The 144,179-nt window shown below is 38.3% G+C and overlaps 2 long non-coding RNA genes across 3 annotated transcripts; one reads left to right on the top strand and one right to left on the bottom strand.

Moving 5' to 3' along the window:
• Positions 1-58,386: 58,386 nt before the first annotated feature.
• On the bottom strand, positions 58,387-69,030 carry LOC134728624 (uncharacterized). Its single transcript, XR_010109219.1, has 3 exons — positions 68,805-69,030; positions 68,528-68,671; positions 58,387-59,503 (listed from the first exon to the last, which is right to left on the bottom strand). It is a non-coding gene; the product is annotated as an uncharacterized LOC134728624 (long non-coding RNA).
• LOC130541240 (uncharacterized) lies at positions 68,998-121,802 on the top strand. 2 transcript variants are annotated; one of them, XR_008955284.1, is made up of 6 exons: positions 68,998-69,149; positions 75,497-75,658; positions 79,267-79,327; positions 80,363-80,470; positions 88,968-89,089; positions 120,107-121,802. It is a non-coding gene; the product is annotated as an uncharacterized LOC130541240 (long non-coding RNA). The 2 variants fall into 2 exon arrangements; XR_008955285.1 differs by lacking the exons at positions 68,998-69,149; positions 79,267-79,327; positions 120,107-121,802 and adding exons at positions 69,409-69,499; positions 79,140-79,185 and having other exon boundaries at positions 88,968-89,457.
• The last annotated feature ends 22,377 nt before the right edge of the window (positions 121,803-144,179 follow it).

Genomic DNA, 144,179 nt, shown 5'->3' with positions numbered 1-144,179 from the left:
GTATGTACATTGAAATTAAGAGGAGCATCTAAAATAACAGAAATATTGATAGTAAAAGGATGGACAAAACTATACTATATCAACCTCACACCCAAATTATAGAGGAATTCACTATGCTTTTGTCTATTCTTGTATAGTTTTATTACTTACATTTAGATCTTCAATTCATTTGGAACTTATTCCTGTGGATTTTGTGAGAAGTGAATCTAACTTTATCTTTTTCCAAATGGTTTTCTAGTTTTTCCACCATCATAATTTAAAAATTCTATCTTTGCCCCAGTTATCTCAGAAACCACCATTGTCATATTCTATTATATATTACCTCATGTTCCATCTATTTCCATATAATTCCATCTATTCCATATAGTTCTATCTACAATGTATTGTTATATTCTAGATTACCATATAGTCTCATCTCTTTCTAAACTTTCTATCCTTGTCATTGATTTTTTTGTTTATTCACACACCATTACCCAGCAGTTTTAATTATCAAGGCTTTGTAATATGTTTAGATATATGGAGGGCTAGTCTTGCTACTTAAAACTCTTCCCTTTTAGTGTTTCCCTAGTTATACTTGCATGTTTTTTTTCTATATGAACTTTAGTATCAATTTGTCTAGTTTTAAAGGCAGTTTATTGGTGTTTTTCATTGGGATCCTCCTATCAATTTTATAAATTAATTTCAAGCAAATGGATATCTTTATGATGTTGAAAAGTCTCAAGGAAAAATAAGCAATATTGTTTCATTCAAGTCTATTTTTGTGTCTTTTGGGAATGCTTATAGATTTTTTTCAAATAGGATTTGAGCATTTATTCCTTAGTTTATTCTTAAGTATTTTATCTTTTTTCTGTTGCTATGGGGGTTCTATCTTTTTTTGTTGCTAAATGGGGGTTCTCTTCTATTATGTCTTTAGCTGGCTATCATATGTACATGTAAAATTTATTGATTTATTTAAATAACAAAGCATCTTCGAAGAATCCAGGTGAGGGCACAGGTCTCTGGCATTTGCTGGCTAAGCAATGGTTTATTTCTTCTGGTTGGATAAATCCCAACAACCCAGTTACATGTGGTAATGGTAAATCCTGATCTTTTCAGATTATATTCTATCTGACCTAATTCTCAGAGATTATGAAATCCAAGAATATTTTTCTCAATGCATTGCCATTGAAATGCCATTAGTACAAATTTGACCTGGACTTTTTTCTATGGAGCTCTTTTATGTTTAATTTCCGTGAAGTTTCCTGTATTTGTTTCCTGTTCCTGGTATAACTAAAACAAATTTAGAAATTCATGGTCACACAAATTTATTCTTAGAGTCTATAGGTTAGAAGTCCATCATGGGTCTCACTGGGCTAAGATCAAGGTTTGGGCAGGGCTGAATCCCATCTGGAATTTCTAGGAGAATCTGTTTCCTTCTCATTGCCAGATTCTAGAGGCCACCTATATTCCTTGACTCATGGCCTCTTTCATTATCTTCAAAGCCATCACTCCAATGTTTGCTTCTGTCTTTACATCTCCTTTTCCTGTTTTGATGATCTTGGTATCATTGGTATCATTATGTCCTATAATAAGGTTATAATATGTTATAAGAACCCCTGTTATTACACTGGGCCTAGCCAGATAATTCAGTGTAATCTACCCATATCAAGATACTAAATTTAATCAAATCTGCAAAGTTCCTCTGCCATGTCAGATAACATATTTACAGGTTATGGGAATTAGGATGTGATCATCTTTGGGTGAATGTTATTCTCTCTGCCAAACTTCTCATTTTAATTTTTTTCCATAACATCATGGTGCTGGAATATCTAAGTGACCTGTGTTTAGATGTCTACTGGAGAGCAGTAGAGTATAGGAAAGGATTCAGGCTCTAGAGTCTGATAGGCCTGAACTGGAGTTCCAAGATTCTTTGTCTGACTAACTGAATGACTTATGAAAGTAGCTTCACTTTTTAAGGCATCATTTTCTTTACCTATAAAATTAAGTAGATAATAATAGTGTCTAATTCTTAAGGTTGCTGAAAGAAATAAGAATTGAAAACAGCTCATCAGTGTTGGGCCTTATGCTGGGTTCCACTTGGCAGCCTACATGGGCTTCATGCATCCAATTCTGACATTAGTTTTGAAGGTGTATTAAAATATTTTTTAATAATTTTATTTTATGGCTGCTTGAAAATGGGCCTAAATTAACATTCCACCACTGCTCAGTAAAAATATTTGGAGCCCATCCATATACAAAAGAAAGTATTTGTTGTTTTTCAAAAACAGTATTTTCTAATTATATTGTACTGTCATAGCTTATTCCAGTAGAGTGGCAGACACAGTGGCAAGCTCTGCTATCTTAAGTCAGCTCACGGACAACTAAGCTGTAGAGGACTGCCCTAGCATTAACATTGCTCTACCTGATAGCTCAACAAAGTATTTGTTATGCATTCCTTTGACTATGCAAAGAATCATCTAATCCTTCATGCCTCCACCATATTCTAATTCTAATCTATTCTATCCTCTATCCACCTCCCAATAACTATTCTCCTTGGGTAGCATGTCATCAAAGAGAGACTCTTTTCATATTGTGGTCCCAGCTTTTATTTCTCTATTTTTCAAGCTGAGCTTGGCAAGTCTATCTGCTAATGTACCTACTCCTACATCTGCAATTCTACTGGAATCCACACAGTTAGATTTAATCAGACAACCTCAGTTCTCATCATTTCCTGCTACTTTGAGCATGTTTAGTTTGCAAGCTACCATATTTCTAGTGATTATTTGGCAAAGGATTTTGTTGGTATCTACTGCACGGTCTTCCTTCCAGTTTGACTTAGTTGATGTATATGAACATTTACAAACACAACCAAAAGAAATGAGTTAGAATGGCTTTCTCTTCTTAGTATTGTACTGTACTTAAATTCTTTCTGGTTCAATTTTTTTATTCAAGAACAGACTTTGAAGGGATTAGCCATAATCTAACCCCTTCTTGACTTACATGTAAAACAAACTTGTCCATTATCTATCTCTTAGTGATTTCAGAATTAAAGGTCTTTGAACCTTATTAACACAGACGATATGTTAGATGGAAAATGCCATTATTCTGTGTGTCATAACAATTTTAAACTCTTTTCAGGCATGTGTTTCTGTCTTCATTGGCATTTGCCTAGGATGTTTTATATGATTAGAACTTAGTAATGGGGAAAAGCTCAATTAAGCAAATAAGTGTTGAGGGATTAAGAGCATTGCACAGCACCGTGATCCTCTGGTTTGCCTAAGCTTTCCCAAAGAATCATCTGACAATTTTTCTCATTGAGCTGTGCCAGCATATAGCAAAGTTTGTATTAGCTTGGTCCAAATGGACTCAGTTAGAAGATAGTATATCTGCAGCAGCAGAGCCACCTCCTAGCCTCCCTCATTCACCATCCTGAGCGATACCCTCCCTGTTGATCTCATCCCCGTAAGCCATTCATTTAATGTTTCCTGGGTGGAATCCCATTTCTGCAGCCCACCCCTACCCTAATCCACAAAGTTCACTTGCTTAGTAAGAGGTTTCCTCCACTGGAACAGGAACTCCAAGCTCAGAGATGGTGCTATCTGTTCCTTTTCCTTCACTGGATTATCAACATGCATCCAATCAGCAAGTCTGACAGTGGCATTTATATTAATGTTTTCAGAAACAACTCAGATAACATCTTGTGCAGGCTGCAACCCTAGACTTTGTCACCACTGAGAATACATGAACCCAGGATAGAACCTCCAGGGAAGTAGGGTACTTAAAGTGATCTCAGAGTCCCCCAAATCTCCACACAGGCCATGGATGTATTTCATATGTGCAATATTTTATTTCATTTTTGTTTTGTGCTACACTCTATTTCTTGATGTGGAAGCAGCAAAAATGCCAAATATCCCTTTAATAGCATTCCAAAGTACCTTTTAATATGACTCAATAGAGGAAATAATTAAGCATTTGTGTTAAATTGTTTATGGTAAAGATATTAGAAAAACACAAAATAATTTTCTAATGAATTAGAAAAACACAAAAGGTTATATTCATATCTAATTTTGAATGAAATAGAAAGTGTAAAAGTTACTAGGGATAACACTTAAGTAAAAAGAGAAACATAAGAATCCCACCATCTATAAATGCAGAGCACTGAAAGATGATAAGCATCATTTGAATGCAACACCAAATAGAATGAAGACAAAGCTTCTGTAAGAAAAAGAAAATTGCTGACTGTAGTAAAAACTCACAGTCAATTATCTACTATGAATCCATGACTAAATACCTGCGGAGAGACAATCACGGCCCAAGACACCATAAGAAAATGTGCACTAGGTGTTATACCCTTACGGCCCTGGGAAAGTGAGACAGTGGAGGACAGTGATGAATAAGGCCTCCTGCAGTTGTCAGCAGGGGTGGTGCAGGTTCACTAGCAACTGCTGTTCTATTCTACACACACTTTGGTTAACATAGATACCAAGAAGCAGAGACTTGCTAGTAATTTTTCAGTGGCTCAGATTCCAGGAATTTCTGTGTTAGAAACAGATATTTGGTGGTCTGAGAATATTACTGAGCAAAGGTACTTTTCCACCATAAGCAGCTTCTGATTGCAAGATAAATTCACCAGAAAATGTCCATAAATTTTCACTAAACAATAAAGATTTCACAGGAAGCATCATAAAGCCTATTACTTACTTGAATGAGTAATATTGTCATTATGAAAAAAAAACCCAAAAGAACAAACAACTAACATTGTCAAAAAAGTAGAATATTTTGCCAAGCAATACATCATCAAAAAATATATAAAACTTCACTGCAGACCAATCTGGGTAACACAGCAAGGCCTTGTCTCTACAAAAGATAAAAAATAAAAATATTAGCCAGGCATAGTGGTGTGCACCTGTACTCCAAGTTACTCAGGAAGCTGAGGCAGAAAGATTGCTTGAGCCCAGGGGTTCAAGGTTACAGTGAGCTATGATTGCACTACTGCACTCCAGCCTGGCGTGAAGTAAGAACGTGTCTCTAAGCAAAACAAAATAAAACAAAAAAACCCGACAAACTTTACTGTTTAAAAATTCATTTTAGGTTGACAAAACAATTAGCATTCCTTCTGAAACTGAGATCAACATATGAAAATGTTGTCTGATTGTGTAAACCAAGATGACAGGTTGAATATACTATGCATACCTTACAAAATCCTAACAGGGAGAGGGCACATCACACGAAGCTGCTCAGAGTTTGTTTAGCATGGCCCACCAGCCTCTATTGTAGTCGTAGCTGGGGATTCCTTTTCAAAGAAATTAACGAATGATTTGTTGACATGGTTATCTTCTTCAATATATCTAATTGGAGATACTTCCTTATAGGTCTAGACATGTAATTATGTCTTCATTGTCTCCTAAAGCCAGTTTTGCTTCAGTCTGTCTAAGATGTTGATGAAATGTCTTCAAATCAATAAAGGTGTCCAAAAATAAGAATGGGAAAAATAAAACCTTTTGCACTAGTTAACAAAAACACTTCATCCAACTGCCAATCTCTCACTTAGTGTGCTTCTACCACAAAGCTTTGCTCATTGTTTCTTTTTCAAGCATTTTTCCCCAAGGTTTGCACGGGCTCTATAATTGTGTTATCTGCAGGCCTATGCAGGACTCTAGATGAGCTAGCATCAGGCATTTGGGGTTTAGCAAACAAAGTGGACAAGTTTGACATGTCCATCAGCTGAGTGGCAGTGCCCAGTGTGATGGTTTGTCATTTTCACACATGTTGCATGTACACAGCATTTAAAGCAGCTGAAGTTCAATCAGAAATGTTGGTACCTGTGCAACCGTAATATCTTAGCAATTCCATAAAGAAATTCACATGGACTCTCTCAACCTAGCCAGATTTCTGTCAGCTTCCTTAACATGTTCCAGTTGCATGAACTACTAATTAAAGGTACTCATTGTTAACTGATATAAATAGTCCCCACTTAGCCCATTATAGGTATGGGCTGCAAAACAAACAATTATGTGACAGATGATACATGTTAACGTGGAGAAATTCTGTGATGACATTTCTGTAACACTGCAACCTCTTCAACCACCATATGTTCCACATTAGGAACTAAAAGGAGTGTTCTGATTATAAAGGTGATGCACCCACACTCAGCTTCTGACTTTTCTTCTAAGAGTAGAAAAACCTGAAGCATCTCTGAAGGACTTACATTACAAATGGAGCGAGGTAATAAAAGCATTAATGGAGTTGGTGTTCAACTGTCCCATGTATCCGGAATTTTCCATCCTGGTGCCCAGCAACTTCACCAGCCACCTACAAAATTGTCCCATCTAGGGGAGGGCAATCAAGGGAAAGCAATCGTATATAACGGAGTATTGGAGTATGTCTTTCTTTCTTTTTTTTTTCCTTTTTTTTTTTTTGAGATGGAGTCTCGCTCTGTTGCCCAGGCTGGAGTGCAGTGGCGCTATCTTGGCTCACTGCAAGCTCCACCTCCCAGGTTCACGCCATTCTTCTGCCTCAGCCTCCCGAGTAGCTGGGTCTACAGGTGCCCGCCACCATGCCCGGCTATTTTTTGTATTTTTAGTAGAGACAGGGTTTCATCGTGTTAGCCAGGATGGTCTCGATCTCCTGACTCCATGATCCACCCGCCTCGGCCTCCCAAAGTGCTGGGATTACAGGCTTGAGCCACTGTGCCCGGCCTGGAGTATGTCTTTCTTTAAAAGTCACAAATTTGTCCCTGTGAACCCAGGTTTAAAAAAGATTTTGACACAGTGGGAATTGAAGTTTAAAATGTTTTATTTCTCTCCAAGAGATAAGTCAACTGCATGTCAAAATAATCAGTGAATACCAGTAATTTCCTGGCAATCAAATAAACACACAAATTAATTAAATTATACAGTGGCAAACCATCTCCGACTCCTTTGTCTCTTTATCTTATTCACCCCACATAAATTATAGGTGTATCTTCTGAAACTGGTTAAGGAAAGACTATATGACAATTGATCCTATCAAGAGACACTGGGGCCGGGCATGGTGGCTCACGCCTGTAATCCCAGCACTTTGGGAGGCCGAGGAGGTCAGGAGTTTGTGACCAACCTGGCTAACATAGTGAAACCCCACCTCTGCTAAAAATACAAAAAATTAGTCAGATGTGGTGGCATGTGCCTATAATCCCAGCTACTGAGGAGTCTGAGGCAGGAGAATCACTTGAACCCAGGAGGCAGGGGTTGCAGTGAGCTGAGATCGCCGCACTGCACTCAGCCTGGGCAACACAGTGAGATCCCGTCTCAAAAAAAAAAAAAAAAAGAAAGAGAGACATTGAAATACACATTTTAGTTAAACAGCACCTTTCTTTGAGTAAAAGATTGTAAACATCCTATTAAATTACAAACTGCTCTTGTACAGATAACAAATAATATCTACTTATGCAACTTCTAGTAATTCTGAAAAAAATGGCACTTTTAATAATTACTAAATTCATTACTCTGTATTGATTTCGTTCTTTGCCAGGTGCTATGTTAAAAGCTTTATAGGGTTTATCTTGTTTACTGTTTCAAAGCCCAGAAGATGTGAATTATTATTGCTGCTGTTATTCACATATTACAGACAAAGTAATTGAAACAGAAACTTTCTCAAATATTTGATCAGCTATTACAAGAAAGGCTCTGTGATGAGTGTTGGGGTAACAAAGGTAACAAGATAGAATTGATCCCACCCTCTTTTTAGTTTTGTTCTGTTTTTTGAGAAAGGGTGTTGCTCTGTTGCCCAGGCTGGAGTACAGCCTGGCGCAATCATAGCTCACTGCAGCCTTGATCTCCTGAGCTCAAGTGATCTTCCCGCCTCAGCTTCTTGAGTAGCTCAGACTACAGGCACATACTATCATTCCTGGCTAACTTTTTTTTATTTTTTGTAGAGACGAGGTCTCACTATGTTGCTCAGGCTTGTCTTGAACTCCTAAGCTTAAGTGATCCTCCTGCCTCCACCTCCCAAAGCGCTGGGATTATAGGCGTAAGCCACCACCCCGGCCTGGCTCCATCCTTGTAGAATTTACAGTATGGTGAGGGAGACAGACATATACCATTAGTAATAATCAATGAAATGAAACTGTGCTAAATGCCAAGGGGAAAAAGTCCTGAGATCTTTGAGAACATATAAAAAGGGTGTGTATTCTAGTTTTGTTCATCATAGAGGACTCATCCAAAGAAGTATATTCGAGACTGGAAGTGTAAATGGGATCCTAGCAGGCAAAGTGGTGAGCAAAGAGCTTCCTAGGCAGAGAAATGATTTCAGTGTTGTGAGAATGAAAAAAGATGGGCATGCACATATTGAGATAGTGACGAAAGTAGAGTCAGAATCAAACTTAGGCTACCTGACACCACATTCTGTGTACTATCTAGTACCTATTATTGATTCTTTGGCACTTTTATGAGAAAGAGAGGAAAGAAGAGGAGAGACGAAAAAGGAAGATAAAGGAAGAGAAGGGAAAAAAAGGAGGAAACCAAGGCTCAGAGAGGTTAATCAATTTGCCCAATTCTGACTCTCACACAGAGTCAAAATTCAAATTTGGCAGTCTCCAAGCTCATATTTATACTTAAAATGCTATGCTCTGAACCATGATACTAAAAACTAACCACTGTGGAAATTCATCAAAAATTTTACAGGTGTTTCTATTTCTTAACCACAAAGATGTAATTTTTAAAAATTATATTATGGACATTTTCAAATGCAAACCAAGGTAAAGAGAATTAATATGATACACTATTCTATAACCATCATACAGATGAAACAATTATCAATATTTTTCTAATGAAATAAGTGAGTCTAATGAAGTAACTTTAGTATAAGGGGGAAATTACTGACAAGCAGAACAGAATTTTATCAGAAAGAAATAGTGTCTTCTGCCTAGAATTGTCACTTCCAAGTACCATATTGAAGTATCACAAATAAATTCCCTATGTAAACCACAAGAGCATGAATAGGGGCATTCTTTTCCTCCATGAAGTTAGATAAGACAGTACAGTGTTTGGCAGTATCCCTTGAAAGTTAAACTGCCTTTGACTTCACCCTGTTGTTACATCATTGACATTTAGAAGTTGGTTGGCATAAGCTGACATTCCAGAAAAAGCAAATCTGCCTTAGCATATGAATGACATGATTTTAAAGAAAGTCCCTTGGGCCCATTTGAACAGGTTTTGATATTTGGGAAATATATTTTGCCTTAAGGTTGTTTGTAACATAAATATTAGAAAATGCTGTACGATCTTTTACAATGATAGCAACACACAAATGGTTTTTAAAGATTATAACTATTTATCTTTCTAAATATAAATACACATCCAATGGTGAGGTCATCTCATGAATATATCTAATTGCCATGAACTTGACTCTATCCACTTGGAGAAGAGAAAAAAAATTGTTTGTGAAATTTCTCCTCCTATCTCCCAGATGACTGCATAGCCTTAGGGAGTTCATGATGGAAGCTGTGAATGAGCTCTGCTCTCACATAATTGCAAGGTTGCATGCCACTGAAAATATAAGCATCATGTTAAAATTACACAACTTGCAAAAAACAACAAAAAAATGAAATACATTCTCAAAAGGAAAGAAAATCAGTTGAGTTTGCCCTGAAATAAACCAGATGTTGGAGCTAACAAACAAGGATTTTAAAGTCGTTATTATAACTATTTTAAATGAAGCAAAAGAGCATGCTTTCCATGAACAAAAATCTCAGCAGAGAAATAGGAAATTAAAGAATATAAATAGAAACAAAAGAGAGGAAATTCTAGACCTGAAAAACACAATTTTGGAAATAAAAAAAATCACTAGATGGATTTAACATCTGAAAGGACATGGCAAAGGAAAGTGCAAGTAAACTTGAAGACAGGGCAATAGAGATTATGCAAGGTGAAGAACAGGGGAAAAAATAAAGAACAGATTTAGAGACTTCTTAAATAATATCAAACAGTGCCATGTAAAATTTGATGAAAGACAGAAATTTACAGAAACAAGATGCTAAATGAACACCAAGAATCATAAACCCAAAGAAGTCCATGTTGAGGCACATCACTGTCAAACTGTCCAAATTGCTTAAACCAACTGATTTTAATGTACCTCTTTCAGACCCAGACAAATCAATTGGATACAAAATTAGTGAGAACATAGAAAATGTGACCAATAAAATTAAAAATTTTATCTGATAGGTACATACAGAATCTTGTCCACCAACAAATAAAATTATTTTTATGTATACTTAAAACATTTCTAAAGATTAACTATACATTGACCCTAAAGACTCAAAATATCATAAAGACTTGATATCATCATAGATCACATCCTCTAATACAATGCTGTTAAATTAGAAATTGAAATTAAAAAGATAATTGAAAAATTATATGTATATTAAAACTAAAAACTAAAAAATACACTCCAAAATAATTATGGGTTTCGGAGGAAAATGATATTGCAAATAACAGAATATTTAGAAGTAAACAACAGAAAAGCATACCATATTAAAAGCTATATGTGAGTTGTAATAAAGTTGTGCTTAGAGGAAAGTTTATGCATTCAAATACGTTATGAAAAACAAGAAAAAAGTTATAAATACTCAAAACAGAGAAGCCATAAGAACAGAAAACTCTTGCTGGGAAAACTGGCTAGCCATATATAGAAAGCTGAAACTGTATCCCTTCCTTACACCTTATACAAAAATTAATTCAAGATGGATTAAAGACTTACATGTTAGACCTAAAACCATAAGAACCCTAGAAGAAAACCTAGGCAATACCATTCAGGACATAGGCATGGGCAAGGACTTCATGACTAAAACACAAAAAGCAATGGCAACAAAAGCCAAAATTGACAAATGGGATCTAATTAAAATAAAGAGCTTCTGCACAGCAAAAGAAACTACCATCAGAGTGAACAAGCAACCTACAGAATGGGAGAAAATTTTCGCAACCTACTCATCTGACAAAGGGCTAATATCCAGAATCTACAATGAACTCAAACAAATTTACAAGAAAAAAACAAACAACCCCATCAAAAAGTGGGTGAAGGACATGAACAGACACTTCTCAAAAGAAGACATTTATGCAGCCAAAAAACACATGAAAAAATGCTCACCATCACTGGCCATCAGAGAAATGCAAATCAAAACCACAATGAGATACCATCTCACACCAGTTAGAATGGTGATCATTAAAAAGTCAGGAAACAACAGGTGCTGGAGAGGATGTGGAGAAATAGGAACACTTTTACACTGTTGGTGGGACTGTAAACTAGTTCAACCATTGTGGAAGTCAGTGTGGCGATTCCTCAGGGATCTAGAACTTGAAATACCATTTGACCCAGCCATCCCATTACTGGGTATATACCCAAAGGATTATAAAACATGCTGCTATAAAGACACATGCACACATATGTTTATTGTGGCACTATTCACAATAGCAAAGATCTGGAACCAACCCAAATGTCCAACAAGACTGGATTAAGAAAATGTGGCACATATACACCATGGAATACTATGCAGCCATAAAAAATGATGAGTTCATGTCCTTTGTAGGGACATGGATGAAGCTGGAAACCATCATTCTCAGCAAACTATTGCAAGGACAAAAAACCAAACACCGCATGTTCTCACTCATAGGTGGGAATTGAACAACTGGAACACATGGATGCAGGAAGGGGAACATCACACACCGGGGACTATTGTGGGGTGGGGGGAGGAGGGAGGGACAGCATTAGGAGATATACCTAATGCTAAATGACAAGTTAATGGGTGCAGCACACCAACATGGCACAAGTATACATATGTAACAAACCTGCATGTTGTGCACATGTACCCTAAAACTTAAAGTATAATAATAAAAAAAGAACAGAAAACTCAAGGAAAGTAGAAGTAAAGAAATACTAAAATGAAAAATTAACAAATGGAAAATTCAATATAATAGAAATGATTAACAAGATAAAATGCTTTCATTTTGTAAAGGCTTAAAGACAGCAAATTTCTAACAAAATGGAATTTTAAAAAGAGACAAACAATATTATGAACAAAAATATAGACAATTTCTACAGATTCAGGGGAGACACAAATAGTCTCATAATAATATTTCTAGGGAATAGCTACATGATCATCTTAATGCATACAGACAAATTGTCTGATAAAGTTTAAGATTCATTCATGTTAAACAGAAAACAAAATTGTTTGTTTGTCAGACTGTGACATCCTATCTTTCTCGTTATCTTTGGATATTGGTTGAAGTTCCAAAAGATTAAAGCAAAATGATAATTTTTAAGTACTTGTATATTCTAAAACAAATAGCTTAAGCCACCAGTCATGGAGAACTTGGAAAGGGGCAGTCAATTCCTCTTCTGTCAGCATCAGCCATCTCCCTTCTCAAGGAGATAGAAAAGAACTTTAACATTTCATCAAGATGGTTGGGCCATCAGAGTTGTGCTGTGCATTCTCACACACATGTACATTGGGGAGAGAAGAAAGCTACTTATCTCTAATTGAGACCAAATGAGAGGGCCTTCAACAGAGCCTCTTGGAAAATCTGACATGGAGGCTTTGATTTGAGGACTTTTGGATTGGTACCTGCCTCCTGCCTTGGGAGGAAGTCTAAAGGCAAGAGGCTCTGTGGAGAGGTGCCTGAGGGTGACAAACAGACAGTGCTTCCTTGGATAAGCTTGTGCTCCCCCAGCTTGGTGAGGGCAGGGATGAGTGTGTTTCATATAGGCCATCTAGCAGTCCCACAGAATGGACCCAAAGACCAGTCATCTTAAAAGAAATGCTGTGCGAATGGCTGTTGGAAGAGGATGTCCCTGTTGAATTATGTACCCCTAGAAGCCAGCAGCCTGAAGGAAAAGCTCTTAAAGACCAGGTAGGGAAGGCTCTGCTTGAGTGAAGGGGACTAAATGCAATAAATCCCACTGACAGTGCCTATTCAAAGAGCCACAAAAACATCTCAAGAAAGAAAAATCAGCTTTTCAACATCCACCATATTCGGAGAATAGCAATGATAGTCAAGAAAGGCATTTCCTACAGCCACCTTCCCTCCAACCTCAACCAGTCCTCAAAAGGCCCAAACACCAACTAGTGAGTCCAGAACAAGGAATGGTGAAAAACAGTGAGGACGCCAGCCATGCCCTTCCTCTCACTGCAGCGCTTGTGCACTGGGATAGGCCCCTGATGGAGAAGGGGAATGTGAAGTTGGATTCAAGTCTAGAGTTTTCTTATTTAAGTGGACTCGACTATTTATAACCTAAAGTAGCTGTAGAACATATTCTTACCTGAGACAAATTGCATAAGTAGGGATTCTGACCATTATTTTATCCAGGGTAGGAAAGAACTAGTCAATAGAGCCAAATTGATCAAGAGTGATGAGGGAGAAAAAGTAAAAGTTGTTTCTGCTTGCAGATTGCTGAATCCCATCTGCTCAATAAGCTTGTTACACTAGGAAAAAGGAAATTGCTTTCTTTTTTTTTTTTTTTCTGAGACGGAGTCTCGCTCTGTTGCCCAGGCTGGAGTGCAGTGGCGCGATCTCGGCTCACTGCAAGCTCCGCCTCCCGGGTTCACGCCATTCTCCTGCCTCAGCCTCCCGAGTAGCTGGGACTACAGGCACCCGCCACCACGACCGGCTAATTTTTTGTATTTTTAGTAGAGATGGGGTTTCACCATGTTAACCAGGATGGTCTTGATCTGCTGACCTCATGATCTGCCCGCCTCGGCCTCCCAAAGTGCTGGGATTACAGGCGTGAGCCACTGCGCTCGGCCATCGCTTTCTTAACTTGACAAATATTAACAATATCCATCCCAAAGCATAGTAAACAGTTAATGTGTTTGAGTGAAGGGAACTAACTGCATGCAAGGAATCCCACTGACAGTGACACCTTAAAGAGCCACAAAAGCACCCCAAGAAAGAAAAAGTAGACTTCGGAAAAGCAGGAAAAAGATCAGAATGATCCCATTCACAAGTTCTATTCATCCTTGCTCTGTAAAGTGTAACCAACACAATAAGGCCAGAAAAATATTTACATAAAGAATAATAATTGGAATGGGAGAGAGAAAAATGTTAATTTCAGACAATATGATGGTCCATGTTAAAAAGCTAACAGAACTGTAAACTATTACTTTTAATAAGAAATATTAACATAGAGAAATAAATTACAGACTTTGTTGTGGGCTTAATTGCATCCCACCGCCAAAATAATAATAATAATAATAATGATACATTGAAGCCTTAACCTGGTACTTCAAAAAGTGACTATTCGGAGGCAGAGCCTTTAAAGTTGTGGTTAAATTAAAATTAGGCTGTTAGTGTGAGCCCTAATTCAATCTGACTTTTGTCTTCATAAGTCAGAGGAAATTTGGACACAAAAAGAGACCCAGGGATGTCCATGCACAGAGGAAAGACCATGCAAGGACACAGCAAAAAGGTAGCCATCCACAAGCTAGGAGAGAGGCCTCAGGAAAAACCAACACTGCCAATACTTTCGTCTTGTGCTTCTGGCTTCCAAACCATGAGAAAATAATTTTCAGTTGTTTCAGCCCACTTATTCTGTGAAATGTTGTTGGGGAAGTCTTAACAAACTAACAGGCTTCTAAATTAGCAGTACCTAATTAAAATGTAACAGAAAATAAAATATCCATTTAAAGTAGCAATGCAATTACAAAGCACCTACTCAAGGAATAAATCTAACAGTGCATGTTTAAGAAACTTATGAAGAAAATCACGAAGCTTATTGAAAGAAATAAAGACCTGAATACAAGGACAAATATAGCAAGTTCATTAATGATAATATTATAGATATTTCCATTCTTCCAAAAATTGGCCTATACATTTAGTGCAATAATAATCAAATTCAAAACAAAGAGTTTTTTTATGAAAGAGTAAAGAGACAATAATAATAGAAAATATTGATAACACAAAGGAAGGCAAATGAGTCACTGTATAACTACAATGTAAAACTTTAATAATTAAACCAGAGTGGCAATTATGAATTTAAGATGCATTATTTTGGCTTACACTATTAAATATAAATTTTTTTGTTTTCAGATATTTATCACATTAAGGAAGCAATCTACTATTCTTCAGTTTTGTAAGACATTTAAATACTTTTTATTACAAATAGATTCTTTGACAAATGCCTTTTGAAAAACATCTCAAGTAATGATCATACAGCTCTTCCTCTTTCACCTAATAACAAAATATATTATCTTGTTTGATTTCTTACGTTGAAACATCTTTTCATTTCTGGAATAAACTCAACTTGGTGGTAGTATGTAGTTCTTTTAATATGTAGCTGAATTTAATTAGCTAATACTATATTTAGTATTTGTGAGTCTTCATTCACAAATAAGGTTGCTGTATTTTATATTTTAGCTTTAAATTTTTTCTGGCTTTAAAAATGTATTGGGAAGTTTGAACTTTATGTTCACCCTTTCAAACAGTTTAGATAGAAAATAGTCTATTCTTAGAGCCTCTCTAGAATTCACTAGGAAAGTTTCTGGACCCATGGCTATTTTCCTTTTGGGTGGCATAGTTCATTAATAACTTTTTATGTTGATTACAATGCTACTATCCATGCACATTTTCTACTTTTTCTGGAGTTAGTTTTGATAATTTGATTTGCCTAAAACATTTAGAAATACTTTCAAGAAATTTCACAAGGCGTTATATATTTTACTTAAAAATAGAAACAGCTTTATGTATCATGTTCACATAGGGGAGGGACAGTTGCCTATTAGATCATTGGTGACAACCTTAGTCTCTGAGTTTGGCAATAGAGCAAGTTTATAATAGAAAATCTGTTTTTAACTTTTATTAGAAACTTTTTTTGTGTGTGTGAAGTGAATGGAAAATGTCATATACTAAATAAAGTCCGAATACATTTTCTCTGTTTAACAGAGGGGGATACTGATCCTTTCTCTAAAAGGGCTCACATTCTGTTTACGAGCTTCTTGTATAATAAAGAATACAATGCACAAAGGTACCAAACCACTGAGTAGTGCATATTGTAAGGCAGAGAGTGCCTGAGCAAGGATTTATTTCTTCACCATCTCTCTCTCCACCATTAAAGCATAAAGGCCACATCAGAGCACTCAGTCTTCTGGCTAATTCTGGTACATTCCACTCTCTTCAGGAGGCTCCAGTTAATTTCCATTTCTCTGCACACCTGTGACCCCCTTCTTTCCCCCACCAACTCCAGCCTGCCATCCACATTAGAAATGTATGGGTTTCAAATTCCTAGGTCTAGATCCCCAAAGAGAATTCTGTTTCTGCTCATGAAGAACAGCTGAAGCTGCTGCCAGATTTAAATTAATGTGGGGCCTCTGGCTTGGGTGTAGACACACTTGGGTCAATGTGTGTCTTGGGTCAATGTGTTAGGACACTGCAGCTAAGAATCTAGGCTTCTTTGGGGGTTGGCATTTTGGGGCCATTATCTAAATGCAGTTCCTTTCTCTTTCTCTCTTTCTTTCTTTTCTTCTTTCTCCCTATCTCCCTTTCTTTCTGTTTCTTTTCTTTTCCTTCCTTCCTCTTTCTTTCTTTCGTTTTTCTTTCTTTCTTTTTCCTTTCCTTTCCCTCCCTCCATCCTTTCCTTCCTTCCCCTCCCTCCCTTCCTTCCTTCTCCTTCCTTCCCCTTCCTTCCTTCCTTCTTCTTTCTCTCTCTCTTTCTTTTGTTTCTCTTTCTTTCCTCTTTCTACTTTGCTCTCTCTATGTTTCTTCTGAAAACAATTCCAGATCATTTAATGCAGAAAATGTCCCCGAGAGAGAAGAGAAAGAGTTGGTAAATATAGAGATAGCATGTGTAAGGGGAGAAATTATGTGCATAAAAATTATTATAAAAATTATTATTTTGCCTTTGAATGAACAAATGTTTTGCAAATTTTTATAGCTTTTAAGTTTAAGAACAGAACAAAGAAAAGGATACCTTCGAAGGCCATGGGAAAAGTTCAAAAGCAGAGTTGCTAGGAAACAGCAGTTTTAGGAGGAAAGAGGGCCATCTGTATGTCAGCAGTGCCCTCTGGAAGTCCTGGGAGGGGCTGGGGGAAGGTGGCATCCTGAGGCAGTTTACTTTATGGTGGATCTAAATACATTGAAGAGAGGACCCTAGCAGCCATGCTTCATTGCACAGCCTTCGGGGGCCCTGCAGTCCACTGGCTGATGGCCACTAGGAGGTGAAAGGCCAGGGAACAACTGTGACTGCTCTGTTCCTTATCTGGTGTCACTGGGTATTACAGCAACTTAATTTTTGGAAACAGCCCCAAAGTAAAAAAGGCTTTGCCCATGGGACCCTTATTTCTGCCTTGAATCCAAATAGAAGTCAGACAGAAAGTTGATCCCTGGCCATCTAGGTGGATGCAGCCAAGATTGGATGGACCCCAGTGTGAGCCTTGAGAGGTTAGTATATAAAGGTAGACATGGGCAGCCCCCCATGCCTGGGAGAGAAACATGTCCCCACCCTTCCCTGCTGACAGAAAGAAAGAAAAGCAACTTGCTACGTCAAGAAACTTGTTGACTAGCTTTTTAAAAAAGCCAACTGGCTATGTCTTCTCAATTGTCCATCTGTGAGGAATGGGGAATGAAAGGCCAGAACTAGCATTGCCAGAGAGTTCTGTGGGATTACAGAGACTTCTACTCTTGTTTTCCCTTTGTTATGGAGATTCCAATGGAGAATTCACTATCACATGCCAGATCTTCACCTGGGAGAGCTACGGAAGTGGAATGCAGAAGGAAAATAGAACATCGATAAGGTGGTAAATGTAAGGTGTCTGATAGGAAGGGCCACTGGACTCTGCTTTTGAAATCTGTAAAGCAGAGTTAACTAACCCTTTTGTTAAGAACTGCCTGCCACGGGGACAGAAAGGATTCTTAGATGTTATCTGGATTAAAAAAAAAAAAGTCCAGTGAGGCGAGGAACTGGCCCCACATCACACAGGAAGTCAGTGGTACAGAAGAGAACAAAGTCAGGTCCTCTTACTCGTGATTTTTGGTCCTCCAATTTCATCATACAGTCTAGTTTATCAATATCCAGACATTTACTGAGCCCCCTTTACATGCCCAGTACTGTTGCTGGTGTGGGGAACGTGCTGTTGGGGAATGCTGGAATATAATAATATCCCACACTTTTATTAACCTTTACAACTTACAAAGCACTTAATATACACTGCTTATTTAAATTTTGGTCCTCAAATAAATCAGAAATAAGTGTCATTAGTACATAAGTGAAAAAAGTAAACATTTAAAGAGGTTTAGTGATTTGTTCAAGGGGACATGGGAAGTGGCAATGACTCAAACCCAGACACCAGACCTCAAAAATTTTCAATATAGCTAGAGAGATAAACATGGAAAACAATTGGTAAATTACAATATTATAGCATTGTATGTTATTTTAATTCACTCTTGCATTATTTAATGAGTTCCATTCATTTGAGATGTTTATGATGTTTGTGAGTGGATTTGTCCAATAGATAGCTGAATCTGGGCAGAAGGGATAAATGATTTGGGACTGACTGTGTGCAGATGGCGACAGAAATCACAAGTGTGAAAGTGTCTTTTACTAATTGTCACCATTTTATCAACACTATTGAAGAACAAAGAAGAAGTAGTGGAATTCTTGCAATTAGGAGAGCTGCACATGTAGGCTACTTATTAAGAGTTATCATTCAAGAAACAAAATTATACTGAACAGTTGGCTTTTCTGCAAGGTCTCTCCACTCTGGCTAGTTGGAACACGAAATTCTCCCAGACATATGTGAGCTGTGGGAATTATTCAACCCACAAATCTCTGGTAGTTGTTCTTTCCTTGCCCTCATGGCATCTTGCTTTACCTATGCAGCTCAATATTTAGGAAAAATATTACAGTAACCACTCCCTGCACAGATGCTATGGCTGAAAAATAATATGGAACATGGAGTAGGTTTTATTCCCCTAAAATTCATATGTTGACATTCTAAAAACCCAGTAATGGAATTAAGAGGTAGGGCCTTTCAGAGATGATTGGGGCTCTGCTCTCATGAATGGGATTAGTGCCCTTATGAAAAAGGCCCCAGAGAGCCATCCCCACCCCTTCCAGCCTGTGAAGACAGAGCAAGAAGGTGTCAGCTACAAACTGGAAAGCAGGTCCTTACCAAATGCCATATCTCCTGGAGACTTGATTTTGGACTTCCCAGCCTCCAGAACTGTGGAAAATACATTTCTGCTATCCATAAGCTATTCAGTTTGTGGAATTTTGTTATAGCAGCCTAAATGGACTAAAACAGCAGATTTCGGCAATTCTTCCCATTTGTGGTTTCCTTCCGCATAGTATTCTGTTCATCAGAGTTCAGCTGTGTCAGCTTTCCGTCCTCCAATCTCTCAGTGCAGCAAAACCCCCATGCTCCGCTAAGGTCCCACTCCTCTCTGTCCTGTGCTTCAGGACAGAAAATGCCCAGGGAGAAAGCCGGAAGGCTCATTAGTTTCATTTCATGGCTCTCCTTTCACTTAGGGAACACAATACTGTACAGCAGAATGCCCAATCTCCAGAAAGTTATTTCACATATTTACCCAGTTTTCTAGCTGTTCATGGTTTGTGGAAAAGTTCACTACCAGTTAAGCTTCCAACATGGCTGGAGGCGTAAGTGTTCCCATGTAGTTTTGAAATGATGCAAATCTGCTATGAATGTGGAGATGACACCACTTGACATTTTAAAATTAATCATGTATGTTAAAAATTTGAGTATAACCATCTCAAAAATAAAAATGTAAAATAAAACTTCTAACCCAAGGGAGCACAAGACAAGGTGGAATTTTTAAAAAATGTGATCATTCCAATAGTAGACGGGAAGGGAGAAAGAAATGAAGCAAGATGTATGAGGATTCCAGTGCCAAGAAAGGACTTCAGCGTCAAAAGAACCAGCAGATGGGACTGTTTATTCCTGACAATATAGAGATGATTGAGGTATTTGGAAAAGACTTTAAAATAAACACTGGATGTTTAAAATTCTCAAAAAGCCAAAGGAGGAACTAGCATCTGGAAGAATTACAAGTTATGAAAGATTAAAGGTAGACATTAAAAACCATTAGAACATTAGAGCTGAAATAAAAGCATTCGAAAAAGAATAGACAGGAGAAACTGAAGAGAGAACAGTTCCTTGGAAGATACAACTGAGAAAATCCTCCAGGGTATAACATAGAGGAATAAAGAAATGAACAATTATTCACTAATATATTTTTATCCAAACATCAACAAAATACATACAATTTTGTATAACTTAATTATAAAAAAACCTCAAAACTTTACCAAAAAAGGCTATTAGGGTGATTTTAACACACTTCTTTCAGTAAACATATAAGATTTTTTGGAAAAGTAAACATATAGGATTCTTGAATAAAATGATTTTCAAGTCTGATCTAACAAATAGATTTAGAAACCTAGATAGAACAATAGAATAGATGATAAATCAGGTGACTGTGTGTGTGAGCCCATTTCTGAACTGTCCATTCTCCGTTGTGTTCCACTGGTAAATCTGCCTGTGCTATGCTAATGTCACACTGTCTTAATTACAAAAGCCTCACAATATGTCTTGAAATCTGATAGTGCAAAACCTTGAGCTTTTAAATTGCCTTGGTGACATCTGAATATAAAATATGAACTTCAGTTACTAATAATGTGTTGATATTTGTTCATTAGCTGTCATGCTACTGTAAGATGTTAATAAGGGAAACTAGGTAAGGGATATATAGGAAATTCTCTGTACTATCTTCGCAATTTTTTTGTCAATCTAAAACTGCTCTAAAATAGAAAGCTTATCTTTAAAAATTACCATATTTTCTCTAATGCCTTTGTATATGAATTTTAGAAATGGCTTGTCAGTTTCTATAACAAAACCTACTGATATTTTGTCTGGGATTTAATGCCATTAATACTTTTGGATTAATTTAAAAATAACTGGCCCCTTAACAATAGTGTGCCTTATAAACCATGAATATTAACTCTCTCTCCATTAACTTAGGTATTTTTAAACTCCTTTCAGCAGACTTGCAGTTTTCAGTGTAGGATTCTTGGACATCATTTGTTCAACTTCAAGTTTTTTGTTACTATTTTAAGTGGTATATATTTTGTATTTTCTTTTCTCTCTGTTTGTGGCTGGTATACCGATTAATATAATTAATGTTTGTATACTGATTTTCTATCCAGCCACTTGGCAATATTCACTTATTAAAGCTATTGTCACTAAAATCCTTTGAATTTTTAAAGTATAAAATCATGTCATCTGTGAATAAAATAACATTATCTTTCCTTTCCAATCCTTATGACTTTGATTTATTTTCCCTGCACATTTTTATTTATTTATTGCACTTGGCAGGATCACTAGTACAATGTTCAGTAGAAGTGGTGTATGCAACATCCCACCTTGTTCTCAAACTCAGGGGAAGAGCTGAAATTATTTCAACCTTTAGTATGATGCTGGCTGTATATTTTTAAAAATAGATATTTATAATCAGAGTATTTCTTGCTTGTTTGGAGTTTAGATCATTAAAAGACATTCAATTTTATAAAATGCCTTTTCTACATCTATTGAAATTATGTGATTTTCTCATTTTTCTGTTAATATGTTGATCTTCTTTTGCTTTCTTAAATTAATCCAACTTAGTGGTCAAGATATATTATCCTTTTCAATATATTGCTTGATCCTGTTTGCTAATATTTTGTTTAGAATTTTTGCTTTTATGTTCACAGGAAAGATAAGACTGAAATTTTTCTTTCTTATAATATGCTCATCAGATTTTGGTATTAAAGATATATAAAAAGAACTGCCAAAAAGAATAATTTTGTTTCTTGAATGTTAACTCTTAATAAGTAGCCTACATGTGCAGCTCTCCTAATCGCAAGAATTCCACTATCTCTCCTTGGTTCTTCCATAGTGTTGATAAAATGGTGACAATTAGTAAAAGACACTTTCACACTTGTGATTTCTGTCGCCATCTGCACACAGTCAGTCCCGAATCATTTATCCCTTCTGCCCAGACTCAGCTACCTATTGGACATGTCCACTCACAAACATCACAAGCATCTCAAATGAATGGAACTCATTAAATAACCTACACTTTCTACCTTCTGGAGAAGTTGAATAAGATTTATGTTCTATTTACTTTATGTGTTTGGAAGCCATCTAGTCATTTGTGTGTGTGTGGAGTAAAAGGTTTCAATAAAATATTCAATTTCTTTAATAGACATTGAAATATTCAGGTTTTCTATTTCTTTATCTCTCAGCTATAGTAAGTTGCATTTTTTGAAAAATTTGTCCTTTTCATACAAATTGTCAACTCCATTTGCATAAAGTGGTTTGCAATACCTTTATCTTTGAAAATAATGTATCTGTAGGATCAATAATGAGATCTCTTCTTTAATTCCAAATATTGATAATTTGTCTTTTCTCTCTCTTCTTTTTTTCTTGACCAATCTTGCCGCAGGTTTATCACTTCTTTAGCCCTTTCTAAAAATCAAATTTAGGACTATTAACTTTATTGTACTTTAAAAAAATTGATTATTGTGCTTATCTTTATTGTTTCCTAAATTTTGTTTCCTTAAGTATAATTTTTAATAGTTTTTTAAAAGACAGAGCTTAAATTATTATTTCTTGATCTTCATTGTTTTCTGATATATGATGTAAGGCTATAAATTTTTCTTTAAGTACTGCTTTAGCTTCAAGTGACAAACTATATGTTTTATCTTCATAATCACTTGGCGCAAAGTATTTTCTAATTTTGATTTCTTCTTTAACCTATTAATTATTTAGAAGTGTCTTATTAACTTCTAGGCAATTAAATGTTTTCAGTTATCTTTTTATCATTAATTTTAATTCCTTTTTTTCCCTTTTTTGTAGAGATGAGGTCTTGTCCAAGCTGGTCTTGACCTCCTGGCCTCAAACAATCCTCTCGCCTTGGCCTCGCAAACTGCTCAGATTACAGGCGTGAGTCGCCACACCCGGTCTTGGTTTCTAATTTAATTCATTGATATCAGAGAACCAATTCTGAATAATTTCAGTCATTTAGACTTTTTTAAGACTTTCCTCATGGACCAACATTATTGTTTATTTTGGTAAATGTGTCATGTGAGAATGAAAAGATGTCAATGTGGCAACACTGGTTCTGTGTTCTATCTATGTCACTTAGGTCATATATATGACTTTAGGCCAAGTTGGTTAATTTTGTTCTTCACATTTTCTAAATCTTTGTCTGGGAGCAGATTATAATTTGCCTGATCTATCAGTCATTAAAAGAGATATGTTAAAACCTTTTACCATAGTTGTAAAACTGTTGATTTATTTAGTTTTTCTTTTAGTTGTTAGTAAATTTCATTCATATAATTTGCAGCTATGTTATTGGGTGCTTACAGAGTTAGGATTTTGCCATTCTGCTGAAGTGATCCCTCTGCCAATAGAAAATATCCTTTATATCTTCCATAATACTTTTTGTCTTAAAGCCTATTTTGTCTGTTATTGGCATAGTTATACCAGCTTTCCTTTGGTCAGTATTTGCATAGGATATTTTGTTTATTTGTTTGTTTGTTTGTGTCAGAGTCTGACTCTGTTGTCCAGGTTGGAGTGCAGTGGCACAATCTTGGCTCACTGCAATCTCCGCCTCCCATGTTCAAACAGTTCTCGGGCCTCAGCCTCCCAAAGTGCTGGGATTACAGGCGTGAGCCACCACACCCGGCCTGCATAGGGTATTTTCCATCATTGTATGTATCAACCTTTCTGTGTTCATATTTGTTTTTCTCTTGAAAGTACCATAGTGGAGACTTTTTCTTTTTCAAAAGAATTTTGTACTATAACTTTTTTTACTCAAAAGTTTCAGTCCATTTACTTGATTAAACTGGGTTTATACATATATTATGCATTTATGTATTACTATTGTTTCTAATTTACTAATATGTATTATATTCTATTTTCTTCCCTTCTTTTAGATTAATCAAATAATTTTATTATTCATTTTCCTTGCTATTCTTTTTTTAATTATACATTTTTCTATTTTTTACTCAAGCAATTACAACTTACATTTTCAAATTATTTAATTCTAATAAAAATTTTTACCTTTACCATTTCTCCTATAATTTGGAATCTTAAAACACTTTAAGTCCATTTACCTCCTTCCATCTTTTGTATTATCTTTATGAAGCATCTTTGTTTTATGCTTTTTGAGTCATTTCTACTATTGTCTATACCATCACTATTGCTTTATGTTTGCCAACATATTTATCATTTCCAGTTAGTTCTCTTTATTTCAAATGGCATTTTCATGTATCTTGCTGGGATAATTTTTGAGCTTTCCAAAGCATTCCCTTTGCTATTTCTTTTAGTACAGACCTGTTGGTAGTAAATTCTCTTAATTTTTGTTTTCCTAAAACAAACAAAGAAAAAAGTTCAATTTCCTTTCCTTTTTGAAATAAGTTTTCATTGAGTTTAAGATACTACTATGGCAGTTATTTTCTTGCGCTCCTTTTAAGATTTTATCTTTGTCTTTAATTTTTCTGTAGTTTGACTTGATGTGCTTAGGTCTGTTTTCTTTATGTTTATTTAGCTTGTGGTTCACTGATGTTTTTGTATCTGTGAATTGAAGCATTTCATTAATTTCAAAAATTCTCAACCATTATGTCTTAGATTATTGCTCCTGCCGTCTTCTCTCCTCTGTCTTATGGGAGTCCAATTAAACGTGCATTAGAACTTTTGGAGAGATCCTATACAACTCTTAAGCTCTGTTTGTTCAGTTGTTTCAATATTTGTCTTTAAATATTTTCTATTCACCTGTCTTTCAGTTCAATAATTGAATCTTCTGCTGTGTCTAATTGCTGTTGGACTCATCTAATTTATTCTTAATCTTAGGTATTATATATTTCAGTTGTAGAATATCTACTGGTTTCTTTACATATTCAAATATTCTGGTTAAATTTTTTGACTTTTCATATATTTCTTGGATTGGCATAAAGGTCTCAGTTTGGTGGGAAAGGCAGACTTCTCCAGTTTGATCTAATTAACAGGATATATAAAACTAGCAATACTATCTAGGATACTTTGACAGATATAAAAAGTCTAAAACTGAGGATAACAGACTACAAATTTATAGATGTAACTGCGTGGGGGAAGAACATAATAAGTGTCTGCCAGTCTCCATCTGTATATCCAGCTTAATGTAGCAAGCTAGAAAAGTAGCAGACATGACTAGCAGCCTGCTGAATATTCATTATCTTCTTCCTCCTTTGTATTTACAGAAGCTCTATTTTGCTCGGTGGGGAAGTAATGTGCACATATAAAATGCTTTGTCTTTCAGGCTCACTTCCAACTAGGGGTTGACCAGGTGACAAGATTGTGGTAGAAATTTAAAGGGAGGTCCATCAGATATGGAAAGTTGTTGTTTTTCTGGTTAAAGGGATGGACTAATCGGGCATATGCCTTTGTTCATTTCTCTTTTCATCCTTCTTCTGTCTGGAACACAGTTTCAATATCTGAAGGTGAAATGGCCATCTTCAAAAAAATATCCTAAAGACAGGAATATTTCCTTGAGAAATTGCCCTTTCCCCAGATCTGCCCATTTCCAGACTTCTAGTTATATGGAAAAAATAAACTAACTGAAGATGATTATGTGTTAAATGCAGTCAAATGCAACCCTAATTGATGGCAATGGGAGGTTGTTACAGATTTGTATGAATTTGTACTGTAGTAGACTCCCTGGAAATCCAAGGAAAACTATTTCAAAATGAGACTTGATCAACTGTACCATAAGAAAAACAAGCAAAGAAAAGGGTTTCATAAGGAAAACAATGAAGAAGAGTGCTTGGCTCTTGGGAGTTTGCTGGGAACATTGAGTGAGTCTTTTCACAGCCCATGTATGATGCAACACAAAATTATTTGAAATCCTGTTTGCTATCTATATCCCAAAGTCCTTCTCATCTCAGCATAATGAATTCTTCTAGTCTTTCTCCTTCTCTCTCAAAATGTACTCTGACGCTTTCTCAAAATTTGTCCTGAGCTAGACTTCATTTTTCTTGCCCATCTCCCCTTACTTTCATAATCTAGTCTCTTCTTTTCTGCAAGTAGCTCTCTGTCCTTCCAATGTAAATCCATCAAATTAGTTTGGTTGCTTTTGCTTCTCCTTCTCCCTCATTATCCACATCTATGCAACAATTCCAGGCACAGAACTGGCAAAGACGAAATTATCATTTGCATGAAAAGGAAGGTGGAAGCCATTAACATCACCTCTGTTAACACAAATAATTCAGAAGAATCAAACAAGGTTTGGTATTATAGGGATCAAACGTCAACTCCGACACTGGTTTGTTCTTTAATTTAACTTGACTAAACTATAACTTGCATCATTCAGTCCCCTAAACAGGAGCTAAACCAACACATTTCCCTGGCATTCGAAATTATACGGAAAACTACTTTTGAACAATAACGTAAAGCACTGCACATTCCATAAAGCACTTCTTCTCCCTGCAAATCTGGAAGCTGGGGAAACTCTTCCTTTCCCTGAGCTTGTCCTGTTTCCTCCTGCTACCTGCTGTGCTATTTAGGGAGCCCCAGTTTCACTCTCGTCTGAGATTTGAAGGCCAAATCCCAAGTTTCTGCCTTAGTAAATAGTGCCCTTGATTCTAGAGTCCATCTCACATTTTGTTTTTAGTTTCTGATACCCTTTTTATTGTCACCCGTCTTTCATCTATCTCCCATGGAGAATTCCAGCTACCAGTACTAACAACATTATACATAGTACCGCCACTGATGCCAACACGAAATGGAAATACATATTCTTTTTGTAGGGTCTATAAACTTCCTGGTTTAATAAAGCAGAGCTACACTGAAAGTTTATCTAACTCAGTTTACAATAAGAACGTGCCTTGTTGCATGTGTTTGCATTGAAAAGAAAAGCTAAAATCAACACTTCTAAGAGCACCCCCCATACCGGAGTGAATCTTGTTATAAGGAAAAAAGAAAATCAAGGTGTAAGTTGGTTAAAACACCAACCCAAATTAAATTTGATCTAATAGTGTTTACTTGTTGTAACATCTAGAAAAGTTGGGACAAGCACTGTAAACATTTTTAACCTAATTTTAAAATAAATTATGCTTAATTTCACCAGATGTATTTAAGTTTCTTTAAGTTTTTAAAAAATTTTTTTAGAATTTTTTTCTTGCGTTTAACAGACAAGAATTTGGATTATAAAAGAAAGAATATCTAAATATCTCCCCTAAAGGGGCCTCATAAGAGCATTTTAGTACTTAAAAAAGTGTGATTTAAAAAGATCTTATATCCTTTGCTGGGTGAAAAACAAAGAGATCTGGAGAATGTCTTAAATCAGGGTTGCACAAGAATATTTCCTCCTGCAGAGAGAAGAAAAGGAGGTAGGAGATGGGGCCTCTCCACTGTTCCTGACTCCAGAGATAGCACTGAAATCCTTTTTTTTTTTTTCTTTTTGAGACGGATTCATGCTCTGTCGCCCAGGTTGGAGTGCAATGGCGTGACCTTGGCTCGCTGCAGTCTCCGCCTCCTAGGTTCAAGCGAGTCTCTCACCTCAGCCTCCCGAGTAACTGGGATCACAAGGCCCAGCTAATTTTTGTATTTTTCATAGAGACGGGGTTTCACTATGTTGGCCAGGATGGTCTCGAACTCCTAACCTCAAGTGATCCGCCCGCCTCAGCCTCCCAAAGTGCTGGATTACAGTCATCAGCCACTGCGCCCAGCCCCACTGAGCTATTAAGTGGACAACTTCTATATAGTTGGAGTGTTTACCTGAGAGACATAAATACATAAATATTCTAAGTAAATGTGTCTCCTATCCTCCTCATAGGCACTACTCTTCTCCTCCCTGCCCCAAATACATATTTTTTCAGTGTCTGCCTGGAAGGGGCCCGCCAAGATATAGAAACTACCCTCCCAAAGCCCTTGGCTGTTTGGTGTTAAAGTGTGCAGCCCTTTACCATCCTGTCTTATATCCCAGGGTATACTCTATGTGCTACTATAGAACAGATTAGGCTAGATATTTATGAGGACAAACTTGGGAAGAAAAAGCTAAAAAAAAAAAAGTGAATTTGAAGACCTAGAAAAGCACCAGTCCAACATTTGTAAAGCCTAAAACCCTGTTCTTCCGTTACTAGAATTCTAAGGATTTGCCTCGTTTTTGCGTTGGCGTCAGCTTAAGTGTTTACTCTGTACAGGAATCAGATTCCCCAACCACCTGCTTCTCTGTACTCCTGTTCTCCTTAATGTTGTGTTAGCATTTGTTTTGCCAGCTCTGCCTTTCCTGTATTCACAAAATAAAGTGTCACTTTGTGTTGGTGGGATCATCTCTTAGATTCATTTTTAATCTTTTCAGTCATAGCCTGTGACTGCAACTTTCGGGAACTACGGCAGGTGATGAGTTCTGTTGGGTTATTGAGAAAACACATGTTGATTAATCTTTTGTCCTTGGGCTTTTTTTTTTTAGCACCTGTTTAATGTCCTACAAGAGAGTTATTACTTGATGCAAACAGTAGATAACACCGATAGTTGTAAATCAGGGAAACAGCTTCTTTTTGTTTGTTTGTTTTGTTTTATATTTTCTCCATTCAATCTTCTCACTGTATAACACCTTCTGGAGGCGGCTAAGAGATTTCCATCTGTTAGAGGTTCAGGCAGAGGCCTTGAGCTTTATGTGTTTGGTAAGGGTCATGCTAAGCACAGTTGGTTTTCTTATTAGAAAAATACCATTTTATTCTATGATAAAGCTTCACACTTGTGACAAAACAAATTCTGTAGCAGACATATAATTGCCTTTTAAATTCTCATTTCACAGCATAACTCTATCCACATACTCATATCTCAGAGAAGCTCATAGTACAAATCATGTACACATTTACTCCTTGTTTTTTGTTGCTAAAATGTAACATTGGCTAGTCATGAAATAGCTCTTGAAACATTAAGAATCATAGTCACCTTTGGGAGGCCGAGGCAGGCAGATCACTTGAGGTCAGGAGTTTGAGACCAGCCTGGCCAACTTGGTGAAACCCCGTCTCTACTAAAAAAAAAAAATTAGCTGGGTGTGGTGGTGCATGCCTGTAATCCTAGCTACTCAGGAGGCTGAGGCAGGGGAATTGCTTGAATCTGGGAGGCGGAGGTTGCAGTGAGCCAAGATTGTGCCACTGCACTCCAGCTTGGGTGACAGGACACAGCAAGACTCTGTCTCAAAAAAAAAAAAAAAAAAAAAAAAAAAAAAAAAAGAATCACAGCCACTTCTCTCTCCTCATAGCCTTTATAAGCAATTATAACCTTAACCTATACCACTTTAAGAATCAAATCAATTATTTTTCTATTCTCTTTTTTGTTCTTGTTTCCAGAGCAGTGGTTTTCAAAATGTGGTCACTAGTCCAGCAGCATCAGGATCACCTGGGAATTTAGGAATGCAAATTCTCAGGTTTTATCCCAAACCTACTGAATCATAAACTCTGGGGATAGAGCCCAGTAATATGGGTTTTAACCACTGACATAGGGCCAGTAGTCTTGCTTCATAGGAACTAGCTGTACTGGCATAGAGAAACATTACCCATCGCACCTGTAAACACAGGAGGACAGGAAGCAAGGCATGACAGCCTAGGGCAAGCCTCCATAAAGCTGCATAAAGGGCGTGGTCTGCAAATCCACATGTTGGCACCACAGACCTGATTGAGGGAAACACCTCTGGAAGACAACTGATTTTGAATTTGAGAAGTGATTGCACACCATAATCAGTCAACTGCATGTGTATGAACAGGAGCATCTGCTACTCACATTTTCAAAACTACCTTTTCCACAGGTACATTCCAGAGTGCAACAAACCACTTCCACATGTGGGGGCTGATCTCTCAACTATATATCTTACCTGCCTTTTGTGTCATCACAGATTTCTTTAGAAGTTAAAGTTCACTTCAAAGTCATGGTGAAGTCAAAACTTTTCCAGGTGCAAGGATTTCTCTTCAGAGATGTGGGTGATAAAGGCCGGGAAAAACTGTGAGTTAGGGGAGGGCTACCTTCCAGCTAACAGACCTTAAAGCTCATCTCTGCCCACAGTGGAACCACGTGAGAAGCTTTATTAACACATCAGTGTTTGGGCCCCACCTCCCAGAGATTTTGACTTATTTATTTTAAGGTGGGGTATAAGAGTTGGTATTTTTTTTAAAAAAACTACCCCATATTCTTCTACTGTGCAGCCCAGTTCCAAAACCACTGCCTTAAATAAATATTTCTTGAGCATTTAATATAAGTTAGTCTCTTGGTAACTGGAAAATTCAAAAGAACACAAGGCAAGAGACTGTGTCTTCAAGAAGCAGAGAATGGTGGAATGTGGAGCAAAATATACACACCTAACTGGAACCTACAGGAGACTGTGGTAAGTGCTACATTAGAATTACTCACAGTTTATAACCCGGGCCAAAGAGAGGGTAGAGTTTATTCTGAGTGGTAACAACTGGATATGGCTTCACAGAGGAAATTGAATTTGAATTTGGTTTTGAAGGGATTGTAACAGACAAGGGAAAAAGAACAGGTTAGGTAGAAAAAGCAAAAATGAACAAAAGCATGGAGGCAAGAAAGTTCAAGCATTCTGAAGGGATAAGTCAATATCATGTAGTTGCAGTATACAGGGAAGGAAGTTGGTAAGGTGGGCTGGAGCCAGATTTCAAATAACTTGGAACAGGATGCTAAAAACCTGCATCTTATGTGCAATGAAGAGTAACCTTATGATAGGTGTCTAAGAAAGACATCTCATTTAGAAGCTAACTGGTACTTACACTAATGAACGTGTTGCTAACTGCATTTAGCCAGTGAAACATTTACTGAGCATTTCATTACTTTGTTGCAAGCTCCTGTGCTAGACACTATGAGGAACTAAAACACATACTCAAGGCAGCAATTTTTCTCTAAATTCTTTTAATAAATAGATTGTTGAAACATACACTCTCGTAATTCTATTATACAAAATGGAATTTTGTGGACTAAATAGCTGATTTACGTTGTTGCTCTTAATCATTCTTGTTTTTTGAAAAAGCAGGCTATATGTGGTAAAAGTAGCTTACTGGAGCCACTTAAAACATTTGCCTAATGGCTACTTATATAAAACATGCATTAAAATACTCTGGGCTTGCAGGGAATACTTATGCCCTGAAGACCATTGCGAAGAAGGGCAACATTCCAGGACAAGCTTATTGCTCAAAAAGATTTCTGCAGTTCAGGCACCTTTCAGTGATGATAAATGTGATGCCTGGTCCCACGTGTGAGCATTTGTATGCAGGTGTTTTTTGGTCTGGTTTTCTTTTATTTGGAAAAGAAGGCACATTCACTCCTCTTTTGCCATTAATATGAGCAATAACTCCACCCCTCTTGAAAAGGCACTGGATGTTCAAATTGTTGACATCTCTTATGGTGAGATCTGAGAGCACCACGCAGCCTGAGCCTCGGACTACTAGTTGCTTGCAGTAACCTCAAGCAGGTCACTTTCCCTCCCTAAATTTCTTTATCTGGAAAGTAGGAAAAATAATAGTACCTGTGGCACAGAAACTAGGTAAGTTCAATGAAATAACAGTGCTAAAAAATTTGAGGTTTTATTACTGAAACAACATGCAGGGCTTTGTGGATGCTGGGGAAGGAGAAAGAAATGAGACCCGGGATCTGCTCTCCCTGGCAAGTCAGTCGCATAGGGCACCTGGGTTGCCTTGCCACTTGCCTTTCTCAACCTTGTCTGTTTATATCTCCAATCTACAGCTTGGATCTGCTGAGTCCTGAGCTAAAGAGAATAAAACCTGGTGAAGAGTGAGGGTCCCCTTCTCAACAGCAAGTTTTGTCTAGACTTGGTCTTGACAGAGACCTGGTGGGAGCTATGGCCTGGGCACCCATGTGGCCCTGGAGCTGCAGAAAATACAAGAGATACAGGTGACCTCTAGAAGCCAGAAAAGGTAAGGAAGCAAATTCTCATTGATATGATTTGGCTCTGTGTCCCCACCCAAATCTCATCTTGAAGCTCTCATAATTCCAACAAGTTGTGGGAGGGACCTGGTGGGAGATGATTGAATCATGGGGGTGGGTGTTTCCCGTGCTGTTCTCATGATAGTGAATGAGTCTCACAAGATCTGATGGGTTTAAAAATGAGAGTTTCTCTGCATAAGCTCTCTCTTGCCTGCTACTGTCCACATAAGATGTAACTTGCTCCTCCTTGCCTTCCACCATGACTGTGTGGCCTCCCCAGGCATGTGGAACTGTGAGTTCACCATTAAACCTGTTTCCTTTATAAATTGCCCAGTCTTAGATATGTCTTTATCAGCAGCATGAAAATGGACTAATACACTCACTTAGAGTCTCTAGAAAGGACCGGTGCTACTGACACCATGACTTTAGCCCAGTGAGACTGGTTCCAGACTTCTCACTTCCAGAACCAGAAGAGAATTAATCTGTGTTGTTTTAAGCAACCAAGTTTGTGGTAATTTGTTATAGCAGTCATAGGAAACTAAGACAATAAAATTTGAGTAAAAGGTTCAAACCAGACTTTGACTGCTCAATTGGGAAACTTTGTTTATATTATGTGGGCTATTCCTGGCTTCATTGTTAAGAGTGTAACAGAGATGGTTATGTTCCTGCTTCAACCTGAACAGGTCTCCTTTAATAAAGGCAATTGTATAATAATAACAACTATAATAATAATAACTCGCCCTTGCAGAGACTCCTGCTGCCATACCATTTCTACATGTCACCATCTCCCTTTCCCAGAGAAACCCTTCCAATCTGGATGTCAGACTTGATGGGATCCAAGTTCATCACACTCTTGATGGGCTGCTGGCTGCCTCTCAGTAGCCCCATAGCGAGGAGGGTTGATTTATCCTTCCCCCAATCCACCTTGTGGCCAAGGCCAAGTCTATTGTAACTGCAACCTATTGTAACAATCAGTTCTTCTAGGCTTCCTATCTGCACTCATAGGAAAGTGACATGCCCCTGAAGTGAGTCTGAACTCATCTCAGACAGCCCCAGCCACTCTGGAAGAAAGCCACTGACAATTTGGAATAGCTGAGCTGAATAAGGCTTTGGGGAGGCCAAACAATGCTATCATCCCAGCTAGAAACATTCCTGGTACTTTGGCTAATTTCTAAGATGCAAAGTAATTCAGTTCACTTTTAAGAAATGAAACCCTTGAGGCTGAAGCATCCTCACAGGGAAGACCCAAACCAAGTAGCCCATTACTTTTCTTACATACTTCAAAACACAATCTGATCTTAAGAGGATGCCAGTCTAACTTTGGAGAGAGAAGCATGGGTCTGCTGAAGGACCAAATAGGGATACTGTTAGAGATTTCAGATCAAGAGCTTCAGTTACTTGTACTCAATCTCCCCACTACTACTGCCTTTATCACACTTGGCTTTAAGAGCAAAAAAAAGATCTAAGGTTAGAAAAATATTCATTTTACTTGAGTGCTTTTCATTTTTCATGTTTAGTTTTAATTATATGTATAACAACATATATCATACATATTTACATATTTAAATATTATATATATATAATACATGTCTATCATACATATTTGCAAAACTTGTAACTATGTACAGTAAAAATAAAAGTCCCCTTAATTGTTCCTTATCCAAAAATCTCACTTCCCTCCTCTAGAACTAATCAAGTCAGTAACTAGACATGCCCTCTTTTATATTTTTCCAAGTATCTGTACTGATATTGACATATATTATATGCATAATTTAGAATTAGTTTGTTTTTACATAAGTAGACTCACAATACATTTTTGGTGACTTGCTTTTTAAAAAATAAACTTTTCATTTTATTTATTTAACTACTTTGGAAGAGTTTTATATTTACAGAAAAATTGTGAAGGTGATACAGAGACTTCCCATATACCCCATACCCAGTTTCTCCTACTATTAACATCTTACATTACTATGGTATATTGGTCATAATTAATAAACCAACACTGGTAAATTGTTATTACTAAAGGCCATACTGTATTCAGATGTCCTTAGTTTTGACCCCGTGTCCTTTTTCTGATCTAAGATCCCACCCAGGATACCATATCACATTTAATTGTCATGTGTCTTTTGGCTCCTGTTTATGTGACAGTTTCTCAGATTTTTCTTTTTTTATATTGACAGGTTTGGAAACACTGGAGGGGTGTCTTGTAGAATGCCCTTGATAGAGTCTGGATGTTGTTCCCTCTAAATCTTATGTTGCATTATAATCTCCAATATTGGAGGGGGAGCCTGGTGGGAGGTGATGGGATCATGGGAGTGAATTTTTCATGAATAGTTTAGTGGCATCCCCTTAGTACTGTCCTCACTATAGTGAATGAATTCTCAGAGGTATGGTTTTATGAGTGTGTGGCATCTTCCCCCCTCACTCTCATGCCTCTGCTCTCACCATGTGACTTGCCTGCTCCCCCATCACCTTCTGTCATGAGTAAAAGCCCCTTGAGGCATCTCTGGAAGGCAAGAAGATGCTAGCACCATGCTTGTATAGTCTGCAGAATCATGAGCCAACTAAACCTCTTTTCTTCATAAATTACCCAGCCTCAGGTATTCCTTTGTAGCAACTCAAGAATGGCCTAAAAATAGTTCTTCTATTCGGATTTTTCTGATTTTTTTTCTCATGATTAAATGGGGGTTATGGGTTATTGAGAGGGAGGCCACAGAGGTGAATTGCCAATTGTATCACATCATGTTAAGAATATGTACTAGAAACATGACTATCACTGTTGATGTTAATTTTTAATCACTTGGCTAAGGTGGTGTTTTTCATGTTTTCCACTGTAAAATTACTCCCCCACTCCTTTCAACACTGTGCTCTTTGGAAGAAGTTACTATTAATCACTTTTTAGCTCAGACCTCAGGAGTGAAGAGTTAGGCTCCCCTGCTTGAGGGCAGAATTTCTACATATATTATTTGGAATTCTGCATGGGAGATTTGCCTACTCTCCCTCACTTATTTTACTCAATCATTTATTTATATCAGTGGGAGCTCATAGATATTTATTTTATAGTTTGGATTAGAATTTAAAACTGCATTATTGCATTATTTATTGTGACTTTCTTTTTTTAAACTTGTCTGGGCAAATTTTTCCTTTCTTTTAAATCATAGTTTCAAAACCATAGCCTTTATATTTATGTATTTGGAATGCTATTATTTTTAAATTAAACTGTTTCTATATGAACTATGGTGGAGAGATGTTTGTAATTGCAAAGAACAGAGCTGAGATTATCTCCATATTTCAAAAATTAATTTGGGTGACAGTAGTAAATGAGAGGCATTAATGAATGCTATTACTAGCAATGAATTGGAAATCTGGACAATCTGGTCAACCTGGAAAATTAGACATTCCCATAATTACCTTCTTTACCAAGTTCTCTCTATCTCACAAAGGTTCTTTGGTGGATTTTAACCAGAAAAGAGCACTCATTTCTCTCCCCTTGTGGCATTAATATAAGCATGAATTATACCCTCCTCCAAAGTATGCAGAGCATTTAAATTAATAACTCTTATTATAAGGAGAGGGGGCCTGTTACCTATATAGTGAAATCTGAGATGTTGGGTGGACTGAGTTCTAAGCTTTCAGGCTGGGTTTCAAGAAGAATCAGAGCAAATTCAGGTATTCAGTTCACCAAGAGTAAACAGAAATTGCTCCTTAATTTTCAGCAAACCACAGCAAAGGAAGCAATTTGTTCAAAGTTGGTGTGAAAAGATGAAAAGTAATAAAACTCTTAAGACACTGATTGCCACACCATCATCATATCAACATGTCAGCGAGGTCTCATGCTTTCTAATCAACACTTGTACAGCCCAATTGTCTTCCACCAGGCTTCACTTCACTCGGTCACTCATGAGCCCAGGATGGCTTCTCTCTGCTCACCTTCAGTAAGAGTTTCTCAGGAATCACTGCACTTTGCTGGTAAATCCACTTCCTCTCCTAGGATAGCCCCATGACAAGGAACCCACCTCAGTTCATTCCCGAAGGCCAGCAGGAAGTTGGAACAACTCGGGTAACTGCTTCTTCTTGACTGCAGCCTTTTGACCCACCTTACTGAAATCCTCAACTTCTGGAGTCAAACTGTGAAAAAAATGTACATAGCTACTTCTTCATCTCCTCACAATAACTGAAGGAAATCAAGCCCCTAGATGTAAGTCTATGCTTTGTCTCCTGACAGACAAGCTTCTTCTGCCATCTGTTTCTAATTGTCTTTCTGATCTTATCTTCCCATGCAGGCTCCCAAGAGCTCTCTGCTGTTGCTGGCCTCCTCCCTATTTCCTCCCTTTTGCCTTGTAAATTCTTGCTCCAAGTGTTTTCTAACCTGTTTCTACCACTGAGGATGCTCTATTCTCCTCTTCCCAGACAAGCACCATTTCTAACTTCAGAGTACAACTCAAAAGTTACCTACTCTGTGGCTCCTCCTTACCTCCAATCCCAGAAATTTCCCCTTTCCTGCCCACATTGTACATCTTCTCTTCTGCGAGCATTCTCTATTCTTCCCCTGAGGTCAGAAATTGGGTCAGGTATACCCTTTGAATTCTGCAATGCTCTGACAATCAGAAATTGTTTCCTGATTGACATGAACATGAGATATGTTGGTCAACCCTGAATATTATCCTGTAAGGGAAATAGCGGTTGATGTTTTCAACTATTTTAAACATAGAAAGCCAACATGTGGATGAAAAGATTTGTTGAAAGTCGAATAGACACTCATCTCCACTCCTTCCTGCAGCAGCATTAAAATATAATAATATAAAATACATAAACACATAATGACAAAGAAAATGAAAGCGGTATTACAGCAGACAAGAGATGGTCAACAAAATTTAGGGAATAGAAAGTAGATAAATGAGTGGTTACTAAAATCCAACTGCCAGTTCGGGAACTGTGGAACCCATGAATGCCAGTTGTTACCCAGTACAACCCAGTTGTGTATCTCAACACCCTCCAGTCTCAGAGATGAGAGGGTGTTGTGTATCTCAAGGCTGGTGTGGGATGAGCCTGAAAATAGGAGGACTGCTTGACAATTATGTAAGAAGTAGACCCCAGACCCTCCCCTAGCCCACAGTCAAGCAATTGCCTTTGGTCCATTAGGACACAAACAGGTTTACTCTCCAGAGGGACTGGAGGACACCAGGCTCAGCTGAAGGCAGGGGTGAGGCACTCAAAGAAAAAGAAGGTGGCATAGATAAACATATATGCACATGAAACAGTGAAAGCCACCATCTTTCCCTGTTCAGCAGCCAGAACACCAGGAGCCAGACTTGTATTCCCCAGGCAGGGGATTGGAAAATTAGAACTCTTCTCAGGGGAATCTGATCTTCCCCAAGGGAAGAAAAATCTTAGGTTGGGAACCCAGTGAAATATCTAGGTCCTCATCCAACAACCCCAAGGCAAACCCACCACTGACACACCCTCCTCCCCCTTAGTATCACAGCTAGTAAATGTATACACAGGTTCAAATCAGATTTTTAGGGTTTGAACTTAAGAATGAGTCTGTGCCATTTACTTGCGCTAAGACATTTCTACTAAGTTTCTGTTATGAGTTCAAACAAACAAACAAAAAAACTAAAGCAAAAAAGGAAAAAAGAATAACCCGGGGGAGCAGAAGCATTTGAGAAATCAGAAAAAAAAAAGGAAAACAATTAAATCTCAGTTGTAAGAAAAGATATTGAATCTGTACAAAAAGAGTGCTATTAACAAAATAACAGCAAACAAGAAAAACTCTTACAACTAAAAATATTATAGCACTTAAAAACATCATTTAAAACTTTAATAGAATGAATAGATGATTAAACTTAAGAGAAGCTCCTGGAAAGCATAACAAAAAAGCTGATGAGAAGACATTGAAAAAATAAGTTAGAGAATTAAAGAATAAATCCATGAAGATCAACATCCAACTGATGAGATCGTCTGAAAGAACAATCAGAGAAAGAAACTGTAAAAAATAATTGAAGAAAATATTATTGAGCCAAGGGATGTGGCTTTCCACATTGAAGAGGAAGTATTGCATACCCAGCATGTTAAATTAAAAAAAGACCCATCAAGGCATATCATCATAAAATGTAGGATAAAGAGAAATCCCTAAAAGTTTCTAGAGAAAAAAAATAGTTCCATACAAAGAATTAGGAAAGAATGGTCTTATATCTCTCAAAAAGTAGCTTTAAGAGCTAAATGACAACGGAGAAATGCCTTAAAATTAGAACAAAAAATTGGAAGCAATCTATAAATCTATACTCAAACTGCAAGCCAATGTGAGAGTAGAACAAAAATATTTTAAAACATGTTAGGTCTTCAAAACTTTTTCTTCCTTGTTTCTTAGGGATGTACTGGAAGATACATTCCCCAATATGAGAGTCTAAACTAGGAAAGAGAAAGACATGAGATTCAGGAGACCAGGGACGCAACTTAGGAGACCAATGAAGGGAATTCCCAGGATGATAATGAAGATAAATCCTAGGATAACAGCTATGCCTCAGGCCTACAGCATAAACAATCTTGACTGGCATAGGAAGAACAGGACAGATGGCTCCAGGAGGAATAACTCTAAGAAAAAACAAAATCTGAAAGATTGCCTGAAGTATCTGTTCATATTGAGAAGTGCTTTATAGCTCTGTTAGAAAAGCTGCAGAAGAACTAGCATTAGCTGTACAGATGACAACAGGAAACAAAGGAAGGAATTACTGGCTACAAAAATGTAGAAAAAGATAATGAGTAATATCATATTGCATGGCCCATCTTTGAATAATATTTACCTGATTATATAATGCAAGACACTGAATATTGATTTAACAAAAAATGGTGCTGTTGCTTTAAAAGGCAAGTGGGGAGATGACATGTGTGTGTGTTTAGGGAAGGGGCAGAGGGATGGCATAGAGAACTAAATCTTCATCTTCCATTGAACAAAGTAAATAAATAATATCCAAAATTGAAAAAAAAAAAACAAGAAAAAAGACAGTAAATGTGATCTTTGGAAATACGGAAATAAATGCCAGAAGAAACGACAGTAAGGATTATAAGTGGCTACTTCTGGAAAACAAAAGTTAGGGCTGGAGATGGGTGGAACAAGGAGCTGCTATTTGTTATTATAAGACTGAGAATGTTATTTGGCTTTTGCTTTTCAGAGACGCAGTATGCTATGGTGCTGACAAGCCCAGACCTGGACCTAACTGCCTGGGTTTAGATTTCAGTTCTGACACTTAGGCAAGGTAGTTAATCTCTCCATATCTTGATTCCCGGCTTTCAAATGGGAATAATAATAATAATGCCTGCCATGTGGGGTTGTTGTAAGGCTTGAATCGGTTAATACAGCACTTGAAAGAGGGATACTCAAGAGTTGTATAACCATTTGCTATTATTCTTATTATGAAATGACATATTACTTAAAAATTAAAATAGAAAAAATTAAGGAGTAAGCTAATTTTGCTTTGAACTCTATTCCTGAACTCATTCCTTGCTTCCTCTAAAGTAATAGTCAGCATTTTATCTACTCACTTCAATTTTGCCCTAAATGTACCAACTTTTGTCCCTTTCCTCAGCTACAGAAAACGTCAGTGACACAGGAACTACAGAGAAGGCTGAGGACTGCAGCTGTCACCCACACCACTGAATGGGTGCCTAAGGAACACTCTACAGGGTCATGTAAGCCTGCTGCTGTCTGGAGAACATGGCATCAGCCTAGAATGCACCAAGCCTGACTTTGAGCATGTACTTTTCAAGGCAACACATTGTAAATCAGCCTAGATCACTGTGGTCATCTTGAAAGGTCTTGCTATCCTGCCAAAATCCCAGACAAACCTGTGCATGTTTAAAAAGCAAATGGCAGAAGCACACAAACACATGGTAGGAATCAATTCTTTACTAGCCTTTCAAGGACAAAAGAGGACCCTCACCTTCTGGGCCCTGTGCCTTTTGCAGACCATGATCTTATGGTATCATCACACTGTGGAAAAGCCAGAAGGTTGCTGCTGTACTTTACTCTCCAGCACTACTCCGTTTTTATCAGTGACAGCTCATCTTCATATTAGCACCCACACAAGAAGGCACACAGTGGTGACCTGAGACCTTGCAGTGGCCACTCCCACTGCCCCACAGCAAAGCACACACATAGACCCAGGTGGAACCCAAGTGCCTTTCCTATGGAACAGAGAGAATGAGCATTTGCTCATAGCCCTGACACCTCACTCTGAGACCTTGCATAAGTATTTTCAGTTCTTCAGGCCTCAGTCAGATCCACTGGAAAATCTCACATTTGCACTGCCTTGAAGGATTACCACCACCCTTATTTCCCTTAGGGTGAACAAGGCTAAGGAAGTGAAGGGATTTGTACAAGATAACAACTGAATTAGAATTGGGACTGGAACCCCAGTCTACTGAGCCCCAGACACTGTTCTTTCCACGGTACTTTGTCACTGCCAGATGCCTAAATTACCATCTCCTGATAATCTCCCTTTTCCACTTAAAAATTTGGGACAGTGCCCAGCAGTCCACAAAAAGACGCTATCATTCTTTTACAATAAGTCCTTTCTAAGGCTTTGCAACTGGATTTGACCTTACCAAGAGAGTAAACTCTAAATCAGTTTAAACAGACCTTTATTTGCATATAGATAGTCAAATGGCATATATGCCAGCAAGTTCTCATGCAAAGTCAAAGACTTACCCTGCCGTAGAGGATCCCAGAGCCCTGCAGAAAGGGAGCTGCTTCTGAAGAAGAAATCAAGGTGGAGAGCCAACTGCTCCTCTCCCGCCTCTCATCCCCTGCCCACACCCACCCAAAGGCCAGTCTCTACCAAGCTGTTTGGCAACTCTGTTCAAGACAGCTTAAGGTCCAGGAGTGGATTGGGAACAGCGAACGCACTGGCAATCATTTTCCTTTCCCTTGAGCCCAGACTTCAGTGGGCGTACAATGTGGCATTTTGCTTCTGATTTCAACCACTTCAACAATTTAGCAGGAGAAAAATAAGAGCCTGTGCCAGCCCAGGAGCAGCCAGCCCCCAAACCCCCTGCCTCCCTGGCATGGAGAAACCCTTGGTTACCTAGGCCAACTCCCCACCCCAAGACCTAGGGGGCAGGCCACAAATCACCTGTAGGACAACACAGGAAGGTTTATCCTATGTTGAGCCCCAAAGCAAGCAGATGGGCCTCCATTCCTGGGGAAGGCAACCTAAGATATTTATGGATGGACAAGCCATTTTACTTTAAAGCCACTCACAGCAATTATTTGAAATTAACATTTATTTGCTCTGGTATGGGTGTGTATCAGTCCGTTCTCACATGCTATAAAGAACTACCTGAGACTGGGTAATTTATGGAGAAAAGAGGTTTCATTGACTCACAGTTCCACAGGCTGTACAGGAAGCACGGCTGGGAAGCCTCAGGAAACTTACAATCTTACAAATGGCGGAAACTTACAAATGGTGGAAAGTGAAAGGGAAGCAAGCACGTCTTTACATGTTGGAGCAGGAGAGAGAGAGAGCAAAGGGAGCAGTATCACACACTTTTAAACAACCAGATCTTATGAGAACTCACTCACTGTCATGAGGACAGCAAGGGGGAAATCCTCCTCCATGATCCAATCACCTCCGCCCAGGCCCCTCTTCCAACACTGAAGATCACAAAACAACATGAGATTTGGGTGGGGACACAGAGCCAAACCATATCACTATGTAGTTGCTAGAGATGTGAAGTCTAGAACATAAGAAAAGGAACATCGGGGCACATTTTCTTCATTTTTTTGTTTTCCCCTGCTTTTCTGGTCTTGCTTCCCTCAATCATCCTTCATGTAACTGACAAATAATATAAAACACTATCTCAATGTGTCATTCGTTACAGAGAGTTGTCCACAGCTCCTCAAATCTTCAGCATAAAGTCCCCCATGAGGTTGCCTTCGATGACAATACCAGCTTCTTTCTTGCTGCTCCCTCATCCCACCCTCTGCCTCAGTCACTAAATATCCTTCCATGAAAGATCCACTGGGTTCTTAAAATTTCTTCTATCAAGATACATTTTTCAAAAAAGTTTGTCTTTCTGACTAGATGATGAGCACTGTATTGGGGACAGCAACTTCCATCTCTGTGTCTCCACACCCAGCACCTTGTGAGTAGAACATGCTCAGTAAATGTGTGTTGATTTCATTATTCACAAGGGCAGGAAATATGCCATATTCCTTTTTTGATCCTCTAGGTAATAAGTTCTCAAAAGTAGTTTGTGAATAAGGGAATAAATCATAAAACGTTATGTCCCCAACTGAAAGAATTTGTGCTTTGTCCTCAGACATATGCACATCCAAAGACAATAATGCCAATATGGGCCTTGTCTTTAAAGAATTCATTGTGCCCTGCAGTTCCCAGGCAGCTGCCTGCCACCTGCTACTTGTGTTCCATCCCTTCAGGCCTGAGGCACTGCTGCCTCCTCTTCCATTTTTGACTTCAGGCTGTTACACACTGCCCTGCAAGCTTCCTCCACTCCTAGTGGCACTGAAGCAGGAATAAGCTCCCGTTTGGAGATGCTGGCTTTACAGACAGGAGCCACTGGGAAAGCTCACTTATGTTTTCAGCTGGGTAGCTATAGCTCTAACCCATGGATGACACAGGCCTCTGGAAGGCCTCCACATTTCTCACACACTTCTATGAGAACAAGCCGTCATTATTGTCTCATCAAAGTAGCCCCAGCAGTGGTGGGGCAGAGGGTGGGGAAGTGGGAACATATAAAATAAGGTATGAAGGTGGAGGTTAAAAAGGATAGCCACTTTACTTTCATATTTTAATTCTGCCTCCCCCAGCCCAGAACATTCACTTTGCAATAGATGCGATGGGCTGACGTGTGGGTATGAAACTTAGTTAGGCTCACTGGCATTTCCCTAAAATTATCAATAATTGTCTCCCAGGAAGCAGTGGACTTTAGCCAGGATGTGACATGGCCTCCAAAGTTTGCTATCAGTCATTTCCATGGAAGCCTGCATTTGTCAAAGGGCCACCGGCACACCCAATAGACACATCCTGGCAGGTTTGTAAATTGCTATGACATATAAAGGCAGGTCTGGCTTGAATTCCCAGGCTCTAGCTCCTCTGTGGAGCTCTGGTCACACTCACGACACAAACCATCTGGAGCCTCACTCTGGCACTGTGTTATTTACTCGCAGTCCAGGTGGAATTAGAGCCATAATTCACCACCATCCGCCCCTCTTCTCTGTGGACAGCACCATACCTCATCTCAGCACTTGCTCCCTTGCCATCCATCAGCCATTCCAATTTGGGAATCACTTGCCAAAGTGGATGTTTTTCTTTGGAGATTATTGTTATAAATTAACGTTTTAAATTTTGGGACCAGTCCATCATTTTGGGAGACATTTTGCCTTTTTTCCCTTATTCTCACCTGTCTCAGACTCAGCAAGTGTGAGACACTCACTTATGCTGCTCCAGTTTTCCCTTCCTCACTTCATAAAGAATTCTGTAACCAACAGACCATATGCCCCAACCCCTTTTGCTTCTCTGGGATGTCATCACCAAAGAAACAAACAAATAAACCAAAAATGAAAAACTCTTACCAGCTCAAGTTCCTCAATGAAGAAAGCCACTGCTGGTCAGTTAACCTTGAGCACGTTAACAAATCTCTCTGTGCCTCAGGTCCCTCAGGATGAGGCAGAATAAAGCTAAGTCTTGACAATTGTACTGGGCAGTACTAGGCCACAGTGAAGGAAGGACTGGCCTTCTGTTTGTGCAAAAGTCAGCATAGAGAGAAAGGGAGCAGGCCATATCTGAGAATTGGAAGATCATAAGGAGTTTGCTGTGGCTGAAATCTAGAGCACAGGTGGTGGAGTGGAAAAAGATGAAACAGAAGAGGTGTGGGGGAGTCAGATGATGAAATCCCTTGAATACTTTCTAAAGAAGTTTGGATATGTTCTTCAAAGTGATATTCCTATCAGTCATTTAAGGTTATAAGAAAAAGAGTCATCGGTTTAGAATTTAGTTTTAGAGATATCATTGTCCAAAATGTGGAGATTGGATTGAAGAGATACAGAAGTAAAGGGCAAAGGCTCCAAAAATAAAAGACTCCATTTACGGACTATGGCAGCTTGGCAGGTGAAGATGAATGGTTGCCTGAACAAAGGTAGTAACGAGACCCAGAAGAGAGGACAGATTTAAGAGGTTTTTAGTGTGGTCATGGGGAGTGAGGAAAATGAATGGCTCGAATAAACTTTCCAGTTTACTTGAAACTTGGACAACTGGATGAACAGCAATGCCACTCACCAACGTAGGGAATATAGGACGTTTTTCAGGGAAGGGGGATGAGGAAAAGAAATTTAGTTTGAGGCTATTTTGAGTAAGTGCCTGTGGAGCACTCAAGAGAGGTTTTAAGTAGTGTCTTAGTATGCTTTGTGCTGCTATAAAAGAATACCACAGACTGGGTACTGTATAATAAACAGACATTTATTGGCTCTCAATTCTGAAAGCCAGGAAGTTCAATATCAAGGTGCCGGTGAGGGACTTGCTGTGACATCACATGACGGAAAGGCAAAGAGAAGGCGATGGAGATGCTAAAGAGCTCTTTTATCGGAAACCCACTCCTGTGATAACAGCATTGATCCATTAATGGGAGATGAACCCTCATGGCCTAATCACCTCGTAAGGGTCCCATTCCTGAATATTGTTACAATGGCAATTAAATTTTAACATGAGTTTGGGAAGAGACAGGCATTCAAATCATAGCAAGTAGGCAAGAGAATTTTCAGGGAAAAGTCTGAACTGGAAAAATGGAGTTCAGAGTCATTGGTGTGTACAATGTGCAGAACTTGAAGACACAGTAAGATGAGATCATCCAGAGGGCATGTGTGGGATGAGAGGAAAGGTCCGCAGTTGAGACCCTGGGCAATCACTAACTAAAGGCGGACAGAGTTTAAAGAACAAAATGGCCACTGTGTCAACAGCATCACAGACAGGAGTCTGGTAGGGCAGAAACAGGAATGAAGTGGGCTGGGGAATGAACTGGTAGAGAAAGCAAATGAGGACAGTGAATGTGTCTCTCAGGAGGCTCAACTATGAAAGCAGAGACACATGGCCAAGGGAGATTGTTGGTTGGCTTGTGGGCTATTGTTGTATTTTTTAATAGCCTTTTATTTAGGAATAATTTTAGATTTACAGAGAAGTTGCCTAGACAGTGGTTATTCACATTGTTAACATCTCTCATTACCACAATACATTATCAAAACTAAGAAACCAACACGGTACAGTATTAACAGGATTCCATGCTTTATTTCACTTTCACCAGCTTTTTATCAAAGGTGTTTTTTTCAGTTCTAAGATCCAAACCAGAGTACCACATTGCATTTAGTTGTCATATTTCCGCAATATCCTCTGGTCCATATTTGATTTTTATAACCTCAATAGGCTGGAGGAGCACTGACCAGGCAGCCTCCGGAATGTCTTCTACTCTGAGTTTTACTCATGTTGAGACTGGTGTTATGGGTTTTTGGGAAAGAATGCTATAGAAATGTCCTTCTCATCACATCATATCAGTAAACATGATACCCACATGACAACATTGACAATGTTAACTTCAATCCCTTGGCTAATTTCTCCACTGTAAAGTCACTCCTTTTTGCTTACCCTACTCTCTGCTCTTTGAAAGTGACTCACTAAGTCTAGCCCACACCCAGGTATGAGAGTGGGTGTGGGTGGGTGGGAATTAGGCTTCACCTTTTGTTTTGTTTTTAAGGTGACAATCATATTCCCAATTCAGCCTGTAGTCTTCATTGTCTCCTTTATCTTAAAATTGCAACATTTGGAATCTCCAACACAGTAGAATACTTGATCATACGAGATTTGATTTTGTTTATATTATTTCACAAGTACTATTCAGGGCTCTAGGCAAAACAGCTCAATAAACAGCCTAGTGCTCACACTATACTCCTTCCTTTTTTCAACTGTTTTTGTTGTCATGTCCTATCATTTTACCAACTACATATCTCTTAAACTCAGTCATAGATGATCACCGATAAAAGCTCTGCCAGATCAACTGACTCCTAAATTCCTTATCTTGTCTTCCTGGTAGAACCCCAACCTTGTCCTTGACTCCTAATATATACAAAAGAACAGCAATGGAAATATGACTCCCTGAACGTGTTCTCTGATATGGTTTGGTTGTGTCCCCACCCAAATCTCATCTTGAATTGTAGCTCCTATAATTCCCATGTGTTGTGGGAGGGACCTGGTGGGAGATAATTGAGTCATAGGGCAGTATCCCGCATACTGTTCTCATGGTAGTGAGTAAGTCTCACAAGATCTGATGATTTTATAAGGGGTTTCCCTTTTCACTTGGCTCTCATTCTCTTTTGTCTGCCACCATGTAAGATGTGCCTTTTGCCATCTGCCATGAGTGTGAAGCCTCCAGCCACATGGAGCTGTGAGTCCATTAAACCTCTTTTTCTTTAAAAATTACCCAGTCTCAGGTATGTCTTTATCAGCAGTGTGACAATGGACTAATTCATTCTCTGTACCAATGGCCAGACTATAGTGTGTTAAACAGGATACGGAGTGAAGGCACAATGCAGCATGTGAACCTAAACTTTCCTTCCTCAATTGCTCTTCAATCCTTGGGCCCAGAAGCCTCTGTTTTGGCTTCAAAGCTTAGAGCTATTACTGAAGAAACAGCTCATAAAATGTCCCATTCCTGACATTTGTCACAGAAAATCCCCAGAAATATGTGTTTGAACAAGAATCCTCTCTTTTCCCCATGACTATGCTTGCAGGGCGGCTGGGAGGTCAGGAAAAGACAAGCAGGAGAACTGGTTCCAGAATCTGTTCTGCCACTAACCTACTTTGGGAACCAGGTTAAACATTCCAACTTCCATACCTCAAGTATGACATTGGTAAAATGAAGGGTTTGAGCTGGCTGATCTTAGCTCATTCAATTCAGTCCACCAGCTGCCTTATTAAGTGGCTACCTCTTGATTCCATTTCTGAGGTTTCTCTGTTACAGTCATAGAACATTGTGATTGGCTTTGGGAATGTTGTGGGGGAAGCCATATCCCAGGAGAGTCACCTGGAAAAGAAATTAGGGCTGCACAGGTTACATTCCAACTTGGTGAATTGCATGAGATAAATGTGAGGAATCCCAGAGGAAAGAAGGGGCTCCTAACCTCTTGAGAGACACTGCATGCTTCTTCCCAGAGGGCAAGAGACTTGGCAGCCCGCAGTTGCCTTTAGCCTTATCCTATCAAGTGGGGTTAGCTTGTGTTGAGCTCACATGACAGACGGCTCTTTGGGCCTCCAGAGTGCACCCCAACCATCATCAGATTGTCAAACTGCAAACAAAAGCCATTCATTGCCCTCACCTCCTCTCTTGAATTCTTCCTAGCTTTGTAATCTATAAAGCAGAAGATAAGCCATAACTGTCAGAGAGTCTGCAATCTCCTGCCTATATATGTGAACATTATTTTTCTGAACCTCAAAGATCAATGCATATGATTAAAGAATATTTTGCTATTCCTGACTGCATAGAGAGTATAGTAAATGTAGTTTCATTACTATTATTATTTCTACATCACTTCAGGGGTTTCTGATCTCTTCTAAGAGTTATCAAATAGAGTCAAAATGAGATTGTCTTAGAAAGTTTGGATGAAGGGCTGCCTTGCACATATTTACTCTTCTCCCCTTTCCTCTTACTGTTACAGGATCACTCCTGCAAAGAGCTAAAACACTTATAAGGTGAAAGAAGAAAAGAGAAATGAGAACATCTGGGCAAACTTGCTTTCAGGTCGAGGAGACAGCCAGCACAGTAGGATGAGAGGGACCTGGGATCAGACTTCCACCTCAAGTTTTACATCTGCTGATATCTAAAACCCAACCATTAGAAATTCATTACTTCAACAGAATTTTTTATTCATAATTAAACAAAAGCCCTCAGAATGTCTAGACCCAAGGTTGTTTTCAATCATTGACACCTTCAGGCGAAGGCTTTGATATCAGGTGACCGATTACTGGAGGGTAGTAAAGCATCATGTGTCCGAGACAACAGAGGGGGCATAGGACCCAGATGCTCCCTAGTGGGGTGTCAGAGCATGAGATCTTCTGGCTCCCTCTAATCCCAAAGAGAAAGAAAAAGACACATAGAAGGACATGGCCAGTGTCATGGTGGCAGTGATGTGTTTATCCACTGCAATGGGAGCACCTGGGCACCTCTACCGTTAGTCAAAAAAACATGAACTGGGAATGCAGGGGCCTGAACTTTAAACTTAGAATTTCAACTATAGAGACAGAAGGAAGGTAGCATAATCTCTAACATCTTTCCCAGCTTAAATGGTCTATGTTGACTTCAGATTAGCAGATATTTCTCCAAATTGACAGGAAAACTAAGAAAGACAAGATAGCAGGAAAGACTGGGATGTGAGGAGGATGAAGAGGAAAAGAGAATTGGAGATGTAAAAGTAGATGTAGTCTTGTTGAGACTGCCCATATGCGATACATATGCCTTCTCTAGTGGTTCCAGGAAATATTTCTCTCTTTCTCCTCTGTGCTTTACATTCCAATATAGTAAATCACATTCTACTCTGCCTTAAACTGTCTTAATAGCTTTAATTCCACTTGGGCCACAATTTACAAAATAATTGAAAATCCATTATTTTATTTGATTTCCCGCCCCTCTAAAACGAGAGGAAGAAGAAGAAAAAAAAGGAAACCTATGAATTTGGCTGGAATTCCTATCCCCTTTCCAGGGAAAGATCCTGGGCTCAGTGATTTGCAAAAGCTCTCACATATAGCACATCACGGGGTTAGTGGACTCCAGTCACCAGTCTTCATGCTTGACAGGTGCTCCTTTCTTAACACCCAGTTCTGTGGCACTATCGGGTTTCTTGAAGGTGTTTTCAAGCAAAGCCTGCTTAACGTGAATTTTGTCTCCCTCATTGACTGTTCAAACTTCTACTCCAAAAGAGCATATAAAAGCTTAGAGTTAGCTTAGCTGCTTAAATCATTGGTAGGACAGCAGTTTTCAAACTATGCTTCTCACAGCCTTAGAGTTCCACCAAGCATCTCCAGGGCTTCTGGATGTTTTTGAGCTGAGCAGCTGGGTGCTCTAGGCTTTCCCCCTGATTCTGAGAAACTCCACCTTTATCTGCTTTATTTACTGGTCTCCCTATAGGTATTAAGAAGTGTTTGAGAACCACTACAGGGCAGGTTCTAGTCTGTAGTGTTATTTCCAGCCTGAACCCAAGTTCCAGTTTCTTTACATGACGTGCCAATAAATCTCTGCTTCATGGCCCCCCAATAGAAAAGGTAAGACAGAAGCAGCCCATTGGTCTTCAAGACATATCGTCATCTGTCACATCAGGATGCCCCTAGGGTGTCTTAAATCCAGAGAAACATGGGAGTAGTCATTTCACATCTTAAGACCCCTTGATGAGAAAAACCTCATTACCATGTGTACACAGTAGCTGATATTTTACACAGACTAACTGGCCTGTTTTCATTCTTTTTAAATACCCAAAGGTATCCCACCTACATGAGGAGCTGAAGGCCTAAAAACTGTGATCATAAAAAAAGTTTTCACACTACACAAGTGCTAAAGAGCACCTGAAACCACTTTGTGTCTATTTGTTTTGCCCCCTAATATGCACACTGGTATATTAGTGTTTCTTTTGAATTCCCCTGGGTTTGGATATTATACACCCAAGTTTTAGTTCAAATTGAGTTTTCACAGCTGGATTATAAACCAGTGGAAATGTTGACCCAGCACCAACTATATCATTCCAAACAGGTGTTGCTTTAATTAGCTTTATCGTAAAACAAAAATTAAAAATTAAAGGAAAACATTTCAATGTGCCTAAGAGTTTATTATGGTCTTAGAGGGAACAGGCAAATTGTTGAGGACTTTCAAGCCTTATCTCCTTTTCTCAGAGGTTCTCTGAAAAATTCAGCAACACTTCTGAAACTATAATAACACCCCAATGCTTTAAGAGGAGAAAACATCTGGCTACCCTGGCATTTTTGCCAGTGAAGGAGAAAGTTTTTAAATGAAGGGAGAGTGGATTCAAAGTCCATTCCCCTAAGTCTTAGATGTCTTACCTCAGGCAGGGAGAAGACAGAAAGGTAAGGCTTGGGATGTTACTACTAATCTGAAAGGAGATTATCACTATATTCCATGCAAAGACAAAGAAGTTCTGTGTAATTTCAATTCAATGCAAAAAGCATGGCTACTGTGTACTTACTAGAAAGGTGGAAGAGAGGTTGCAGAACTCCTACCCCCAAGATGTATTCAAGTTCATTGTCTCACACACAAGAAGCCATTTATAGAACAAATTAAACTTGCGTATGAATTAGCTCAGGTGTGTCAACCTTTCAGCCAGAAAGCATACACTTCCTCTGGATGTTTAGGATGACTTTCTGGGAGAGGAAGCAGAGTGAGAGGCTAGGTTAGGAGATTGACTGTGTAGAAAGGAGACAGTGGAACAGCTCGGGCTGGGGAGACTGCATGAGTACAGACAGGGAGCAGTGGTTCTCCATCTTCAGCCCCCCGGAGGGCTGCTTACAACAGGTCTCTGGGCCCCCAGAGACTGATTCAGTGGATTTGACATGGGGTCCAACAATGTGTATTTTAACAGGTTCTCCGTTGTTGCAGACACTGCTGTTCTGAGGACCACACTTGAGAAACACTGGCATAGAGAAAGGATTGTGCAAGGATGTCAGGATTTGAGTGCAGGTGCTTGGCTTAGCTGTAAGAGAATTTGCATAGAAGAGTGGAGAAAATGGTTTCTTAAACAAATAAAAACTAACTTGTTTGTTGATGATGTGAAATAATCACTTTTTAATCTAAAAATAAAAATAAAAGTTAGTAATTCTCAATGTAACCTTCTTTCCAGACACCCAATGTGTCTGGTTCACTTTTCTCAAAGGAAAGAGGGAAAAAAATTATCTACTGAGCGTTACGCATGCTGCTGTACCCATTTTATCTCATTTAGTCCCCATGAAAAGGTAGCTGCAATAAAAATAATCACAATAGTAATAATGACAATGGCTACTATTTAGTTTGCATCAACTAAGCATTTCGCTTGCCTTCTAAATGTACCCTTGCAGGCACAGGTTGCATCTTCAATGAGATGAAGAGAGGTTCTGTTACTCTTAAACACTGTATCTTCTCACAGAGAAAAAATCTTCTTTCTTCCTCTCTCCCAGAAAACTGCCAACTTCTCTAACCCTTTCTATTACCCAGATTATGGTTTCAGCTCTTTTGAGATACAAGGAACATAGAAATGCTAAAGTACCTTAAGTGACAGAGACATCATGACACTATAAAGAGAAGAAATAAAATAGGGCAGACCACACAGCTGGGTCTCTTGGAAACAGAACAGCATTCATAGTTGGAGAGCTGTCTGATGATACTCTCAACCTGTCTCCTCAGAAGTGCCATCCATTGTTCTCTACCGTGAAGGCCCACAATTCTTCTGAAGCAGCTTCTTTCTCTGATGCCTCTCTTCTCTGCTCTCCTGGTGTGTGTGTGTGTGTGTGTGTGTGTGTGTGTGTGTGTGCGCGCGTGTGTGTGTGCGCGCGCCAACCCCACCCCCACAAGAGAAAGAATCTGATTGGTTACCAGTCACCATTCAACATGGGGCACCTCTATCAGGCAGTTGTTGCACCACAATTCCTAACAAGCTGTTGGTCCAGCCTGTAGAGCAGCAGCACTGTCCAACAGAAATGTAATGCCAGTGACAATTACAAGCAACATATGTAATTTTTAATTTTCTAGTAACTACTTTAAGAAAGTAAACTGAAAAAGGTGGAACTAACTGTAATAACATTTCATCTAACCCAGCATATTTAAATTTATATTTTAACATATGTTGAGTAAAAAAAAATTAGTAATATGTTTTACTTCTTTTTTATATACTAAGTCTTTGAAATCCTGTGTGTATTTTATACTTGGACCATAACTTAATTCAGATTAGCCACATTTCCAGTGCTCGTTAGCCACATTTTCAGTGCTCAATAGCCACATGTGGCTAGTGCCTACTACACAGAACAGTATATTAAGTTGTTTTTGGCCAGAGGACTAACCTTCAGTTGCAACCATTATTGGTCAGAATAACAGGATCAAATGATATAATATGCTGAGAGAACTACCCTCATTTGCTTCATGAAGGTATTAAGGGCAAGAAGGGCATTCGGGGTCCCACAATCCATTCTCCTGCTTGTCCAAAGATGGTGTCAGTAGGTCTCTACCATCAATTAACATAAATAGGCTTCTACCTAAGCTGTACTGGTGCTTTTATTCTGGTCTTCCCTACTAATAGACTAGAGACTACCTTTGTCTTTCTCCTATTTCCCAGTGATCTGGTAATTACTTTTACTTGAACAGCATTGAGTCTAGTTTTTATGTCACTGCCAAAGTTACCTTCAGCCATTTTTAATTACCCACAGTCTCATACACATACATGCACCCAGGCTCATATACATTTATTTCTATAAAGCTTGTGATATATTTGCCATATTTTGTAAGCCTTCTGACCATAAAAGATTATTCAATAAATTGTATCTCCTCCTATATACACTTACTTAGTACATACCTCTATGGCAGCATTTATCACTATTATGGTAGAGATGTGTTTATTCTTTCCCCTTTCAGATAATGCACTCAATAAAGTCACTCTTAAATTCCAAGGGCTTAGCAAAGTATCTTGCACATAAATACCAATAAATATGTGATGGTTGAATAAATAAATGAATTATTATTTGTCCTGAAAATTCTCAAATGCACCTGATTATAAATGGATAAAGATTTTAGAATGAAGAAAAATTTAAAAGTACATATAAAATCTTGCATAATCATCTATATAATCTTTTTACCCTGATTATTTGCTTTAGAGAAGAAACTACAAGTTTTGCTTCAAAATAGAATAGGCTCAAAAGGGAAACAAGGTGTGCAATATGGTGTAACAAGAGCACCATTCAATAAAGAATAAGGTGTTATCCTCTCAGGCATTACAACTACTTTGCTCTATGAATGTAAATAAGTCCCTATGCTGTGTTATATTTAATGTTAAAATTAAAGCACTCTGGTTAGTTGATTATAAATGTCCTGTCTATCTATGTCTAACTTTCTATGATTGTAGAAATTCAAAAGTTGCAGATAAATAACATTTAAAAAAATCTGAGTCAAGGTTTTTATTATTTGCAATGGGAAAGATCTTAACTGATAATGGAATATTTGGTGCTTTGCTCTGCAATTTCTTGTTTATGTCTACATCTCAAATTAGACCAAGTTTTTCATAGCAAAGACATTATGGTGGTATAATTAACAGCTGAAACAGAGAATGGCACAGGTTGGATTTGAATAAATGTTTGACTGACTATGAATACATGTGTGAGTAGCCATTACCTGTATCAAATACCCAGGATTGCCTTTGCTAAACAGTTAAAAGCAGGTGGAATGATGGCCTCTGTTTGGGATATCTTTGTTTCACAGACTTAAAGTCTGAAGATAACAAATAAAAAGTTCTAACACTCCCACTTTGTGTCATATAGGCAGGAAATTCTTCCAATATATTTATAATTTATTGAGAAAGATATATTGATCTCTTCCATCATGATTGTGAATTTACATATATGTCCTTGTTCTCACTCATAAGTGGGAGTTGAACAATGAGAACACATGGACACAGGGAGGGCAACATCACACACTGAGGCCAGCCAGGAGGTGGGGGGAAAGGGGACGGAGAGCATTAGGACAAATACCTAATGCATGCAGGTCTTAAAATCTAGATGATGGGTTGATAGGTGCAAAAAACCACCATGGCACATGTATACCTATGTAACAAACCTGCACGTTCAGCACATGTTCTTTAAATTCCATCAAATTTTGCTGGTTTTGAAGGTATGTTATTAAGTGTAAGCAAATTTCAAATTGTTACACTATAATAGTGGATTAATCATTTTATCAGTAAGAAATGGATTTATCTGTATAATGCTTCTTGCCTTAGAGAAGATTGGTAATAGTGTAGCCACATCATCTTTCTTTTGATTAAGGTTTGCATCAGTGGTGTAAATGTTAAAACAAAGTTTTAACAGTCAAAATTTCTGAATGTTTCACAAGGTTTCAAGCCCTTAATAGCTGGCTCCAGTATACTAATGGTTTGCCTAATATAGCTTTTCCATACTTTTACTTTCAATAGTTTTGCCTCCTTATACTTAAAGTGCATCTCCTCTGAGCAGTATATGGTTGGACTTTTTACAAAATCTAGCTTAATCTTTTTTGTTTGTTTGTTTTCTCAAGGAAAACTCTCACTCTATCACCTAGGCTGGAGTGCAGCAGCATAATCATAGCTCACTGTAGCCTTGACCTCCAGGGCTCAAGTGATCCTTCCATCTCAACCTCTCAAGTAGTTGGAACTACACATGCACACCATTATGCCCACCTAATTTGTTATTTTTTTTTTTGTAGAGATGGGGTCTTGCTGTGCTGCCCAGGCTGGCCTTGAACTCCTTGGCTCAACCAATCCTCTTGCCTCAGCCTCCCAAAGTGCTGGGATTACAGGTGTGAGCCTCTGGCCTACTTTAGTCTTTTAATTAGGATATATAGGCCATTTACATTTAATGGAACTACTAAAATATTTAGGTTTATATTAATATCTGTTTTTTCATCTTTCACATTAATTTTGATCCCCTTTTCTCCTTTTTTGGCCTTTCTTTGGCTTAATCAAGTATTCCCTATGACCTATTACCACTTCTATTAGCTCATTAAGTAAACATTCATTTAGTTTTGTTTCAGTGGTTATCTTGAAGACTACAGTGTGCATTTTTTTATTTATTAGAAACTAATACAAATTTGTGCTTCTACCACTTCACTGATGTTGAAAGAGCCTTGGAAATCTTGAACTTTTGAATGTTGAGATTTAAAAGGCCCTGTATCTGGGGTCCTCCAAGACTATCCCAAGTTTTTATTACTCACTAGGAGGATTCACAGAACTCAGAATATAGTTATGCTAATAGCTATGATTGATTACAGCAAAATGATACAAAACAAAATCAGCAAAGGGAAAATGTACATATAGCAGAGTTTGGAGGGAACTAGACACAACCTTCCAAGAGTCCTTTCCCAGTGGAATTATATAAGAAGTGCTTAATTCCTGTAGCAACAAGTTGTAACAACACTTGTCAAATGCGTATCTACCAGGAAAGCTCATTAGAGACTTACCACCCGGGGTATTTATGAAATATTGGTCATATAGACAACTTCCGTCTAGCATGTACCAAAATTTCAGACTTCCAGAAGGAAACCAGGTGTTCAGCATAAACCAAATGGTTCACACAAACTCTTTGCACACAGTGAGCCACTACTATTGGCTCGGGAAATGGTGGGAACCCTCCTAAAATCCAAGTTTCCAAATGCAGAGGCAACCTTGCAAGCAGGCCTTTCTAATGATAGCAGTCTAAGGACTGTTATATTAGTTCTTCTATTGCAGAACCCTCTGTATCCTTCCTGTTATTGTTACCATATATTTTATTTCTACATACATTGTAAATCTCATTAAATATTATTGTTATTTTTTTCTAGTGTCAATATTAATTTAGATTTACCCATATATTTAACCATTCTATTGTTCTTCATTTCTCCTTGCATTTTCTGTGTTTCTGACTGAAAGATTCCCTTAAGTATTTCCTGCAGGGAAATGAGTCAGGAATGAGTTCTCTCAGCTTTTGTCAGGAATACCTTTATTTGTTATTTGTTTTTGAGTATTTTTTTTACTGGCTATAGAATTCTGACAGCTTTTATTTTGTTTCAGCACTTTAGAGATATCATTCCATTGTCACATAGTTCCCTTCATTTCTGTTGAGAAGTGAACTGTTAAAGTTGCTGTTTCAAAAGTAACATATCATTTTTCCCTTTGGCTATATTTATTATTTTCTCTTTATTTTTTGTTTTGACAGTTTTACTCTGATATGCCTAGGTTTTGGATTTGCAGTGCTTCTTGAATCAATTCTCAGCCATTTTTCTTCAAGTATTGCCTCTGCCTCATTCTCTCTTTAATTATGCTAGGTTTAGACTAATGACTCTCAATTTGGAAAATTTTGTCCCTAGGACAAAATATCCATACAACAAATAATTATTTGGCTCAAAATACCAATAGTGCAGAGGTTCAGAAACTCTGTGTTAGATTTTTCACCATGTTTTATGTGTCTCTGACATTATTTTCTGTAATTCTTATGCTTTTTTTGTCTTCAGGCTTCACTGTTAATATTTCCTACTAACCTATCTGCTAGCTTACTGAGCTCCTCTTTAGCTCTGTCTAATCTGCTGTTCACCTATTTCTTAATATCAGATATTAAAACTTTATTCCTAAAATTTTCCATTTGATTATTTTAAAAAGATTCCAATTCTATAATGAAATTCTTCATATTGCCATCTATTTTATTAAACATATTAATTAAAATTATTTTTAAACTCATATCTAGTAATTTTAATATCTGGGTCACATATCTCTTTCTCTTGTTTATTAATTTATTGATCTTATTACTTAGCATGCCTAATCATTTTTTATTGAATGTCAGATATTGTGTGTGAAAATTTTTAATGCTTTGAATAACGCAGTATTCTTTCAGAGGGAATTCAGCCTCCCTTCTGAAGGCAGGAGGAGACAGATTGTCTCAATCTAATCATAGATGGAACTGACTTGAGACTGATTTGCATCATTGGAAAACTTGGTCTACCTCTGCTTACAGAATATAACCTTCCAGTGGTCCCAGCTTAGAGCCTGAAGTGTCTGCAATGACTCCTCCTCTTTTTCAAGTTTTAAACCCAATTTTTAAAAAATTTCTTGGTACCATGTGACTGCCAAAGACTCTGCTCTGCTTTTCAGTTGTTACTGTTTAGCTTTGCAGCCTCTTGCCCTATATAGTTTAATTATCAAATGCCCAGAGAATAAAAATGGTGCCAAATATCACGCTCCCTTTTCTGCACCTTTCTTCTCTCCAGGATTTTAGCCCTCACATTTTAGCTGTCTTGGAAATCCAGAATTCCAACCTTTTGTTCCCTACACCTTAACATTGCCTAAAGCTGTACCACTTCTCTGCCCATTAGAAGTGCTCCTCTGATGGGCTAATGTGAAGGTTGCAGATACTAGGATGAAATCACTCTTGGCAGGCCCAAACAAACTGAAGCTGGGAAAGCATGAAGACAGAGAGCTAATGCTTGTATGTCTGAAACAAGATCGTCCCAAGGACTTTTTAAAGTAATCTCATGAGAAATTCTTTCATGTCCTTTAAGCATCTCATGCTTTTTATGACCTACATTTTGCATGCATGCACATATTTGTGTGACCAGATTTAACACTAGACATTCTTTAGGACTGCAGCAATTCAGATAAAATGTTCTCAGAAGAACACTTGCCTAGTAATGGCATCTCCACCAATGAACTGATGCCAATTCCAGCTTTGAGCCTACAGAACCAATAAAAGTCTTTCCAAGTAGCTTATGTAAACCTCTCCCTTTTTGCCAAATAAAAGCTTCCTCTTACCTTCCCCTCTTCAGGTGCACCTGAGACTTGCTATAGCTGTGCATCCCAGGTTATAATCCTCTTTGCTTACTCTTGAATAAAATCATTAAATTAAGAGGTTAAGTTTTTGGTTTTTTTGTTTGTTTGTTTTTGAAACTGAGTCTTTCTCTGTCGGTGGTGTGATCTCGGCTCACTGCAACCTCTGCCTCCTGGGTTCAAGGGATTCTCCTGCCTCAGCCTACCCAGTAGTTGGGATTACAGGTGCATGCCACCAAACCCTGCTAATTTTTTGTATTTTTAGCAGAGACAGGGTTTCACCATGTTGGCCAGGCTGGTCCCCTGACCTCAAGTGATCCACCCACCTTGGCCTCCCAAAGTGCTGGGATTACAGGCCGGAGCCACCATGCCCAGCCCTAAGAGATAGTTTTCTCTGATGTTTTTTTTTTTGAGGTTGACACTTATCCCATACTAAAAATTGCCAAATGTCCTGACTAGAAAAGCAGGATATTCACCTCACTGAGCTTTCTTTCTTCCAGTATGTGGCCCTTTAAGTCCTTGTGTTAGTAGTGCCATCATGCCTTTAGACCCTTCTAAAAATCAACCTTCTCTTTTGGTTGTTCCTGGCAAGAGTTTTAAGTCTGCCAGAAACTGCTACATCATAGCCAGAAGTATAAGTCTATATTTAGAAATTAGGTTAGACATAAGGAAAATACTTACGTATTATTCTGTGACTATTGTTGGATACTACACTGAGTCATCAGAGGTAAAAGTAGACTCCTGCCCCATTTAAGCTGGAGGAAACTCCCAGGGACCTGCAATAAGTAAAGAGGCATATATCATAGGGAGGGGTGCAGAAAAAGGGGCAGCAACACAAAATAATTTTTCATGATTTCTTGTGACTCTATGGATCTCTCAATTCTGCTAATACTTGAACATTCAGAACGTGGACACAACCATGTGTTTTATTCCCGCAGTTCTCATTTTGGTTTGCACATAATGCAGAGATAGACAATTGCAACCTAAAATAGAAGAATGAAAATATAAGAGCTCTATGTTTGCATAATGTCTCCAGTTTGATTATAGTCACGAAATACAGTATATTTGTACTTTTTACTTTAAATCCCATGAGTGGTCTAAATTTTTTTTTAAAAAATATGTTTTCAGAATAAGGAGATTTAAAAAGGATTTCATATAGTCTAGGAATTTCAACTAAGGTTTTCCAGCAACACCACACTCATACCACCTCAGGCATTTGCCAATCTGTTATAAAAGAAAAACCCTATGTGTAGTCACATACAGTCATTGAAAGAGCCTTAGGCATACTTCCTGTGTAAATTGAGTGTGCATATTAAGTGGGAAGTGAATGGTACATGTGCAAAATCTTGGTTATTCAGTTTAAGGCCCAGAGAGATTATTAACATAACTTTGCAGGCTCTGTGCAGCACAGTCAGCGATGACCATTTCCCTGAGATGGATTCAGGTAGAGGGAGCCCTGCCAGGAGGAGGCCTGAACACTGCAGGGGCAGCAGCCTGCTTCCTTTCTGCAACAGCTTGCTGCCTGGCATTGTTGGGGTTGGGAGTGCAGGGGTGCAGGGGAGACAACAGGCACTTCTGTAAAAGTGGTTCCAGTGTGTGGTAGGAGACTTTTTTCTCCATCTCCACCTCTCTGGTCCATCTCTTTCAGATGAGCCCTGAGCCTGTGGGCTTAGAATTTATGAAGCTAATTTGCAAGGGAGCTTGATGTGGTACTAACAACCCTGAACTGTGGGTTCTGATGCCCTTAGCTAATTATCTGACCTTGGGTTAGTCCTCCCCCTTCTTTGCCTGATTGTTCTCTATCCTAAACGAAGAGGTATGAGTGAATGATCCTAACAATCGCATGCAGCTGAAACAGCTTTGGGTTCAGGACTCCCTTTGGACACTTAAAGACTCAGGGCAGCAGGAAAGGCATCTGATTACTTCAGTGGAGTGTTCCCTGTGATGAACTTCTCAATAGGACGGAGCTTTTAGCTTTTCTTCAGCCTTCTGCCATTCAGAATTTTGCCCTGGAGGTACAAATATAGTTCTATGTCTTGTGCATTTCTTTTTTTTTTCTCATTTCACCACATAATCCTGAGCATAACTGAAAACATAACTCATTATCTACTCAACATCAAAATGTAGGTTACAATTCTTACAATGGTCAGTTTAAAAATTATCTTTCTGTAACACATGCAAAGCTGAGCTCCCTAGTGTTCCAGTTCAATGTACAATCAATTCAGAAGAGATTGCAAACAATTCTGATTATTTATTGAAGTCTAAGAAAATGGCAAAGAGGTATAACAAAATGCAACATATAGGAAACAATTCTTCAAAATTTGCTTTAAATCATTATCTTTCCAACGTTTTGCCCATCACAGCATGGTGAAAACAGAGAAAACCTGTTTTCTCACTGCTTCCATACTACAAAAAGTGCTCCAAAATTCAACTCTCAGTGGCTCTCATCTTCCTCTAGCTTTCTGTCATCTTTTCACATTTCTAGGTCTCTGCTTTCCCCCACCTCTTTGCCCTTCCATAATGTAAGTCAATTCAGCTTGTCTTAGTTTCATTTCAGTCCTCTTTTTACCAGTTAACCGCACTGACACCACAAACCCCAGGGCCTGGAAGACACAGTAGAACACTCCTTTAGAAGTATATGCTTGTTTGCTGGTGGTGGGATGGGGGTCAGAAATGGGAACAAGGGTCCAGATATATTATTCTTAAAGCCCTTTAAAAGTATCTGTCATAGGGTGGGCAATTTGGCACATACCTGTAATCCCAGCACTTTGGGAGGCCAAGGTGGGCAGGTCACTTGCACCCAGGAGTTTAAGAGCAACCTGGGCTACATGGTAAAACCCTGTCTCTACAAAAACTACAAACATTAGCTGAGCATTGGTGGTGCATGCCTGTAGTTCCAGCTACTTTGGAGGCCAAGGTGGGAGGATCGCTTGAGCCCAAGAGGTCAAGGCTGCAGTGAGCCATGATCATGCCACTGTACTTCAGCCTGGGCAACAGAGTGAGACCCTGTCTCAAAAAATATATCTATCTGCCTATCATATTTGTGTTATGACAGCTCATTAATAGTTTTTTTAAAAAGCTACAAGGTAACAAAAATTCTTTTTGGCCACACTTTACTGCTCATTTGCTTATAAAATCCACTTTTAGCAAAGAACCCTGCTAAATCAGTTTAGCAAGAACCCTCACCTTCAATATCTCATCACCCTGGATATGTGTTCAGTTTCCTCATCCTCCATCCACCATCCCCAGGTGATGTCTGATCACCCTGGCCTGCCTTCAGCAAGAATTCTCTTAAGTCAATTTAGCCACAGTCCCCCTTACCCCTGATGTTTCCTCTTGGTAATGTTCTATCCTCTGACCTCCACCCTGCTCCTTGGCTATAAAGTTCCACTTGCCCACGCTGCATTTGGAATTGAACCCAAGACCCCATTGCAGTGGTCCCTGTGATTATCACGATGGTGCTAAATAGTCTTACTTTGCTTTAACAGTATCATTGAATCATGTTTTTTAGCAAAGCCACAGACCAGTACAGGTCCGTGGCCTGTTAGGAACTGTGCCACACAGCAGGAGGTGAACAGTGGGCAAGTGAGCATGACCGCCTGAGCTCTGCCTTCTGTCAGATCAGCAGAGGCATTAGATTCTCATAGGAGCCGAAAGACTATTGTGAACTGCGCATGCGAGGGATCCAGATTGTGTGCTCCATATGGGAATCTAAAGCCTGATAATCTGAGGTGGAAGATCTTCATCCCTCAAACCATCCCCCTCCCCCTGCAACTGCCCCCAGTCCATGGAAAAATGTGCTTCCATGAAACCAGTCCCTGGAGCCAAAAAGTTGGGGACTGCTGCATTAGGGAACTCAGGTGCAGAAAGGTTAAATCACTTGCCCAACTACTTACACTGATAGGGTGATAACTTGACTCTAGGTATTTTGATTTCAAATTCCAGAAATTTACCACCTCACTGAACTTCCCCTAACTTTATTATTTTTCTTTTCACATGCACACAAACATACATGGATGTGTGAGCATGCTCGTGCAAGCATGCACACACACACACACACACACAGACACAGAAACTAATTGAAACACAGCCAGATATTATTACATATGTTCAGAGTGTTCTATATATATACACACAATCATGTATTAAATAAACGAAATCCACATAGCCTCTCAGTTTCTGTTTCTAGAAGAAGCCCTGACCTTATAACAGAATAAATACTACTGCTGGGTCAGAGAAATGGAGCTAGCCTCATGCTTCCCCCTGCACTGACATGCTTTGTTTTTTAAAGCAATTTCCATTTACATTACTATTATTTTCATTGTCTTGATCATCCAAACCTCAAAGGAAAGAGGCTAATGATATTCCCCTGGCCCCCACTCCTCACACTCATGCTGAGAATGGAAGCAGCTCAGATTGACTGAATTGACTCTGCAAACCCTTCAGGAACATTAATGGAGTTGCTACTATAAACAGCTGGAGTTGCCATTTGCATCTCACTCTGTCTTCCTTTTTTTCCTTAAAAAAATTTTTTTAGAAAAGCACCCACAACACCCTGGGGGAATTTTCTGGGACAAGTTGCAGGTGCTATGGATATTTTCATTTAATAATCATTCTTGCAATTCAGCACATTTGTAATCCATGTGGTAAACTCTGACTTACATTTCTCCCAGTGGACACTGGCCAGATGCAGAAACCAAAGAGCTTGGTGCCGGTACTGCCTCTTCCTTCTTTTATAGTTTGTGCATTTGGATGTGTTTAGCATGATCTGCGAGTGCAGGGTAAGGAATGTGCTGTGCTTAAAAGACCCTTTTGTTGACATTAAGCAATCATAAATATATGCAGCACTTATACTCCTTGCCTTTAGTGTGGAGTGCTTTAATTGGATGGTCTTCTCATGTGATATCATAAAGAACATATGCATATTTGTGGCAATTCCATTGGATCTTGAAGAAGCGAGGCACATACAGAGCAGCACATTCCTAACATCTATGGATTGCCTCATATATGTCACCACATCTTCCCACCAGGCTTGCTTTCCCTACACTCCAAGATGGTAACTTCCCAATCTGTCCAAATTCTATTTGGAATCCTCCTGGACTGTGTAAATGTCAAGGCCAGTTTCCTTTCCATGTGAACAGCTTTGAAAGGAGAACTGCATGCCTTACTCCCTCATAAATACAAGCCAGAGCATCTTCTTTTTTTTTCTAAGAGGAGGAGGGAATGAAAGGGGGTGTTTGGCCAAAAGTTAAAAAAGAAATCCCTTTTCAAGAATGACGTTCTCCTTATTTTCACCACATAAACAAAATGTTTAAGCCTGCACAGAGCCAGGTTTCAAATGGTGGATTTTTCTGGATAAGTCATTCTGCTGCTGCACTAAGATACAATCTCTTAAGGCAGCAAACTCCATCAGGGGGCAAACGTCACCACCTGCATGCCTGGGAGAGGGTACAGTCATGGCCCTGGGAGAAAACAGATGGTGCCCTCAAAGGAATAATACAAGAGATGTTAACAGGGACTGTGTTCAGGAGTGTGAAGAGAGTTAAGGGAACCAGTAAAGAATGGGAGCTCTCGGCCGGGGGGGCAGTGGCTCATGCCTGTAATCCCAGCACTCTGGGAGGCCAAGGCGGACGGATCATCTGAGGTCGGGAGTTCGAGACAAGCCTGACCAACATGGAGAAACCCCGTCTCTACTAAAAATACAAAAAATTAGCCAGGTGTGGTGGCACATGCCTGTAATCCCAGCTACTGGGAAAGCTGAGGCAGCAGAATTGCTTGAACCTGGGAGGCGGAGGTTGCAGTGAACTGAGATCATGTCTCAAAAAAAAAGAATGGGCAGTCTCTAGGACAAAATGAAGTAGAAAGCAGGAAGATTTCAGGAATAATAAGTATCCAAACTCCTTTTTCTTCCTGCTCCCAACCCTTTACTGTGCCTCCCATTGGCCAAAACCAACCAGTAGCCAGAGGTCAAGGAAGGGGGTGTCCAGAGGGGTAGAGGGGCAGACAAGCTGGCAGCAGGTGTGAGGCCTCAGGCACTGAGTACTCCTGCTCATCTACATAAAATCAATCACATCTATTTCTCACAGCAACTCTATGAGGCAGTTGTATCTTGCGTAGGACAGACAGGGAAACAAAGGTGGGAAAAATAAAGTAATTAGCTCAACCTCGCATAGTTAGATGATGGAGTTTCCAGTGTAAGAATTGCTAGCCTTCTGCGTAAGAAGGTGACTGACAGGGCTTAAACAAGCATGGTCCTACACAGAAACCTGGCCATTCTTTCACTGGAAAGGTCCGTTTAGGTCTGGAAATCTTCAGTCTCAGGTTGTGAAACATTATCCACATCAGATGGTTCGTGGATTTCAGATAGACAGGAATGAGAGCTCAGATATTGAGAGATGTCAGGCCATCTAAAAAAAAGCTATCTACATCTATTTGGTGTCTTAGTTTAGATAGCAATAATTCAGATAATGAGAATTTAGATAGCAAGGGCTATCAGGCAACCTGAAACAACAGAAATACATTCAGAAGAAAAGCAAGAGCCTCTGGAAACACTCTCTTATACAATAGTCACAAGCTTAGATATTCATGAAAACCTCTGGGACAGTATCTACCCTGAATTCCTGCCTTCATTACCTTGTCCTGGGAAACTATATGGGGTTTCAGTTGTATGGATTTTGAGGATGGCATAGGAAAATGTATTTATTTCCTGCTCACTACAGAAAAAATATTGCAAACTTTAAAATCACAGCATAAAATCATATGTCTGCAAAAAGACAAGGATTTGTTCATTTTTCTTTTTTTTCTTTTTTTTTTTTTTTTGAGATGGGGTCTTGCTCTGTCACCCAGGCTGGTGTGATCTTGGCTCCCGAGATGGAGTCTTGCTCTGTCACCCAGGCTGGCGCGAACTTGGCTCCCTGCAAGCTCCGCCTCCCGGGTTCATGCCTCAGCCTCCTGAGTAGCTGGGACTACAGGCGCCTGCCACCACGCCCGGCTAATTTCTTATTTTTGTATTTTTAGTAGAGACAGGGTTTCACCATGTTGGCCAGGATGGTCTCGATCTCCTGACCTCGTGATCCGCCCGCCTCAGCCTCCCAAAGTGCTGGGACATTGTTCTTAAGTCACATCCTTTTCATGCTTATGCATCTCATGTCATCATTGATTTTAAAATACACAGTTTTTAAAAAAACCTTTGAACTACTCTGTAATATTAAGCATCTTACAGTTGATAGTGTGATAGTGTTTACTTGACAGTATTTGTTCTTTTTACTGGTATATAAAATCATATTGTGTCTTTCAACTGATAGCTACCTAGATTTGATAGAATATGGTATTATTGGTGCAGGTTAGTTAGCGGGCATTTTGCTCCTCTTTGCACTGAGGTTGTGGTGAGCCCAGCCAAAGGGTTGGTGTCTGGACTGGGCTCATTCTTGTTTCTTTTCACTCTCTCGGGCCAACCTGGAGCTTTGGCCAAGCCTGGGGTTCAATGAGTTGATTCTGGTGTGGGAGCAGCTAGGGTTGGCTCACAGCTTTGGGGTGTCATGCAGGGAGAAAGGAAAGTGAGTCTCTTTGGGGAAGGTGGCTTGAGAATAAAAAGTCAGTCTGAAATCCAAAATATGGTAGAGGTGGAAACAGGCAGTGACTGAGTGGGGCAGAGTGATTAGAGCAAAATGCACAGTAAAGGAACTGCATCTCAGGTCAAGTGCAGGCAGCGGAGGCACGTGTTTGAGAGAGTCAGGACCCCAGAAAGCAAGCCATTGGAGGGGTCACCTTCTCCTATGACCTGCAGTCCTTCTTCTTAACAATCTTCATTTGATCTCAACTTTGAACCGGTTGCTAAAACGAAGAGAGATTCTGAAAATACGTTCTACTTCTGTTTTTTTTTTTCAGTCTCCATTATATCACCATAAACACATCTGATAAAATGGAGATAAACCCTGAAAACAGCTGCTTCTCATGGTTTCTTCTGGTGAGGTAAGGGACCCCTTGGTGATGGAGGTAGAAGATCAATTGATGCCACAATACCCCTGGCTCAGGCGTGTGCCATACAGGGTGGGCCTCTCATTGGTGCCGGGCTCCTCGCAAGCCCTCTGATTTCCCTTTGGCACTGGGGGTCCATATTTGTTGGCCCAGAGTTTCCATAACAAAACACAGTACTACAGATTGAGTTGCTTAAACCACAGAAGTTTGCTTTCTCATTGGTCTGTTCTGGAGGCTGGAAGTCCACAATCAAGGTGTCAGCAGGGGTGATTTCTTCTGAAGTCTCTCTACTTGGCTTGGGGACAGTATCTTCTCATTTTGTCTTCACGTGGTCTTTTCTGTTTGCATCTGTGATGTCTCTATTTGTGTCCACTTTCCTTCTTTTTATAAGGACACAAATCACATCAGATTAGAATCCATCCTAATGGTTTCATTTAACTGAATCACCTCTTTAAAGATCCTGTCTCCGAATACAGTCAGATTTTGAGGTACTCAGGTTTAGAGCTTCAACATATGAATTTTGAAGGGACACAGTTTAGCCTATAACAGGTCCCATAGAGATTACAGCAACTAATTTTAAGTTTTTCCTTAAGATTCATTTGCATTTTATCCTTTTTTTGGTTAAGATTAATCTGAATTTATAAGCTGCTATGTTTTTGAGACAGAAAGTTTTTTTCTTCTTCTGATATTTACACACAAAAGGACACAGCATTTGCCCTCTCTTCTTTTCATTTAGCTATGTTTCCTTATACAGAGTTGCTGGGAATATCTGTTTTTATGTGCTGCAATTATTCATGTGGAAGACAGTAATGTGCCAAATTTTGAGCCATTTCCCAAACATGTGCAATGTGTTCAAAGGCCAGGTAATTCCAAGAAGCCATCAGCCTCTATTATTCCTCTAAAGGGACTACTTTATGCATCCCTGTGAGTAATCAGGGCCCATTAAGCCTATGAGAACAGGCCGTGTGAGCAGAGAGAGCAGAGAAAGAGAAAAAGATTATTAGAGAAGAAATAATATTTTTAAAAGCATATCCTGACTTCCCAAGAAAATCAGGACAGAATCAAAACCTTCAGAAACTGGAATTGGAGCTCAAATAAATAACCAAGATTTTTAAAGTTATTACTGTGTGTTCACTCATATGCAAGGTGCTGGGCAGATAAAAAAATTCAACGGCTTCCACCATATCTTGACCCATCTCATTTTGGCAAAGAGTCAATCATATCCAGATTAAGACATCCTTAAGTATCTTTAAGTTCAGAGGACCCAGTGAAATGAACATGCTTTTGTCTTAAAATAATGATAGCAAATGCCATTCTATATATTTAAGCACAATGTACTTTAGCCATAAATAACAAGAGCCTGGGTTATAAGTATTTAAGGATTTACTAAGACTGTCTTCAAGGAGAAGCAAGATCAAAGTCAGAGATGTCCCAGGAATGAAAGTAAACCATTGTCAGGTGAATGAGATTAGAAGCCTTCCCATGCTTTTCTCTCCAGCCCTGCTGTTGCCACTCTTAAATTTCATGCTTCAATTACTCTTTCATGGGAAATTACAGGTGGCACCTAATTGTTTTTCCTACCTCTGGTCTTTGACCTGCTAATCCATCCTATTCACACCAGCTGATTGCCATTCTGGAAGCACTTCTCTGATCTGTCAGTTCATTCCTCAAGAGTCTCTCCCAGTACCCCCACTGACTAATGAATAAAGCTCATATACATTCTGGAAGTCAAGGCCCTTTATGATTTGACACCAACGAACCTTCCCAATGTCATCTCTCATCCCTCCCTATTATAAATCTTGTCCTTCAGCCTGGAAATCCCTGAACCCAGCTGTAGTTATGGTCCCAAGAGCAGCCTGTTAAATGTATGAGTGCTCAGGTCCACCCCTATAGAAACCACTACACTGAGCTGGGTCTGTAAGTCTGGTAGAGCCTAGGAATCTCCCCTTTAGCAGGACCCCATCAATACTGATGTACATCCAGTTTGGATATTCCAGCTAAACCAAACCTTTGTTGTTCACTTGAAAAATCTTCTGTGTGATTCCCCTGGTTCATCTCCACCATGAGACCAACTTCCTCTGACTCCACATCCCCTTTATCCCACCATCTTGAATTTTCTACCAGCAGCTGCAAAGTTTCTCTCCCTCTTAACTCTCACCTAGTGTGTCCCTACCTTCCATACAGTCCATCTCACTTTCTATTACCTTACATTTTAATTATTTTTATACATGGTTTACCTCCCCATGAGATTATATGCTTTTTGAAGGCAAATTTCATGTCTAATTTGCCTCTCCAGAACCAATAAAAAAGCCTGGAAAAAAATGACATATGGTAGGTATCTCTTGAATCAATAGGGTTTGCTAGACTTGGTAGCCCTAAATCTCTTTGAGAGGAAAAAGGCCAATAAAATTTTTTTTGTTTCTATAAATATTGGAATCCTGTCTTTTTACTACAAGCTCAAGCAGAAACCAATATTCTTTGAAATGAAAAATGTCACACCAGATGAGTGAGTCATGGAATTTCAGAATCTCCTTCACACCTTTTATAAGGTACATAAACATGGTGCTATCTTTCTGTTGTTTATTTGGAGGAAATATATGTATTTTCCTCACAAAAACACTTTTGTTCTCATTTGATGAAAATAATCTATATGAAGGTAGCAGGGTGAACTGTCATTCATTCATAAGAATCGAAGGTAATAAATTAACAATCACCTTGAATTAATGCATTTGGATAATCACTTAATCTTTGGGGGTTAATCTTCCATTTCTGAATATCTAAGATTAACTACCCCATAGAGCTTAAGCTCTATTTTAAGGAAGATACACCCCTGACTGGAGAGAGAGCCCTCGGAGAAGGAATCCTCAGATTTCTCACACCTGTGTTTTTTCATTGCTCCTATGGAGAGCTTAGGTTGGTGGACATTGGGAGCTTGAACTGCTCCTTGGGGAGGTTTTGCTGGAACAGTAGAGTTATTAAATAGCTAAAATGTCATGGGCAATAGATCTAGGTTACAAAGACAATACAAAGAAAGGTTTCCAAAGTAATGTCCCCACCTGTAACTGAAGGCAGCAATGATGAATATAATCCCAAACAGCAGGCAATATAAAAAAAGAGTTGCTGAGCTCTGGAATGTATTATAAGAAGTCCTTGAATTCCTGTTCAGCCCATTCAAAACTTTCTCTTCATTTTACCAAATCCTGAAATGTAATATTCTTGTAATGAGTGCATATCTCATCCTCTATTTTTTTTAATCAAAAGAGAAAATAGTTTAAAATTCCAGGAAAGCTTTTAAGACAGTTACAGATCATACAAAATACTGTACCCATTTACCTTCTATTATAATCTGATCTCCCTCATATAGACACAAACACAATTCTTCTAAATACTAAGATGGCAAATTATCCCCTCAAAGATCTTGAAGTTTTTAAGGCAAGATGATCTTCAAAATAATTATTGTAAGTTTAACTGTTTAAAGGTTCAATTAATGCTTACTTCAGTTATTAATGACTTATAAGAAATTATTTCAAGGTATAGCAGTCTAACACAACCCTTTATTACATTCATGGATTTTGTGTTTCAGGAGTTCGAACAGGGCAGAGGAAGAACGGCACTTCTGACATCAGAGGCTCCAGCTGAAAGGTTCCAAATCTAGGAGCTGGAGTCCATCACTCACAGGTCTTATAGTTGATGCTAGCTTTTGGCTGAAGCCTCAATTCCTCTTCAGTGGGCCTCTCCCTGTTGGCTAAAATTTGGGCTTCCTCACAGCATGGTGGCAACATTCTGAGGGCAGGAATCCAGAGAGAGAAAGGGCCAAGCAGAAGCCATATTGTCTTCGATGACCTGGCCTCAAAAATCATGCAATACCTTTCATTCATTGAGGCCGTCACAAAGCTCCATCCATTCTCAATGGGAGAGAAATAAATACTGACTCTCAATGGGGAGTGGGAAGGTTCTGGGAGGGCATATGGCACCCAGAATATGGCTGTAGGCATTTGTAAATGGGGTTGTTGACATTGAGCTTTCAGGTAGGTGATGTGGTTGGCTATTTTGCAGTTAGCCCCTGGTTTTGGTCTTTTCTTTGGGGATAATCAGATTTTTAAAAGTATGTTCTTTCGTTTTCTTGCTTAGGGAATTCTAGGAGACTTGTTAGGGCTGGGGGTTAAAATAGGACTGGGGAACTCAGCATTCAATATTTAATGCATATACCTTATTTTCAGTAGGATAGCCCATCTTAACTGTACTAACGCCTGTGCCAGCCAACCCCCATCCCAGGTTTCTCTGTTCTACCCTCTTCAGACAATAAACCTCTAGAGTGGAGGAAGGTCAGTTACCCAGTGGCATAGAACTTGGAAGAAAACTTAAACATCTGACTGCTTTGCCAGAAGTTTTCACACAATTCTTTATGTTTTCTTTTCCACCATCATGCCCAGTTACAAAGGAAACTGGAGCTGTCCTGTCCTGAGAATTCCAGAGATTTTGAAGAATCTGTGGGTGGGTAACACATTGATTCCCAGCTCTCTCCACTCTGGTTTTGGATTCCACTGTTTTTGTTTTCATAACTCATTTACTGTTGCTTCATATGATTTCCAGCTTCCAAAATGTATGGCTGTTGTCTTCTCGCTTTATTTCCTAGTCCTTTGAATCTCTTTCCTGTGGCTTTGGTAGGGTTTTGAAAAATGTGAGTTTAGCATATTTGAACTGCCATTTTAACCCAAGAGTCTCTTCAGTCTCTTTCAACCATTGTTCAGGTGATATCATTAGCAAACCCCTAAAGACTAAATTCTTTCAACATGCTCCAGGTTTTCAACAACTCTCTTAAAGCATGGTAGTGCTGTAAACTGAATTTCAGGTATATTCTAACCAGTACAGATGACAATAGGTAGTTCTCTTGTTCCAGGCACTCAACTCAGCACCTTTCAAACTGTGTTAGTGCAGTGGCATCCCTCAAATCATTAATAAGTGGTCTGAAAAAAAGCTTGAGGAATATTATGTTGCATTCCGTTCAATGTTTATCATATTATGAATCAAGAAAAGTGTGCTTAATTTGTTTTTATTTAATATTTCCAAAACAGTTGACTATATAATCCCTTTTTTCGGAGAATATTTTGTAAGATTCTAATGTAATGTCCCTCAAAGTGGGTTAACCAACTACCTGCATTAGAATCATTGAGAGTTCATTTACATATTTGGATACCCTTGGTCCTATTCCAGATCTTGAATCAGACTAGGCCTTAGGAATCTGCATTTTACATCAAACAACATATGCAATTTTTGTGCTGCTTAACATTACTGGGAGACTATGCCTAACTATTTGAACCTTTATCCTGAGGAACTTCCACAGAGGAACAGTTTTTCAGCCCCTCTCCATGCCTCACATATTCTACTCTTTAGGAATGACTTTTCTGAGTGGTAAACTTGGAAAAACACAATACTAATGCTTGGTCTAGCCCCTACCTCTCACTCCTCTCTTTGGGATCTGCTTATTTGCCAGAAGGGTGCATTTTACTCTGTGGGGTGGGCTATGTGCTGAGGGAGGAATCTCATAATTATCTGATTGTTCCAAAGATTGGGCAGAAAAATGTATCTAATAAAGGATTAAAACAATAGAAAATTCACTTACAATGTTAAAGGTGGAGGCTTAGTCTTCATAGAGCTATGCCCGTCTCTCAATTGGTTCTGAACCAATCTCTCCATTGGTTCAAAGGCATGTTACATATTGAGTCCCCTCAAATCCTAAATTTACATTTGAAGATAATTGACCTATAGGCAAGTTTCAAAAAATACAACATAGGTATGTCATGCAATGCAGTGGAAAACACATGGCTATTCATTTTACTTTTTTAAAAAAAAAATTTGCATTCATGGGAAGAGCGGACAAGGTAAAGCAGCAGTGACTGAAATTCATCTATTTGGAAGTAATTCCAAAGGATTTGAAAATAGCCAGATCCATCCTTCATATTTCTTTTAAGATCCCTCTTAAGACAAGCAGAGAGATAGGAGAACAGAGTGTGTAACATCTGGTTTGTTTAGGGATAAGAAGGGTGCAGTGGAGGGAGTTCTTGGAAGCATTCTTAAAGGATGTGGTAGGAGAGCACCTGGAAAAGCCTACTTTATTGAAGGGAGGCTTCAAGGACCCAGGCAGAGGAGGTCATGTTTAACAAATCGGATGGAGTTTCTTGAAGATATCCCTGTCATGAAAGATGAAGGAGATTTAGTGGCTGTATGAAGAGTGCTTTGATTTTTAAACAAGATTTGACAAGATCCACATCCGGGATTAATGGTCAAGGGGAAGAGCTATTGAACATGGGTAATGTAGGGTGCAAGAGAAAAAACTGGCTCAAGAAAGGGAGATGGATGAAAGACAGGGAAGGGTTTTGTGATTTACTCCTATCCCCTCCTCCCCGTGGATGGAGGAGCATTTATCCCTTACGGTGACTTAGATATATTACTAATGGAGGAGGGGATAGTAGTAAGAGAAAATGGTCAGCCAGATTTGGGATAGATTTTGTAATATGTATTACATATTACAAACAACAGAACAACTACACTGAGTCTTGAGATGATTCAGAAACTTGGACCCAGCAATTGTAGCAAATCATACCCAATAGGGATAGTGATGTTTGGCTGTGACATCGTGGCTTGGGCAGAGGGATAGAAACCAATCCAAACCAAAGAGATGAGGATTAATAAACCAAAGTAGGGAACAATTAGCCCAGTGACATTTCCTGAGGATGGAGTTTTAGATGATTGTAAAGTCAGCCAAGTTGGTCTTTGGTGTTCCCAGCCTTTTTTGGGGAGTACTCTCCTATTCTCACACTCTCCCCTCTTTCTCCTATAAAAATCTAATGTCAGTAAAATATCTAACTCACCCAAAGGGATAAATGCTTAGAGAGAGTTCAAGGCATTATTCTTCCTCTGGTATTTACATTTTAATGGGAGTTTTAAAACTGAAATCAAAGTATTATAGCTGTTGTGATGGAATTTCAATGAAGCGTTTGGGGAGGACACAGTAGGGTTATTACTTGTCCCAGAAGTCACTCATGGCTGTTGTCTCCTGCACCTGGTGGTAAAATCATTGTTAGTTCTGCCAAACAGTATTCTGGCCTACAATTCTTATGAAAAAGTAAAATCATTGAAAATAGAGCTTTAAAAACTGGATTTGTGGTTGAAAAAACAGTATTGACAGGCTTCGGCCAAAGGAGCTGATGGGATGACATTATGGTATGGGAATAGGAAGGAGAAAAGCGCAACAGAGAAGGGAGCTGAGGCCCAGAGACATTCACACACTGACCAACCTCGGAATGCCTTTAGCCCCCAACACTCTCACCATCATCCTCATTGAAATCCTGCCCCATTCAAATGCTACTTCAGAGACACCCACACACTGACCAGGGTCTGAGTGCCTTTAGCTCCCAACACCCTCACTATCATACTCATTAAAATCCTGCCCCATTCAAATGCTACTTCTTCTATATAGGAAAAGAAATTGTGTACTGTTCATTTTCTTGTTGCTAACAACAGTAGAAGTAGGGAGAGGGAGTGTTTTCTATAATGAATTCTCCTGTAAATCCAAGCAGAAAAGAGGAAAAGGAAGGAGACAGTAAAGTGGGCACTAACCCTGCATTCTGCCTCCAAGGTCCTTCTTAATGATTTGGCATCCTGGAAAGATACAATTACTGGAAAGCGGCAAGCGTTTTCCTGTAGAAATTTACTAAATTTCTTTCTGAGGATACAGGAGTGTGGGAGGTACGATTATAGAGGAAGAGACTGTAGTATACCATTCAGCAGCCTTAACTAGCAAAAAACACAGCTGAGAGTTCAATATGAAGTAGTCTGAGCTTTTAAAAGGCTGTAAAACAACCCATGAACTTTATTCATGGAAAAGTTTTTCACACCCCCATTTAGAGTTCAATTTGACTTTACTACATTGTTTAAATTAACTATCTAGTTTCTCATCCCAGAGATTAAAGCAGAAAATTAACAGAGTGGCCTAAGCTAACTTGGTAGAAAAGGCAAGGAAAACATGTTAAAAGGACACAGGGACTTTAAGAAACGCAGCTGTCTGAGGCTATTTTGGTCTGGGACAGAGCCTTAACTGCTCAGTGTGTCCTGGGGCCTCGCTGTCTCAGAGCAGATTTTTCCACCTTGCCCTCTACCTCCATCCCTTCAGTTCATCCATTCCAGCCGCAATGGCCTTGCTGATCCGCGACCGCACCAAGCCTGTTCTCAGTTCAGTGCCTCTGCATTGCCCTTGCCTCTGCCTGTGAAACTCCAAGGCAACACTTCATATGGCCAGCCCCTTCTCTGTTCTCCATCCCTTCACTCTTTCTTAAATAGCCACTCTCAATCTGCATTTTCTTCACAAATGCTCTATTTTCTTTACAAATAATTACCACTTGAATTTATTTGATTTATATGCTTTTCTGCTTATTTATTTCCTGCTTCTCCCCTTTGAATGAAACCTCCATGAAAAGAGGAATCTTGCCTAGCTTGGTCACTGTTCTACCCCAGGTCCCAGAAAGGCATGGAGCAGCCACACTATAAATGATTGTAAAGAACTAGTAAGCGAGGAGTCCCCAGTGATACCGCGGAGTCTTCCCAATAAGGTTGCGTTATAATCAGTTTCCTCTTTCCATAAAGACAGGGAGATTTATGTACATTTTATAAATCTTATAGCCACAATGAATTATTTGTTTTTATTTACTGAAATTCTCAGTTATCTGGAAAGATCTGACACTGTGAAAAAGTCCCTTCTGCAATACGGATACCAAGGAGGATTTTAGGTTGTGAAAAGAGAAGTGGTTGCTTGTTTTCTCTCGCTAGATGAAAGGAGGCCACAAATCTTTTTGCAGTTCCACTAAAGAGCCAATAAAATAGAAACGCAACACACATGTGCCAAGAGTTCAACAACAAGGCGGAAGTGGCTTAGGTTTGTGGTCTGTTACCACATGACGACATTGAGTTGGGGCCAAGGCATTTTCTGCTCTTTGCAGTCTCTGCATGTTGAAAGGCTCTACTTCGGAATGAACAAGGGATAGACATGTCACAGAAGAGTAACTCCGTGATCGGCACAGGAGTGTGAAAGGATCAGGGAAGACATGTTTCAGCAAATAGAAAAGTTAGGGAATTTAAAGTTTCCCTACACAAGAGTAAGCAAATTATGGCCCAGAAGGCAAATTCAGCCCGCTGTCTTTTTTCTTGGCAGTTTTAGAAGTTTTTATTTTCCCAAATGGGCTTTTATGAATTGAAAAAAAAAAGTTCCAATATTCACTTGGAAACTTACTAGTTCCTAGGAAATAAAATTAGTGTGGCATAAAGGAAAGGACATTAGTCTGTGAGTCAGGGGGCCTAAGTTGTCCTGACTCTTTTACTAACTAGTTACTTCTGCTGTCTGGTTTTGTAAATAAAGTATTATTGGAATACATCATACATTTGTTTATGTATCATCCATAGATATTTTCACACTATAACAGTAGAGTCGAGTAGTTGTGAAGGAGACCACATAGCCCTCAAAGCCTAAAATATTTACCATCTGGTTCTTAATATTATAGAAAAGAAAATTGCCAGCCTTTGCCCTATACTATGAGTACAAAAATAAATATGTTATACCATATGAAATTGCTTATATTTGATCTAAACAATTGAAATTTCACATAATTCAATTTAATAGTTTGTTCTTTTAAATCTCTTCTTCAATGTCCATCTCAGAACCATCTCATCCATAAAGCTTCTTCCAAATAGACAGGAGCACTCTGGTTTCTCAATCCCCATGGGACTTGGCTCATTATGTTTGGCTGATTCCATGCTTCTATAATAGTCATTAGATGTATCACTTCCCCTCTACTACTGGAAACACTGTTATAGGCTTAATTGTGCCCCTACCCCCAAATTCATATGTTGAAGCCCCAACCCCTAGTACCTCAGAATGTGACTGTATTTGGAGATAGAGTCTTTAAAAGGTAATTTAGGTAAATGAGGTCCTTAGGGTGGATCCCAATCCAATCTGAGTGATGTACTTATAGGAAGAGAAGATTAGGACACAGAGATACCAGAGAGTTCGTTCACAGAGGAAAGGCCATGTGAAGATGCAGTGAGAAGGTGGCCATATTCAAGCTGAGGAGAGAGGCCTCAGAAGAAACCAATACTGCCAACGCCTTGGTCTTGGACTTCCAGCCTCCAGAACTGTGAGACAATAAATTTCTGTTGTTTAAGCCTCCCAGTCTGTGCTATTTTGCATGGCAGCCCTAACAAACTAATATAGCTACTCAAGAGTAGAAGTTATTTCTTAGAAACTCCTATTTTAGTCCCCAACGTTCAATGGAAACATGAGTTCGTAACTCCAAGTTAACAAACCATGAACTATTGCATTAAATCCACATCCATTATCCCATATGTAAATGTCATGAAGGTGAATGTACACAGCTCCATATAACTGCATTCCCAATAGCCATATGTCTGTCTAGTATTCATTGACTAAGCTTTATAGAATTTAGTAAAGCAAGGTGCATAACTTGGTGTGTCTGGGGTCTAAATTGGTGAATCTAGGCATTGAGGACCAGAATACTGTTTAGCAGAACCAACATTGGTTCTCCAAAGTTTCTAGAATGTAAATAAGAAGTTTCTACACAGAAATGTCCTAGAAGACTCTAGAATTATTCATTCAGTGAACATTTATCAACTTCCAGGCAAAAAAGTCAACTTACATATCTCTGCTCACTTACTCTTTTCAGTGAAAATTGAAAAAGCTCACCACCTCTTTCTTAGTGTACTGAGGGAGAGAAAGGAATAACTAGTAAGCTGGATGAGAGCTCTGTCAATTAGAATAACAGGACCTTGGTAGCCAATTCCAAATAACAATCTTCAGGGGAGCCCAATAATAAACATTAAACAGAAATATTAAATATGTAGTTCTAATTTACATTCCAGATGTCAGAATCTGCAAAAATGGGCAATGCAACAAAGATCAGACCATATGAGGAGCCAAGCTTCCCTGGTTTATCCAAAATCTGTTGAGTAAAAAGTGCAACTGCTTCACATGGGACTGTAGCCAAATTCAACCTGAGAGAACACATTTTGCAAACATCCTCCAAATGTAGAAGCTTTCCTGATTGTTCATTTCTAAATGAACAAATAAGAGGTTTCAGTATGAACAATGTCCAGATGCCCCAGAAGCCTGCTCTGTTTGCCAATTCCATTGACCAAACACACATTCTATTCCTTTTGGATTTCATTGGCAGCCCATGGTGAGAAGCACCGTTTTATCTATGAAAAACTTTACCAACTTAAAGCTTGATGAGGAGATATATGAGGAGAGACCACTGGGCATTCTGATGAATTGAAAGTCAGAAGTTATTGAGCATAGTCAGATCTGATCTTTCCCAGACCCATACATTTCACCCAGGGAATTCCCATACAATTATGGGAAAACCTGAACCACATTATCCCTAACCAACTCCAAATTTAATGGTGTGAGGAACACTCCACCTTGAAACAAAGCAAAGGCTTATAAAACACATGGCTGCTATGGTCTGACTTCTCAATAGAGGGCTGGTTATCTTTTCAATAATAAGTTCTTAAGCATCTCTGAAAAATAATGCCCACTTACCAATCTGCCTTTGGTCACTGGATCAAGAAAAAGAAAAGTGTTCCTAAATTGATTCTCCAACCCCTTTCTCTCTGTGTGTGATGAGATTGTTCCTAAAAAGTCTAAACTCCTATTTTTAGTCCCCCACCTTCAATAGAAACATGACTTGGTAACTCCAAGTGAACAAATCATTAATCATTGCATTAAATCCACATCCATTATCCCACATGTAAATGTCATGAAGGTGAATGTACACAGCTCTATGTAACTATATAGCTTAGAAACTAAGACAAAAATATTCATTTTATTAAGTTAGTAATCTGGATTTCAGGGGAAATTATTTTTTATGCAGACTTGTCAAGATTATACAAATAATCAATTTTCCAGGTAATTTACAATCTTCAGAGTGTGTGGGCCTTTGAAAATAAAAATTCATGTGTAATTCTCCCTGTGGCCTGAATTTTGAGTGCACCAAATCCATATTATCTAAAGACAATGTTCATTACATTACACACCCTTATATCACCAATATTTGACCACCACTCCACCCAGAACTTTCCATGGCCCTTTACTCCCAATTCCATTGAAACTAAATTTCTCAGTTTAGTTGTCATAGTTTTTCACAGTACTTCTCCAGTTGGATTCACCAATTCTCCAAAATATACCTGTTGTTTAAGTCAAGCAAATTTCCTCTATGTCTACAAATAAATCATGCTTACTCTAGAGTCTTTTCCTTGTATTTCTTCCTTTCATTTGAAAGATTTCTTCTAAACTTCAGATCCAGCTTAAGATGTAATTTATTGAAAGTTGCATTTTTCAACCAACACCCTCACATTCATCTTTTTTCCTGTGCCTTCGAACATCACTAATCCTCTGTATCACATGATTTAGTAATGACTTATGTTTCAAAAACTTACTCTTGTTTTGTACATTTGATTAAAGTCTCACAAAAATGAAAGCTTCATTTAAAAAACATTTGTTCTCTGCTGTAATCTTAGCACCTAGAACAATACCTGGAACATGGGGAGGCTTGATAAATATTTACTGAAATAATAAATAATGATTAAACAAATGTCTTCTCAGTAGGACTTGGAATTTTTCAAGAACAGGGGCCACATTATCATCCTTTGATTTTTACTATCCACAGTCCACTGCTACACTGTCTTAGTCTATTTTCTGTTGCTTATAACTGAATACCTAAGACTGGGTAGAAATGAAAATGGATTTCTTACAATCATGGAGGCTGAGATGTCCATGACTGAGGGGCTATATCTCGTGAGAGCCTCCTTGCTGGTGGGGACCCTCTTCAGAGTCCCAAGGTGGCATAGGGCATCACATGGCAAGGAGGCTGAGTGTGCTAGCTCAGGTCTCTCTTCCTCTTCTTATAAAGCCACCAGTTTCATTCTCATGATTACCCATCAATCCATTCACACATTAATGCATTAGCCCATCAATGGATTAATCCATCCAGGAGGGCAGAGCCTTCATGACTCAATCACTTCATAAAGGCCCCACCTCTCAATACTGCCTCATTGTGGATTAAATTTTAACATGAGTTTTGGAGGGGATAAATTTTCAAACCATAGTGCATGTACGTCTCATTTACCAAGTACTCGATCTTCTGCAATGCTCAATGACCAATAAGTTACACAAAAGTTCAGCTACAGACTTAAGTTCTAGGTCAGACTTGAAGATAAATGCAATTGTAGTAGTCACTGCCTAAATTATTCCTGGGGGAAAAAAGGAAGAGACAGAAAAAGATCTATTAAGTTTGGAAAGATGCCTATCTTTTAAAATAGAAAGTAAGACCACTTGTCATTTAAGGAACATAGGTCTTTCTTAATTATCATGTCTCATACAATTATTGTTAGGCACAGTTATTTCTTCTCTATAGAGGACAAAGCTTATTAAATATAACATCTACTCAGATTTCCATGTAGATACATATCTCTAAAGTAAACAAGCCAGGCAAATATTATTATATCCACTGCACAGGTGAAGAAACCAGTAAGATTGTCTTATCAAATGTTATATGGCTATGAAATGGTAGAGCTGAAACTAACGCAATTTTTTTTTTTTAGTTTGCCTCCCATATTTTTATGATCCCTTTTGAAAGCATTCTTAATGGTAAACATAAAGAAAATTTTGATGTCTACTCACTTTCCATTTTTTGGAATTTTCCCCTTTTGGTCTCCTTGCTACCCCTAGTGGACTCTACCTTCCTTCCCCTGATTCTCATGAGAATCTGATCATTGCTAAAGTGGGCAAGGTAAATTGTGGCAATTCTAGTGTATCGAGGTGGTTTTCTGAAGCAGTAATCAGTGCATTATTACTAATTCTATGCTTCTTCATGGAACCATTACCTAAAAACCTAGATATTTTGGCTGGGAACAGTGGCTCACATCTGTAATCCCGCACTTTGGGAGGCCAAGGTGGGCGGATCACTTGAGGTCAGGAGTTTGAGACCAGCCTGGCCAACACGGTGAAACCCCATCTCTACTAAACATACAAAAATTAGCCAGGTGTGGTGGTGGGCGCCTGTAATCCTAGCTACTCGGGAGGCTGAGGCACAAGAATCGCTTGAACCAGGGAGGCGGAGGTTGCAGTGAGCTGAGATCACGTCACTGTACACCAGCCTGGGCAATAGAGTGAGACTCAGTTTCAATTAAAAAAAAAAAAAAAAAAAACCCAACAACCACAACAAAAAACTAGGTATTTTTATTGCTTTGGGAAGGAGAAAATGCGGAAAATATAAGAATCAAATCTTGACTTATTTCTAAAATATTCTCCAGAAACTCAAAGCAGAGCATAATCTTGAGCGCCAAGGCTTTCATTGTGAGAGCCAAGTTTTTATGATAGAGAAAAGGTTTTTCTGAGTCAACTCAGATGGAATATGAAGATAAATCTTATACCATAAATAGTAGTGTTAGGAAGAAGGCAGATTTCTCTCAAAAAACTACATAAATTCAATCTGCTGGAGAAAGAAGAGAGTTGAGATGGAAAAGGGGGCAATATTTAGTAGTCACTGTGTAGGTCTCACAGAAGGGACTCTGCTCCCATCTTCCTCTCTTGTAGAGCTAGGCCCAGCCCTAGAGAAGGTGATCTAAACGGTAGTCAGGTTTGGGATGGGGAGTGGGAATTCTTGGAAGACAGAACTGCATTCCGCCTCCTGTTCAGTAGGCTGAGTTTAGAGCCTCTCAGATGTGCCCTGCCCCTCAGTGCAATGAACTGGAAGAGGAAATTGGAATATCTAAGAAGAAAGGGATTGTGAGAGGGCATCCAAACATTTCTTATGTTCTTGAAGGTCCTGGATCAGAAGATGCCTGACAAGAGGCCACTATCAGCAGCAACAGCACAGTGGGGACAAACCTGAGACCTTGATGGACCGTGGACACCAGCAGGAGAGACAGAGGTCAGTGGTGATGTGAATTAGGTACACCCCATGGGAGACAACAAAGGGCAAGGACAGCTATGACAACTCCTGCCCTAATGTGCATACCCCAAAAATATTTAGATGATACTCTGGGATGACGAAGGGTGGGGGAAAAAACACTAATTGGGTTTAAATGTAAGCCTGCTCAGAAATAATATGAAAGTTCTTGTTAGGGAAAATGGAGCACCAGAGAGTGATGGTTTAGTACCAGAAAAATAAAGATGTCACAGTTTTGCACATTTGTATTTCTATCAATGAAATTTGTAGACAATTCACACACAAAAGGTGATGGCTGGGAAGTGTGTGAACTACTGTGGGATACTGAGCCAGCAAGGGAACACCAGATCCATTTCAGAAGCTGGGTCTGTCTTCAAAGGGTTTTGACTTGCTGACCTCTGGCTGGCCTGCATCCTCCTCTCGGAACACACCAGACAGACGAGTAAACACAGATCACCAGTGGGCCACATGTTCCCTTCTTCTTCCAAGTGCTCTGTGTCCGTGGGCCTCCCCCGCTCCAGGCTTTTCATCTAGGTCCTCTTGACTGATGCTCAGGCCCCACAGAAGTTTCCTCACTCCTCTCTCAGCCAAGCAAGGGTGTAGAAAATAATAACCAAGCTCATAAGAGATTTCCAATATTGGTGAAGATCTTCACCCCTAGCTTTTCTCAAATGCATGATCTACAATGCATGAAACCCTGACTTCATTCATTCCTTTGAACACAACCTTTCCCTCTCTGATTTCCTCCTGTAAATGCTGATGTTCCCGGGTAGGGCCACTAGTTAAGTCCCTAACTCTCCTCTACGAGAAGTCATTACATTCTTTGACTCTGTGACACGGGTGACTTCAAGAAGCAGAAAACAGTAAGGTTAAAAAAAAAAGGTTGAGACCTTAAAAGAGGGAAGAAGGGTTCAGAAAGGGGTGTTTGGAGGAGCTGAAGAGAACTTTGTCCATCATCTTTCTTGAGGATAGATCCAAGTATGCAGTGAACCACCTTTGCATGCTGCTAAAATAAATGGAAGCAGGTCAAAGACAAAGAGGCCTGTCAGAGGACAGAAGGAAATTAATGTTGGAATAAATGCTTTCTGACACATTTACACTGTTCCAAGTTGGCTAAATTACACATCCATTGTTTTAGATGGTAGTTCAGAGATCTTCTTCTTAACAGTATTTTTTAAAAATGCTTTATTAAGGTATTATTGACTTATACTGTACATATTTAACATATATATTTTGATGAGTTTGTGGATATGTATACATCCATGAATCTATTACCACTGTCAAGGCCATCAACATATCCATCACCTCCCAAAGTTTCCTTCCATCCCATTTATTATTATTGTTGTTGCTGTCATTTAATTAATTTACTTATTTTTATGGTAAGATCTATTATCTTAGCAAATGTTAAGTCTACAATATTATATATGCTGTATAGATCTCCAGAAGTTATTCATCTTGCATTACTGAAAGTTTGTACCCTTTAACCAACACCTCCCCCTTTCTCCCTACCCATCCCCTAGCAACCACCATTCTACTCTCTGCTTCTATGAGTTTGACTGTTTTAGATTCCACATGTAAATGAGGTCATAGAGCATTTGTCTGTGACTGGCTTACTTCACTTATGATAACACCCTCTAGGTCATCCATGTTATTGTAAATGGCAGGATTTCCTTTTTAAGGGCGAATGATATTCCATTGTGTGTGTGTGTGTGAGATATATGTATATGTCATATATATGTCATATGTGTGTCATATGTCGTGTGTGTCATGTCATATGTCACATGTGTGCCATATGTGTGTGTCATATATATATATGAGTTATATATGTATCTCCCTCTCACAACTGTTTATCCATTCATCCACCACAGGACACTTACGTGTTTCTATATCTTGGCTATTGTGAATAATACTGCAATGAACATGGAAGCATAGATACCTCTTCAAGATCCTAATTTCAATTCTTTGGATCTATATTCAGAAGTGAGATTGCTGAGTCATATGGTAGTTTTAGTTTTCAAGGAACCTCCATACTGTTTTCCATAACGGCTATAAAAATTTACATTCCCATCAATAGTGTGCAAGGATTCCCCTTTTTCCACATTCTCACCAGTACTTGTGCGTGTGTGTGTGTATATATAATATATATAATATATATGTGTATTTTATATATATTGTATATATACATATACATACAGGTATACATGCATACATGCATACATACATGCATACATGTATACATGCATACATGTATATATACGTATATATGTATGTATACATGTATATATACGTATATATGTATGTATACATGTATATATACGTATATATGTATGTATACATGTATATATACGTATATATGTATGTATACATGTATATATACGTATATATGTATGTATACATGTATATATACGTATATATGTATGTATACATGTATATATACGTATATATGTATGTATACATGTATATATACGTATATATGTATGTATACATGTATATATACGTATATATGTATGTATACATGTATATATACGTATATATGTATGTATACATGTATATATACGTATATATGTATGTATACATGTATATATACGTATATATGTATGTATACATGTATATATACGTATATATGTTTGTATACATGTATATATACGTATATATGTATGTATACATGTATATATGTATATATGTATGTATACATGTATATATGTATAGATGTATGTATACATGTATACACATATATACGTATACATACATATATACACATATATGTATATACACACATATATGTATATATGTGTATATATGTATACATATATACTATATATATGATTGTGTATATATACACAAAATATATCTACGATTGTACATATATACACACAATATATATACGATTGTACATATATACACACAATATACATATGATTGTATATATATACACACTATATATACGATTGTATATATACATATAATATATATGATTGTATATATACACACTATATATATACAATAATATATACACAATTGTATATATATTGTATATACACAATATACAATATTGTATATACACAATATACAATATTGTATATACACAATATACAATATTGTATATACACAATATACAATATTGTATATACACAATATACAATATTGTATATACACAATATACAATATTGTATATACACAATATACAATATTGTATATACACAATATACAATATTGTATATACACAATATACAATATTGTATATACACAATATACAATATTGTATATACACAATATACAATATTGTATATACACAATATACAATATTGTATATACACAATATACAATATTGTATATACACAATATACAATATTGTATATACACAATATACAATATTGTATATACACAATATACAATATTGTATATACACAATATACAATATTGTATATACAATTGTATATATATATATACAAGTGCTGGTGAGAACATGGAAAATGGCTATTATATAATAGCCATACTAAAGGTGTGAGGTGATATCTCATTGTGGTTTTGATATGCACGTCCCTAATGATTAGTAATGTTGAGCCCCTTTTCATACACCTGTTGGTCATGTCTTCTTTGGAGAAATGTCTATTCAGGTTCTTTCCCTATTTTTAATTGAATTATTTTATTTTTGCCCTTTAGTTATAGAAATTCATTGTATACTTTAGTTATTGACCCTTTATCAGGTGTATGGTTTGCAAATATTTTCTCCCATTCCACAGATTGATTTTTCATTTTGTGGATTGTTTCCTTTCCTGTGAAGAAGCTGTTTAATTTGATGTAATCCTACTTGTTTATTTTTTGCTTCTGTTGTCTGTGCATTTGGGGTCATATTCAAAACATTATTGCCAGAACCAATGTCAAGAGACTTTTTCCCCATGTTTTCTTCTGGGAGTTTTATGGTTTCAGATTTTATGTTTAAGTCTTTAATCAATATTGAGTTGATTTTTGCATATGGTGTAAAACAGGGTGCAATTTCATTTGTTTTCCTGTGGATAACCAATTTTCCCAACACCATTTATTGAAGAGACTATTTTTTCTCCTTGTGCATTCTTGATGCCCTGGTCAAAAATTAGTTGATCATATATGTGTGGGTTTATTTTTGGACCTTCTATTCTGTTTCATTGTTTTATGTGTCTATTTCTATGTCAGTACCATACTGGCTTGACTACTATAGCTTTATGATATAATTTGAAATCAGAAAATGTGATGCCTCTAAGTTTTGTCCTTCTTACTTAGGATTGCTTTGGCTATTCTGTTTGTGTGTGTGTGTGGTCCTATATAAATTTGTGGATTGTTTTTTATATCTGTGAAAAAAATGCCATTGGAATTTTGATAGAGATTGCATTGAATCATTAGACATCTTTTGGTAGTATGGACATTTTAACAATATTATTTCTTCTAATTTATGAACATGGGATATATTTTCATTTATTTGTCTCTAATTTGTTTTATTGGTGCTTTATAGTTTTCAGTGTACAGATCTTTCACCCCTTGGTTAAATTTATATCTAAGGCTTTTTTGATGCTATTTTAAATGAGATTGTTTTTTAATTTCCTTTTTGGATTTTTTTTGTTAGTGGACAGAAACACACTGTTTTTGTATGTTGATTTTATATCCTGCACCTTTACTCAATTTGCTTTTTATTTCTAACAGTTTTTTTTGTGGGGGTGAGTTTCTTAGCATTTGGCTATTTAGCTGAAGCTTAAACTCTTCTGCAAATAAAAAAATGATGCCCTTACACCAATGTAGTCTAGAAGCTAACAAATAACTTTTGTAAGTATCTTACCTCATTCTTTCTGGTTCACAGCCCAATAAAGGAAGCAAGGTATTCCAGGCTGAACCTCCAGAAATTCACTCTTGATTTATATTTATGGCAGAGAAAGAGAGGGTAGGGAGAGTAAAAGGGATCCCTGGAAAGTTTCTAGGAGTAACATCAGATATGACGGTGGAAGCTACTCACATGAGTTCCCCAGGGGCTGAAAGTAGCTGATGGAGAAAGCTTGGCCTCCTTTGCGATAGCATCCTCAGAGACTGTTTCAGTTCTCCTTTCACACCTGGCATGTATTTATATGGTACCAGAGAAGGGATTTTTATTTTAAATTATGCATGTGGATTTGCACCTTTATTCTATCAGAATCAAACTGTTATTCCACAACACTCCATAAAGTTAATGATACAATGTGACTAGAACTCTTTCCTGAAATATGACATTCTTCAGGGACCTTGAAAGTATTAAAGGGAGTGGATGCCAAGGCCAAATCATACCCCTGGAGCCACATAGAAGTTCCACAAGTACTTATATACCAGTGACATATATATTCCTTAGTTTCTGTGAATTCAATCAGAAGGTTTATATGAAAAGTTTCTGAAAAACCAGAGGTACAATGGCAAGGGGTCTGGGAGCCACCCTGACCTAGGCAGAGCAGTCCAAATCCATACTTGACTGTAGGTAACTAATGACCTGGTCAAAGCAGAGAGAAGAAGTGAAGATTTCAAGTTAGAAAGGAAATTAAACTTCCACCACTGTGATTTCATAATGTGACAAAATTAGAAAATTAGAAAATCTATTTTGTGTTCATCTCATTGAATATTTATAAGTCACCATTAATATCAATTTTAAAAATGTTTTGCATTTTTTGACCTAGTGTAAGAGATCTAAAAAATAATTCAAAGGTTTTTACACCACAGATTTTTATTTTTATTTCCCAGATATAATTTGCATTTAGTCTGATTATGATACAATTGAGTTCATTTGGAGCATAATATTCTCCATAGAAAGAGTAAATATGCATTTATATCCACCTGTGCGTGTATGTAGGATATTTTGGAAAAAGGCATTGAAATAGGATTCTAAAGGCCAGACAGGGTCTACCACTTACATGGCATGCTAGGTAGTCTCTGTGGCCTTGGCTAAGTTATCTAGCCTCACAGGGCCTATTTATTCATTTATAAAATAGGCATAATCCACTCTTTCAGAATTATTATGAGTAGTAAATGAGACAACAAATAAGGAGTAATTCATTTTTAAATATTCATTTATTTTATATATTGATAATATACAGACATAGATCCTGGTGGTTGCTGTGGCTTTGAGACAAGGTCACACTCTGTCACCCAGGCTGGAGTACAGCAGCTTGAATGTGGCTCACTGCAGCTGTGCTCAGTGAATTCAATCAGAAGATGTATATGCAAAGTCCCTGAGAAATCAGAGGTACCATGGCAAAGGGTCTAGGAGCCCCCAAAGGCCCATTTTGGCCTCCCAAAGTGCTGGAATGACAGGCATGAGCCACCGTGTCAGGCCTTATATCTTGTTTTCGTATCTTATAATTTTTAAGTATCTGAGTTCTTCAGAGCTGGGATAGATTATATGTGATTCAGTCGCTCAAATTTTTGGGGGGTGCCTATGGCAAATAAGCTCTTAGCACCCAGCAAAAGTTTATCACATCGAATCCTTACTTAATAAATATTTCTAAAGGTCTATCTGCACTCTCTAAAACAGCACTTTCTGTGATGACGGAAATGTTCTATATTTTCACTGACCAAAATGGTAGCCACTGTTTTAAATACCATTCTCAGAGCTAATGTTTCCCTAGTATCTTTTACCACTAAGAAAATGCGGTGTCTCTCTACAGTGGCTACCATCCCCATAAAGAGGTAAGTATGTTATAAAGGAAAGCATACCAAGGCATTATAAACATGCAGTGCAACCCCCAGTGGCGGACTCTCACTCCCAAAGAGGGATCTTAAGAAGACCACTTAACCAAAAAGAATGAAAGGCCATGGTGAAATTTCCAGAACCAAAGCAGGAACATGGTGTTAGGGAGTGGATCTTCTCAATGGATTTCCTATAGACCACTGCCCTCCCTACCACATGTAGCTCTATAATCTCTCTCGCTACCTATTCCTCCCAGTTACCACTTACCCAATATCCTGGTTATACAGATCAGGAGAAGCACCACCATGGCGAAGATCAGGGCCACACTGAAGGTGGGAATCTTTTCAAAGAAGGAGCAAAGATTGCAGTAGCCACAGAATATGCCAGGTTGTGTGCGTGTGTTTGTTTTTCTTCCTTTTTTTTTTAAACAGCTCTATAATTCCAGCATTGAACTTGAGCATGATCATTATTTCCTCCTCTCATCATCTCACAATATATCCATACCAGCACAACCAAGACTCTCAATGTCAACACTGTTTGCTTTCCTTGTGGAGCAAGACACGTTCAGTCCCATGCTATCACACATTTAGAGCAGATGTTCCCAAAAAGGATAAACCAGGTGCTTAACATATTTTATTCCAAGGGGTAATTTTAGAAATTATTGCAATCAATGAGCTAATAATAATGGTGGTAATGATGAGGCCAAGTTATTATTACTTATTACCTTTAATCATCGACAGCAACTCAATTGGACATAATTAGAGACATCATCATAAATAACGTGGAGCAGATGGAAGATGCCGGGCTTTTCATTTCGAGGACTGAGTAGGAAGGTTAATGATGGAGGAATGGGCATAAAGAATGGGGCGTTTATATCACAAATCCATCCTGCACTTGAACCTTTCCTGTCTGAAACCCATACAAACAGCTGAATTAGACAGAAGATATAAGCAGCCAACCCTGCACTTTCAATGTCCACTCACTCACTTTGCAACAGCCTTCTGCCCATCACTCATTGCCAGACCCCAGTTCTGCCCCATTTCTATCCATGTGGGTTAAGCAGTGGCCTTCTTTCTTTCTTTCTTTCTTTCTTTTTTTCAATTTCAATGGCAAAAGGGAAATAGAGCAATAGTCTCTCCTGATCTTCCCCCAACCTCTCTTTGAAAACATGCAAATGCTTTAGTTAGCCATTTAGTATTAACTTAAAATTTGGCATGAAATGCAGTAAAAAACATTGCATTACCTCCGCACATTAACTCAGTAAAACAACTGTTTCCTATGTATGGCAACTGTAGTACAGGTGCAGAGGAGTACACCCACAAGTAAGACACAGTTAGGTGTTCAAGTGGGATAACAAATTGATGTCGAAAAGGAAACCTGGGCTGTGACGTCGTATACTTGGGGTTTAAATCCTGCAACTGCCATGTACTGAACCATTATACTGGGCAAGTTATTTTTCTTTCCTGAGCCTCTGTTCTATTGATTGTAAGTGGCTAGCTTGTTAGCAGTGCCCTCTCTGTGGACCAAGATACCCTTGTCTTTTTCTCCATAAAAGAACCCTTCTCACCAGACTTCAGCTGTGGTAATTGTCCTGTCTCACCCATAGATTTGGAGAAGGTACTGCAATGGATTATTCCTTTCTCTGCCTCTGGTACCTGGCACATACTAAGTACTCAACAAATGTTAGAGTAGATGTTTCTAGAAAGGATAAACCAGATGCTTAACATATTTTATTCCAAGGGGTAATTTTAGAAATTATTGTAATCAATGAGCTAATAATATGTTTTCATGTCCCTAAAGGAACTTGAAGTCTAAATGGGCAGACAAGACCAACAAACACAAAGCAGAGAGTGGCACAAGAGCCATGTCTGATGCAACAGTGACTCAGGAGGATCACTCTGACTCAGAATGGCCAAGCAAAGGTATTGCGAGGAAGTGGGATAGAACTGAGCTTTGAAGACCGTGCTTAAAATATTTACAGACTCCCCAGGTTATCTCAAGTTCTCTCCAGGAATTAGCTTCACCTCTTTGTGCTTTGGCTCCACATCAGTTAAATAGTGATAACATTTGATCGTTAAGAACCATGTAGAGATGAAACAATTTTCAAAGTTTTTTAATTAAGTGTACTCATTGCCACTGAAAGATAAATACCATATAAATATAATAATAATCATATTGAGAAACAAAATAGTAATGATGCAGATACTCATGTACTGTTTCATGTTTGTGGTCTTTGAGGGGAGTTTTTACTCAAATATCCCTAGATGAATAAATACATATGGTCTATAAATATGTCCCAAAGCAATTTTCTCCACTTGAACCTACATATACTTCGCTATAGAACTGAAAACAAATTTATTTAAAACTTCTTTTATGTGGTTGTCTGTTGAAAAAAAAAATCAGAACTCTCATTAAAGCCAATAAGAATTTGGTATAAAAAATTAATAGCAGGATATGAGCTTATAGAATCTTATCAATAATATCTTTATGATTCATTGGTCTCTTTGTGATGTGCCAAACATAACCAGGATTTATTGATGAATATGATATCTGGGGGTATAAAAACTTTATATATGTTTTTCTTTACTCAATTAGTGAATCTTGTCTAAATTAATATTGTCATGAGATTTCATTTAGCAATGGCCAGGTATCATGGCCAAATAGATACTTTGATTCGAATTATCTGCCTAAATGTTCTAATTCTCCACTTTACTTCACGAAACTGAGGAAATTCAGCTGTAGTAAAAATCTTAAATTTGAAAAAAAAATAAGTGTTTTGTACAAAGTTCTAGGAGTGAGACGTGCAAGGGGATAAAAATATGAATAAGAAAGTCCCAGTACTAAGATTACATCTTAGTTGATAAATGCATTGGAAGAAAGAGAAAACTATTAAGCCAATACAAAGCACCAAAGAAATACGTGAAATAAGGGAGTTAAACTCATGTTCCTACGAAATCTCCAAGAAGGGAGATTCTATTCAGTCAGGGAGATGACAAAGGAGCGTGGATTGGTGGGCCCCTGGGAGGCTTTGGACCAGAAGGGTTGGAAGCGTTGTCACTGCAGAGCGAAGAGCCTGAGAAATGACAGGGAATCAGGAAAACACAGAGAAAGCAATGAGCATTCCTCCACTTCTTCTCCCAGCAGAGGAATACTGAGAAATGGAATCGGAAAGATGGACCGGACCCAAATTCTAAAGGGTGTTGAATATCAGGCTAAATACTTTCAGCTTAATTTGGTAAGTCATGAGAAACCACTGAAGGTTTTGTTTTGAAGCAAGTTAGTGGCCTACATTAATTTATTATTTATCATTATTCAACCTTTTACATTGAAATTGCTCCCCAATCTTTATCAATTCCCCCTTGGACTCTTACTACAGCACTTTTTCCCTAGTACCCCATGTCAGTGCTGCCTCCAAACAGCACAGCCCCCACCAGGCTTGCTGTCTCCTTCCCAGCCCACAAGACATGAGTCTTAATTAGAAATATGATTGCATGGTCCCCTAGCTTAAAACCCATCAATAGGTCCCTCTCTCCCATAGAAGAATGTCCAAGGCTTTAGCATGGTATATCAGGCTTGTTATCTTTAAAATTTTACCTATCTGCCTACCAGGTAACCCCCTCAACACACATCCCCTGTGGTCCCTGTGCTTTGACCTGGAATTCCTCACTGTTGCATTAAATGTCATGATTTCTCACACCCCCATACCTATGTGTGAGTAGTCTCCTTGTCTGCCTGGAAAAATATTATTCACCCTTGGAAATTCAACTCAAATGTCACCTCCTCCATGAAGCCTTCCCTGATAATCCCTAGCCTTGCCCCCTTCCTCCATTGAGTTAATACCCTCTCTTCTTCTCCATAGCTCCATTTGACTCCACTTGTCACTGTTTTGTGTGTTCATTTATATTACCATCTTCCGGCTACATTGGGCAGCACCGTTTCTTATTGCTCTCTGTAGCCTTAATGCTGGCACTCATTACATAACAGTTAGATAAACTAATTCATATATTTTTATCACACCAACTTCCTGAAACTATCTAAGGCAGTTGAGAGGAAAGAGCTTTAGAAAAATGAACATGACAGTGATGTATTAGGTAAATTGGATGAGAGACTGCAGGCTTGGAAGGAGGGGGAGAATATGATGGATTCTGCTTTGAACATGGAAAATATGCCTTTGGCGTCCACTGCAATCAGGATCTGCTTTTGAGGCTACAAATGATTCTGATTAGACAGGAATGGAGAATTAAGTCGTCCTTTTCACTTTCCAGGCCTAACACGCCCATCTCTTTTGATAACTTCCTCCAAGATGACTCTGAATTTCTTTAGTCCTGTCTCTCTTATCCAAATATTTCCTGAACAAGAACTCAAATTGGGCAAGTTTTCAGATCCTGTATCTGAATGTGTGTGAGCGCAGGGAGAAGGAAACAAAGTGATTTGCAACCTGGCGCTGGAAGGAGACCGACTGTCAGGGGGCCAGGGATTGTTTTTGTTATTGCTGTCTTGCTCTAAACCATGTCTGTTTATTGTTATTGTCTTGTCCCCTTACTGATGTTCAATCCATTTCCTCATCACAAGTGTGAAAGGAAACCTGGCAAAAGTTACCCGAGCAAGAGTTCCGAATCAATAATAGATTCATCCTGAGGTACAGCACGACATCTGTTAGATATTTGGAGCCGCTGTCCATCCTGCCTGGAGGGGTGCTTAAGCAGTCAGGCTCCTTTCTCCCTGGAAGACTATAAAACACAGAGAGTTAAGAAGTGGCAGGAAAGTGCTAGTGATGCCTGCTTAAAAGAGCAAGTGCTATAACTTGTAGGATGAACATGTTTCAAGAGAGAAGATTGGTGTTCAATTTTAGCATATGTTCTTGAACCCATATTTACACAGAATTTGAGTTGTACGAGCAAAGTAACATGTATGAAACCAAAACTAGTTATGTAATGGAATTGTTCCTTTGCACGAGAAATTTGTATATGTGTGTCTTAAGAATTTTGGCTTGTCCTTTTTTACTGCAAGCTTTAAAAATACCGTATTAAACAAATTTTCAAAACCTTCACAGAAACTCTTATTGCTTCTAGCCACAGTTGACCTGGTAAAGATTCCAATGAATTATCAGAATCTTTTTTTTCTCTTGTAATACTGAAGCTTTCAGTGAGAAAATCAACACCAGAGAGAGAGAAGAGAAATTGAAGAGAAACAGAAGAGGGAGGGGAAGGGGAGGGAGGATACTGCTAGATAAATGAGATATCATACCGGAAAAGGAGATAGAGAAGTGGAAAGACAGCATAGGGGAGGAATAAAGAATGAAAAAGATAAGCAGATAAAAAGTGGCCTTAGTTAAGAAAAAACTACGCATTATAAAATCCTCTTTAACTCCATGGTGAAAGAAAACTTTAAAGCAAGGCTGCACAGTTGCAACAAAAACAACCCTTTAAAAAAATCCCACTTAGAAATTCAAAGAGGTTATCAAAGTAGATTAGCAAACTATATACTTGGAACAACAATTTCACAATCAAAACCAAACTTAGTATTATGAAGGGAGTCTGAGAAAAGACAGATGTAGGAAAAGAAAAAATTGGGAGAAAGAACAATAGAAGGGTAGAGAGCAAAGGAAAGTCAGAAACGAAACAAAAGCTGGGATATTTGTTTTATGAAGTATTAATAACTCACGAAGGGTTATTTGTCATTGCTGAATTCGGAAATTTATTATCCTATATTAACAAGAGACCAAAATGTCTAGAGTCATTGGCTCGGAGTGTTTTTAAAATGCACCTTCATGCAGAGGACAGTGACCCAAGTTAAAAGGCGGCCCTCATTGTGAAGGGGACGTGGATAGGGCCCTAAATCAGCCAGTTACTACCCTCACAACCCTGCTAAGGGCCAGAGAGCTCCTCTGGGGGTGCAGGGAGACTTTGAAGTCCAGAAAAGTTTTGGATGGGAAAGGAGGAGTGGCTATGGAAAAGAGAATGAGAATTTATTATCAGGATCTTTGGGGGGTTTCATATAAAAGCCCTAAATTAACTTAATACTTAACGAAAATTTGTGCTGTCACCCACTGTCTTGACTTTATTGCTTTCGTGTTTGCTGAGCCCTTTACATATCATGCTGGATTAATCTCTGATCTTTGCAATTTCATTAAAATAACACAGGGGAAAATTTTATGCTCAAACTTCAGGATGAGGCTTAAGAAAGCAGGAAAGTGGGCATAATCACCCACTCTCCATCTAGCTAAGAGACAGGAAGCATGCAAACATTTGAGAATTTTGTGAATCATCTAGAACATCCTCCATTAAGGAGGCTCACTTCCTTCAGAGATGCCTCCTTCCAAATCCTCCTCCTTGAGTCTTGGAGCCCAGGTGAGCTCCCTGCCCTGCAATGTACCCACCATTTACCTCAGCAGCCATGCCCGCATGCACTCCACTGGCCCACTGAGTTGCTTTCCAGGTGAACTCCTCCATCGGCTCACAGTCTCATTCTCCCTTTCTTGGGAAGCCTTTCTGACCTCCCAGGTGTTGTTAGGGATCCCCTTCCCTGGGTCCCCAGAATACCCTCCCCATCCCTTCTCACAGCACATGTCCACGGCATCACACCTGCCTGTTTACCTGCCTCTCCCCAACTATAAAGCTCTTGAAGATGGTAATATGAATCCTCTTTTGCTATCTCTGCAGCACCCAGCACAGTGTCTGGCTCTCAAAATACTTTTTGAATTAATACATGAATGGGAGTTAAAATCATATCTTAACTCTAAGGTCTAATTTTTTTTCTGATTTACCATTCTGCTCAAGGCCAGTGTGGTCCAAATAGGAGTACTGTTCAAAAAGGCAGATTCCTGGACCTCAGACTCCTCCCTGTGATCTTCTTAAGCTCTAACGCGTTAGTCATACCCAGCTCTAGGAGTAAAAAATAATATTTACCTTTAAGAGATCTATAAGCTTTTCCTTCATTGGGGAGCATAAAAATTATTGTGCTTGGCACAGGGGAGAGAATGGTGAAAATGGCAGAAAAGAAGGTTCTGGCCCTTGAGGAGCTTACCTTCCAGCAGGTTGACAAACATTAAACCAAAAATTAGACAGGTGCTGTGAGAGTGTGGAGCAAGAGGCCCCTGCCTAGCCTTCCTGAATAAGAGCAGTTTGAGCCAAATATTGGGAAATTCACAGAAATTAGCAAGGCAAAAAAGAAAAAAGTGAGAGGAAGTTTGGGAAGAGAGAAGGGGCAAGTCTGTGCAAAGGCCCAGAGGCAGGAAGGAGTAGGGCATGTTTAAAGAACTGAAGGAAGGTCAGTAGGACTGAAGTCCAGAGAGAGGGGAAGAGAATGGCATGAGGCTGAAGGTGAAGACTGAAAGAATATGTGCCTGGGCAACGCATGACCCCCATTACCTTAGGGTATTCACAGTTAATAACTTTTCTTGTGTTTATTTAAGAAGAGTATAGATACAGTAACTTCTTTATTTTCAATAGTACAGCAGACCATAACTGATAGACTTTGATTTATTTAAGGCCATATGCTGGGTTTTGTTTTTGTTTTCACTATTACAAAAAGTGCTACAGTGATCTTTCTTGTCCACAATGGTATGTTCTTAAGTAGTTGGCTAAATTTAACTAGAAGACAGAAAATCACTGGGGGAAAAATCAGTAGAAACACATAAATAATCAATAAGCTAATATTAAAGGAGGGAAGATGACTTTTATGAGATGAATGACTTAGAACTATTTAGGATTTACGAATGATGTGAATCTATACTACCGTTCAGATTGGTGCTTATTATATTCTGAATCATATTTCTGGCCCTAGCCCAGAGGAGGGATTCAAGGTACAGGTCTCCATCTCTGGCCCTGGAGATAGCACAGCCCTTTACCTAGATCGGGTAATATTGCATGATGGGTGAAAATTCCTACTCTGAAGTCCAGAGGGTCACTTTTATTCCTGGCTTTGCCATTTACTAGCTGTATGGCTTGAAGTGAGCTTCCTAAGCTTCAGTCTCCCCATTTACAAAAGAGGAGATAAAAATATTACCTACCACTGTAGGGTCATGGTGAGGATTAAATGAGATGATGTCGGTGAGGCTCATAGCAACTGCCTAACATGGGAAGCTCTCAGTAAATGATAGTTACTATTGTTGTTGTTAACAAAGTCAAGAGAAGATAGTATGTAATAATAGTTTTCATTTCTGTAAAGTTTTCCATGATGCAGATCCTGACCTCAGCATTTTACCTGTATTAACCCATTTAATCTAACAATCATTCTATAGGTAGGTGCTATGACTACATTTTTATAAATGAGGAAACTGAGGTCAACAAGAGCAATTGAGAGCTCCTTCATAACAGAGCCAGAGAATGAAACCTAGGCAGTCTTATTACACTGATGGACCAGAAATATCCACAATGCCAGAACCACGTAATGTTGCAGCTGGAGGACAACACAGAGAAAATCTAGTAAATCTCAATTTATAAATGAGAAAGTTGAGGCCCAGATCATTAAAATGACCTGCTTTGGGGTCACACACACTTAATCTGAGAAAGTCCATGATCATTAAGAATTTATACCTGTAATCCCAGCACTTTGGGAGGCCGAGACATGCGGATCACGAGGTCAGGAGTTCAAGACCAGCCTAGCCAACATGGTGAAACTCTATCTTTACTAAAAATACAAAAATTAGCCGGGCGTGGTAGTATGCGCCTATAATCCCAGCTACTCAGGAGGCTGAGGCAGAAGAATTGCGTAAGCCCGGGAGGTGGAGGAGGTTGCAGTGAGCCAAGATTGTTCCACTGCACTCCAGCCTGGGTGACAGAGTGAGACTCCATCTCAAAAAATAATAATAATATTTTGGAGTTGTAGCTGACAAATGAACTTTCATTTAGATCAAAGGCATTATGACTCTTAGACATTAATTAGCTCTTATACAATGCTGTTGTATCATTTAAATGTATGCTAATCCCATGGATTTGATTTTCCTTTAAGTGTTCTTAAATTTAGAAATGAAGGAAATAGAGGAGAAGAGTCCTGCAAAAGAAAGTTTGAGTTTTTTCAAATCCAAAAGAATTTTTTTTTAAGTTTCAAATATTTGGCAACAACTGGCAAAATCAGCTCTTCTCGCCTTATCCCCTGGGCTTGTTAATGTCACTTTGAACTGGACTCTTTTGTCTTTACTGTGCTTGGGCTCTACATTGTAAGCAATGAATTTCTTTTGTTTGTAAGTAAAGTATAAGCTACCAAATAAATCTCCCCATTCCAAACTCTGATAAGCAGTTTATTTTTTGCCCAGTTTATAATTATCTCTGGAAATTGCTTCCAATAAACTCAAAAGAGTAGCTCTAATGGAGAGTGAAAGTCCATGAACTAATACATAAAGCCATGTGTTCTGGGATGAATGACAGAGAAGTAAAAGTTAAGAGAATTCTAATTTACACACTCCCCCAACATGCTGTGTGACCTATTCAAGTCCTTTAACCTATCTGGATTTTGGTTTCCTGATCTATGAATGTGGCACTAAGGATTATCCTACTCACATGTAAATTACTGTGAAAATTAAGAAAATTGATGCAAAAATATCTTGCAATATTTAAGCACATTAAGAATGTGATATTACAGGAACCTCCTGAGCCATGTTTCCTTCCGTTCTTCCCCTGGCTCAGCCTTCTCATCCTTTAAAATGCCACTCAAGTGTCATCTCCTATTGCCAAAAAGTTTTCTCTGAAGCTTCTGTTCTCACACATAGCACATCACTCAATAAATATCTGGTCATATATCTGCCTTTGCCATCAGAGCACAAGCTTTGCAAGATGAAGAACCTAGTCTTATATCTTATCCATTGGTTTTCGTTTGGGGTCACCAAAGGTTTTTTGAGCACCTGCTCAACACTCACAGGTCTCAAAGGCTGAAAATTAAGTGCCTAAAACTCAGTCCCTGATGTTAAAGAATTTATGGTTAATTGGGTAGAGCAAAAGCAGAAGCTAATCACAGTATAATGTTGCAAATCCAGACCTGAATGAGGCACCTTGGGAGTAGAATGGACCCAACTCTGCCTGTATTGCAGGCTGTAAGACATTCTTCTCCAGGACCTGGGGAAGGCATGCTGTAACTTTCACTCATTCACTTTCAACGGGGTTTCTAAAAGATATCAGCATCAGACCTAATCTCGTCCTTCAGAAGGAAGTTTTCTATCACCACCCACCAAGTACAAGTGATGTCCTCCAGGTATTTCCCACAAATTCCGGTGACCAAATAACTTTGGCACTGTTGACCACACACCCAGGTGGTGCTACATATATAGGCCTCATAACAGCAGCTAATGAATCATTCCCTTTGGTTACATAAAAAGCAAAGCCAAAGTCGCCTCTGGCACCCACTTTGAGTTAGCTCAAGAGCAGCCCCATGTTAAAGTCTTAGCTACTTCAGCTGGTGTTTCTTTGCAAATTCACATTTAGAAATAATAGTCTTCCCTTAATTCTGCAGAATGATTTACATTTTACAAAATGCCTTCACATCCATCATCCTATCTGATTCTAACAACCACTCACTGCAATGAATACACCAGGAGTTATTTTATGGATGAGGAAACTGAGACTAGGTAACTCAGACTAAAGCCCAAGTCTCCTGATTCCTATTCTAGTCATCTCAAACTGCACAACACTGCAGCACAATTGCAGAGGAGACACTCAGTGCTTCTATTACCCCTATTTTTCATGAGTTAGTCAAGTCAGCCAATGTTACCTTAGACCGGATCATCATCGAAGCACAGAGCTGGGTGAGGAAGGGAAGAGCAGAGCTGCCCTGACTCTCAGAAACACTTGGCTGGTAAGAGAAACAAAATAAGTGTGCAATCAACCACACGAAAAAATCAAGTGAAGTGTGTGACATGAAAACACCTGATTTGGGGTCCCAACTGTTCTATAGTTCAGTTCTGTGTCTGGATTTACAAGACCTGTTGTGGTTTAGTGACTCATAGCTGATGGGGCCTTAAACCTCTTATAATCCCCTTATGTTATTAATACAAATGCAGAAGCAAAGCCAATAAAGAAAATGACTTTCCCATTGCCCCAAAACTAGTTAATGGCAAATGTAAGATTAGAACACAAAACGCAGAACCTCACCACTCCCCAAAAGACCATTATCAAAGATTGTTTTACAACCCTGGGATGTTTGCATCCTGGCTTGTGTTTCCCTATATATAGTGTGAAGGACGTTGAAAGAAGAGTAACAGGACCCAAACCTCTTAATAAATGGATATTTCAATGTATTCTCAATATTTAGCTACTCAGTATAATTATTTTCTGATTCATCTATGTTGTCTTATGTTTCAATGATTCCTTCTTTATTGCTGAGAATTATTCCATTAATAGATATAACACAATTTGCTTATCCATTAACCTAGTTATGGACATTTGGTTGTTTCTAGTTTTTGAATTTTGTAAATTATTCAATTATATTTCCTTTGTTAGCTTATTAGCTATAACTTTTTTGTCTTTTTCATTTCAGTGGTTGCTTGAGGGTTTAAAGCATACATATTAACTTATTACACTCTACCTTCAAGAGATATTATACCATTTCATGTATAGTAAGAGGACTTTATAATAGTTTACTTCCATTTCTTCCTTCTTGGCCTTTGTGCTATTGTCATACATTTTACTTTCATACCTATTATAAACATCACACTATGTTGTTATTATTTTTAAGCAGTCAAGAATTATTTAAAGAGATTTAGATAATAGGAAAAAATCTTATGTGGTTACCATTTTATGGGCTATTCATTCTTTTGTGTAGACTTCCCTTTCTATCTAGTACCATTTATCATAGGTCTGAAGAATTTTGTTAAATGTGTCTTGTAGTGCAGGTCCACTGTGATTAAGTGTTTCAGGTTTTGCATATTTGAAAAAGTCTTTTTTTGGGGGGGGTTATTTTTTAAAGATATTTTTACTAGATATATAAGTCTAGGTTAACAGGTAGTTTGGGGTTTTGTTTTGGTTTGTCTTTACGTTGTTCCACTGTCTTCTAGCTGATGAAGACAAGTTTCTGATAAAAAATCTGTCTAGTCTTTCTTCCTATGTGTCTTCTGGCTGCTTTTAAGATTTTTTTTCTTAATCACTGCTTTTGAACTATGCTATTATAATATTTCTCAAGCTTGGGGTTTATTGAAATCTTAAATAAATGGCTTTAGAGTTTCTATTACATTTGGGAAGTATTCAGCCATGATTGCTTCAAATACTTCTGTCTCCTTTCTACTTCATAGCTCCAATTACACAGATGCTCACTTCTTTGGAGTTTTCCTACAACTCACTGATACTTCATTTTACTTTTAGCCTTTTTTTTCTATTTAATTTTGGATCATTTCTGTTGTTATGTCTTCATGTTCACTATCTAGTCTTCTGTAACATCTAATCTGCAGTTAGCTTAATACAGTGTATTTTTGCCATAGCCATTATAATTTTAACTTCTGAAAGGCTGATTTGGATCTTCATTTTATAATTTGCATGCCTATTGAGTATAGATGCAGTTATAATAATTTATTTTATGTCTTTTGCTGGTAATTCTAAGGTCTGTGTCAGTCTGGGTCCATTTCAATTGATTTATGTTTCTCCTCGTTATGAGTTCTATTTTCCTAGTTTTTTGTTGTTGTTGTTGCATGCCTGGTACATTTTCATTAGATGCCACACAGTGCATTTTGCTTCGCTAGGTGATGGATATTATTGTATTTCTATAAACATTCTTGATTATTGTTCTGAAACAAAATTAGTTTATTTGTCAGCCTCATGATTCTTTCAGACATTGCTTTTGAGACTCATTAGGTGGGACGAGAGCTGGATCTAGCTTCAGGCTATTAATTCCCGCAACTGAGACAAGACTTTTTTGAGAGTTCTAGTCAATCCCCTGTGAGTTAAGAGGTTTTTCCAGTTTTGCTGAGGGGGAACAGACTCAGTACTCTGCTGCATATTCAAGAAGGACCCTCTGCAAATCTCTGCATTATCTCTTCATCAGGCTCTCCCTTCTTTGGTATTCTACTCTGTGAACTCTAGCAGCCTTGGCATCTCAGCTCTGTCTCTTCAACTCAGGGAGACCAATGGGTACTGCCTGGGTCACCTCTCCCTGCACTGTGGCTGCTTATAAGGCTCACATCATTTGTTTATTATATCTCAGAGATTATTGCCCTTCATTATCTGATATCCAGTTTCTTAAAAATCATTATTTTATCTATTTATGTAATTTTTATTTTTTAGTTGTTTGAAGTGGAATGGTAAATCTAGTCTGTTATTTCACCTTAACCAGAAGCAGATGACCCCTGGTACAGTTTTGAGGCTACTATTTTCTTTCTTTTTTTATCAATTCAGTGTTGAAAATCTTAGTTTATACAAGATGATATAAACTTTGTGAGTGGCAATTCATTGTGAATGGCAATTACAGATATACACTTTTTCTACTTAGCAATAGAAATTTTCCTATAATCTTAATCCAAAACAATGGTAAACTCTATTGTATAAGTATTCGTTGGTGTAAGGAAGAGCTTAGATATAATGATTTATTTTATTTTTCGTGGATCAAGTTTAAATAAATAATTAATTCAAGGTTTGCATAGAAAACTTTCTTCTTCAATGTTTCAAATTTCCCTTCTGGAAAGTAGTGATTGAAAGTTTGAAACAAAGAAGTGAAATGTAACAATATCTCTGAATTTATTTTATTCAAACTGGCTTCATTAATAGCATTCTTTTCAATATGTTATAGCAATGTTGGGAAAACATAGCAACTAGGGTGACTATTTTTGAGTCTTGCTTGCCATAACAACATTTTTTGGAACCTCTTAACTTGTTGAAATATAGCATTGGTTTTCCCTGTAGTTTTAAATTATATTTGTTAAGATTGCTTAAAATATCAGTTAAGTAGCCAATTTTGTTACCCATATAACATCTTTAAAAATATTTTCCAAGTGAGATTTCTTTACAACTGAAAATGTGAATCTCATTTGTGAGTTTCTATGCCCTGTTTAATACTTTCTCTTCCAAAAACCAAAGAACTTTAGAATTATATAGTAAATAGAAACAGTTAACAACAATCTCTGAACAAAATATTTCCACAATCTAGCTATTTGGTAAAATTCCTTTAAGATTAAATTTTAAAGAAACTAAAATCATTAAATTAAAAATCATTTCATGTATTTTTAAATATATTCATGACAATCGCAGAATTTTGAAGAATTCTCAATATTTATTATATATATTTGTAGTCCTTTGAAATTGTACCATTATTAATAGACTGTAAGCATTTTAGTAATTTCTATATACTTTCCAATATATTTTTGCCTTAATATATGTTGACCACCATTTTTTCTTCCTAATTCTAGGAGGAAATTAAAATCAAGGTTAAATGAATTGTAATTTAGGTTAAACTTACACAACTACACAACTCTTTTATAAAATTATCTTGCCACATTTATCCCACCTAAATTAAAAGTGTTGCAAATATCAGGACATTAATCAGATTGGATTGTGGAATCTATACTTAAGTATCATGATGTAATAAACATTGATTTGAAATGTTCTTTAACAATAGAATTATATAAGGTAAATGATAACACTGAGAAATACAGTTTTTTATTTACCAGGTAATTTATCAAAGATTGTACACACAGCATCAATATATAAGAGAAACGATTGTCAGCAACTGTATGAGCAATTTTCTCTTTGCCACACAAGTGTTATTTTTATCATCTATTATATATGATGATAATAAGGCTGATCATTAATGATTGCAGAATGTTAAAGAAATTATTGCAATACCTTTGAAATCAGGTCTTGCTATCTGACCTTGAACTCCTGGGCTCAAGCAAGCCTCCGACCTCAGCCTCCTAAGTAGCTGAGATTACAGGCATGCACCAGTGTGCCTGGCTTCTTTTTAATAGCTTTCTGTTATTGATTCTAGTTTAAATCCCTTCTGCAGAAAAAAGTACTTTACATAATTATATACTTCAGATGTGTCCCCGCCAAAATCTCATATTGAAATGTAATTCCCAGTATTGAAGGTGGGGCTTGGTGGAAGGTGATTGGATTATGGGGGTGCATTTGTCATGAATGGTTTAGCACCATCCTCTTGTGCCATCCTTGAGACAGTGAGTGAGTTCTCATTAGATCTGGCCCTTTATAAGTGTGTAGCACCTTCCCCTTTGCACTTGCTCCTGCGCCCACCATGTGAGACACCTGCTTCATCTTCTGCCATGATTGTAAGCTTCCCAAGGCCTCCCCAGAAGCAGATGCCAGCATTATGCTTCCTTTACAGCCTGCAGAGCCATGAGCCAATTAAACCTCTTTTCTTTATAAATTACCCAATCTCAAGTATTTCTTCACAGCAATGCAAGAATGGCCTAATACATATAATTTCAGTTCTTTAAAATTTGTTGAGCTTTGTTTGATGGCCCAGAAGGTAGTGCTTCTTAATGAATGTTCCATGTGTACTTGAAAAGAATATGTATTCTATTACTGATGGGTGAAGTGTTCTATACATGTCAATTTGCTGAAGTTGGTTGATAGTGCAGTTCATGTCTCCTATATTCTTACAATTTTTTGTGTATTTGTTCTATCAATTCCTGTGTGAGAAGTATTGAAATTTCCATCTATAATTGTGGACTTCTTGCTTCAGTCCTGTAGGTGTTTGCTATTAAGTGCATACACATTATAAAGTGTTTGGATCTTTGGTTTATTGCATTTCATCAATTTTGGAAAAGGCTTGCCCATGATCTCTTCAAATATTTTTTTCTGCTCTCTGGTTTTTTCTCTATCTGGGACTCCAGCTACACATACGTTAGACTTTTGATGTTGCCCCACAATTCTTACCTCTCAGATGCTTTGTCCTCTCTACCACCACCTGTTTTTTTCTCTTGTGTTTAAGCTTAGATAACTTCTATTGTTCTAACTTCTAGTTCACTCATTCTTCTTCAGCTGTGACCAACCTGCTTATCGTATCTTTTATGTATGTAGTTTTTATCTCGTTACTGAAATTCTAAATCTATTCTTGCATGTTGTCTACCTTCTCCAGTGGTTAATATCATTAATAAATATCAATCATAAGTATTTTTAAAGGTCAGTGTTCCAGCATCTATATCATCTCTACTGATTTGTCTCTTCACAATGGGTTAGTTTTTAGGGGTTTTATAATTTTTGTAATCAAAAGCCAAACATTATGCTTAGAACAATACTGACTGAGTTTTAAAATATTTGAACACAGAAATGGATGTAGTTCTTTTTCTATCAGGCATTATGGGGAGTTGATTTAATCTAAGTGATCTGGATTTGGGTTTTTTATTACTATAGTTACCTTTGGTGCACTTTGAATAATTCAGTTCACCTTGTTACCCAGTGACCTCTATTGTGGATTCAAGAAAATTATTTTTGTTGTTTTTTACTATTCAGTTTTTCTTATTGGTAGGATAGGAACAGAGTTTTCTTGTGACTTTCTATATCCTAAGCAGAACTGGAATCCTATTCTATTCTACATTATTCTATTCTCTTCTATTTATTCTGCACCATCAAAAAACAAAACAAAATAAACAAAACATTGCAGGTAGTGACGACTACATTTAAAATTCATAATCTACTAATTAGTCTTCACCTGCTGAAAGCCATTAAAGTGGATATAAAGGATTGTTGGAGCCAAGAAATCAAAATTTCCCTCCAGACCAAACAGTTATTTTAATAACGTTTTCTTTGTATCATTTACTTCTGTATCAGAAACTCTTCTTGTAGTTCTGGGAAAAAAATGGCCATGAAATTATATAAAATGAATTAAATATATAAGAAAACAGATTTTTAGCTTGATGAAAATAAAAATTTTATGAATTACAATCTGTTAGGGCTACTTTACCATCAATTTTTTTTTTGAAACCAGATAACTTTAGCTCTTTTGAAAAATCGGATTCCAGTATCAAAGGACAAAATTTACTGCAAATGAGGGCTACACACACAAGTTCCAAAAGTGAATATTTCCTGAAAGCTTCTATTTTGATTGGAATGACACTCAGTGGTGATTGCTTTATGCAACGGTCTCTATTTTGCAATCAAGTCTTATAAAACGAGATTTTCTGCTAAAGACTGAACAAGGTAAGTGGAAGCATAAAGCTGAACCGAAAGTCTGGACACAAGGCAGAGAGTTAGGGTGAGATCTAGAGAGTTGAAAATTATCTGCATATGTGGCCAATTTGTGTCACTGACTTTCCTAGGAAAATGGCTCTGTAGAGAGACAGGGCTAGAACTCATAACAAGTTTAAAAGAAAAAGCCCAAGCTACTCTGTTTGGGTACAGAATTGAAACTAACAATGAAACCAGAGAAAAATGGAAAGATAATACTAGAACTGTATTAGTCCATTCTCGCACTGCTATAAAGAAATACTTGAGACTGCGTAACTTATAAAGAAAAGAGGTTTGATTGGTTCAGCATTCTGCAGGCTGTACAGGAAGCATAGTGGCTTCTGCTCAGCTTCTGGGGAGGCCTCAGGAAACTTTCAGTCATGGTGGAAGGCGAAAGGGAAGCAGGCATGTCTTACATGGCCAGAGCAGGGGGAAAAGAGAGGGTGGGAGGTGCCACACACTTTTAAACAGCCAGATCTAGTAAGAACTCTATCACGAGAACAGCACCAAAAGGATGGAAAGGATGGTGCTAAATCATTCATGAAGGATCCACCCTCATGATCTAATCACCTTCTACCAGATCCCATCTCCAACATTGGAGATTACAACTGAACATGAGATGTGGGTGAGGACACAGATCCAATCCAAAAAGAAAAAAAGAAAAAAGAGGGGGAAAGAAAATATATGAGATCCAAGCAAAAGGTCCAAATAAACAAGTGTTTATAATCAGAGTTCTTGTAAAGCACTCTGATAATTTCATACATTACTATAGCCTTATATTTTAAACATTATCTGGCTCTACTGAAGTCACAGCCCACGGAGTGGGACTGACAAATATACCAGCTATCGGGGTTATGTAAACAACCTTCAGTGCACTCTGTAGCCTAATTTACTGTCATAAACATTGTGGGAAGCAGAAATCTCTATGGCAGCTTGGTGTGGATATTCTCACTGTCAGCAGGGAAAATTCATTGCCTTCTCACAATGCTGAGACTCCAACAGCATTTACAAGACAGATGACTTGGTGACAGACACACAGGCCGAAAGTTAATATTTAGCTCAGTGAGATGAAACATGAGAACATCAGAATTGTGCCCCTGGGCCAGTCCCTTGATTCTGCAGTCCAACTGACTGTCTCTGATGATGACCCCAAGAGTGAGTCCTGGAGGGCCAGCATGTCACATTCAGTATCAGCCTCAGAGGTCAGGGAAAGGTTCGATCACTCTGACTTCCCTTAATAATCCATGCTATACCTATCATCTCTGAATGGATTGTAAGCACTTTGCAATCTACTTGTATTTTAGCCAGTACGACCTTTGAGGCTAAATGAGTTCCAGAAGTGTATTTACCTCCCTCTGCTGAAATAATACACACCTTACATTTATTCTAAACTTGCCATTCTTGAATATTCAACATTTGCATTTGTTAAACAAGCCTCAACTTATTCTCTCCATTCAGTCATGACTTGGTAAACTTTGATTCTGTCCAAACACAGTCTTATCTTTCTAAATGAAAGGTCTTTTGTTTGAGACTGTATTTATATAGCTATCTCTTCTCCCACAACTTCCTCAATCTGTTAAATTGTCTTTCTGGATTAAAAAAAAAACACACACACACAGATCTTGATGATATAAGGTACCGTGCTCTCAGCCACAGCTCTCCTACACTTTTTTCTCTCTGGAATTGAAATTGAGTAACGTTTAACAGAAGGTGTCTGATTACAACAATGCCCTGGCTGTGAAGAGAACAAATTCAGAACTTTCTCCTAAGGAGAGAGGGAGCAAACTGTTACTCTCTTGTCAAATCCAGTTTTCTTTTAATCTCTGATAACGTTTCAGATTGAACCAATGCCTTTAATATGACTTAGTGCTTTAGGAAAATAGTATCACCTCAGGATATTTAGGTAACTAAACCAGCAGATCCAATAAGTGTTATCTTTCAGAGTCAGCCTTCTGAAGGAGGCTAGATGCACATGTGAATGACTTTGCCATAGCACAGAATGCGTCTGGATCATACTTCTGGAAATTCCTCTGGAACCACTGTGTAAATGAAGCTATCAGGAAATCTCATTGCTTTGTAATCATGCTTTACTTTTGACTAAAAAGTAAAAAACACCGAGAGTTCAGAGTTCATTTCTCAGACTTGTTTCCAAACGAATTGACCTTTTGTAAAAATCCATGTTCAAAGTAAGTCACCATTGAGGGTTAGCCTTTCTTTCCAACCTTACCATAACCATCTCTATCAGCAACTATTCCTGGAAACCTACAGGAAGTAGGCTCTGTGCTGCAAAGAGATAGAGCAATCCATTAAATATGGTTCCTACCCTTAAAGAGATTACAGCCGAGGTGGAAGCAAAACACAGGTGTAATATGAAAAGCACTAGATGAAGTATAAGGTATGTGAGGCTTGAGAGGAGTCTGAGCTGAAACAGCCTTAGGAGAAGTCCTAATGAGGAATGGGACTTGTGCTCAGCGCAAACGGACTGGGAAAGCTGAACGTGTATGGATATCCTTCACAGGCTGACTAATCACACAAAGTGCAATGACTAGTTTGACTAAAAGTAATGAGAGTGGGACACAAGCTCCACTACTGACTTAAACCTTGCTTTAAACAAGTCATTTAACCTCTTGAGTTCTCTAATTTCTTATGGTACCTGCACTACTCGTTCAAAATGGCAGACTGAACACATGCGTTGACTTCCTTCCTTACCCCAACCCACCGAAATGACAAAAAGCAGCGACATGCAGTTATTTGACACCCAGATGCATCATCTTTTAATACTCCCTTTTTATGACAAAATTGCTTTCAGTACTAATCGTTATTTCATTAATTTGTTCCACAGTTTGAAACAAAGGTTTACTTTATATACAAAAATTTTCATTTAAAAATACTTGGTGAAATAAATCATGTATGAACTAAAATTAGTACTTACCACAAAAATATTACAGCTATTTGGTCTGTTGATCATTGTTTTCAATTTAAACACAAATAAAACTCAAAATTATCAAATAAAATGAGATAATGGAAGTAATTCAAGTTCTGTTTCTTCTTTATCATCACTGCACTGTCATTGTTCATTTCAAATCTACTCTTTTCAACGCAAGCATAGGTAGCACCATAGGGATTGGAGATACAAATGCTTCCGAAAGTGAGCTTCAAGGCTTCCAAATCTTTAAGAACTTACTCTTGAAACAAACATAGGTAGCTGAATCCCTTTGTGTTGAAGTCAATTATGTAACTGGAAGATTTCCAAGTTAGCTTCTCTGTAGAATCCAATGTTTGTTACAGAACAAGCAGTAAAAATTACGCTTATTTGTGTTGGGGTCAACTGTGTAACTGGGAAATTTCCAAATTAGCTTCACTGTAGAATTCAGTGTTGTTAAAGAATAAGCAGTAAAAACTGTGGGTTTTTTCTGATACACATATATATTATTAAAACTCTACAGTAACCAAAGCAATTACTTAGAACTTAGATCAAAGAAAGTGGGTTTTTTGGTCGGGGGATTGGAGGAGGCCAGTTATCACTGACCTTGGTGATTATAAAAACCAGACTTCCTTTCAGTTGGTTTTATTATTGTGTTTAAATTCTCTACCAGCAATACATCTCCTGTTGCTTGCACCCAGAGCTTTCCAGCTGCCCCATCTTTAGTATGCTATCACAGTAAAGTGCACAAGGATATAAAGCCATAAAAAAGCACCAAGAATGGGAGTTACAGCCATTTAGAAAATCTTGAACAACAGGCTTATACTGCCTACTAACACTGGATGCAGGAGGAGGTTCCAGCTCAGGAAATGCTTAGGAGGAAGACCACCACATAAGTTTTTCCTGTATGATATTTTGGAATAAGCAACATAGAGAGAATGGGAGAAGGGGCAGAAATTGAGATGATGAGTAAAGAGCCACCTGTGGAATTCTGCTGGGTCAGGAGGTAATCCTTTCTCCACTCTCTCTGCCCCATGCCACAGCAGTGTCTTCCCCCATGAAGGCCTGGGAAATGCTCCCAAAGGAATTAAGCAACCTGCTTGGGAATAATTTGCACCTACATGAAAGTTGGTCCCTCAAAGCTGGCTCTCTTCGTTGTGGCCCAGCAGAGGGAGAGACAGGGCAGCCTGACTGAGGTGAAGCCTGGCAGTCAGCACACCCTGAATTCAAATTGCTGTCTCCCTGTGGAGGGGCACCTGAAGCAACAGAGGAAACCACGTCATCTGCCTTTACTAATCAACAGTCTTTCATGCTTAAATATGAATTACAATCAAGGCTCCTGGAAAACTTGCAGAGAACCAGCTGTTCAGAAAAGAAGGAATAGGATGGAAGAAAGAACTGAGAAGCAAACATTGGATACCCTAGAAAAGAGAAACAAACATCAAGAGAATTCTAACTAATAGCGTCCAAGAGCTGTAAGAAGAGTGGGCATCCAGAAAACAAGAACAGGTGACTAAAAAAATACATAGTAAAAGAAAAGGAAAGAGTTCATAGAAATAAAAACATTATTTAATAGAAGGGCCACAAGAAGTTCAGGAAAGCTTTCAGAATATAAAAAAAGAGACAGAAAATAAAATGTAAGGGATAATTGTACATTTAACATGTACATGTTTTATTTTTCTCAAAATATCTGATATTACATCAAATAATTAATAGCATTAATATTCATGAATGACAGATTAGAATCTAAGAAGTAAAGTATTACAGTCTGATTCTCCAGATGTCTATACCTTATCACAGAATCAGAGAACATCAGTGGTTAAAAAAAAAAGGTGGAAATCATCTCAGTAGTTTTCAAAGAGTATTCCACTAAGACCTAAGATTTGGTAAAATTTTATCAGCAGGTTTTAAGGGAAGCTGAGCAGACAAAGCCCCACACCCTTGTGTATAATTTAACCAGGTGATTTCTGTTTCGTGTTTTTGTACTGGGGTTCTATGTGCAACCTCATTTATAAAGGAGTTATTTACTAGAGAACTAGGCTGCGCATGCAGAGCTAATATGAATGTGGTCTCATTTAGACTATACTTTTAAACTATATGCTCATCATTCATGTAGAAATACTGAAAGCTGCATGAGGGGACAGAAAAATAGGGCTGTTAGAGCCTCAGCCTCCCCTCTATTGTGCCAGGCATCTTGGATGGAACCCAAACTTGCCGTTTTACAGAATGAAAACTCTGTGGTAAACCAGCTTCCCTCTCCGTAGAAGAGTTTATCCTCCATCTGTTCTTTCTTAAGCATTCTCCTTGGAAATCTCACCCAATATCCCAAACGGCTTACTCTAAGATCACAGGCAGTACCCTTCCTGAGTGAGGTTCTGATAAATTGTGTTTTCTCCATCTTATTATATTTCCATTGCCTTTTTACACCTCATTTAGATTGATATCCTGGGCAGCTACTTAGTGGCCAGCCCCATCATCTGGCTCAGTGTGTTCAACATAAATGTTTGATAATCACAAGTCGGAATCAGATCTCTTGCTCACAATTGTGGAAAAGGAGACCTGGAAGACAAAATGACTTAACCAAAGTTACAGACTTTCCTGTTATATTTGACGTTGCTGTTGTGCTTTCTTACAGTTTCACTTGGCTATGTTTTTTCTTCTTAAATGGATGTCAGCTACCTTGGTTAAGGATCGTCAGCTTAGATTCTTTTTCTAACTCTCACAGCATGGTGTTAAGAATAAAACAAGTGACCAATAAGTACTTGTTGATAAATTCTTTTAAGATAGTTTTTAAAAAGAAAATAAGTGTCCACTTTCAAGTAGGAGGCAGTAGAATGTAATAGCTCAACATTTCTGCTGCAATGATTAAGGAAAAAATTGACAAAGATTTAAAGATAATATTTTTAGAGGCATCAGACAACTATAGAAGCAAAAATGGCTAAATTGCCTAAATTTCCAAAGAAGAAAATGTCCTTTTTACAGAAAGTGGGCAAATGCTGGTCATTTTCTACCTTAGCAGCATTTGCCAATCATGGGAGCTAGCCAAAGTAGAGGTACTTTACTAAAGGGGGGAAAAAAACCCTCAGAGTTTTGATAGTCATGCTGACAATGTTGAAGGATTGGAATCCTAGTCAAGCCCCAAACATACAACTGATTTTCCCCATGGGACATCTGCAGAAGTTTGGGAAAGTGCAAATGGCTGGTAACAGAAATTAAAAAGTGATTGCCTCTGTTGGCAAGTTTTAAGGGAGGAGATTGATTGGAAAGGGATATGAGATAACTTTGGATGGTGAAGAATATATTATGTCACTTGTTTTGAGAAGAAGTTGCACAGATGTACCTAATTGCCAAAACTCATCCAACTATCATTTGAGATCTGTGCACTTTATTTATGACAATTATATCTTCATTAAATATGTAAATATAGTAAGAAGGGGAATACTGGGTCAGCAATTGCAAGATTATCCTCAGAGTTCTGGACAAGGGATAAAGTCTGGGAATATCTGCAGTTCCTTAATTTTTGTCCCATCATACACTCATCACATAGCACTTTGTATTTTAGCTATTTTTTTCTATGGATTAATCCTATTTTCCTATGTGCATTCTTTGAAACAAAAAAGTCTAATAATTAAAAGTGTTGCTGAGGATGTGAAACAACTGGAACTCTCCTTATTGTTGGTAAGAGTTTAAATTAGTACAATCACTTTGGAGAACACTGCGGTAGTATCTACTAAAACTAAACATATGCACACCTTATGATCCATAAATTCCATTCCTAGTTATATATGCAAGAGAAATAAACATATATAACCACCAAAAGTCATATAATAGAATGTTCATAGGTGATTTATTTATAATAACCAAAAATATAAAAATAACTAACCACTAACAATAACACAGAAAAATAAGTAGCAATATTTTGTAGCAGATTGTAAAGAAATAACAGCAATATAAAGAACAAGCTATACATTATGACATTAATTAATTTCAGAAATACCAGGTTTAGCAAAAGAAGCAGGATAAAATAGAATAGAGGTATTGATTTGGAAGAGGCACAAGGGAGCCTCCCAGAGGGCTGAAATGTTCTATATCTTGCATATCTTGATCAGTAGTATGTGTACCCCCGACACACACACATATGTATCTCCACCAAGTGAATACTTAAGATACATGAACTACACTGAAAAGTGTAAAAAGAAAAGAAATAAAGGAAAAGATAAAATAATTGTGATAAAAGAGAAAATAGTCTTGCATATATAACTGTTGGAGAAACTGGTTATCTCTTGTGAAGAAGCTAGAGCTTCTCTCAGGATAATGGATAATGGTGATAAGATGTATTCAAAGTCCTAGAGCGTTAGTAGAGTAGTACATAACCAATTATATAGTGAGAAAATATGCCTCTGGTAATAGTCATATTGTCATAATAAAGAGATTTGTAGGAACGAACCCATACTATGAAAACATAACATTTATATAGCACCAAATTACCTGAAAGTCTATTTGTTTCTGTCTGTGCATATTCACCTCCATTCACTCTTTTGCTGCTTTTTTTAATTTTTAATTTTTTTATTTCAATAGGTTTTTGGGGAACAGGTTGTGTTTGGTTACATGAATAAGTTCTTTAGTGGTGATTTCTGATATTTTGATGCACCCATCACCTGAGTAGTATATACTGTACCCAATGTGTAGTCTTTTATCCCTTGCCACCCCCACCCTTTCTCCTAAGTCCCTAAAGTACAATGTATCATTCTTATGCCTTTGTGTCCTCATGGCTTAGCTCCCACATACGCATGAGAACGTACAATGTTTGGTTTCCATTCCTCAGTTACTTCACTTAGAATACAGTCTCCAATTCCATCCAGGTTGCTGCAGATTATTTTGTTCTTTTTTATGGATGAGTAGTATTCTCATCACATTTTCTTTATCCACACATTGATTGATGGGACATTTGGGCTGGTTCCACATTTTTGCAATTGCAAATTTTGATGTGGTAAACATGCATGTACAAGTATCTTTTTTGTATAATTACTTCTTTTCCTCTGAGAAAATATCTAGTAGTGGGGTTGCTGGATTAAACGGTAGATCTACTTTTAGTTCTTAAAGAAATTTCACACTGTTTTCCATAGTGATTGTACTAGTTTACTTTCCCATCAACAGTGTAAAAGTGTTCCCTTTTCACCACATCCACACCAACATCTATTATTTTTTGATTTTTTGATTATGGCCATTCCTGCAGGAGTAAAGTGGTATTGCATTGTGGTTTTGATTTGCATTTCCCTGATAATTAGTGATGCTGAGCATTTTTCCATATGCTTGTTGGCCATTTGTATATCTTCTTCTGAGAATTGCCTATTCATGTCCTTAGCCCACTTTTTTATGGGATTGTTTTTTCCTTGCTGATTTGAGTTATTTGTAGATTCTGGATATTAGTCCCTTGTCAGATGAATAGAATGTGAAGATTTTCTCCCACTCTGTAGGTTGTCTGTTTATTCTATTGATTATTTCTTTTGCTGCGGAGAAGCTTTTTAGTTTAATTAAGTCCCATCTATTTATCTTCGTTTTTGTTACATTTGCTTTTGGGTTCTTGGTCATGAAGTCTTTGCCTAAGCCAATGTCTAGAAAGGCTTTCATGATGTTATTTTCTAGAATCTTTATGACTTCAGGTCTTAGATTTAAGTCTTTGAACCATTTTGAGTTGATTTTTGTATAGGGTGAGAGATGAGGATCCAGTTTCATTCTTCTACATGTGGCTTGCCAATTATCCCAGCAACATTTGTTGAATAGCATGTCCTGTCCCCATTTTATTTTTTTATTTTGTTCGCTTTGTCAAAGATCAGTTGGCTGTAAGAATTTGACTTTTATTTCTGGGTTTTCTATTCTGTTCCATTGGTCTATATGCCTATTTTTATACTGGTACCGTGCTGTTTTTGTAACTACGGCCTTACAGTATAGTTTGAAGTCGGGTAATGTGAGGCTTCAGATTTGTTCTTTTTGCTTAGTCTTGCTTTGGCTATGTGAGCTCTTTTTTGGTTCCATAAAAGTTTTAGAATTTTTTTTCTAGTTCTGTGAACAATGATAATGGTATTTTGATGGGAATTGCATCGAATTTATAGATTGCTTTTGGAAGTATGGTCATTTTCACAACAGTGATTCTACCCATCCATGAGCAAGGGATGTGTTTCCATTTGTTTGTGTCATCTATGATTTCTTTCAGGAGTGTTTTGTAGTTTTTCTTGTAGAGACCTTTCACCTCCTTGATTATATGTATTCCTAAGTATTTTTTTCCAGCTATGGTAAAAGGGGTTGCATTCTTGATTTCATTCTCAGCTTGCTCACTGTTGGTGTATAGCAGAGCTACTGATTTGTATTAATTTTGTATCCTGAAACTTTGCTGACTTCATTTCCCAGTTCCAGGAGCTTTTTGGATGAGTCTTTAGGGTTTTCTATGTATATAGTCATATCATCAACAAACAGCAACAGTTTGATTTCCTCTTTACTGATTTGGATGCCCTTTATTTCTTTCTCTTGTCTGATTGCTCTGGCTAAAACTTCCAGTACTATGTTGGATAGAAGTGCTGAAAGTGGGCATCCTTGTCTTGTTCCAGTTCTCAGTGGGAATGCTTTCAACTTTTCCCCATTTAGTATAATGCTGGCTGTGGGTTTGTCATAGATGGCTTTTATTACCTTAAGGTATGTCTCTTCTATGCTGATTTTGCAAGGGTTTTAATCATAAAGTGATGCTGGATTTTGTCAAATGTTTTTTCTGCATCTATTGAGAAAACTATGTGATTTTTATTTTTAATTCTGTTTATGTGGTATATCACATTTATTGACTTACATATGTTAAACTATCCCTGCATCCCTGGTATGAAACCCACTTGATAATGATGAATTATCTTTTTGTTATGCTGTTGGATTCAGTTAGCTAGTATTTTGTTGAGGATTTTTGCATCTATGTTCATCAAAGATATTGGTCTGTAGTTTTCTTTTCTTGTTATGTCCTTCTCTCATTTTGGTATTAGGGTGATACTGGCTTCATAGAATGATTGAGGGAGAATTCCCTCTTTCTCTCTTTGAATAGTGTCAATAGCATTGGTACAAATTGTTCTTTGAATGTCTGATAGAATTCAGCTGTGAATCCGTCTAGTCCTGGACTTTTATTCGTTGGCAATTTTTAAATTACTATTTCAATCTCACTATTCGTTATTGGTCTGTCCAGAGATTCTACTTAGTACATCTTCTTGTTTTAATTTAGGAGGGTTGTATATTTCCAGAAATTTATCCATCTCCTCTAGGTTTTCTAGTTTATGTGCATAAAGGTATTCATAGCAGCCTTGAATAATCTTTTGTATTTCTGTGGTATCAGTTGTAATAGCTCTCATTTTGTTTCTATTTGAGCTTATTTGGATCTTCTCTCTTCTTTTCTTGGTTAATCTCACTATTGGTCTACCAATTTTGTTTATCTTTTCAAAGAACCAGCTTTTTGTTTCATTTATCTTTTGTATTTTTTGTTTGTTTGTTTGTTTCCATTTCATTTAGTTCTGCTCTGATCTTTGTTATTTGTTTTCTTCTCCTGGGTTTGGGTTTGGATAGTTCTTGTTTCTTCAGTTCCATGAGGTGTGACCTCAGATTGTCTATTTGTGCTCTTTCAGACTTTTTGATGTAGGCATTTAATGCTATGAACTTTCCTCTTATCACTGTTTTTTCTGTATCCCAGAGGTTTTGATAGATTGTATCACTATTATTGTTCAGTTCAAAGAATTTTTTAATTTTCGTCTTGATTTCATTGTTGACCCAATGATCACTCAGGAGCAGGTTATTTAATTTCCATGTATTTTCGTGGTTTTGAGGCTTCCTTTTAAAGTTGATTCCCAATTTTATTCCAGTTTTGTCTGAAAGAGTATTTGATATAATTTTGATTTTCCTTTTTTTTTTTTCCTGAGACAGAGTTTCACTCTTGTTGCTCAGGCTGGAGTGCAATGGTATGATCTCAGCCCCCTGCAACCTCTGCCTCCCTGGTTCAAGTGATTCTCCTGCCTCAGCCTCCCAAGTAGCTGGGATTACAGGCATGTGCCACCATGCCCAGCTAATTTTTGTGTTTTTAGTTGAGATGGGGTTTTCCCATGCTGGCCAGGCTGGTCTTGAACTCCTGACCTCAGGTGACCCAGTCACCTCAGCTTCCCAAAGTGCTGGGATTATAGGCGTGAGCCACTGCACTGGCCATAATTTTGATTTTCTTAAATTTACTGAGACTCATTCTGTGGCCTATCATATGGTCTGTGTTGGAGGACATTCCATGTGCTAATGAATAGAATGTATATTCTTCAGTTGTTTGGTAGAATGTTCTGTAAATATCTGTTAAGTCCATTTGTTGTAGGGTATAGTTTAAGTCCATTGTTTTTTTGCTGACTTTCTGTCTTGATGACCTGTTTAGTGCTGTCAGTGAAGTATTGAAGTCCCCCACTATTATTGTGTTGCCATCTATCTCATTTTTTTAGGTCTAGTAGTAATTGTTTTATAAATTTGGGAGCTTCAGTGTTAGGTGCATATATATATATATATATAATTATAATATTTTCCTGTTTGACTAGTTCTTTTATTATTGCATAGTGTCCCCCTTTGTCTTTTTTAACTGCTGTTGCTTTAAAGTTTGTTTTATCTGATATAAGAATAGCTACAAATCACTTTTCATGTCCATTTGCATAGAATAGCTTTTTCCACCCCTTTACCTTAAGTGAATGTTAGTCCTTATGTTTTAGTGAGTCTCCTGAAGACAACAGAAACTTGGCTGGTGAATTTTTATCCATTCTGCCATTCTGTATCTTTTAAGTGGAGCATTTAGGCCATTTACATTCAATATTAGCATTGAAATGTGAAGTACTATTCTATCCATCATGCTATTTGTGGCCTGAATATATTTTTTTTCATTGTGTTATTTTCATATAGATCCTGTGAGATTTATGCTTTAAGGATGTTCTATTTTGATGTATTTCAAGGATTTGTTTCCAGATTTGGAGCTCCTTTTAGCAGTTCTTATAGTACTGGCTTGGTAGTGGTGAATTCTCTCAGAATTTTTTTGTCTGAAAAAGACTGTATCTTTCCTTCATTTATGAAGCTTAGTTTCACTGGATACAAAGTTCTTGGCTGATAATTATTTTATTTAAGGAGGCTAAAAATAGGTACCTAATCACTTCTAGCTTGTAGGGTTTCTGCTGAGAAATCTGCTGTTAATCTGACAGCAGATTTCCTTTATAGATTACCTGATGCTTTTGCCTCACAGCTCTTAAGACTCTTTCCTTTGTCTTGACTTTAAGTAACTTGATGACTATGTGCCTGGTGATGATCTTTTTGTGATAAGTTTCCCAGGTGTTCTTTGAGCTTCTTGTATTTGGATGTCTAGATCTCTAGCAAAGCCAGGAAGTTTTCCTCAATTATTCCCTCAAATATGTTTTCTAAACTTTTAGATTTCTCTTCTTCCTCAGGGATACCAATTATTCTTAGGTTTGGACGTTTAACATAATTCCAGACTTCTTGGAGGCTTTGTTCATTTTTTTTTTCATGCTTTTTTCATTGTCTTTGACAGATTGGGTTAATTCAAAAGCCTTGTCTTCAAGCTCTGAAGTTCTTTCTTCCACTTGTTCAATTCTATCACTGATACTTTCCAGTGCATTTTGCATTTCTCTAAGTGTATCCTTGATTTCCAGAAGTTGTGATTGTTTTTTATTTATGCTACCTATTTCACTGAAGTCTGCAGTGGTGATCCAGTTTCTTCAAAGGGTCTGTGGATTCTCTTGGCTTTCCTGGTATGTTCCTGTGGTAGTTCTTGGAGCAAAAGTTCACAGTGTGAGTCTTCACATACTTCTCTGTCCATGCGAGCAGGAGCTGCAAGCTAGTTCTGCCTCATATATGCCATCTTAATCCTCCATTCACTTTTTAACCCATTTTGAGCTGATGTTTTCTCAGTCACTACAGTGGCATTGGTTACGCTGAGTAATTAATAACCTCATCAATTACCTCTGAGTTTTCATTCCTGTATTTTTTAATGGATTTTGCTGAGTGCCTACTATGTATTAAGTACCGTAGGAGGTGTTCGGGATAAGATATATAGGTCCTGGTTGTCACAGAATGTATACACTGAAGGCATATGACACAGTGGTGAGAGCAAGTTCCAGCAGCCAGGATGGCTAGGTTTGAATCCCACTCTTCACCTTACTTGTTATGTGACCTTGTGAAAACTGCATGATTTTTTTTTTCCCTTAATTTCTTCTGCTTAGAAATGGAGATAACAATACTATTGTTAGTTGTCTGTTGTTGGCTTTGTGCCATTACCACCAGGCCCTTTTAAGGCTGAGAACTGACTTCCCAGAACCCCCTTCTCTGGATAGTTCCATGCTGGAATTTCCCATTACAAGAAACTCATGTGAATTTAGAAGACAGAAGTAAATCAAAGGCCTGTCCTCAGAAGTCCATGGCAGTCAGACACAACAGGATTCCAGATCTCTCTACAAGCTCTCACTTTGTGACTAAGACTTTTCCCTGATATGCCCACAATCAGTGGATTTCTCCCTGCTCTCCACTGCTTCTGCCACTGCCTCCAAATCTTCACTTCTCCAGATCCTCCCACATAAAACTCCTATATTAATTCCATTTTCCCATAGTAGCTTCATTTTCCTGAAAGAACCCAGATGGATACAGGTACCTACATGATAGTATCACTGAGATGATTGAGTTAATACATGAAATAGCACTTAACACAGCGTTTGGCACAAGGCAAGGACTGTCTTATTCCTATTATGATACGTGATATCAAGGAAATAAAATATAAAGCAATAGGGTGATGAAGACAGAGTAGTGGAGGGATAGAGTGGTCAGGGAAGATTACTCTGAGCATATGATATTTGAATAGAGTCATGAAAAATAAGAATGGAAAAGCCATGCTAACATTTGGGGAAAGGAAAGAGCAAGCAAAGAGCTTGCTGCATCTTAGGAAGAGAACAAAGGACAATGGAGACTAAAGAAGGAAGTGTCATGAGATGGGTTAGAGAGAGATCATCTCATGGATGACAGATTTGGGAGGTTCTTGTAGGTCATGATAGAATATAGATTTTTTTTCCCTGCTTATAAGGGGAGGTGATTAAAAGTTTATAAGCAGATAAGTGGCATGATATAATTTGTTTTAACTAGAGTCTTCTGGTTGTAATTTAAGATTAGAATAGAAGCAAGAGAACAGTTAAGAGGCTGTCACAGTAGAGAGTTGGTGGTTTGGGCTCAGAAGATGAAGATGGCAATGGAGAACCACAGAGACACAAGTTTCAGGGAAGTTGTTAGCAGGGTAGGCTGACGGTTGGATATGCGGAGTAGCAGAAAGCCTTTCCTCCACGTTCGTCAAGAGTTTAACTCCCTAGACTTCCAAGACATTGCCTTCTCCTAGTTTTCCTTCTGTTTTCCAGATTTCTTCTTCCCTTGCTCTCATTCTTCTATTATTCCCTAAATATGTTCCTTTGCCCCTTCTTTCCCCTACCCATTCCTTTGTACTCTCCACAGTGCTTCGTTCTTTTTTCCCTTCCTTTTTATCTTTACACCGGGTGCTTGGAATAGGGAAAAACACTTCTTTCCCTGCCTCAATTCACAGATTTCTATCCCTATCTCAGACCACTCTCCTAATAACTAGATTCAATTACCAATTAGACATCGCTGTTTGGTCCCACAAGTGCTTCAGATTCAACATATGCTAAACTGAACTAGGTCTTCTCCTAAACCTTCTCCTGTGTTCCCTCTGTTGTTTAACAACACTACTAAGCATCCAATCATCCAAGCCAGAAAACTGGGGGCCATCCTAAAATCTTTTTCTCACCTCTCAATATCTAATCAGTCACAAAGTCCTATCAACATTATCTCCTCAATACTTCCCACATCTTTCCCCAGCATCCATCTTCATTGTTACTTCCTTAATTACAGTCATCCTCTTCCTTTTAAATATCCCAACTGATTTCTCTCTTTCAGTTTTATTTCTTCAAATGTGTCCTCTACCCTGCCTCTTGAGTGGTCTATGTATTACTCCATTCTTACTTTTCCTCTTCTTAAAACTTCCATTTGTTCCATTGCCTCTGGGATAAAACACAAGTTGCTCACATGGAGTACCAGACAGTCTGTGATCTCTACCTGGCTTGTAGCATTCACCTCATCTCCCATGACAGCTACACTGAATTATTTAAGTTCTCCAAATTTTCCTTATTGTTCTATGCCAGCTCAAGCATTTCCTCCGCTAAGAAGTCTTCTCTCATTCTCACAGTTACGTCAGTCTTCTTCATTTCAAAACTTTACTGTGTACATTTCTGTTACATACCACTAGTTTTATACTGTACAATAGCTAGTTGTTTGATTATTGCCATCATTCACTTCTATTCCCGTTTCACAGCTCCTATTCTGCCTGTATTCCCTGTATACACAACCATTCTAATGTGTTTGTATGTGCTTTGACAAAATGTGATTCTTTTGTTTTATGTTTATTTTTAATTTATGTAAATGGTATTGTGTTACATTTCACTGTTTCCTTTTAAAATTAATCATATGTCTTCCTAATGCATCCATGTTGCTATGTGGCAGCTAGCACATTGCTCCTAAGAGGTTACTCATAATATTACAAGGTGAACACACCCACCATATTTTATCTACATATTCTTCAAGCTATGCACAACCAGAACGCCTTCTGCTCCCAGCCACCAAAACTAAGGCAGCAATGAACATACTTGTCAATGTCTCTCTTTTGTAAATTGATGCAATTTGGTCTACTAAGAGAACATATACACGAGAAAAGCTGATTAAAAAGTAAGTCTCATTTTTCAAATCAAATCTGCCGTCTTTTTCTTGGTGCTAATTAATAAATTGTATGCTTGATGTATCCATCTTTTTTTTAGGTTAGCGTGTTAAGTCTCTGAAGCTGATTAACGGCTTAACTCAAGTTTTCGCACCTGCAGACCAGTGACCCCCACCCCTGCACCCCCCCGCAAGGCATCTGTTTGACATCTCTTTAATTTTATTAGTGGCTTATGGACAAAATCACTTAACTTAAACTTTTTCAAGTGTAAGTTATTTGGATTCACAAGAGCATTTTTCTCCCTGTTATAAATCAATGAACCCAGTTAAGATTAACTGCCTACATGTGAGCTTCAAAAGATCTTCTATGGCCAGGCAAAGTTGAAAGAAACACATAATTCCATAACATGCTAAACACAAGTTGATCAAAGTTTTTGGAGCTGGTTACTTAATGCTGTACTTCCTCATTCTCAAACAATCTGATTTCAAGTAGTTTGTGTCTAAAACATATATTACTAGACTGCAAACACTCTTCCTTTGGAAGAAAAATCATTTCTGTACCTTAACTGGTCAAAATCTATGTTTCAACAGACCTAAACTAAACTCTGGGCTAAACATTCCTGAACCTAATTTGTGAAATTCCATAATGTTTGGAGATTAAAGCAAAAAGAAATGAAAATAAAAGAAACATAGCTAATGATTCATTTTAAACATGAAAACTTCCTATATAGAATAATCATGGAATCCTGGAAGCAAAAGGAATCATAGGCCTTAGATATTAAACAGTGTGTTGGGTGGGGGGCATTGTTCAAGTCCTTGGAATTCTGAGGAAATGTCATGGGTGGGGGCAGTCATTGCAGGGGATGGGGGAGTTGAGGAGACCAATAAGGTAGGGTACAACCAAACAGTCTTCCTTTTACACATACATATTTTAAATTTTATGCTTTCATGTAAGAGATCATTTGAAAAAAATTACACTACTTGAAAATAAATTGAAAGTCTCTGATCTAGTCCAGTATTTCACACAAATCAGTATCTTCTATGACAATCTTGACAGGCAGTAATCCAATATCTGTTTGCACACTGCTGTCATTGTGAGTTCACTGTCCTGAAGCAGCTCATTTCCATATCAGATATCTCAAGTTCTTGGGATGCTTATTTCTTCTAGAGTGCCATATTTAACCCCCTGTAACTTCTATGGCCTACTTATCTTCTCTGAAATAATACAGACTTTCTATCTGTTACCTCCCTCCCTTATGTTTGCTGTCACAAATGGATAAACTGTGAATGCTGTTTTGTGCAGGCTAACCAATCTCAGTTCCTCAAATATATACCTTTTGAATTGGAAGAATCAATATCATTAAAATGACCATATCACCCAAAACAATGTATAGATTCAATGCTACTCTTATCAAATTACCAATGTCATTCTTCATAGAATTAGAAAAAAATAGTCTAAAATTCATATGGAGCATAAAAAGAACCCTAACAGCCAAAGCAATCTTAAGCAAAAAGACCAAAGCTGGAGGCATCACACCACCTGACTTCAAACTATAATAACCAACACAGCATGGTACTGGCACAAAAGCAGAGACATAGACCAACGGATCAGAATAGAAAACTCAAAAGTAAAGCAGCACACTCACAGCCATCTGATCTTCGACAAAGCCCACAAAAACAAGCAATGGGGAAATGACTCCCTAGTCAATAAATTGTCCTGGTGTAACTGGCTAGCCATTTGCAAAAGAATGAAGCAGGACCTTTACCTTTCACCATATAAAAAAATAATTCTAAAGGTTTAAATGTAAGACCTCAAACTATAAAAATCCTAGAAGAAAACCTAGGAAATACCCTTCTCAACATCAGCCTTGGCAACGGATTTTGGCTAAGTCTCCAAAAGCAATTGCAACAAAATCAAAAATCGATGTGGGACTTACTTGAACTAAAGAGCTTCTGCACAGCAAAATAAACTATCAATAGAGTAAACATACAACATAAAGAATGAGAGAAAATATTCACAAGCTATGCATCCAACAAAGGTCCAATATCCAGGATCTATAAGGAACTTAAATCAACAAGAAAAAGACAAATAACCCCATTAAAAAATGGACAAAGGACATGAACAGTTTTCAAAATGAGACATATAAGTGGCCAGCAAATACATCAAAAAATGATCATTACTACTAATCATTAGAGAAATGCAAATCAAAACCACAATGAGATATCATCTCACACCAGTCAGTATGGCTACTGTTTTTGTTTTATTTTTTTTTTTTTTCAGTAGCAGAATTGCTATTATTGAAGTCAGAAAACAACAGATGCTGGCAAGGCTGTGGAGAAAAGGGAGTGCTTATACACCACAGGTGGGAATGTAAATTAGTTCAGCCACTATGGAAAGCAGTTTGGAGATTTCTCAAAGAACTTAAAACAGAGCTACCATTAGACCCAGTAGTTCCATTACTGTGTGTATACCCAAAGGAAAATAGATTATTATACCAAAAAGACACATGCAGTTATGTGTTCATCACCACACTATTCACCATAGGAAAGACATGGAATCAACCTAGATGCCCATCAGTAATGGATTGGATAAAGAAAATGTGGTACATACACACCGTAGAATACTACATAGCCATAAAAAATAATGAAATCACATCATCTGCAGTGACATGGATGCAGCTGGAGGCCATTATTCTAAGCAAATTAATACAGGAACAGAAAACCAAATACCGTATGTTCTCCTTTATAAGCGGGAGCTAAATATTGAGATGCATGGACATAAAGATGGAAACAATAAACACTGAAGACCATTATACCAGAGTGGGGAGAGAAGGAGGCATTTGTAGGTTGAAAAATCTACCTATTGGGTACTAAGTTCACTACCTGAGTGAAATATACCCATGTAATATGCTTGCACATGAACCTCCTGTATCCAACATGAAAGTTGAATTAAAAAAAAACAAAAGCAAAAATGAAAAGCATATAACTTTTCAATGACCAGTGGAATGTTTTATTCTCTTCAGGTTAGTTGCATCCTTATCATCTTTGTCATGACATCACCTTAGAGTCAGTCACTTTCTTCCTGTCTTCTTCCTGTTTTCTCTACTACACAAATGTGCATCTCGAGGGCATGGACCACGTCTTTCTTTCTCATCTTGGTATCCCCAGGGTATGAGCCCAGCAGATACTAGGCACTCACCCTGTCTTGGTTGGTAATCAAATTCAAAGTAAAATATATTTTTTTCCAATCTAGAACTGCAAGATGAGAGACAGTAAAAGCAGACCCTAGAATCATAGCAGAGGATAAGCTAATTACCAGCCACAAACAGAAACCCTCACCTTTCCAAAGTCCACATTCTGGCCACTGCAAAACTACCTTTTCTCTGAGACATTTAGAGAAGTCAGGAAGGCTGCCTGAGGAATATGATGAGAAAAGCATTTTTAAAATGTTTTCCCCATCATCACAAACCAAATCAAGGAAGCAAAAGTCAATGAAAATCCAGCCATACAATTCTACTGAAAGATCCAGACCCCTGATAGTGCCCTCTCAAAGGACCAGAATGTTTGGGCACCTGTGGGGATGGAGTACCAGAACCACGTTGTGTTGTAACCAATAGGCTCATTCTGGGAATCAGAATCATATGCCAAGGCAGGTGGGAAAATAAAGAGTAGGTGTTCAACTCCTAGTAAACCTTGCTGGAAAAAGAAAAAGTACAGCTATCCAGTTGTTTGTGGGTGGTGAAACTATGAGGAAATGAGAAACAAGATCAGACTGTTTTTAAAGTCCCAAGCAGTAGGGAACCTTGAAGGAAGAAGGTGTGAGCTTTGTAAAAAGTCAAAGGTAAAGGAAACAAGTTATACCCCAGGAAAAGCTACTCTACTTTCTCCATTTTGAAAATCTTTGCAGACGGGAGTGTTAGAAAATGAAATCAAAACTCAGTCTAGGGTGACTTTTCAATTCTAGATCTATAGGACAGACTTTACCTATATACACACATAAAGACACACCCACAAACACACACACACATGCACATACACACACACACACTCCTGTGTAATTTGCCAAGAAACCTGACATGACTGAGTGAAAAACATTCTCGGTGTCCTGAGGAGGCAGCTATCAAGGTGTTGCTGGGAACCCATAGCTTGGTAGTTAAGGCAGAGAAAGACCATCAGCAGGAATATTCCCCTTCCCTTCATTCAATTTCATTCATGTCCATGGCTTCAGTTACCAGTTGTGTAGCAATGACTATCAACTCCACATGTGCAGCCCTGAACTTTCCTCTGAGCGTTTGTCCCATTTATCCAACTGCCCACTCTGTGTCTCCACATAGATGCTACAAAGGCACCGCTATATCAACATGTGCAAGAGGAACTGGTGATTTTTCTTTACCTGTTTCTCTTCCAGAATTCCTTATCTGAGTAAATGGCACCCTCACCTATTCAACTGTGCAAGCCAAAATCTAGGAGTCATTGTTGATGCAGCCCACAATTACATAAATATCTAATCTGGTGACAAGGTTTGTCAGTCCTTACCAACTTCTCCATCTGTCCACTTGTCTTCATTGTCTGCCATGCCTTAGTCTTAGCTACAATCTTGGCCTCTTTTGACTATAGCACTAGCCTCCTAACAGGTGTCCCACATTCACTCTTACCCCTCCAAACTATGCTTCATAGCAAGCTTTTCAAATCCTTTCTGTTTTCCCATTGTTCTTGAGCTAAAGACCAGAATTCTTATCCAAGCCACAAAGTCTTTAATGGTTCAGACCCTGCCTACCTTTCCAGCCTCAGCAGGATCACCTTACCTCTTACTCTAATGTCATGCCACACAAGTTCTTTCAGTTCTTCAGGGCACATGCTTTCTCCTGCAACAGCCTTTGCTTGAGTAATTGCTTCTGCTTGGAGTTCTCTTCTGAGCTGACCCATCCTAACTCTTCCAATCTCACCTCAAACATCACTTTCTCAGGGAGTCTTCCTGGCACTCAGGTGGGTTGGGTCCCTCATTTTAATGCCCTCATAGCACTTTATACTTTTCCCTTTACATTTATCACAGTGATGGTTTTATATTTGAATATGTATCCTTTTGATTCAAGCTTCTCTCCCCTCCTAGACTATAAAGTCCATGGGCACAGGATCCATTGCTTCTTTTGTCACCCTGTGTGCCCAGGACCCTGACATTGCCCAATCCACAAGCATTCAACCAACTTTTTGTATTGTGTGAATGAATGAAAGAATGAATGAAAACTGATATCCAAAGGCTAAATGCATGAGAAAACCAGTGGGCAGCTATCTACTCTCATTCATTCACTCATTCATGTAGCATCTAGTGTTTGAACACTGAGCACTGACTGACTACTTGGTTATTTGTAGACTGAAACTCCTCCTGCTGGGCTGAGCAGCAGTTTGGTCTGTGCACATTCATTCTACACTCCACCCATTGAGGCCATGTGGCACACTGGCTAGGTGGTTAACAATGTAACTCTCTTCTGCATACTCTTCTTAAAGGTCCAACTGAGTCTATAGGGGTGAACTGCAGAGTAAGATAGAATCCTAGATGAACTGGTTGCTCATGCCTTAGCTAATGGAGGCAGTGGTGACCTTGGTCTGGAGGGAAGGAAGAAATGACACCAGGGCAAATCTTTCTGCCACTAGCTCAACACCTGCCTCAACAGCCAGGATAATGGCAGCCAGAATGTTCATGGCTTGCAAGGAAGTGGGGTCTGAGAGACCTGGTCATGGGGGCCAGAGGTCAGCATTGAGAGGTAACAGTTGAGCTAATATGGGCAGGACTCAGGACTTCCTGCTTGGCATTCCACATGGTGAACCACCTCCTCAGTGAGGCTTTCTCCCTACCATACCATAATAGGAAATTACCTGAATACTACTGGTCACCATTTTTCTATTGTAAAGGAGTTTGGCTAGTACAGTCTCAACAAACTTCTTAATAAAGTTGCATGTAAAATAGGTTCACCTGATAACTACATCATCTTGTACATGAGGCATATTTAAAGACTCAAGTGTCTAGGCTGGGCTGAGATAAGAACTCATAAAATGCACGAAAAGATCCAAATGACTCGTGTCTGCAAATATATCCCAAAAATATTTTCTACACTCTTTTGGTATGTCTAGCTCTGATTGAACCAGGAAAAACCAGATGTTAAGAGAAAAAAAAAATACCATGAAACAATTTGTCTGACAATTTTACAAAAACAAAGAAGAGATTAGATCATTCATTTCTCAAAATTCCAGAGTGCCTACTCTGATCTAAGTGGGTCTGCTTATCTGAAATTATACAACAATCATGCCTAATGCCAAATCTACTTTCTACAAAAGATATGGGGAGCTTTGTTTCATCTCTGTAATAATATTAACTAATATGGTGAAGTACTTTAAAGTTTATAAATCATTGTTATATTCATTATATCACTGGAGTTATTCAAAACCCTTCAAGGTTGTGAGGGCATATTTTATTACTATATTTATACTTAACTGAGGAAACTGAGACTCAGGGAAGTCCGCCATAGATAGTGTATTATTTTTATACTTAAGACTTACAAGCCAAATCCAGTCCTCTTTCCATTACTCCCTACCACTTCCACACCACAATTTTCTTTCCTTTTTTTAAAAAAATTGTATTATTTAAAAATAGAAATTTATTCTTCAGCTCCATCTGGGTCTATATTCTAAACAAGTAAAACTACTGTCTTGAGTAGATATTTGCACTTCCATATTCATTGCAGCCCTATTCCCAATTGTCAAATACGGAAACAACCTAAGTGTAGACAGATAAATGGACAAAGAAAATGTGGTATATATAAACAATGGAATATTATTCAACCTTAAAAAAGAAGCAAATGTCTCAAGTGTTCTCACCACAAACACACACACAAATGGTCATTACTGTGTAAGATGATGGCTATGTTAATTAGCTTATTTGTACTAATCACTGCACAAGGTATACATATATCAAAACATCACATTACATGCACTAAATACATATAATTTTTATTTTTCAATCATACTTCCATAAAGCTGAACAAAAGAAAAATGGAAATTTATTGAGAGGAAAAAAATCTGTCAAATAAGTACATTGTGTTGTGAAGATAAACAGAGGTTATCAATTTTCTCCATTTTTCAGTTTTTATGTCTGAATTAAAACATTTTACCTTATTTTATCTACATAGATCTTACAAAAAAATGACAAGTCCTCCTAGAAAAATGTGAATGATGAAGTTTAAATCTGACCTGTTTCTGCCTCTGTGTGCTGGAGGAATGAGTTAATAGTTCTGGGCTAGCGAAGTTTCATTTTGAAACACTTAGCAAGTTCACAGCATGGTTTTATTTTTGAGCTGAGTTCTTGTAATTTATTTTAATTTTTAAAACGATTTTTATTCATCAAACAATTGGCCAAAAATATTTACTTTCAGTTCTATGCTAGAATCTGAGGCAGACTTGGATATACAAGATACAGTCTACTCCCCAGTTGTTTTGAATCAGCGTGCGAAGGCCAAGTACACCAGAGGCCAGCACCAGGTGGCAGGTCCCTGGATGAAGCCACAGGATAGAATAGGGAGAATGGGCCAGGATAGTCAGCAAAGCCTGCGTGTGAGGAGAATGTCGGCAGAGACCATCTGCTGGAGCTAGGCTCTCAGTAACTTGCTGTCAGAGAGGATACATGTGCATCAAAAACATCAGAGCCATAAACCTGATGTTTGGAACTTGGGTCATTAAATCTGTTTAGTTGTTATTTTCCTTTCCTATCTGGAGGAAAACTAAGGTCTAGAAAAGTTCCTTGGACATGATTCTTTTTAATTGACTAATTAAAAACATTTTATTTTACAACACTTCTACTTCCAAAATACATAAATATAGATCCCATTAATTCTTCCTGTCATGCCCAAGACAAGCACAGGGCTTCCTCTCTTCAGGTGGGGAAGCAACTTCCTGGAGGTGTTCATCTGCATGCTGCTGACTGCGGGAACCAGTCCTTTTCTTTCTTTTTTTTCTTTTTACCTTAAATTTATTTCAGATGGCATATTTTGGATCATTCACACAAAATATGAAAAACAGAGCATAGTTATTGTTTTGTTAAGATGAAAAAAATAAAGACTTAGATAAGTAGATTGATGATCATTTTTGAAAATACCATTAAGCACATACTTAAGTATCAAAAACTTCAAGTCAAATCTTATTACAGTGTATTTCAAAAGCAAAGCTCAAATCACTGTGGTTGAATTGCATTTCATAAAATATTTATTGAAATAAATGTCATTGAAACATCATTATACAGTTATTTTCTTTTCCTATTTATTGTCTTCTCATATTCTTCTCTTTCTTTCTACTCTGGGCTCCTCATTAATTGTCCAGTGGGGGTGTGTGTGCATGTGTGTGTGAATGTATGTGGGTGTTTGTGTGCACGTGTGCTTTGTTTTGGCTTTTTTCCATTATAACATTCTGTCACTCTTCTTATCCACACTTTTAAAGGGTGGAAATAAAAAACAGGAACTTGGACAAATCTCACCGAATATTGACCTTAGAATCTTGAGATTCAACACAAAAGCCTAGCAGTTTCCTCCAAGTTCACATGGAAAATTAACAATCTTTGTTCTATATTACATGACCGCCGTGTCAAAAATCTTAATTCTAGAACAGGTCCAACACAGCTGGGCTATTTCAAGGCTGCAAAGAATTCCTGATAAGGCCTGTCATGGCTAGATTGGGTCCTCTCTTTGGGGTAAAGTAAGTGCAAGTTGACATCTGAGGGATGGAGAGCTTCCCTGGAGCCATCGAGTTTCCTCAAACTGAAACCCCTGCAGTATCTTTTATTCTCTTCTTTGCTCCACACAAATCACAGCAACAAATACAAATACATCAAACTTCTGCTATAAACTTTAATAGTCTTGGGCCCTCTTCGATTTGGACCACTGCAAAAGTTTGAATTACATTTGATGTTTTAAATTTTAAAAAATATCAGTGCCCAAGGAGATGGCCTTTCAATTGCATGGTTTAGCATTCTCATGTGAGTATATGCTTCCTAAACAAAGGATATGTTGCAAATGTTAACACTGCTTTTACCAGAAATCAGCTTCTGTGCAAACTTCTTTCTGTTTTAGCAGGGCTCATTGAGGGAGCCATCATTATGCCCATTTTGCATATGAAGGACTTGAGGGTCAATTAATTGGATTTACTTGCTCAAGATCACAGGGCTCCTATTTACTTGCTCAAGGTCAGGAGACCTGGGCACATTCCCCTTTCTCTTTCAGGAAGCAAAGTCAGGTCCCAACCTGCTGAGGAGCTTGAGCCTCTCTCAGGTGGCTAAGGAGTCCAGGCAGGGTCCTTCAGGAGGAGTAGTCAAGAGCAGGCCAGGATGTGGTGTAGGCATCAACTTTGGAAAGTACAGAGTGGAAAGTGGGTTTCTGAGCATGGAATTTTCTAGAAGGGAGAGCTGCACAGAAATGCACAAAGAGTACTGATTGGTTGCCCATGGCCAGCTGAGAGAGACCTGCACACAAGACTTCTTGGGCCAGCTGTCATTGAATCAAAATTTAGAGAGTAAAAAGCAACTTGCTCTCCCAATACCACTGGCCCCTCACTCAAAGACTCCTGTATTCCCCATTAGCCAGTTAAGCACAATACTTGTCCCCCTCCATGACCCCCTAGGAGGACTTGCTTGCCCAACTCTGCATTTTGGTTGGGTCTTAGATTTGCTTTCCTGCAGCTGCTTGCTCAATTCCCTCCTGTGGGTAATTGGGGGATGTCTTTAAAACCAGCAGACACCTTCCAGGGTCATGCTTGAGGAAGGAAACTGAACAACTTGGCCTGTCAGGAATTCCACCCCAACAAACAACCCCTAGTTAAAGAGCAGCCAAGGTGGGAGGGCACGATTTCCTGTCTGGATCCCCTTTCTTTCCATCAAGCCCATAAATCTGAATCCATTTTTCTCCCACTATAGGTTTTGCTTTCCTGTAACTGGTCCCTAATACCCCAGACAGTTGTCTTCACTTAGGCTCTTGGCTGGTTATGCAATGACTTCTGCCTCCAAATCAGCAAAGATCAAATCCTCTCTGCTATCTGATAACACTCTCCCTGCCTCCCACTCGGGAGTTGATGAAGGCCCCTAAAGAATAACTGGGTCTTCTCTTCAACTCAAGCATTTGAAGGAAAATCACTAAGAGTTTTGCTTTTCTTTGCCCTCCAGAAAATATGACTGCTTATCCCTTTTTTGTTGTTGTTGTTTTCTAAAACCCTTGATGTTGCAGACTTCACTTACCTCCAAAAGGAACCTCACAAACCCTCTCTGCAAGCACTTGCTGTGGGAATTGGCAATTTCACAAATTGGGTTTTTCTCGTTTTAAGCTGATGAGTTGGACCCAACTAGCACACTCCACTTTCTCTACTAAGAACCACCCTCTGTGTTAAGGAAATAACCTCCACACTCTAGAATACTTACTCTCCCTTTAAAGGAGATCCTGATTCCATGTTTCCCAACCAGCTCCTGAAGTACATGTGTAAATAACCTCCGATTACCCTTTCCTCCCAGATGGCAGACAGAGTCAAACACACAGTTTAAAAGTAATGTGCATAATGAATTTTGTATGTGCTCAAGGGATTATCAAAGTGTAGCCTTTAATGGGTAATATAACTTCCCGGAATCTATACATTTCTCTCGGGGTGTGTGTGTGTGTGTGCATGCTTGCACACACACAGTCATTTATAAGGTAAGACTGTTAAATGGCTCAGTCTTCTCCACCATAAAGTCCAGATATCTTTATCAGAGCTGCTAGGTCATTCAGGATCCAATCTCTGTTTACCTCCAGACTCAAGTTTCCATTCTCCCTTCTCAGCTATGATTTCTCAATTCCAACTACATTGAACAATTAATAATTTCTGAAAATTATTAATCAAATATCTGGATGCCTGCACATGCTGTTTATCTGTCTGGCATGTCTCCCCTACCCCAATTCTCATCTGCCTCACACACACCTGACTACCCTATGGCTCTCAGCTGGGAAGAACAGATCCCTGATCTTTAACTTCAGCTGTTGGCCTCTCCTCTGTGGTCCTATCACTCCTAGCACTGAGCCCCAGAGAAGCACCTATCCCACTGTATTAAGATAATGTATTTACTTCCCAGTCTTTCCTTGAGGAAAGGAACTATGACTTGCTATAATCATATCTGCAGTTACTTATATAGTGCCTGCCTGGCTTGTAGCAGCTATTCAGTAAAATAGTCATTGAATGAAGAAATAATTGGATCAATTAATTATTCAAGAGATGTTATTGCAAGAACCTGAGCAGAGAGCCCTATGCATATCATTCTATTATAATGTCTCTGCTACATTTTAATTCTTGCTGGAATCACGCTGTCATGAGAGGGATTAAGATCAGAGGTGCTTATCTAAGCACTGCATGTTTCCTTCAGGAATAGGACAACAACCCTCCTTTAATTTCTCTCATTTTTAACTTTCAAACCTTTGGATTTGACATGTATAGCATGTCATAGTGGCGAATATAAAGACAAACTCTGGAGGCACAGACTCACCTTTCCAAGCACTTTACTTCCCCATTGCATTCTTCCCCACTTCTGTTTCCCAGGACAAAAACCAGAGTGTCATCTTCACCTTTGCTCTGTCATCAGGTTCATCTATGTTTTTCCCTCTTAAAGAAAGACAATCTATAGCAATCTCTCTTCCCTTCGTTTTTTTCTAAAGCCACCATTCTAGATAGGTTCTCCATAGGTTCACAACTGGACATACACAATTAATTAATTCCTTCTTTCAATAAATATTTACTAAATAGCTGCTGCGTGCCCGGTAGGCACTGTGCAAGCTCTCTTCTTGCTTCCAGTCTTGGTCCTGTGACCCATCTGACATATACTACCAGACCAAGCTATCCAAATACCATACATGATATCCAACCCTTCCTTTTCAAGGCCTCCTTGGTTTCATTTGCTTTAGTCTGTGAAGATGAGACTAAGGCCAGGTTCTTTTCCTCCAATTAAATGTGCACTATGCAGTGAACAAAGCACCAGAAATGGCTAAAACTGAAGGAAACTTTATTGCCTCCACATGTCACTCCTAGGACCACAGGAAAGAGAGAGTCTCAGTCCAAAGGGGCATAAGAGTTGACACTCTTATGACACCAGGTGGAGAGTAATCACGTGTGTGTGTGCGTGTGTGTGTGTGTGTGTGTGTGTCATGTCAGGGCAGCGATAGAGATTGGAGGAATGCTGGACACTTCCAGCAGCCTGCTGTACCTTAAGAACTATTGGAGTAATTACTCAAGCCTTCTTCAAAGGCCATCATAGTAGTTATAACAAACCAGAACACTGGCAGGGATCTGATCTGACGGGTGTCTTGTTGTGTCTGGTTGCCACAAGGAGAAAGCCAGGGGACTCTTCTTACTATGGAACTACCTGTACATTGACACCCAATTTGTCCAGAAATGACTAACTCATCAAATCTTTCAATGCATCTCATTAGTCAGTAGTCACATATTTGTAATTTGAATAAATTATTTACACCAAAATTCAACCAACTACTCAGTGTTGCACATTGTTTCCATTTTAATTAGAACCCACGGGCTTCAACAGATTTAGAGAACAGTCTGATGAATATAAGTAGAGACCATCATTACAATGATAATTTACTTGGAAGAATAACATCCCACAAGGGAAATTTGATCCATGTTATCTGCTACAGAAAACTCAGAGGCTTTTGTTCGGCCTTTGATGCCTTCTGCAGTAGGGTCCCGACCACTTCAGTTTCCCTCACACCTCCCCAACACATGCACCACTCATGCTGGTCCTTGTTCTGTCCCACCAATATGCCAGTCCTACTTTGGGGTTCATGTGCTTAAGCACATAGCCTTCCAATCTCCTTGACAACCTCTGCATATTGAAAATACTCACCCTTTGGGACTCAGCCCAAGTTAGGTCTCCTTGGTGACAGATTCAACTATATCAGCTCCCCCTCCTCTTAATTCCTTTAGCTCCTAACTGTTCTCTATTTAACAGCAATTATTGAGTCCTTGCTATGTCTCAAGAACTATTCTAAGTGCTGTACATGCATTTGCTCATTTAATTTTAATGACAACCCTTTAAGGTAAGTACAATTACATCCCCCATTTTACAGAAGGAACTAAGGCACAGAAGAATTAAATAAATTGCCCAGTGTCTGTGCTCTATTTATCTGTTACTGCATAATAAACACCTCAAATTTAGTGGCATAAAACAGCAACTGTTTTATTATGCTCATGAATTCTGAAGGTCAAGCAGAGTAGGGCTATCTTCTTTCTGCTCCATGATAGTTGCATCTCAGCTAGGAGGACTGGACTGACTAGGCGGTGACTTGAATGCTAAGTAGCTGGAATCATCTGGACTCTCCTTCATTAATATGTCTGGTCCTTAGAGCTGGATAATGCAAAAGCTAAGCTCTGCTAAGACTATCAACTGGAGCACCTACCTATGGCCTGCCCATGGGTCATGGGCTTCTCACAGCCTGATGGCTGGGTTCCTACAGGACATGTTCTGAGAGAAAACAACCAGACAGTGAGAAGAGATGAAAGCATAGAATTCAAGTCTTCTTCTGACATACCCTCTGAAGTCATGCAGTGTCATGTCTGCCTCAGTCTATGATGACAAATGAGTCACTGAGATCAGCCCGGATTCAAGAAAGGAATTAGACTCTACTTATTGCTGGTGGAGTGATGAGGTCATACTGCAGAAGAACATGTGGGATGAGATAGGTTATTGTGGCCATCTTTAAAAAATGCAACCTGACACAGTCTTGAGGCTTAAAAGTGACAGAACCAGGCTGTTGCATATTTGTTAGTTTTTTTTCTCCTAAGATACAGTGTAAGATCTTTTACAGCTGAAATTATAGCTTGAGTTTCTGACACTATATGATAAAAAAATTCATAAGCCAAAATAAATGTTGTTATTAATTATTTAGAAGAAACCAGAGAGAAGGGATAGTTAAATGGTATGGGCTGTCTTTTGAGGTGATGAAAATGTTCTACAATAAACTCTGGTAATGATTACATATATATCTATAGTAAAGGCCATTGAACTGTACAATTTAAACAGGTAAAATATATGGTGTATGAACTATATCTTAATTAAACTATTTTTAAGACAAAGTATAAATTAAGACATTCCCAGATAAGTAAAAAATTGAGAGGGTTTCATACTAGTAGACATGCTCTACAAGAAATGCTAAAGTGAATCCTTCAGACTGAAGTGAAAGGACAAGAGTCAATAACTTGAATCCCAATTGAGAAATAAAGAATATTAGTAAGGATAAATAAATAGAAAAATATAAAAGTTAGAATAAATGTATTTTGGGTTTGTAACTTCTCTTTTTTCCTATGTGATTTAAAACACAACTACATAAAACAATAAATATAAATCTATGTCAGTTGGGATACAATATATAAACATGTAATTCAACAGGGAAAACTAAGCTATATAGGGGGAAATTTTTATATACCATTGAAACTATTTTGGTACTAATTTGAACTAGATTGTTATAAATGAAGACATTAATTGTAATCCCCAAGGCAACCACTAATAAAATAACTAACGCAGAACACAGTGTAAAATAAATAAAGAGGTAATCAAAATGTTATGCTAGTAGACATCAATTTCACATGAAAGAAGACAGTAAGGGAGGAATTCAGCAACAACAAAAAAATGACATATGGAGTAAAAGGTAACAAAATGGCAGAAGTAAGTTTTACCTCATCAGTAATTATATTAAATGCAAGACTCAGATTCTCTAATTAAAAGGCTGATATTGAAGAACGGATTTTTTAAAAAGTTATCCAACTATATGCTGTCTACAAGAGACTCACTGTAGATACAAAACAGCTTGAAAGTGAAAGGACAGAAAAAGACATTCCATACAACAATAACTAAAATATAGCTTAAGTATCTATATGAATATCATATAAAATAGGTTTAAGGCCAAAAATTGCTACAAGAGATTAAAAAAGGATATTGTATAGTGATAAACAGGCCAATTTATTAAGAAGACATACAAATTAAAAATATATACACACCTAACTTCAGAACCCCAAAATATATGAAGGAAACATGGACAGAATTAAAGAGAAAAAGAGAAAATTCCACAATAATAGTTGGAGAGTGTAATATCCTGCTTTCAATAATGAGTAGAACAACTCAACAGAAGATCAGTAAGAAAGTACAAGACTTGAACTATACTATAAACCAACTAGACCTAACAGACCTCTACAAAACACTCCACACAACAACAGGAGACATATTTTCTTAAGAACACATAAAACATTCTCCAGAATAATCATATGTGAGGTCACAAGTCTCAATAAACTTAAAAAGATGGAAATCATACAAAAGTATCCTTTCTAATCACAACAGAATGAAACTAGAAATCAGTAACCGAAGAAAACCTGAAAATTCCAAAAATGTATGAAAATTAAACAACACACTCTTAAACAGTTAATGGATCAAAACAGGAATCACAGAGAAATTAGAAAATACTTTGAGACAAATCTAAATAAAAACGCAGCATACCAAAACTGATAGGATATAGTGAATGCAGTGCTTACATAGAATATATGATTATGTGTCTGTATTTCTTAAAAGAAAGATCTCAAACCAATAACTTAGCTTTACACCTTACAGAACTAGAAAAAGAAGAGCACACTAAACTGAAAGCTAGCAGAATTAAGAAAATAAAAAGAGTGAAGATATATGAAATAGAGAAAAGAAAAAAAAAAGTTGGTTCTTTGAAAAACAAATCAACAAAATTGACCTCACAAACCCAGAAAAAAGAGAAGACACAAATTACTAAAATCACAAATAAAAGTGGGTATATTGCTAATAAGCTTACAGAAATAAAAAGGATTATGAGAAAATACTATGAACATTTATATGCAATCAAGTAAGATAGCCAAGATAAAATGAATAAATTCTTAGAAGGAAAAAATTACCAAAAGTGACTCAAAAAGAAATAGAAAACCTGAACAGACCTATAATAAGTAAAGAGATTGAATCAGTAATCAAAAAACTTCCAACAAAAAAAAAATCCCAGGTTTCATTGGTGGACTCTGCTAAAGGTGCTTGTAAAAGTAACACCAATTCTTCTCAAATTCTTCCAAAACTTGGAAGAAGAGGATGAAATACTTTCTGATTTATTCTATGAAGCCATTATTCCCCTGATTTTAAAGCCAAAGAAAACTATAAACCAATATCCTTTGTGAATATAGATGCAAAATTTCTCAACAAATATTATCAAACTGAATCCAACAACACATTAAAAGGATTTTATATCATGACCAAATTGCATTTATTCAAAGAATGCAAGGGTGGTTCAACATAAGAAAAGAAACCAAGGTACTATACTATATTAATAGAAAGAAGGGAGGGAAACCCCATATGATCACCTCATTGATGGAGAAAGAGCAGTAAAAAAAAAAAAAAAAAAAAAAAAAATCCAACACCCTTCCAGGATTAAAAAAAATCAATCTACAAGCTAGGAATAGAAAAGAATTTCCTCAAAACAAAAAGGAGATGAAGGGATTAAGATGGTGGACAGGAAGTAGGACTAACTTGCAGCTCCCACTCAAATGGGCAGAGCAGCACGTAGAGACTCATATCGTAAACTTTTGCTCCAAGAACTACCACAGGAACATACCAAGAAAGCCAAGAGAATCCACAGACTTTTGAAGGAACTGGATTACCACTGCAGACTCCCTGAGATGCCAAAAAAACTGTGAGTCTGCTTGCTTTCTCAATGGGGAGGCTCGTGGTCTGGGGCAAGTTCTCAGCCCTGGTCACTGGCTGCCTGGAAATAGACTCAAACTCTCAGCCCTGGTGCTGTTGGGGTGCATGGTGGGAGTGAGATTGGCCTTTAGGACTGTGGGCTGTATAGGAGTGGGGTGAGGCCTGTGACTGCAGGCTTTTCTTCACTTCCCTCATGACCTGTATGACTCACCAGAGGCAGCCATAATCCCCCTGGGAATGTAACTCCATTGAACTGGGTACCACACCCCCATTTCCCACATGCAGCAAGTCCCACCCAAAGAGAAGCTGAGCTCAGACATGCCTATCCCTGCCCCGACCTGGTGGTCTTTCTCCACCCACTCTGGTAGCCAAAGACAAAGATCATAATCTCTTAGGAGCTCTATGGCCCTGCCCACTGCCTAAGAAACCTGAATACTTAACCCAGGTGACTCTAGGGCAAGTTTGCATCCTCCCTATAGGACTGCAGCTGATACACTCTTGAAATTGCCACCTCCTGTCTGGAGGCCAAACCAATACAAAGCCAGCGCACTAAACAACACAACCAAGAACCCTCACAGAGTCCACTTCACTCCCCTGCTACCCACACAAGAGCAGGTGCTGGTATCCACAGCTGCAAGACCTGAAAATGGGTCACATCACAGGACTCTTTCCAGACCAGCCCAGAGCTCGGTAGCTGTGCTGTGTGGCTAGACCCAACAGAGCAAAAACGATCACTGCAGTTCAGATCTCAGGAAACCCCATTCCTAGGGGAAGGCAGAGAACACCACATCACTAGAGCACCCCGTGGGACAAAAGAATCTAAACAACAGCCCTTGAATCCCAGATCTTCCCTTTGATCTTCCCTCAGTCTACCCAAATAAGAAGGAACCAGAAAAACAATTCTGGTAATATGACAAAACAAGGTTCGTTAACACTCCCATACCAGCTCACCAGCAATGGATCCAAACCAAGATGAAATCTCTGAATTGCCAGAAAAAGAATTCAGAAGGTTGATTATTAAGCTAATCAAGGAGGCACCAGAAAAAGGTGAAGTCCAACTTAAAGAAATCAAAATAATGATACAGGATATGAAAAGAAAATTCTTCAGTGAAGTAGGTAGCATAAATAAAAAACAGTCACAACTTCCGAAAAATCAAGGACACACTTAGAGAAATGCAAAATGCACTGGAAAGTCTCAGCAATAGAATTGAACAAGCAGAAGAAATAACTTCAGAGCTCAAAGACAAGGCTTTTGAATTAACCTAATCCATCAAAAACAAAGAAAAAAAAGAATTTTAGAAACTGAACAAAGCCTCCAAGAAGTTTGGTACTATGTTAAACATCCAAACCTAAGAATAATTGGTTTCCCGAGAAAGAAGAGAAATCTAAAAGTTTGGAAAATGTCTTTGAGGGAATAGTCAAGAAGAGCTTCCTCATCCTTGCTAGAGATATAGATATCCAAGTACAAGAAGCTCAGAGAACACATGGGAAATTCATCGCAAAAAGATCATCACTAGGCACATAGTCATCGGGTTATATAAAGTCAAGACAAAGGAAAGAAGAGCTATGAGGCAAAAGCATCAGGTAACCTATAAAGGAAAACCTATCAGATTAACAGCAGATTTCTCAGAAGAAACCCTACAAGCTAGAAGGGATTGGGGTCCTATTTTTAGCCTCCTTAAACAAAACAATTCTCAGCCAAGAATTTTGTATCCACTGAAACTAAATTTCATAAATGAAGGAAAGATACAGTCTTTTCCAGGCAAACTAATGCTGAGAGAATTCACCACTACCAAGCCAGGACCAGACTGAAAGAAGCCAGTCACATAAGGCCACAAAGTGCATGATTCCATTTATATAAAATATCCAAAATAAGTAAATCCATAGAGACAGAAAGTAGATTAATAGTTGCCAGGGTTTCAGGGGAGAAGGAGAGGAGGAGTGAACACTTTACAGGTACAGGGTTTCTTTTGGGGTAAAACAAATTCTAGAATTAGGTAGTGGTGATGGCTGTACACCATTATAAATGTTCTAAAATCCACTGAATCATAAATTCTGAAATAGCTAAAATGGCAAATCTTATGCAATGTAAATTTTATCTCAATAAAAAAATTTTTAAACAAAGAAGTGCCATAAAATATCAGATAGGACTGAAAGAAAAGTATTTTACAGATCAGTGCTTTTTTCCTCACTTTCTTATTTGTTTTCGTGGAAATTACCATAGGTAGGGAAAACTATGCTTTTACTACAAGTTCAGGCTGTGCAATGAACTGAAAAAAAAAAATCCAGAGATTTCAGAGTCAGTTCTGGCTCTGACATTAAAGAACCATATGATTCTGGGGAAGTCCCTTTTTCTCCTCTGGGCTGCATTCACCTCAGATGACACCATGGTGTCCACCTGTGCAATATATGGGCTAGGCCTGGTCTGGATCCAGGAACTACATAGAAAGGCCATGAGTCAGTTCTGAGCCTGACTCATTACAAGATAGGTTAATGGTAAAGCAGGAGGAGATAGGAAACAATTCAGAGTTTTTCCTGCGTCTTCCCCTGAATTATCCTCATCTGTGGGCAAAATGCTCAAGAATGATATTTTTAAAAGGGTGACGATATTTGGTTAAAATGTCCACGGAGGAAGGGGAGGTAAGGACTGTGAGAAGCATGCCCAAACCACAGAGCTTCCAAACTGCAGTCCACATCACCAGCAACAGCCCTAATGAGCTCTGTGCTGGACACTCCCCACTGAATTACATAATACATTTCCGTTTCATTTCATGAATCACAACTTGGGATACAATGTTCCTGGGTTGCAGTTGATATATTTTAGAGATTACCAAATATTTCAAAAAGAAAAATTGATTTTATTAAATTCATATGTAAAATGTCTGTATGTCAGCCAACTTATTTATTTTCAAATTTGAGATTTTCTTAAATGTTGTAGTTACAGCTCAATGTCAAGAGAGTTCTCAATAAACCCATTAATGAATAGCGAGACTGCAGTTGCCCCTGGATTCTTCATTTCTTTTGAGAGTTCAGTTCCTGGTTGATGACGGTGGGTTTCATTTCAGCTGCCCCTCTTGGGTGAGAATGAGAAAAAAAGTGGTAGAGCTTCAGACCATGGATCAGGGGAAGTGGAACTCACATAGGCAACTATGTAACAGTGAGTTTTGTTCACTATAAGACTACAGTACAAGCCGTATATTCAAACATTAACTCCTTTGTGGCTGTCAATGTTACTGGTATCCATCAGGACTCACTGGTATTTTCTCAGGGCCACACGGGAGCTAGAACGCAGGTTTGTGAATCAGAAAGACACAGTTCAAATCTCAGCTCAGCCACTGGCAGCTGTGCAACTTTGGGAAGGCTATTTAATCCCCCTAAGCTTCAGTGTATTCATCTGTAACGTGGGAATAATAAAAATGCTTGGGTCATGAGTGCTTGCAAGGACTAATGACAGGAGATATGCAGAGTGATTAGCATAGTGCCTAGCACATAGTAAGTGTTCAATAAATACTAGTCATGTGTAATTGTTGTTATCCTACTTTAGAAGCAGCAACTTTGAATTGTAAATTGAGTTTGGGCTGATCTAGTATGTCCTGAGTTCATTTTCAAAACTTATGATCAAGTTCACTTTTGTGAAGGCACATACTCTTTGAGAATGTGAACTGGCTGTACATCATTCATTCATTTGTCACTTCTTTATTCAGTCATTTACTTACTATTTTGACCATCATCTATGTGCCTGACAGAATGTTAAACCTTAAGGGAACAAAGTTGGGAAGAACAAAACACAGTTTCTTTCCTCCAGGTTCTAACTGGGGAGAAAGGCAAATATTGTGGTGAACACAAGCTGAAGTGATCAAAATGCTTCAGGAGCAGAGAGGAAGCCCATCTGAACCTAAGGCGGATGCTGGGCATAGCAGGGCCTTCCCTAGTGGGCTGCTGTGCACGTGAAATGAGACCCAGTGTAGGAAGAGAGAAGAGCTATGTGTGAGGGGGACAGGCCACTCAGGGAGATGCAGATGGATTACTTCAAAATACATGAGAGTGGGTCCAGGGAACTGCATTTTTAAGCGTCTACTATGAGCCCATTTTACATTTGTCAATTCAACAACAAAACCCCCATTTTCCAGATATGAAAACCAAGGCCCGGAGAGATTTTGTACCTGGCCCAAGATCATGCAGCAGGCCCAAAGCTGTCAAAATTTTGCCAAAGCCCAAGCTCTTTGCACAGGATCATACCACCTCTTTATGCTACTACATATTCTATAATAAGGCCTAAGTGATTGGTATTGATTAGAAAATCCAAAGAGGCTTCCTTGGTCTTATGAACTAATATACATTGCACCAATCAGCACTGAATAGTATACGGACAGTCTAACTATAATTTCTTCCAGAGCAATAATGAGCAGGTGATAATTCACTGCCTCAGCACCCACAATGCATTTGGCCTGCATTCTCACACCCCAGGTGAAGTTTTTCTAACAAAATGCAGGTGCAGTTGGGGTGTTTTCAACTCTTACTAGAGAATACAAAAAACAATGCTTAGTTTATAAAAGAATAATGTAACACTACTAGAATATTGGCTTTTTTCACTTTTTGACCCCTAAACATCTGTAAATAGAATAATATCTGTTATTTTTGCACTGTTATTAACCAGGAAGTTTGGTCTTGCCATAGACAGAGTTCACAGGGCTGGGAGTTGGTGCTTGTGTGCCTTGCAGACTCTGTCCCTCAGGGTGACACTGCCAACTTATGCTTGCAGAGCATTGGTGGTTTATCAAGCACTGCACTTTCTCTTTCTCATTTGACGCTCACAGCAACTCTGGAAGGGAAGCAGAAGAGGTATTTCCACCTCCATTGAACAGAGCTTAGGGGACACACATGGAGTAACAAGGGCCAGCGCTGATCCATAATTGCCTGCCTCCCAGTCCAGTTCTGTTCCCTGCGCTGTGTTGTTTCCTAATTGCTCTGTTCATTTTGTACCTGTGAGGGTTAACTGGGAACACAGGAGTTCTGTTAAATATCACAGTAGTTAGTACATTTTAATCCTGATCCCCCAGCCTACTGTAGCTGCTGTAAAATATATGGCAATAATTTCCTGAGGCAGGGTAATGTATAAGGAATGTCAGGCCAGCCTCTGGGCATATTTGCCTTAGTTCAGTTTTATTAAAGTAAAACTTTTATTAAGGCATGTGGTGAATTGAGCAATCGGCATGATTCATGCTGTTATAAACCCATTGCTACACTCACAATAAATCAATGAGCCATTGTCGTACATTTGCTGTGGAGTTGGTAGAAACAAGGAAAAAATCAATATGGGGATATTATTCAGACCATATGAAAGTATTAAAGTGTATTCTGTGTGTATTAAACCTGGCCAAACCATATTTCATGTGTACTTTTTTTTCTGTAAATATCTCCGTTAGTATCGTCTACTCTGGGCTGTTTGCTAATCCATACGTTATTTTGAGATAATTATAGGAAATATTTAAAATTCCACATAGGTCTTTGTGAGTTTAAAAATTTATTTTATAAATTTATGTAATAAAATTGTCCTAAGGAAAAAGCATTAACAATAAATTTAGAACAATGAGCTTCTTCCTTAACAAACACAGTATAGCTGTAACTTTGCATTATTGAGTAGGTAATGTGCTCTTCTTTAGAAAAAAAAAAAAAAAACCAACAGGAGGAAGCGATTTGAATGAAAGAAAGGGCACTTTTCATTATCCCCCAGCTAGATGGGGACAATCACTGGACCGGCAGCATTCTCTGCATCTCTGGAAACTATTATTATATCTCCACTTACCTGGAACCTCTTCCGAATGTTGAAATAGTGTCAGTGACAGCCATTTCCCTATGGCGGCAGTGTGTGATCACCTGCATTTCTGCACTAGGAGTTTCAGGTTCCTCTGGAGGCTAATGTGAGTTGATCAGAAAAAAAGGTGCAGTCACAGCTGGCTTCAAACTCAAGCTGCAATACTACCAAGATCCTCCTGGGTTTCAGGTAGTAGGGAGCTGAGCCATTTATTGCCATAGTAATTACTCAGAGGGGTTTCTGTTGCTCTCTAATACTCTCTGAAACAAATGTTAGATTTCACGAAACACCTATGCAGTGCCCGCTGGGGTTTGAGGTTGTCTTCTAAGCCCAAAGGGAAGGGAAAGGCATTATGTGAATGTGCCATGGCATTACATTTGCTAAGTCGAGGCAGCCTCTGGCCAGTGCTCTAAGTACTGAGTGCTACCTAAAACGAGACGAGGCAGAGACAGTTCCAACTGGAGAACCTGAGATTCCTGGAGGAGGCTTTGAAAGATGGTTTCCACTTCAACAGGCAGAACGCCTGAAGCAAAAATATTTGCCCTGCCCTTGAGTCGTTGTCTGTTTGTAGCTTGCCACCCAATGGCTATCTTTTGGAGAAAGAGCATCAGAAACTTCACATAGTTGTACTCTTTGGAACTCGACTAATCTTCTTATGGAATATTAGCTTACATTTTCCAGCACAAGAAGAGATCCAAATGCATATCCAGGCAGCTGGGACATCAAGGGAATTTTGTGATAGCCCTGGTAAGGCCTGATGACTTTCATCATCAAAAGATTTATGCTCACCCTCAGGTGGAAACACTTTGTTTTGTTTTTTCATGTAATAAAAATAATATTCCTATTTACTTACTAGCCAGTTAAAATGAAGAGATTTAATTTTGCTTTATTCCAAAAGAAATAAGAGGTAGGGGGAGGAAGGAAGAGTGTGAGTATAAAATAAACAGGAAGGCTGAGGAAGAGAGCCAGCCCTACAGTTCATGCGGGGTCAAGGAGGTGAGAACTGAGCCTCTCCTTACCAACTCATTCCCTGGCCATCGCTGACTAATGGGGTAACTCCACTGCTTCCAGTTTATGGGGGCACGTACTAGTTTTCTGCTCCTTTCCATGCTTTCATTAGGAACCTAACCTATTGGCGGCGGCAGCTTCAGCAGAGAGACGAGTGCATGTGACATCATCTTTGGCTTAAGGATGGTATGTGTGTCTTTCAGGGCATATGGTCCGAGATCATCCATCATGGCCTATGATGTCAGATTATCCACTGAGACTCAGGCCTCTTTGCAGAAATGCAATTATATTCCGATAATAGTATTTCCAGTTGTTGTGATAGACAAGACTGATGCTGGGAAGAGGTGACTGGTGGAATACTGGATAATATACGTACAGGGCAGGCAGAAGAATGAGGCATCATGAGCTGAGCTGTCAGTGAGTTTTGCAGTTCTTTCCTTCCCTGTACATTTCTCAGCAGTCAGCATTGGTTGCCATCCAAAATGCCACGGTCAACCATTCCACAAGCCTCAGCCCAGTAGCCTGGTAAGTCCTAGGCATGGCAGTGATTCCCCGAGACTCCACCTGCTCCTCCAGCCATGCATCC

The sequence above is a fragment of the Pan paniscus genome, chromosome 12, assembly GCF_029289425.2.
Source record: "Pan paniscus chromosome 12, NHGRI_mPanPan1-v2.0_pri, whole genome shotgun sequence".
NCBI classification, from domain to species: Eukaryota; Metazoa; Chordata; class Mammalia; order Primates; family Hominidae; genus Pan; species Pan paniscus.
This window is presented reverse-complemented; position numbering and strand designations above follow the sequence as displayed.